Raw genomic sequence first — 110,766 nt, 5'->3', positions numbered from 1 at the left:
TTCACATCTAAGGGCATACAGCATTTTGGCTGTCATCATCATCTGTAATTTAGAACAATTCTGTGGAGTGCTTTATTGAATTGCTTGAGTAGTTAACATAATTTCCCACTTATCTGTATCCCAAACAGAAAATAACTGTAATTATTTTCCAGGTAGTGTTTAGTTTGTATCAATGGCCACCTCTCATTTTCTCCCTTACCCAAGTTCTATAAAATTTTGAATTGTCAAAAAAAGTTTGAATTTTGGAGATTACATGATATTGTGATATAATGTTAAGAGCCCAGAATCTGGTTAGAGCCCAGATTTCAGTAGAAATCTACTTCATGCAGATCTGTGACCTTGGGTAATGAATTTAATCACTCTTGACAGCTTCTCTTTTGAAAAATAGGGAGTAGTATAGGATCAAAATCATTAATGTATGTATGATAGGATAGAGTTTTCTTCCCTGCCACTCCCTTCCATTTTCTGGAATGTTGTATTCTAAAGGCTACATAATTAGAAGGGTGTTTTAAAATAATGTTACCTAAAATAGTGAAGGAGAAAAAGTATCAGTGCAACGAGGAAAGATCTAATTGCATTCAATATTTTATCCAGGGGAGGGGGTTGTTTAGACTCCCATAAGGTCTTCTCCCTTCCGCCTCATGCATATTCAAGTTCTGAAACCTGCCCACAACAATAGTAGAACTAGTTGGAGCAGGGAAAGACTGGCAACATCCTTTGGAGGCAGGAGCTGAGTCTGAGGAAAGTGTAAGTATATCAAAAGGACTAAGAGAGAGAGAGAGAGAGAGAGAGAGAGAGTGTGTGTGTGTGTGTGTGTGTGTGTGTGTAGAAGCAACAGAAATACAATGCAAAGCACAAATGCAAGCCACATACATAATTTTAAATTTTCTAGGAGCACATTAAGAACAGTAAAAAGAAATAGGTGAAATTTTTATAATATTTTATTTAACCCACTGTATCCAAAATAACTATTCAACAGTTATTAATATATTTTATATATATGTTTTCATATTAAGTTTTTGAAATCCGATATATACTTTATTATAGTACCATCTCAATTCACACTAGCCATATATCAAATACTTATTCTCCATATACAACTAGTGGCTAATTTATTGGACAACACAGGTATTGAAGGTATGAAGGAGATTGTAAGAGATTTCTCTGGTGAACTTGGCCTTAGCACGTGTTGCTCCCCCAGAGGCTACGAGTAAGACTCCATGCCTGTGAATGGTGCTTAGGGGCCAGGTGAACGGAGCATAAAAGGATGACTCTAATCTCCACCGGCTTGTGGACTTTGTGTGGTTTGGATTACTCACGGCCTGAAAATGAAGTTGGGATTGAACATTTCTTTGGGGTTCTGTGTATATGTTAAATTGGCCAAATTAACTGTTAAGAGATTAAACCACCTTTCTCTTCCACAATAATGGTGTATTAGTCTACTTGGGCTAACAACAAAATTTATTTTCTCAAGAATTCTGGAGGCTGGAAAGTCCAAGGTCAAGGTGCTAGCAAGGTAGATTTCATTCTGAGGCCTTTTCTCTTGGCTTGTAAATAGCTACCATCTCACTGTATGTTCAGATATGTATACCTGGAGAAGATCTCTTTCTCTTACAAGCCCACAAGTCCTATCGGCTTAAGGCTTGCCCTTATAATTTAACCTTAATTACCTCCTAAAAGCCCTATCTTCTAATATAGTCACATTGGGGGTTAGGACTGCAATATAAGAATTTAGGGGGTGAGGAGGGAACAAAATTCTGTCCACAATATATGGGCTTAGTGTTTTAAGATACATATGTAGAAAGTATTTTATAACTAAGAAAAGTGAAACCTGAGAGATGGTAGAATGCCACTTTAGAGTGTATCTGTGATATAGCACTTTCATCTGTGAGTAAAGGATCTGTGGCCATGTTCAAGGCTGGCTCTGCCAGGAGGTGACCTGAGGCAAGTTATTTATGTTTCTAGGGCTCAGTTTCCATATCTGTAAAACAGGTAATACCTGTTTCTCTTGAAGTGGTTGTGAGTTTAATAATGTGTTAAAGTGCTTTGTGAACTCTAGTGCTATTTAGGTTTTTGGTGATATCAAATTACCATGTCCTGCGCATAGTAAACACTGGAGTATTTTTTGTTAAAGATCTTATTTTTAAGGGTGCCTGGGTGGCTCAGATGGTTAAGCATCTGCCTTCGGCTCAGGTCATGATCCCAGGGTCCTGGGATCGAGTCCCACATCGGGCTCCCTGCTCCTTGGGAGCCTGCTTCTCCCTCTGCCTCTCTCTCTCTCTGTCTCTCATGAATAAATAAAATCTTAAAATAAAAAAAAAGATCTTATTTTTAAGTAATCTCTACACCCAAAGCAGGCCTTGAACTTAACAATCCTGAAATCAAGAGTCACATGCTCTACCGACTGAGCCAGCCAGGTACCCCCACTGAAAATATTTTTTAAATGACTTCAGCAGAGTAAGGATGATTGATAGATAATATATGTATCAGGTAGTGTTAATGTTAAAGCTCTCTATTAATGTAAGAGTTTATATTACCAATGTTGAGAATACATGTATTTCTGCCTTTTGATTCTTAGAAAACACATTACATCATATATGCTAATCCTATATGTCAGAAGCATGAAATTATCAGAATGTCCCCAAACCAACCTGTCAATAAATGGTGTCAGTTATACCTTCAGAATATATCCAGAATCAGCCTATTTCTCTTCACCTGCCTCAATTACCACCATGGGCCAAATCATCTTCACTTCTCACCTAGTTGTTATAGTAGTTCTTCACTTTTCTCTTTCTTCTGCTTTTGCCCAGCCCCTTTCCTTATGTCTGTTTTCAATGCAGCAATCATAGTGATCCTTTTAAATCATACATGTCTCCTCTGCTCAAAGCCCTTCACTGTTTCCACTCTCAAAGCCCCTGCAGTAACCTACCAGCACCCACTGGATCACTCTCCTCTTGGTCCTCATCACCTACCACTTTTCCCCTTGTTCATCTTGTTCCAGCCACACTGGTTTCCTTGCTCTTCCTTGAATGTGGCAAGTACACTTCTCATGCACACAAGTACTCCTTGTTTCCCTTCTACTTAGAATGTTTACCTAGATACCCATTTAACTCACTCCTTTACATCCTTCAGATCTTTATTCAGATGTCACCTTGGTCAGACCTTTCCTTTTTTTTTTTAATTATTTTTAAAAAATTACTTATTTTGGGGGGCAGAGGGAGAGGAAGAAGCAGACTCCCCACTGAGTGTGGAGTCCTGTGTGGGGCTCGATCGCACAACCCCGAGATCAGGACCCAAGCCAAAATTAAAGAGTTGGATGCTCAACCGACTGAGCCACCCAGGTACCCCCTCCCTTTTTTAAAAAAAAATTTAAATTCAATTAACTTTAACTTCAATCAACATATAGTGCATTATTACTTTCAGAGGTAGAGTTCAGTGACTTACCAGTCTGTATAATACCCAGTGCTCATCACATTCACATGCCCTCCTTAATGTCCCATCACCCAGTTACCGCATCCCCCCACCCTCTCCTCTCCAGCAACCCTCAGTTTGTTTCCTATGATTAAGAGTCTCTTACAATTTGTCTCCCTCTCTGGTTTTGTCTTGTTTTATTTTTCCCTCCCTTCCCCTATGATCCTGTTTTGTTTCTTAAATTCCATATAAGAGTGAGATCATTATCATATATGATAATTGTCTTTCTCTGGCTGACTTATTTCGCTTAGCATAATAACCTCTAGTTCCATCCACGTTGCATATGGGAAGATTTCGGTTTCTTTTGATGGCTGAGTAGTATTCCATTGTGTGTGTGTGTGTGTGTGTGTGTGTGTGTGTATATATATATATACGTATATATATATATATATATATATATACCACATCTTTATCTGTCGATGGACATCTGGTCTCTTTCCATAGTTTGGCTACTGTGGACATTGCTGCTATAAACATTGGGGTGCACGTGCCCTGTCGGATCACTACATTTGTATCTTTGGGATAAATACCTAGTAGTGCAATTATTAGGTCGTAGGGTAGCTCTATTTTCAACTTTTTGAGGAACCTCCATACTATTTTCCAGAGTGGTTGCACCAGCCTACATTCCCACCAACCTTGTAAGAGGGTTCCCCTTTCTCCACATCCTTGCCAACATCTGTCATTTCCTGAGTAGTTAATTTTAGCCATTCTTGGTCAGACCTTTCCTGACCACCCTATCTAAATGTGCCATACTCCAACCCTGGCATTTCTTCTCCTTAGCTGCTTTATTTTTCTCTACAATACTTATGGTCTTAGAGTGCTTATCATATGGCACGTAGCATTGTCATATATTTATTTTATCATCTGTCTCCCCTACCAGAGTGTAAGCTTTATTAGGACAAGAATGTGTTCCTATTTTTCCATTGTTAAAAGCCAGTTCCTAGAATATACACTGAATGTTTGAAACAAAATCCACCATAGTTAAACAGAAAAAGATCCTTTTCAAAGTATATTGGGTAGCTAACAAAATCTGGAAGTAGAGAATCAAGCTTGGAAGCTATAGAACCAGGAGTGATGCAACTTCCATTGGAGACTGTGGGGCCACTCACCAAAACTTCTGTCCCTATTCTCTCTGAAAACTGCATGTATCTTGGCCTCATACCTCTTCCCTTGTTCCAAATTTATTCCATGAGATGCCTTGCTTTTCCCATTACTTTCTTTCAAATGGAAGTCTCTGTCACATCTGTGGGCCCTAAGCTGCAAGGGCAAGTGGGGAAGCAAGTCCCAGCCTTCTGCCTTGGGGAAGTAGACCCCACAAGGTGGGAGATTCCCCAGATATTGGAATTACATTAAAGTATGCTGGGCAGACAGAAAATATGATAAATGTCCTTCACTGGCACTGGACTACTCTATCATTAAAAAAAAAAAAAAAATTCCAGGGCCATCTGGAATGGCCAGCTTGGTCAGAAGAGCCTGCAACTCCTGATCTTGGGGTCATAGGTTTGAGACTATGGGTGTAGAGATTACTAAAAAAAAAAAAAAAAATGAACAAACTTAAAAAGAACTGCAAAACAATTTCATTAAAAAAAATTCCATGTCAGGAGATCTGAATTTAGATAGAAATTTTGTTTAATCTAGAATTAATTTTTTTTTTTAATTTTAGAAACAATTCCTAAAACTGCCCCAATGGTTAGTCTGTTTCATACAATCAAATGCATCTGCTTGAAAGGAGCAACCCAGCAAAGAGATGTGCTCTTAGCAAGAAAGGTCAGGACCACTGTAGCCAGCCCCTTGGCAGCCCAGAGACCTGGGGGCAGAGCAGGCCAGTGGGTGTAGAGGAAGCCGGGGGTGGGCTTAGCAAATAGCTTTGGGGTGGCCAGAATTTGTTTCTAATAACAAACTGTTCAACAGTCTATTTTCAGATTTATTTTTCTTTATTCCTGATTTTGTTTCTAAGCTTTGTCAGTTGCATATTTTCTCATTTCACATCCTGATAAATAATAGCCAAAATCCATTGCCTAGAGTATGGTTTCCATCATGAACTTGTACTTCTTGGCCAGAGGGTGGAGTGAGTAAACAGTCTGATGCTTTACTTATGGAAAGGGAATGAGTGTGAGCCCATTATCAGAAAACACAGCAGGGGTGAAAAATACTGGGCTACCTCAGAGTTTTTCCTCTGTTGCCCTAAAAACTGTATTCAGCAGCTACGTCAGTGAGCAGCCTGCTGCCCAGCTCTGTTCAAAGACATTAGATTCTAGGACTAGTCTTGATTCCATTTAACCACTTTTTCTTTTTTAAATTATTATTTTTTGCAAGTATGGGATAGGAATGACTGCCACATTATTACAGATTTAAGTTTAGAATTCATTGTCATTACTGCACAATTTAGTTGCTGAAATAACATGTAGCAGAGGCTACACTGCAAGTTAATGAATAATTATTTTTTGTACTCTGGCCTCTGATTGCAATTCATTTGTCCCAGCCATGTGGGGTTGGTAATTATTTTTTTGACACTTTCTAAAATGTTTTTAGCTTTTTAAAAAATATTTTTGCTGCTTATTTTTTATTTCATTTTTTAAATTCTTTTCTGTTTATTAAATTCTTCCATTTGCCCCAATTCTTTTAAAAGGCCTTTTATGGTCTCTTTCTGTTTAGGTATGAATAAGAACGTAAAATGCTTCAATTGATTTATTCCTTATTGAAAAGAAGCCAAAGCCACAGTCAAGCTTGTTTACCATTTCACCGGTACAATCTAGGCCTTAGCCTTCAAGGGCATATTTTCAGGTTGTTACAAAGCATGCTTTGGCTTCCCTTCTCTAAAGTCTGCTCCTTCCTAACCAGGAAACAGGGCATGGACAGGATTCTTTTCTTCCTTTTTCAGTTTCTCTATAGCTGCTGTGTCCAGATATGGCTTAGCCAAAATACAAGAATTGACTCAGTTCAACGCCCCCCCCCCCTTTTTTTAATGGCTAAAAAGTAAAAGTCTGGATATTTTTAGAAAGAGCAAACAATTAGTGCAAAATTTCACAGAATTCTGATATATATATATATATATATATATATATAGAGAGAGAGAGAGAGAGAGAGAGAGAGAGAGAGAGAGAGAGAGAGAGAGTTGCCAGACAAAAACTTCCAGCTAGCTATCCAAACACAAGGACTGTTGGAGGTGTCAGGAGAAAGGGTAGCACAGCTGGTGGGACCGAAACAGCTGACATGAAGCGTGGCCATGCTACTGAAATATTTGGTGGAAGATGGGTTCACAAGAGGCTGGGAATAAAAAAGAGCAAGACTCTGGCCATTTATCTTTTTACCTTCCTATCCCCACTTGTATAGATATTTGAGGAAAGAAGGAAAGAAATACTGCCTCCCATTCCTCTCTCACAGATTCCCAGCAGTGATGCTGAGTGGGGAAGTGGCTTCAAACATGGACAAAACTGGTACATGGTAAGGCCAGAGGGGAAGAGTTACGAAGTTATTTATGGAGAAATGGGAGGAGATGGTGGATGAGGAAGTTGAGTAGAATGCCAGAGACAGAGCAGGGAGATCCCTAAAAGAGAGGGAAAGGATTCTAGAGGCTGAGAGAGCCTCTTAGGAATGTAGCTCGAAGTCATGTAACATTTAAGGGAAAATTCCTCTTTCTCCTAGTAGAGTTATGTATGTGTTTATTGAGGGGGAAGGAGAGCTGATTAGAAAAAGAGGTGAAAGTGGATTGAAAGCTCTCTCTGTAGGGTGAAAGTTGTAGAGATTTTACAGACATAACCGTAACTCTTTCTTTCTCTGAAGGAGCCTCTGTACTTACGGAGAATTAGAAGTTATGTAGTTCTTACAGTTTGCATGCATTCATTGACTCACTCAAATACATCTTATGTTCCATGTACTATTGTACGCTAGACACCAAGGCTTGAAAGATGAATACTAAACAATCCCTGTCTAAAGATACCAGGGGAAACAAAGATGTGTAACCAGTTTGAGAATCTCAAGATGCATAAGCATGAAATTTTCATATTTTCTACACTTGGTACTTGGTCAAACTTCATTGTTTTGGGGTACTAGCCTGCCTGGTTCTTAAAACTTTAATTCCAGGTACGGCAATTTAGTTCTCTTCATTTAAAACATTCATCTTCGGCATCTGGGCATCTGGGTGGCTCAGTTGGTTGAGCGTCTGACTCTTGGTTTTGGCTCAGGTCGTGATTTTGGGGTCATGGGATCGAGCCCTGTGTGGGGCTTTGTGCTCAGCAGGGGGTCTGCTTCTCTCCCTCTCCTTCCCCCTTTGGCCCCTGCTGAGCTCTCTCTTTCAAATAAATAAATACATCTTTTAAAAAAAACATTAGGGGGCGCCTGGGTGGCTCAGTCGTTGAGCATCTGCCTTCGGCTCAGGTCATGATCCCAGGGTCCTGGAATCAAGTCCCGCATCGGGCTCCCTGCTCAGCGGGAAGCCTGCTTCTCCCTCTCCTACTCCTGCTGCTTCTGTTCCCTCTCTCGCTGTTTCCCTCTCTGTCAAATAAATAAATAAAATCTTAAAAAAAACCAAAACATTAATCTCATATTTAATTTAAAAACACTCACGCCCCCTCCAGGGTAGAGTAGACGAGACCTGTGGTTCCAACTCACTTTCACACACCTCTTTCTCTTTTCCATATGCTTGCTTTTCTGATGGTGGGGTCAGGAGCTCAACAAGGGAAATATGTGATCTCCCAAATGCATGAGTGTGGTGAAGTTGTTGTCCCCTTTCTGTAGGTCATTGTGGCTTATCTAGCTACTTGTCAGTGAGGACACATGGGGCTCCCTGACAGGCCCCACTGAGGAGAAATTCAATCCCAAGCAGCTCCCTATGTTGTGATAATTCCTTGCAGGACTTGTTGTATCCATCAGCTGACTACTGGCTGGCAGTGGTGATACACACATACCTGAGACACACATACTCGTTGCCCCATGTTTTGGTGTTCTGTGACAAGTCTATAGGTCTCAATCTCATTTACTCTCTGTGATCCCAACTTGAGGTCTGTAGGATCAGTCAGGATCCACAGTCTCTGCTCTCTACCATCTCCTCCCAGTGCTCAAAATTTCCTCTCAAATTCATAGCACTGGGATAGGTCAGCAAGCTTGGTGGTTAAGCAAACATACAGTGGGGATGGAGATACCACTCTCCTCATCTTGAAGATGCTACAAAACTTTATAAGTACCAAAGCAAAGGACAAATTTTCAAAATAAAACACAAAATATATTAACTATTAGTAAAATAAATTGGTAATTTAGACAATTTGATAATGTAACATTAAGAACTTCCTTTCCTTAAAAGACACCACTAAAAAATGGTAAGACAACTCACAAGAGTGGAAGATGATATTTGTAATACATATATCCAACAAGGGACTTGTTTCCAGAATATACAGATCATTAAGAATCATACAAATCAATCATACAAATCACACAAATCAGTAAGAAAAGCACAGACAGTCTAAAAGAAAGGTGGGCAATAATAGTCTTAAATAGGATATGAAAAGCATATCCAAATGGACAATATGTATTTGAAAAGGTATCCAACTTCATTTATCATCAAGGAAATACAAATTAAAACTACAATGCCATGCCACTCCATACCTACCATGAGGCTAAAAACGAAGATAGTAGCAAATGTCGATGTGGTCATGAGGAAACAGAACTTTCACATACTGCTGTTGGGAGTGTATATTGGTACAACTACTTCAGAAAACTGCTAGTAACTGCTAAAGCTGGAAGTTTGCATACTGTGACCCAGTAATTTTAGTCCTAGGAATATATCCATCAGAAACACATACACATGTCCATGATAATTTGTAATAGTTCCAAAATGAAAATACCCAAATGCTAATCAGCAGTAAAACGGGCAAATTGTGGGATATCCATACAATGGGATCTTACATAGCTGTGAGAATGAAAATATGAATCCCACAAACATAATATTGAGGTAAAGAAACTAGATTCTTTCATATGTACAATGAAAGAATACAGAGTGTATATATAATTCATGCATATAAAGTCCCCAAACAGGGAAGATCAATCTATGCTGTTAGAAGCATGTTACCTTGAGGGGTGGGAGAGCAGTGAGTGGAAGAGAAGCTTCTGGGAAGCCAGTAATGCTGTGTACTGGTAACATAGTTTCATTCCTTAGTTAAAATCCTTAGAGGTGTGCCTGTAAGATTTATGCTTTCTTCTGCGTATTATACTTCAATAAAAAGTTAAATTTTTAAAGGGGTGCCTGGGTGGCTCAGTTGGTTAAGCGGCTGCCTTCGGCTCAGGTCATGATCCCGGGGTCCTGGGATCAAGTCCAGCATTGGGCTCCCTGCTCGGCGGGGAGCCTCCCTCTCCCTCTCCCTCTGCCTGCTGCTCTGCCTGCTTCTGCGCTCTCTCTCTCTCTCTCTCTCAAATAAATAGTCTTAAAAAAAAAAGTTAAATTTTTAAAAACCTATGAGAATTTCTTTTGGTGCCCCCACCTGTGGCTTTGCAGAAGAAATTTACTCTCTTCACAAATGCTGCCCTTCCCAAAAGTACCAAATCTACTTGCTCTCAGTCCCCAGGTTATTTTTCTCAAGGATAACGGTTATCAAACATTTCAGTCTCCTCTGTCCCCAGGAGTATTTAGTAACTTGATTTTCCCAATTGTAATGCCTGTAATCCCCCGATCACTAAACTCTGAGGAAGGGAGCCAGGGGCACATGGTGAAAGATGCATACATAAAAATTTACATATAAAATTTCCCCCCCAACTTAACAAAGTGAATTGCAGAAGGTGCTATTATTGGAGAAGCTAAGATGGGTAAGAGAGCTAGGACCCAGGAATATGGTCATCATTGGAGAAATCACTCTTTTTATTCCTAGATGGAAGTGGCAAAGTGGCAAAGAACCTATTGAATGCAAGTGGAGTTACCATATAGTTATTTCACGTAATGTGATTTAGAAACAAGTTACTTCACAGAATAATGTGGGGACAAAACCCATCAGAACAACCAACCTCTGCCTCTCCCCCGTGCACCCCATGCTCACACACCTACAGATTTGGAGTCAGGGGACCAATGTCTGATTCCATGTTCGAGCCCATCCTTGCTGAGTGGTTTTGGGAAAATCACTCAACAGCTCTGAAAAATGGAGAGGAGGGTTAGCAGCCTGGTCAGACATCGTATCAAATTCACATTTCACTTTCTTTACTTATGCAGATGTTTGCCTATACATGCAAACTATGTCTGTGCAGACCCACACTGCTTCTGACCATGTTTGTACAGCAGGCATTGACACTCTTGGCTGTGGCCAGGTAGTCTCCCTTTTATCCACACATAAGCTGTTTTCTTTTTGAAGTGTTTAGGTGGGCAAGCGCCCTCCACCCCCAATCCTGCATGCAAAAATCAACACGATGCCCACAAATATCTGCATTCAAAATTAAATTTGTGTTCAGTACACCTCATGATAGAACCACTCACTTTATCTTGCAATGGATTATCTAACTCAATTTTCCAAATAAATGGCCAAGTTTGTCTCATGATCAGAATCACTATTTTCCCAAAGCAACGGACAAGGTGAAACCAAGGAACAGTCAGCTCAATTACAGAAGCAAATTCCTGAAAGATGTAGGAACTTCTTCAGAGTTCATGGAAAACCCTGCAGGTGTTGTGGTGTGTGCTAATAATCAAATGACCCTCACTCCTTTCCTAACTTCTATTTCCATCTCTCTGACTTAAGACTTACCTATATTTAGGCACCTATTTATATCACAAATCCTCATGAAAGTTTATTTTTTTGAAACTCAGTATCATGTTGATCATACATAAAAAAATCTAGGGACATGCTCTTTTGACCTACATTTCAGGAAACAAAAGACCATGTTGTCATTCAAGTCTTTTGAAAGACCTCGTATTTTCTTCCAAAGGATAAAACCCACTGATTTAGAAAGTAACGTGTGGTGTAAAAAGCAAGATCTCTGCCTTAGTTTCCTCATCTATAACTTGCCTAAATGTTATGAATGAGATAATGCACATGGAGAGTGTGGCAATTAGTAAGTGATCAATATTATTACTAATATTTTTTAAGTAAATTGTACCCCAAACGTGGGGCTCAAACTCACAACCCCAAGATCGAGTCGCATGCTCTACCAACTATGCCAGCCAGACACCCCTAATAATATCACTATTTGAAATTGTGTTTATTTTTAAATTTTGTTTCCTCTGATAGAAAATAAGCACCATGATATTGGAATCTTACCATTTTGTACATATAGGCAGCTGCTGAATGTGTCTGAAGTGGAGCAGTAAGGCAAAATCTCTTGGTAAGGATGGGATTTCTCAAAGAATTTAGGGTCAAAGGAAATTCTCCTAAGGAACTCTAAAACTCTAAAACTGACATTGCCTCAATTTTCAGCACTTGGGGAAACTGTCTAGCAGGACAAGTATATAATGACAATATAGGTGTAAACACCAAGACAGCTGTAGAAGTATTTTAATCCAAGTCCTTGGAGACCTTATTATTTGATAGAACATCGGGAGGCTTAAACAAGATAACCCAGCATGATCTGCTTTATTCTTCAAATTTATTTGGCAAGTCAAGACTTCTGGAGGTTTATCAAAATTAATACAGTATCCAAGTTAAGAAACCCAGGGGCTACTTTAAGAATCTGAAGCAGGTAAGCATTATTAGTGAAGGTCAATGGATATTTACATAAAATTAGAGCTAAGCCTTTATGTATTTTATATCATAGAGCTGAATTTCTGTTAAAATCTGTTATAAGGAAGAGATAAAAACTTTCCAGTAATATTCAGTTATTTGAGTAACCTTGAGGTTATGCATATTATGGCAATTTTTAAATGTCCACTCAATTTTTTTTTAAGTGAAGGAAGGTAACCAAGTAAGTGGTGAAATTATTTTTTTTTAAAGATTTTTATTTATTTGAGAGAGACAGAGGGGGAAGAGAACGCTGCACGAGAGTGGGGAGGACCAAAGGGGTAGGGCTCCCTGTGGGGCTCCATCCCATCATCTGGAGATAATGACCTGAGCTGAAATCAAGAGTGGGACGCTTAGGGGCACCTGGGTGGCTCGATAGGTTGGGCCTCTGCCTTTGGCTGGGGTCATGATACCAGTGTCCTTGGATTGAGCCTCATCTGGCTCCTTGCTCAGTGGGGAGTCTGCTTCTCCCTCTCCCTCTGCCACTCCCCCCCCCTGCTTGTGCTCTCTCGCGCCAGCATGCCCTCTCTCCCTGTGTCAAATAAATAAAAAATCTTAAAAAAAAAAAAAGTGGGACCCTTAACCGACTAAGCCACTGAGATGCCCTGACCATTTAACGTTTTAAACTAGGTTTGTCACAGAAGTTAACTTTGTTTACCATTCTTAGGTTAATTTCATCACTATGACTTCACAAACCAGTTATCTAAATTAGCATAAAAGACTTGATTCTCTCAAAATTAGGAACATGCTAATTGATTTCTCTTTGAAATAGTTAATTGTGTAGTAACATAGTTAAGCTACTCAAATTGATTTCAAAACAAACCACCATGCATTCCCCTCAACTTATTTGTTGTGCCAGCTATTGTTTTTTACCCCCTTGGAAACAGCAATGTACAAAACCTAAGATTCCAGCATCCTGATGCTTATTTTCTATTCTGAGAGAAAATTAAAAAAAAAAAAACCACAGATAATTTCGAATAGTGATAAGCATTTTGAAGAAAAAATACAATGCAACCCGGCAGAGAATAACCAGCCCTACTACACTGGCCAGGGTTAAGGAAAGCCTCTCCCGAGTTTACGCTGAGTCCTGAACAAGCCTGTCAGGGGTAAACACCCCGGTGAATATTGTTCCGGTCTCTTTCTCTCTAGAACCAGACTGACTCCTTTTCCGATGTCTGCACATCTCCCTCTACTCAGGCAAATCTTGAACATATGAAGGCCTTACTTTACTACACTACACACGAGAATCGAGGTTCAGAGGTTAGTAAGGCAAGTACTGATTCCAAAATGAGTACTTGCCTTCATGTACTGGCTACACAAAAGTGTGTTACAAAGAGAACGACGTACTGTGGCAATGTTCGGAGAGTACTGAGTTCGGTACGTTAGCCGCTGCTTAGGCTCATCCAAGAAGGCTCCCGAAAGAGGTTAAGAAAACCAGCATCTTTCTTTTCCACCTTTCTTCCCATTTCCAACACCACCGCCCAAATTTCGAGCTCACAAATTAGAAGGGAGCAGGCAGACGCCGGAAAAGGCCCTGTCACTTCTCCCAAAGCTTTCCTAGCTGTTTAGATGAAAACAATACGCGATGATTTCCAACTAAAGCGAAAAGATACAGATGCGGGAAAAAAGGGCGGACACCAAACCCTGACTGCAGCCACGCCCTGCCCACGCCGCGGGTCTCGGTCTGCGAAGACAAGGCCTCCAGATTTGTACTCTTTGTCTACGTCACTTCCGCCACCTGCGCGACCGGCGCCGATAAATGATGTCACCATTTCCGGGTCAAAGAGGCCGCAGCGGCGGCGCAGGCGTGAGCGTTAGCAGGTGTCCAGTCTATGGAGTTAGTTCCCCGCGGCGTCGCGGAGGCAGGAGGTGGTGTCCGAGTGGGGGCCTTTGCCCCGCCAGGATGTTACCGGGCTTGGCCGCCGCCGCTGCGGCCCACAGATGTAGCTGGTCCTCCCTGTGCCGGCTCCGTCTGCGCTGCAGGGCGGCGGCCCACGGCTCCAGCGAGCGCCAGGGTGAGTGTCCCGCCTCGGCCGCTGGCTCCACGGCAGCGGGCCTGGAGGAGCAGGCCGGGCTCGGCGCCTCGCCTCCGGCACTTCGCCCGCTTGCCCTTCCCCAACCCCAGAACCTTCCTTTCGGGTCTCTGTCTTTGCAGTTCAGCCCGCCCAGCTGGCGGGGACTTCTGACAGCTCTCCCAGACCCTGGTTTTGCCTAAGGCCCTAGCACGACTCGCATGGAAACTTGCGGGTAGCTCTCCGGCTGGGTCACATACATGAAGCCAACCACTTTGTACCAGATAAAATGCTACGTGCGCATCGCGGTGTCCCCCGATGACAACCCCTCTCCCCTAGGTAATGAGAAATTGCGGAATCCTAAAAGTGCCAGGGTCTTTTCGATTTCACCGACTCCCCTTCATTGAGCGTCTTTGGCTCAACAGATTTTCTTGCGCTGCTCCTTCTCCCGTTTTCCCAACTTTTTTCCTTAAATTTCCTAAAAAGGAGGGAGGGAGGGATGGGGGTGCTACTCATCATTTACGAATCATTAAGTATGAGGATATGACCATGCCGCAGTCATTGAATGAGCCCAGTTTTGGATCGTAAAGCAAAAGAACTAACTTCAGTTCTGTTAACAATCTTTTTGGTTAAAACCTGTGTACTGGAGCTGTAACCCAGAAAAAGGTGGTTGACTAGAATTTTTATCCCTTTCTTTCCACATTCTCTTTTGACTCAAATTTAAATTGTCCCACAGTTTCCAAAATAGCATTGAACTTGTAGGTTTTAGTCAGGCTTACCTACGTTTTTTGCCATAGCTTGACCCCTTGAGAACAGAGGGAAAAACACAGAACCAAATCCACCCCTAGTCTAATTCCTTAGATTCTTGAGCATACAGAGTATTTACAGAAACATTTCCCAAAAATTCATGTTTAAAAAAATTTGTAGCATGTTTGTGGCCTGGCAATAGAAGTTAGAACTTGTAGTAGAGTCATTCAAGTTTACAAGTAACATAAGTTATAGTGACGCCTGTGCTATGCAGATTAATTAGAATATATTAGTATCTTTTATTTGCAATAAATGTAAAAGCTGGCTTTTAAAATTTCAGAAGGGTTACTTTTAACGTGTTCTGGGGCTTTTTGGTGGGTATAGAAAAGTTGAATTTTTCTATATTGGCAATATAGCTGGTTCTCTTATGAACAAAATGAATATTCTGATTATACAGTACTCTAGAATCCCCAAGTAAACTTTCTAGCATAGTTGATTCTACTGACCAGGCAATTTTGGCATTTTACACTTAAATTAGGCATATTGGCTAAACTGCCTTCTAAGTTGGTAGAAAGGACTTGAAATAGTGTAATTTGTTATTCCTATTCTCTGTAGCTGTCATCATGCCGAAAATTATGTACTCTTTGTCTCATCCGCCTGTGAACCACAAATAATTACCTATTTCTTCAGTGAGAATGACTTTGCAAAGTTCTTTGGAATGTTTATCAACAGAAAATTAAAATGTGTTTTCGCACTTAACACATAGTAGGTTTTAAAAATAACCTTCTTTGTGAAAATTTAGTTCCAGTAGTAACTGAAACAATTTTTAAAAGGGCAGCCATTATGGTAAAATTTAAAAAGCGTTTAGAAAAAGGGTACTATTTAAGTAGATGCATGTAAGAAGAAAAGGATATTTGAAGAACTTTTGGGAAAAAAAATCTAAAAACATGTTTTTCTTTGTCAAGAAATAAAGTTTATGTTTCTAAAATTCCTGTATGGCAGAGGGGGTAAACTTAAAAAGAGTAAGGAGAGAAGGAAACCTTAAGGGAAACAGTTGCTTTATCTGCATACTTAAAAATGAGAAATGCCTATACACTGAAAGCTCAGTTTAAAGGTGAAAAGGAAAATAGTATTGTAGAGGATCACTGTCCAAAAGAAAGATGACGTGAGACATGTATGTAATCTTGGGTTGTCTGATAGCCATATGTGAAACAGTAAAAACAGTTAATTTTAGTATTATTTTATCCAGTATATTAAAAATATTTCAATATGCAATCAAGATCAAAATTGAGATATTTTACATCATCTTTTTGTACTACATCTTCGAAGTCCAGTGTATATTTTACATTTAGCACATTTTAGTTCAGAATAGTCACATTTCAAGTGCTCAGTGAACAGTGACTACTGTATTGGACAGGGCAGTTACAAAATTAATATCCCTAATTTATGAAGAATTCTTACAAACCAGTGTATCTTCCAGTAAAAAAAAAAAAAATGGCTGAAAGAAATGAAAGAGTTCATAAAGGAGTTCAAGTGGCCAATAAAAGTGTAAAGTACCATACTTACCAATAGGCATAGAAAAGTAAGTTTAAGGATTTGCTACTCATTTCCGGTCTCATATTGGCAAAGTTTTTCATAATGATACCTCATACTGAGGGTACAGGAAAGCAGGAACTCTCGTTTTCTGTTGATTGGGACTTAGAGTTGAACAGTGTTTTGGAGGTCAGTTATTTTATGAAAAGAACTTTAGGGGCTCTTGGGTGGCTCAGTCGATTGGGCATCTGCCTTAGGTTCAGGTCATGATCCCAGGGTCCTGGGATCGAGGAGCCCCGCCTCCCGTTCCCTGCTCAGTAGGGAGCCTGCTTCTCCCTCTCCCTCTGCTGGCTGCTCCCCCTACTTGTGTGCGCTCTCTGTCAAATGAGCGAATAAAATCTTTAAAACAAACAAACAAACAAACAAACTTTAAAGGTTTATACTTTCTGACCCAGTGGTTCTATTTTTTTTCAAGGTTTCATATATTTGAGAGAGAGCGGGGTGGGAGGGAGGAGCAAAGGGGCAGGGACTAGGGGACTCTGCACAGAGCCCCACATGGGATCAGGACCTGAGCCGAAGGCAGATGCTTAACTGACTGAGTCACCCAGGTGCTGCGCCGCCCCCTCCCCCCCGTAATTCTATTTAAAGTTATATAAAGAAATAATCAGGTATTACGATGTGTGCACAAGTTCATTATTCATAGTAATAAATTGGTAACATTTATAGTTATAGAGAGTTGGAAACTGAACTATATTTTGGTGCCTTTATTATGGGCTTAAAAAATCAATTTAGAAGAATAGTGACATGGGAAAATGCTATTATGCTGTTAGGTAAAACTAGAAAAAAGTACAGTTTAGAATATATATTAACAGTAAGTTTCTCTAGAAAATTTTTTTTATTACTTTGTGTTTTTCAAACAATCTATAGTAAACATAATCCTCTTCAATGATAAAAATGTGACTTAGTTTCTGTAGTAAATATTTCCTTTTTAAGTTCCTCTGACTTTGCATAGAGCACTTATTTTATTTTTCATATATTTATGCCTTGCCTCATTTGGCAAAAATTGAGATGGGAGGATGCTCCTTTAAGTACAGCATACCAAATTAACAGATATGTGCTTTTGCTTAAATCTGAGATTAATAGAAGTGTAGTTTTAAATAAAAAAATATAAATTAAATTTTTGTATTTTATTGTTTTCTCTAATCTGACAAGAATTTTGTTTTGTTATGCCCACCACCCCCACCCCACTTTGAATAACTAGCAATAAAAGACCATTCTGGCAGGCTGACACCATGATTCTATGTAGTTCAAGTTAATGATAGGATTTTTTTTTTTAAGGATTTTATTTGTTCATTTGAGACACAGAGATACAGAGAGAGAAGAGAAAGCATGAGCAGGGAGAGAGGCAGGGGGAGAGGGAGAAGCAGGCTCCTTGCTGAGCCAGGAGCCCAATGTGGGGCTCGATCCCAGGATCCTGGGATCATGACCTGAGCCGAAGGCAGATGCTTAACCATCTGAGCCACCCAGGTGCCCCAATGATAGGATTTTTAACTGTAAAATGATACTAACTATACTATGCACCTCATAACCTTTAGAGAGTGAAGTACAATTCAGCAAAGAGGTCCGAGGCGAGGCGTTGTTGCTGGTGCTGTGGTGCTGAACAAGACATAGTATCCGCCTTTATTGGGCAGACACCAGGAATGAGAAAACATGTCTGAGTGCTGTAAAAGAAATAAATTGGGTGATGGGCTAGAAAGTAGCTAGCAGAGGCCATTTCATTAGATATGCTGAGGAGGTGGTGACTGAATCAAGTCTTGAAAAATGAAAATGAGCAAGCCAGGTGAACATCAATCCAGGTAGAGCAAATAGGAACCCTGAAGACCAGACTAGTGTAATCAGGAGCAGAAAAGAAAACTGCCGTGGCTCGGGTAAGGGGGGATAGGGTATGAAATGAAGTTTGAGAGGCATCGGAGTCTTTTAGGCCATAGTTTTAAAAAAAGGGGGGGCAATATTTTAAAAATTATCAGTCTGACTACTGTGTGGAAAATGGATCAGAAAGGAGAGGGTGAATTAAAGAGATCATTTGGGAGTTATCTAGGCAAACAAGGCTGGGGCTAGGCCAGGGTAGTTAGCAATGAAGATGGAGGGAAGTAGGTGGCTTTGAGGTATGTTTTGGAATATAAATTATACAGTGTGATAATACAGGTAAAGTATTTTGGACAGTGGCACTTGGTAAACCCTGAATATATTAGATATTGTTGTTTTTACTTTTCTAAGCAAATATTAACAAGAATTAAGTGCAGTAGGGATATATACCAAGAGGCAGTGCAGGAAGTTGCCAGGATCTCATATTCTTTACTTAATAAAAACCCAAAAACGAAAAACAGAATTTTCCTGTTGCTGGATAAAAATCACGTCAGCAGTAGTCCTAGGCTGAGCTACCTGATCTAGGTCACACTTTTGCTTGGTAGATGATTAGGCACAAGAGGTATTTCTGCATTTTTGGCTAGTCAAAAGCATTAAAGTAAACTAGATAGTGTTAGTATTGGTAGTAATACTAATAAAATTAATTTGGCAATGACTACATTCTTAGTTTTTAAAAATTTAGGCATTTTTGAAAATACAGAAAAGTAAATTATGGAGTAAAAATTATGCATAATCTAGATGTTTCACCAGTCACATTTTTTTTTTAAAGATTTTTATTTATTTGACAGAGACAGCGAGAGAGGGAACACAGCAGGGGGAGTGGGAGAGGGAGAAGCAGCCTTCCCGCGGAGCTGGGAGCCCGATGTGGGGCTCGATCCCAGGACCCTGGGATCATGACCTGAGCCGAAGGCAGACGCTTAACGACTGAGCCACCCAGGCGCCCCAGTCACCTTTTTTTTTAAAATGATTTTATTTATTTATTTGACGGAGAGAGCACACAAGCAGGCAGAACAGCAGGCAGACGGAGAGGGAGAAGCAGGCTCTCTTCAGAACAGAAAACCTGTCCTGGGGCTCGATCCCAGGACCCTGGGATCATGACCTGAGCTGAAGGCAACCGCTTAACTGAGCCACCCAGGCGCCCCAACATTTTTTTTTTTTTAGGTAGGTTTTGCACCTAGCATGGGGCTCAAACTCACAACCCTGAGATCAAGGGTCACATGCTCTACCGACTGAGCCAGCCAGGTACCCCCACTAGTCACATTTTTAATAGTTGAAATCCCACTATGTTATTTTTTCTCTTGCTTTTTTTTAATGCAACATTATGAATATTTCCCCACATTCTTAAAAGATTTAAATGTATACACAATGAAAATACAGAGACCTCTCATAATTTAATTATTTTTCCATTAGGAAACATGTAAGTTGTTTCCTGTTTTTGCCATGATAAATATTACCACGAAGAGCAGTTTTTGCATTTTATATTATTGTGTATTTAATGGGTCCAGCAAGCTTCTGCTGTGCTACTCTGCTTATTATTGTGTATTTTAAGTTCACACTAACCTCTTATAAAATTAAGTGTAACAATGATTTAGTTTTTGATATGTCAGCGCTTTAGGAATTTAGGGGAGAAACTACTGAAATTGTCTCTTAAATAAAGAGACTAATCTCTAGAAGACTTAGGCTACAAGTTTGACTCTCTAGTCCTGAAGTTAGCCAGTAAAAAAACAGTACAAACTGCAAGAAATCTTTTTGTTTGTTTTTAGTTATGGTTGTTGCAGAAGCAACATACACAGTAGACAGAATTGTTAGTTTGCATGAGACAAAAAGAGTTTCTTTTGTTGTTTGTTGTAATCTGAAAAGGCCAAATTTCCTCAAAGCCAGAATAAGTGGTATGTGACAAACCACACTGGAGAGAGGACAAGTGCTTATCAGCAGTGATTGTTAGGAGCTACAGAGGCAATAGCAGTAAAATAAAAGCAGAGTGATTTTTTAACTAGACTGACAAGAGTCTCTTCGCAATCTTGGTGAAGAAATAGCTCTTGGGGCACCTGGGTGGCTCAGTCGTTAAGCGTCTGCCTTCGGCTCAGGTCATGATGCCAGGGTCCTGGGATCGAGCCCTGCATCGGGCTCCCTGCTCGGTGGGGAGTCTGCTTCTCCCTCTCCCTCTCCCACTCCCACTGCTTGTGTTCCCTCTCTCGCTGTGTCTCTGTCAAATAAATAAATAAAATCTTAAAAAAAAAATAGCTCTTAAATACACAGTAATGCGAAGTCCTTGTCCAAACCCAAAGAACAGTGAGGACCACACTCTCAAAGATTAATCTTCTGTATGCAACATATTTTAGATGTCACCTTGAAGAAAGGGTATATTAGTGGTGGGTAATATTTTTTTTACTATTTTTCTGCCTCCTAGAATTAACTAATGAATTCAATAATTGATTAAAAAATGGTTCTTTTTTAAGATTTTATTTACTTATTAGAGAGAGCAAGTACAAGTCAGGGGAGCGGCAGAGGGAAAGGGAGAAGCAGACTCCCCATTGAGCAGAGAGCCCAATGCGGGGCTTGATCCCAAGACCCTTGGCATCATGACGTGAGCCAAAGGCAGATGCTTAAACGATTGAGTCACTCAGGCCCCTGTTCGTTTCTTTTTTTTAATGGTTGTGTTTCTATTGCTGTGTGTTAGATACTGTATTTGTTTTCTTGAATCAAATGTGGTCCTGTATATTTTTTAGAGTATAAAGTGTTAAAGATGGTAATGTATTCTTCAAGTTTTGTGCAATTTTTGATCTTGCATTAATGTCAAATGTGTACTTTTAAAGTTGCTGATACCTGAAATTCTACTGAAGTTAAAAATTAAGGACTTTTCAGAACAGCTAGCAAGGAAGCTATCAAAGATTAGTACTAGGATAGTGTCAAAAGAATGCAGGAGTCAATTTGAAGAGACCCTTCTGGCCAAAAATGGGACAGATTGAGCATTAATCAAAACGACTAAAATGGATTGAAATATATCAAAGAATGTTTAAATCTATGAAATAATGATACAAATTAATGTGTCACTACTTCAGGATGGTAGGTAGTGAACTCATTATTTTGAGAACTGGTAAATAAGGAGAGAATTTAGCCTGATTTTCCTATATGAACTATGCTGCTGAGTAACCAAAGAAATGTGGGGAATTTTCTCTTTGTGAAGTATTCTGACAAATGAAGAAGTGGTAAAATTTGAATATCACCATTTTATAACCACCTAATGGATAAATGGTTCTGGGCACTGAACAATAGCAGACACTACACAAATAAAGAGACAACCAAATATTATGTGGTTCCTGATGAAACAACTTAACCCTGCCCTTTTTTTTTTTTTAAAGTAGGCTCTATGCCCAACATGAGGCTTAAACTCATGACCGTGAGATCAAGAGTTGCTAGCTATACCACCTGAGCCAGGCAGGCATCCCAGAACTCATCACTGCTTAATAAGTAGAGTTGTTCTAATAAAAAGAGTCAGAATTTAGATAAAACCTGTATATCCATTGATTTATAGAACATATAGAAGAACAGGTTAAACAACACCATGGGAATTAAGTCAGCAAAATTCAGATTGGAAAACTACGAGGATAAAAATTTAGGGCAAACAACTTGGTTTCTTCAATTTAAAATTGGCTCTTAAAAAAAGACATCCTGGGAGCACCTGGGTGGCTCAGCTGGTGATGTGTCTGACTCTTGATCTTAGCTCAGGTCTTGATCTCAGGGTTGTGGGTTCAGGCCCTGCTTTGGGCTCTGCACTGGGCATGGAGCCTACCTTAAAAAAAAAAAAATACATCCTGTGGCTGTATTACAGCCTGTATACAGGAGACTTAAAAGACATCTCAGTCAGCAATAGTATATGGATCTTATTAGGATCTGTTCACACACACAAAAGTTCTAACACTTGTAAACAGTTGGAAATTGAGGCTATTTGATGATATAAGGCATTGTTTATTTTTTTATAATGGTGGTTTGCCTGTGTTTTAAAAAGTTCTTGTCTCCTAGAATACATACTGAAAAATTTATGAACTAAATTATGTCTGAGGGGTGCCTAGGTGGCTTATTCCATTAAGCAGCTGCCTTTGACTCAGGTCATGATCTCAGGGTCCTGGGATCGAGCCCCATGTCGGGCTCCCTGCTCAGAAGGGAGTCTGTTTTTCCCTCTCCCTCTCTCCCCAGCTTGTACACTCTTCCTCAAATAAATAAAATCTTTGTAAATAAATAAATTAAAAAATTCACTATCTGAGTTTTGCATCAAATTAACATGGAAGTAAGGAAGTATTGGTGCAGGTAGAGATGAGGACTAGGTTCACCATGAGTTGATAATTGCTGAAGGTGGGTGATGAGTACCTGGAAATTTATTGTACTTTTTTCCTACCTTTGCATATGTTTGAAATTTAATGTTTGAAAAACTAAGGAGAACCTTGAAAAAAAATCGAGGATCAAGTCATGGAAAATACTATCTTCTGAGGAAGGATTTTTAGACTGTGGAGTAGGGAAGTCTAGGTGGCTCAGTCAGTGAAGCATCTGCCTTCAGCTCAGGTCATGATCCCAGGGCCCTGGGATCGAGTCCCGAGTCCCGCATCGGGCTCCCTGCTCAGTGGGGAACCTGCTCCTCCCTCTGCCTGCCGCTTCCCCTGCTTGTGCTCTCTCTCACTCTCTCTGACAAATAAATAAAATCTTAAAAAAAAAAAAGACTGTGGAGTAGTCTCTCTTTAAACACTTTAGCACATGGGTGAAAAAAAAGCATTGGTGGCATATTGGCTTTGTTAGGTAATAATCACAAAAGATACTTTGAATAGGACTGACAGGTCAGAACCCCAGTAGCCATGGTAAACAAGATGCTTTTCTGGAGGGTGAGTTTCTTAGGAAAATCTGCTTTAATCCTTGCGTCACTGATTTGGCTAGTAGGCTACAGATTTTAATGTGCAAGGAGGTACATTGTTATATTTGCTCTACTTTAGAGTAAGAGTAAGCCTTTAAAAAATAGGGGCAAATGACCAAAAACATACTGGGCCTTCAACAATCATTTGCCAAAAAAGTGAAACAGTAAGTTGACATCAAGAAGTTTTTCAAAAGTTCCACGCCTGAAGCTTGAGTGAATATTTATACTGCTTTATATTCTTCATGCTTTTTGAATTATCTTTGACATTCACGATAACTTATGTTCCTGATGAATTCTCCGAGTCATTAAGAAAAGATTTATTTTTCTTGATTTCAGAAGGCGTGTATCTGCACATGCACATACATGAGTTAACATTTTGGGAAGATCATTATTAAACAGAAAAGTTTCACCCTTGGGGCGCCTGGCTGGTTCAGTAGGTAAAGCATGTGACTCTTGATCTCAGGGTTGTGAGTTCAATCCCCAAGTTGGGTGTAGAGATTACTTAGGGAAAGAAAGGAAAGAAAGGTTTCAGCCCTTAAATGCTTAACTCTCCACTCTCGGGAAAAACTTGACGATCTCTAATGGTATAACTTCATTATTTCACCTAACACTTTAAAAATTATGAAAATTATTTACAAGGTGTTCAAGGTCTAGTACTTATAGTAAAAAAAAGAGAAAGAGGGTCACATGAGAGTAGAGATAGACAGATTTAGTTTTCTGCCACTTCAGTGCAAATATGGAATATATTTTTCTTCAGTATTTCAGCCCTCCAAAGCCCACTGTCAACCAGATGCAGCAGCTGAAGTGCTTTGTAATTAGTCTTCTATTCTTCCCTCAATTAGAATTCCTATATACCGAGGAATCTCACCAAATGTTGATCTAATTATCTGATTAAAAAAAATCAGTGACAGTATGAATGACTGATTAATATAATTCACTTATTGATTGTGAAATGAAAGAGGAATAATTCTCTAGCTAGCAGAAGGACACAGGGTAGTTCTGAGTAGGAAGCCCTCCTTACCTCCCCCCCCTCTGAGTTCTCTATTCTGCAAAATTTTTTTAACATGGAATCAGCATACAAAATAAAAAGTATCTATTATATGTCAGAGATGTTTCAGAAGAGGTGAATAAGTCTTACCTGATTTTACATATTTTAAAAGTTTCCAGGGGCGCCTGGGTGGGCTAAGTGGGTTAAACGTCTGATTTTGGCTTAGGTTATGGTCTCGGGGTCCTGGGATTGAGCCCTGGATCAGGCTGCAGGAGGAATCTGCTTGTCCCTCTGCCCCTCCCTCTGCTCTTGCGTGTGCTGTCTCTCTCTCTCATTCTCTCAAATAAATAAATGAATAAAATCTTTTTTTTTTTAATATTTTATTTATTTATTTGAGAGAGAGAGCACATGAGAGGGGGGAGGGTCAGAGGGAGAAGCAGACTCCCCGCCGAGCAGGGAGCCTGATGCGGGACTCGATCCCGGGACTCCAGATCATGACCTGAGCAAAGGCAGTCGCTCAACCAACTGAGCCACCCAGGCACACTGAATAAAATCTTTAAAAAAAGACAAAAAATAAAAGATTGCCATATAAATAAATTTACAAATTAGAGAATAGGAATATTATTATTTTTTCTTTACAAAATGTAGTCCCCATACACCTACAGGTCAATGAAAACCTCCATAGAGAGGATGGATTAGCATGTTCATTAGAGTATTTAGCAGAATGAAAGTTTTACTGTTTTTCTGTAAAATTATTCTCTTTCATAGTGGGTATGTTTTATTGGGTATAAAATCTTTGTTGTGAGTTTGAAATTAATTTTTTTTTCTTGTAGAATGGCAGAATTTAGTGACATTGGGAAGCTTTTCAAACATGGTTCACTGTAGTCACCCATATATTTGTACACTGAGTCAAGTGAAGTCATACTCCACAAATGTTCAGAAAGAAGGACAGGGATCACAGACTCTCAGAGTGGAAAAAGTACCATCATTTGATGAAACAGGTGTGTATAAATCTTTTAAAATAATTTTTTTCTGTATACTGAATTAGCTTGTGTAAGATTATTTGTCCCTTGAATGTTCATTAGAACTTATGTACAAAACTATCTAAATTAGTGTTTACTTTGTGGAAAGCTATTAACTGCTAATTTAATTTTTTTGCTTTTGACTCAGTTTTGGTAAGTTTTTTTTTTTTCTGGGAGTTTGTTCACTTAAACTAAATTTTTAATTTATTGGCATCAAGTTCATAATAGTCTCTGTATACTCTTAGCAGCATTTATAGTTATATCTTTTTTTTCCATTCTTTAAGGTATTTGTCATTTTCTTGATTAATCTTGCCAGAGCTCTGTCCATTTTCTTATTTTTCCAAGTAATATCTTTTTACATTGAACATTTATATTGTATGTTTGTTTCCTGTTTTGTTAATTTTTATTCTTACCTTAATTATATTCTCTTGCTTTCTTTGTGTTTATTCTGTCATTCATTTTTAAATTATCAGGTAGCAATTTTGTTCATTAATTCTGAACCTTCTTTCTCTTCTAAAGTAGGCATTTAAGCCATGATAGCTCTGATGGATTTGACAGTCTTTCCTTTAACAGTTCTTTCTAAAATTTTGCTTTATATATTTTGAAGCTATGTTATTAGATACAAAACATTTAGAGTTGTTACATAACACTGATGAATTACATCCTTTATTTTTATGTAACAACTTTTTTTTTAGTAATATCTCTACCAGATTTTATTAGTATTTTCCTGGTATAAATTTTCCCACCCTCTGACTTTAACCTTTTTTTTGTCCTGATTTGGTAATCTTTGTCTTATAATTGGAAATTTAGTCTGTTTATATTTACTGTTATCACTGATATGTTTGGGCATATTTCTGCCATTGTTTCATGAACTTCCTTGTGGTTTTATTTTTTTATTTTTGGCATTTAAAAATTTTTTTCTTTTTTCTTTTTTTTTTTCTCATTGCATTATCCTCTCTCCCCCAAAAGCACACACATACATGCACTTGTTTGGGAGTTACATACTCCATGTACTTCAAAGTCTAAAGGTTATTAAAAAGTTTACATTTTTTCCTGAAAAATATAAAGAAATTAGAATGCTTTAATTCTGGTCACTTTCTCCCAATTTACATGCTATTTATTGGCTAGTATTTTGTGTCTGTTCTGCTCTTTCCCTTCTTTACAATATACATTGTTATTCAGATTTTTCTAAAATCTTTGTTAACCACTTTTTCTTATTTCTCTGGTCTTTCTGTCTGATGTGCATCCTAAGAAAACAAGTTCCTTTAGGTGAGGATCTTTTTATGGTAAAGACACATTTAAGATGTTATTCCGGTGTCTTTTGGCTTCTGTTGTTGAAAAGTCACATATCATGCTTTTGTTCTCATGTCTTTTCTATTTTATTGCTTTTTAAATTTGATTAACTTTATTTTGAAAATTTTTCTTTGGTGTAAACTCTAATTTTACTATGTATGTATTTCTGCATACTAGGTATGTATTTATCCTGCTTGAGATTTGTTGGGCTTCCAGCATCTGAGGATTAGTATTATTCTACAGATCTCTGTCACTCTCTATTACCTTTATTCAGTTCTCTTTTTTTTCTTAAGTTTATTTACTTATTTATTTAAAGATTTATTTATTTGAGAGGGAGAGTCAGGAAGAGGGAGAGAGAAACTCAGAGCCTGATGTGGGCTTGATCTCATGACCCTGAGATCATAACTGAGCCAAAACCAAGAGTTGGATGCTTAACCAACTCTACCACCCAGGTGCCCCTTTGCTCATTTATTTTTAAGTAATCTATACACCCAACATGGGGCTCGTGAACTCTCAACCCTGAGATCAGGAGTCACATGCTCCACTGACTGAGCTAGTTTTCAGTTCTCTTTTATCTCCTTTTGGAACTCTAATTAGAATTATGTTAGATATTTTTGCTTTATTTTCCATGTCTCTAAACCTGTCATATTTTGTATGTCTTTATCTTTCTGGCCCGAATTCTGGATTATTTTCTTAGGTCTGCCTAGTTTGCTAATTCCCTTGTTAGTTTGCCTCTGATCTGCTGGTTGATATTTATGTTGGGTTTTTAATTTCAATGATTATATTTTTCATTTCTAGAAATCATTTATTTTTCACCTTGCTTATTCTTTTTTTCTTATGTTTTCAAACTCCTGTTTTATTACTTACCATATTAAACATGTCTTTTATATTCTATAAATGAAAATTCTATCTGAAATTTTTGGTTCTTACTATATTATCTTTTTCCTGTGTGCACTCATTCATGATGCCGTATCTATGTTTTTTAATTGAGAGTTGTTCATTTTCCATGTAGTTTTATATTTCGGAACTATTTGAAGTCCAGAGATTGAAGATGCATTCCTGCATAGCATTTGCTTCTGCTTTTATTAGCTGCTGGGAATACAGCTTAGGACCAAATTAACTTAAATTCTTTGCTCTAGACTTTTTAGACCACTTTGGTAGCATGAATTCATACTGCAAGCTTGTGTGAGGGCTGACTTAGCCTTATGTTTTTCACCCCACTATTTAACACCAAAGGAGAGGTTGGCATGCTTTCTTGCTATTCCCTTCTGTGTATGTGTATATATATATATATGTGTATATATATATATATATATATACACATATATATATATTTTTTTTTAGTTCACAGCTATACTGTCTGTCTAGCTTTTTTTCTGGGTGTCTCCTGTTAGATGTTCCATCTCGAATAGAATGTAGTCTTGTTCTCTGGTCTCTCATGCCCCTAGCAGCAATGGAGGAAGCTCAAAGACTATAAACCTCAACAGAAATCTCAGGGGAGAGGTTGGCTTTGTTGTTTTCACTTAGTCTGTAGAGATTCTGCTTTCCTTTTGTTTTTGCCCTCTTTGCATCATTTTTTGTGAGCTTAGCAATGTGTTTGAAAAGATTTTGTTCAGGGTATCTAGTCTGCTGTGCAGCATTAAAATGAAGTCCTTTATTCATTAATTTATTCAAGAGGTATTTATTTTGAAGGATTTTATTTATTCACTTTGGAGGTAGAACAGGGGGAGGAGCAGAGAGAGAGGGAGAAGCAGACTCTGCTCTGAGCGCAGAGCCAGACTCAGGGTTTGATCCCACATCCCTGAGATCATGACGTGAGTCAAAACCAAGAGTTGGATGCTCAACTGACTTAGCCACCCAGGCACCCCAAGATATATTTATTGAACACTTTCTATATGGCAGCAAAATAGAATGACTCTGAGTTTATTACTAAAACAGAAAATTACTAAAACCAAGTTAAGCAAACAAATATAATACTGTGTAGTAAATACTGTGATGGAGGAAATACTGTACACCTCAGGAGCACTTAGAGGGGTATTGAACTGAGTCTTGAGTGGTTGAGCAAGTTTTCAGTGAGGAAATATTATCTAATTAGGGACCTAAAAGAAAATTAGGTATTGGTGTGATGAATGGTAGAGAAAGAAGGTAAAATGCAAGTAATTTAGTGTGATTAGATTAGTGAGTATGGGACCTGGTAGTGATGTTGGTAGTTTTGAGAGCACAAGGGATGAATATCAGGAGGTAAGTAAAGTCAAATCAAGGTTTTGTTGAGGAGTTTGGACTTCGTTTTCTAGGAGTGGGAATCTGTTAGAGTATTTTAAGTAGAGGAAGTACTTGATCAGATTTAAAATTTTAGGAAGATAATTAGTTGCCGACTGGAAAACCGATTGGAAAGGAAAGAGATTGAGAGCCGTAATACAAATGAGGGCTAGACTAGGTTAATGGCAATGCTTTTTTTAAGTGAGTAGATGAACTGGAGATTTAGGAGCTGAAAAATTAGGACTTGGTGATTGAATTTAGGAAAAAGAGAAGAGGATCAAGTAAAGCATGGTGCCTGGTAACTGACTGGACTGGATGATTGTGTAGATGATTCATTGATTTCTAAAATTGGGAATACCAGAGCGAGAGTGTATTTTAATGAGAAGATGGTGATTTAGTTTTGGACATCTGAATTGTAGGTGCCTCTCTGACATCTTAACAGATGACTGGTAGGCAGTTGGGTATGCTGCTTTTCTGCTGTGAGACATCATCATCTCTTGGCTGGATTACTGCCTTCTCCCTGGGCTCCGTGCTTTCACTCTCTTTCATGCTCATTATGTTTCAGCCAAACCAGTCTCCTTTTAATACAAACCTTGTTCTCATTATAGGGCCTTTGCTCTAGGTACTTTCTCGTTCCAAGGTACCCTTCTACAAATGGCTGACCCCTTCCGGTCATTTACATCTTAGTTGAAATGTCAACTCTGCACAAAGTCATTCTTTAATCACTTCATCTAAAGTAGCCACCCACTCAGTTGGTTAAGCGCCTGCCTTTGGCTCAGGTCATGACCCATGGTCCTGGAATCTAGCCCCGTGTGGGGCTCTCTGCTCAGCAGGGAGTCTGTTTCTCCCTCTCCCTCTCCCTCTGCCCCTTGCCCACTTGTGCATGCGTGTGCGTGCTCTCTCTTTCTCTCCCTGTCTAAAATAAATAAATAGAACCTTTAAAAAAATAAAATAAAGCAACCACCCAGTCTTTAATATTAGCCTAATTTTAATTCTCTTTGTAAGTAGCAGTTAATACTGACTGATATTTTTCAATATTTCTTTTATTTATTTCTCATCTCCTACTTGTTTCCAAAGCCCTATGAGAGCAGGAGCCTCAGTGCCTAGAGCAGTGGTTTGCATATAGTAGGGGTTTAATAAATACTTGTAAATGAGTGAATGCAGAGTTCTAACTTGGGGAGAGATTTAGGAGTAGCTATTAGCTATACCCAGGAGACAGCTAAGTCATGAGTGTGTTTGAGACAGTACAGGAAGGGAGTTCAGAGTGAGGAGATAAGATCTTCTAGTACAGAAATCCCCAATAAATAAGGGACAGGTGGAAGAGGAGAAGCCTGCAAAGAATACTTAAGAAGGAGCAGCCTGGAGAGGTAGGAGAAAAACCAAGGAGAATATGGTGTCAGAAGAAGAGAGTGTTTGAGGAATAATAAACATTTCAAGACTACCTTTTCTTTAGTTGGATGTCTTTTACAGGGGAATATCTTATAGATTCCTCGAGAAACCTGTGCTTATGTTTATAATTCCTGTTTTTCATCCTTTTCCCTAAGCCCCGTCTTCCTTTTGGGCTTACTGTGCAGTTTTAGCCAATTTTTTCTCTTTTCCTTGTGATGATGGAGAACTGCAGGGACGAATGTTGATTGAGAGTTTGATATTAGAAGATGAAGGGATGGAGAGTATAATGAGTCCCTCAGTTCCAGAAATAAGTGTATTTATTGGAACATAGAAATGGGAAAAGAAACAAGTGATGAAATAATATAATTAAAGGTAAAATATGGTATTATACTCCTCTGAGGTGAACATAGACTCAGGCAAAAGTACTTAATGTTGGTTCTGCTGTATGAAATGCTTGAAATGAAAATCCATGATCAGATTTCTTTTTTCTCCACTGACTGAAATTAAAATGTTAGTTTATTTTCTTATGTTAGAAATATATTGTTTATTGGCGGTTTTATTTTGGGCTCAATTTTCCACAATTTGCTTAGGACAAATTAGAACTTGTTAGCCATTAGATAGACATCAAGTAATTGCTTGATTGAAAGATAATTTGTATATTTAAGGATTTGAGATTGACTTTTGAATAATTCAAATCACATGGTAAAGTCAGGAACAGCTCATTAAGAGGCAAAGACTTGCTAAGGAATCCTTAAATTTTTAAGGAGCATTCAGATGTTTTAAATTTTAGTAAAATTAGTTTTAATTTTGCTAATGACAGCAGATGTGTGGCAAACAGCCAGGGGTTGAGCTTTAAACAAGTGTCTAGAGATATTCATGGATAGAATGTCTAGTTATTTATTGAAATCATAAAGATTCTACCCCAGTGATACAGTATAAGCTTATTAAGATGTTGGTGGGCAAAATAAGTATTCATACATGTGTTTGAACAATTTACTAGCATTTCTTATTTATAATTCTTAGCACTATATTATTAGTATCATCTAGACAGTTTGTAGTAAGAAAAATATCCAAAAATATCAGTCTTAGAGCAACTCACTTCATGTGATGTGGTTGAATTATTTTGATCATTGCGGAAAAGAGGGTTGTGTCTGAAACTTTCGACAATAGATTTTAGTTGTTCAGATACTAGGTGAGTGTTGAAAGCTTTTCCTTCACTTTTGTCTACCCTGCTCTCTCTTCCTCAAAACAAAATTTTAAGTAATTGATATATGGATTTTATAAAGATGCTTTAGAATTTGCAAATAAAAATAAAAAAATAAAATCATATTATTGAACTGTTCAATGTCAGATGTTACAAGCTGTAGTTATTCGTGTGTTTTAAATTTATTTTTTTTATTTTTTAAGTAATCTCTACACCCAACGTGGGGCTTGAACTCAACCCTGACATCAAGAGTTGTATGCTGTGCCGACTGAGACAGCCAGGCACCCCTATATAGGAGTGTTTTTAAGCCTATCTTTAATTTACCAATATACTCTCATAACCTACTTAGGATTTGATGGGTAATTAAAGCCTTTTGGATTTTGTGTACATGTTTTAGTTAATCAAAACATAATATACCATGTTAAGTCATTTCTCCAGTGGCTTTCACTAAAAAAAACCCTAAGAATATACTAAAAAGAAGATGTAAGATTTTTGCTTTTATTTTTTTTATTTTGAAGATTTTATTTAATTATTTTTGCAAGAGAGAGAGAGAGGAGAAGAGGGAGAAGCAGAGTCTCTGCTGAGCAGGGAGCCCGATGCTGGACTTGATCCCAGGACACTGAGATCATGACCTGAGCTGAAGGCAGACACTTAACTGAGCCACCCAGGCGCCCTTTGCAAAGAGTTTTACCTTTGTTAGTGCCTAGTCTGTTGGCATTTAATTTATCCTTAAAACCCTTGAAGGAAGGTAAATCAGTGGCTTAGGCAGAAATTCTGATCAAGATGGCATTGTGAATAGATGCTTTGAGGTATCTTTTCTACTTCTCCTTGGAGTGATAGATAAAATATAGAAAGAGAAAACTGAAAAAACAATTGGACTGAAAAAAAGATGTGCTTGTACAAAAAAAAGAGTGTAACAAAAGGTATTGGACTCTAGTCTATAATCAGGCATTGGCAACCAGGGGTTTGGTTTGGTTCGGGTGCTACATGCATAGCCAGGTGCTGGAGTCAGACTTATTGTTTGAACTTACACACACACTCTCATAGAGGAGGCCGAACTAGCCTCTTCCATTTGTTATGTGAGGCTTTGTCTTGTAGGAGGCTGTAAAGTAGGGAGGCAAGAGGGAAAAACAGGAACTGGAACCTACTATTTGCTGGTTTGGAGACTGGATAGAGGGGTAGGAATTTCAAACTGGCAGTAGGAAATCTGGTTCAAGACAGAAGGATCAGATTGAGTTTTGAGCTAGAGCATGAGAAGGAGAGTGAAAGGATATATCCTATTCAGAATAAGATTGTAAATTCCAAAATTTAAAAGTACAGGAAGGATCATACTGCAATATATAAATTTCAGATCAACACATTATACACCTTAAATTTATAAAAATCTTTTATGTCAATTATATCAATAAAAAAATAAAAGTACATGAAAAATCCTAGTTGTAAGAAAGCCAACAAATTCAAATGTGTATTAACTCTAGATGATATTAAAATAACAGTCTGAATTGCTTTAAAATAAGTTTAATATCCTCAAAAAAATAAATACATCTGGAAAAGAGCCAACTAGAAATCTTAGAAATGAAAGTGTAGTCACTAAAATAAAAATTTAATAGATTAGAGGTGCCTGGGTGGCACAGTTGGTTAAACGTCTGACTCTTGGTTTTGGCTCAGGTCATGATCTTAGGGTCCTTGTTTCGAGCCCTGTGTTGGGCTTGGCGTGGGGTCCGCTTGAGATTCTCTCTTCCTCTTCCCCTACCCCGCCTGCTTGTTCTTCGTCTCTAAAATAAATAAATAAATCTTTAAAAAAAAGTTTAATAGATTAAATAGTCATCATCAAGTAGAGGATTAGTAAATTGAAATTGACACTCAGTGTGCAGAGGAAAGCAAAAAGATTTTCAAAAAAAAAAAAAAAGGCATTTCAGAGGCATGAAGCTCTAGCCTACATTTAGTAGGCCATTTCAGAGAGAATAGAGAAAAAAAGAATCTTCAGATCAAAAGTACACTTTGAATACTAAGCGGGAGAAGTAAAAATAAATTCACAGATTTAGAAACAAAAACAAACAGCCCAACTTAAAAGCTTCCAAAGAGAAAAGTGAAAATGCTATCCAGTTTGTTGTTCTTTTGAAGTAGGCTTTTTATCTGCTACAATATGCAGAAAACATAAGGAGGAGTGATTTGGAGTAACATCCATGAAAGGGTAAAAGGAAAAATGAATGTTACTCTAGAATTTTACACTGGTTTAAATAACCAATCTAGAGTGAAGGCAAAATAAAGATATTTCACGTCTAAATAATATATTGTATGTTAATAAAAAATTTAAAAAAGAAAAAAATATTTCAAATCTAGAAGGATGAATGTCATTTACTATTAACCCACCCACATTAAAAAAGGAAACTTAAGTATGTATCTGTATGTATAAGATGCAGAGTAAACCCAGAGGGAAAAAAGCACTGGAGGGGCGCCTGGGTGGCTCAGTCGGTTAAGCGTCTGCCTTCATCTCAGGTCATGATCCCAGGGTCCTGGGATGGAGCCCCATGTCGGGCTCCCTGCCCAGCGGGGAGTCTGCTTCTCTCTATCCCTCTGCTGCTCCCCCTGCGTGTGCTCTAAATAAATAAATAAATAAATAAAATTAAAAAAAAGAAAGTATTGTGATATAAAAGAGACCATGAAGAGCAAGCTAGGGACAAAATGTGTAGGTAAAATTAACTGTTGATAATAAAAACAACAACCTTTTAAAATATTAAATGCTAAAATTTTAGTCAAGAGTAGTAAGATCAAAGAAGCTTTCCGTGGTTAAAGGTTTTTTTCTTTAGAGGAGAGTTGATATACTGAATGACTTTATTGATGGTTGGAAAGATTTATAGGAAAGTATATTATATTTTTAAGTGGAATCATTAAAACAAAAGAAATGTAATCTTATAAATTTCAGACCATCATAGGGGATGGGGCGGGAAGAAGATGTAGATAATTTTATCAATCTAACAGATGGCAAGAAAGGCAAAATAAAAATAAAAGCAAAAAAAGGGAGGGGGAATGGTAAACTGAACATGGACGGTAAAACGGCAGAAGTCCAAATGTACCACTACTCAAGCAGTCAGATTTCATGGTGCTGCATATCATTTAAGTACACTGATGATCTAAGTATTTCAAAACACTTTTTATTACATGTTTTCAAAGACATGTTCTGGATCCTCTACTATCTCAGCTGCTCAAGTTCTTGGCTCTTAGGATTCTCCTCTTGATCTGTTACACCACCCTTTTCTTCCTCTTCATCATTCTCACCTCTATGTGAAATCCAGTTGGTCCTTCCTTGATTTCATTCTCCTTTCTAGCTCCTGCTAAAAGTCCGAATACTGCTTTCATATCTCATCTCTCATTCTCACCTTAGCCTATTGCTTCTGTCCCCCGTTCTTCCTGCTGAAACTGCTGTTGTCAGAAGCTTACCAGTAACCTCCATGTTGCTAATCCAGTTGTTACTTCTGTCCTTCCCCCTCCCCTGCCACCATGAAAAATACACAAACATCCACTCATATATCAAATGTTGTTTTAAACATAGAGACAGCGTAGGAAGTTGGTTAACAGCATAGACTAATCAAAATGACTCCAGTTTCAATCCTGACGGCCTTCATGTTTAAAATCCTAGCTGTGTGGCCCTTTGGGGAAGTTGAAAACTTTCCTGTGCCTCAGTTTCCTCATCTGTAAGATGAAGATAATGTAGTACTTCCCTCAGCAGCTTTGTTATGATTAAATGAAATAATGCATTTACTAAATGAAATAATGCATACTACAAAACTTGTAGTACAGTATGTGGCATATTTTAAGTGCTTAGTAAATGTTAGCTGTTATTAATAAACTTAATGTATCTTATTAAGTGAGGGTATAAATACAAGGGAAATTTTTTTAAGGGTGAGATTTTTGTTACAAAATACTCGATACATATGAAAGAATATATATGATGTATATCTAAGTTAGAAAACATAACAAAATCAGCACCTGGGAATTTACCGCCCAGTGTAGGAGCCTTACATTCTTGATCACATCCCCCTCGTAGTCCCCTTCACCCCGTGCATCCAAAGCGACCATCCTGGTCAGTCCCCTCTGCCTCCTACACCGGAATCAGACTCAGGATTGAGAAGCCTAGCTCATAGCTGAGCCCAACAGATACCACGTTACACCAGCTCTCGTGCTTGCAGTTACTATCATTGCCAAAAAACTTGTATTAAAGGAACAGACAGGCTCTGATGATGAGGATGAATCGAGTGAACAAGCCTTTATTACGTGAGTGATGGAGTATATGGATCATTTCATTGGATCCTTTATGATCATGCCCACGTGAAACCCCTTCTGCAGAAGAGACCCAAACCAGATTCGAGGTACTATTCAACTAGCATATTGGGACCAACATGTGACAGCCTTGATCACGTTGTTGACAGCTGTGATTTGCCCGAGATGCATGTGGGCGATTGGATGCTGTTTGAAAATGTGGGTGCTTACACTGTTGCTGCTGCTTCTACTTTGGGTGGGTACCAGAGGCCAGCTAGATACTATAACATTTCGGGGCCAACATGGCAACTGATGCAGCAAATCTAGAACCACGACTTCCTGCCCCAAGTAGAGGCATAGGACGTAAGCCCTCTGTCTGTGTCCTGTGCTTGGGAGAGTAGGATGAAGCATCCCCCTGTTGCTTGTGCTTCAGCTTGCGCTCACGTGTAGGTGCCACTCCTGTAGCTGTTCACTTTGAGCTTAGCTTGAATTGTGGGATTTGGGGGGACCATTTAACTTAATTACTGCTGGTTTTGAAAAGTCTTTGTAAGTAGAGTTGGCATGGATGCAACAATATGGAAGGCTAGGAGATGGGGCCAGTTATCTGTGTTCCTATGGAAACTATTTGAATAATTATTTTTATAGGATTTTTATTCACTTCTCACACATGCTACTAAAGAGTGCTCCTCAGCTACTGAGCAAGTGTTTCTAGCTTATACATTGGCAGAATGGGCCAAAAGCTTAGTGTTATGACCTGTTTTAAAAAATAAAGTACCTTGGGGTTCTTGGCTGCCTCAGTCAGTTGGGCAACCTACTCTTGGTTTTGGCTCAAGTCATGATCTCAGTAGTCCTGGGGTCAAGCCCTGCGTGGCCTCTGCACTCAGTGTGGTCTTCTTAGGATTCTTTCCCTCCTCCTCTCTCACCCCCTCTGCCCCTCTTCCTGATAAATCTTAAGGAAAAAAAGTATTTTGAGGGGTACCTGACTGGCTCAGTTGGTGGAGCCTGTGACTCTTAATTTCAGGGTTGTAAGTTTGAGCCCCATCTTGGGTGTAGAGATAACTTTAAAATCTATATTAAAAAAAGTATCTTGAAATAAAAAAACAAAAACAAGAAAAACCAAATGACTGTCCTGAATTTTGTGCCGATTTCTAAAAAAAGGAATAGATTTAGACATTTGTATGTATCTCTAATTGTTTAGCTTGTTTTTATTTATTTATTGTGTGATAACTTATTGTATGTATGCTTTTGTGATTTACTTTTTTCATTAAATTTTGCTAAGATTTATCCTAACAGTATATGTGTCTGGTTCATTAATTTTCGTGGAGATAATTAGAGTACGTACTTCGAGGGTTATGTGAATTAAATGAGTTGATAAATGTAAATAAGTAGTGGTTGTCACATAGTAAAGGCTCAAAGAAAGAAAACTATTATTATATTTATTCACTACTGTATGAAATCCATGACTATAACATGGTATATCTGTCTTTTCTCATGCTTACGGACATTAGGGTTTCCAGTGTGAAGCAGCAGAGCAGTGTGGCTCTGAAACACTCATATACTTTTCTCCTTGTATTCTTGTGCAAGTTTCTATCAAGGCAAACATACTGACTTAGCAGTGTAGTTTGCTAGGTCATAAGTTATGCTTGTGTTCAACTATATTGATAATGGCAGCTTGTTTAGCAGGGTAATTGTGCCTGTTTATATTTCCACCAGCAGTGTATGAATTCGTACATTGCTCCTGTATCCTTACCAACATTAGATATTAATATATTTTTTTCATTTTTTCTAATCTGATGGTTGTAAAATGTAAAGGGTCCTGGGATCGAGCCCCGCATCGGGCTCCTTGCTTGGCAGGAAGCCTGCTTCTCCCTCTCCCACTGCCTCTACTTGTGTTCCCTCTCACTGTGTCTCTCTCTCTCAAATAAATAAATAAAAATCTTAAAAAAAATATATATATTCTCCCAATTTGAGCCTTTTCTTTCTTTCTTTCTTTCTTTCTTTCTTTTTCTTTCTTTCTTTCTTTCTTTCTTTCTTTCTTTCTTTCTTTCTTTCTTTCTTTCTTTCTTTTTAAGGATCTTTTGATGGGCAGAAGTTTTGATTTAGCAGAATATACCCATTTTTTCTTGTTTGAGAAATCTCTCTATCATAGAAATATTCTCTGTCGTTGTCTGTTAGACATGTAAATGCCGTAACACGTAAGTCCTTAATCTACCTGAAATTGTCTGTTTATGGAGTGAGGTATATTTAATTTTTAACTTTTATTTATTCATTTATTTCGGGGGGAGGGAGTTGTATAGTTGTCCCAGTAGCCACTCAATAGTCATTCTTTCCTCATTGAATAGTATCTCTAGAATATTTTTTTTCAAGATTTTATTTATTTATTTGAGGGAGAGAGCACAAGCAGGGGAAGGAGCAGAGGGAGAGGGAGAGGGAGAAGGACAAGCAGACTCCTGCTCAGCAGGGAGCCCGACACAGGTCTCTGTCCCAGGACCCTGAGATCATGACCTGAGACAAAGTCAGATGCTTAATCGACTGAGCCACCCAGCCGCCGCCCCTCTAGGGTAGTTTTGAGTAAAAGAATTTATAGTGTGTGTCCTCGTTTTGTTCCTTATTTTAAAGAAATGCATCTAAATTTTCACCATTGAGTATGTTTGTTAGAGGTTTGTTTTATTTTTTAAGAAAATTCCTTTTTGGGGGAACCCTCCTACACTGTTGGTGGGAATGCAAGCTGGGGCAACCCCTCTGGAAAACAGTATGGAGGTTCCTCAAACAGTTGAAAATAGAGCTACCATACGATCCAGCAATTGCACTACTGGGTATTTACCCCAAAGATACAAATGTAGGGACCCGAAGGGGTACGTGCACCCCAATGTTTATAGCAGCAATGTCCACAATAGCCAAACTGTGGAAAGAGTCCAGATGGCCATCGACAGATGAATGGATAAAGAAGATGTGGTAGATATACACAATGGAATATTATGCAGCCGTCAAAAGGAATGAGATCTTGCCATTTGCAACGACGTGCATGGAACTGGAGGGTGTTATGCTGAGTGAAATAAGTCAATCAGAGAAAGACATGTATCATATGACCTCACTGATATGAGGAATTCTTAATCTCAGGAAACAAACTAAGGGTTGCTGGAGTGGTGGGGGGGTGGGAGGGATGGGGTGGCTGGGTAATAGACATTGGGGAGGGTATGTGCTATGGTGAGCGCTGTGAGGTGTGCAAGACTGTTGAATCACAGATCTGTACTTCTGAAACAAATAATGCAATATATGTTAAAAAAAAAAAGAAGATAGCAGGAGGGGAAGAATGAAGGGGAGTAAGTCGGAGGGGGAGATGAACCATAGAGACGATGGACTCTGAAAAACAAACTGAGGGTTCTGGGGCGGGGGATGGGTTAGCCTGGTGATGGGTATTAAAGAGGGCACATTCTGCGTGGAGCACTGGGTGTTATGCACAATGAATCATGGAACATTACATCAAAAAAACTAATGATGTAATGTATGGTGATTAACATAATTAAAAAAAGAAAAAAAAGAAAACTCCTTTTTGTGTTAATTTTCAAAAAAGGCTTGAAACTTGAATGGGTGTTTAATTTTAGTGAATGCTTTTTCATTAGCTCCTGAAATGATTCTATAGCTTTTGTCCTTTAGTCTGTTAATGATGAGGGGCATTAATAGTTTTACTAATGTTTGACTACTCTTAAATTCCTAGGATAAATGCAACTTGGTCTATCATATGTTATCTTTTTTACACATTGCCTTATCATTAGCTAATATTAAGTTTATAGGTTTGTATGAAAGCAACTACTTATTGTTACTTTTTAAATAAACCTTACAGCAGAAAATATAGGCGCTGAACTGAAAGCTCCACTTGAGCAAGAACCTCTCCAAGTAAGAGGTAAATATATTTTATTCTATTTTTTATTATAATGGTGTTTTGAATTAAATATACAAAATTAGTTTATATAGAGCTCTATATAATTATATTATTCTGAGTGTACAGTCCATTTTTACTTTTCTTTAAATATACCAGCCATAAAGATTTATTCTCCTGCTTATAAGCTAATTTTCTACTGAAGTTTACTTTGCATTTTGGTTATAAATTTTGTGGTAATTGTTTTTTCAAAAGCCCAAAGAAGGCAGTAATGGCAAATAAAAGTCATCAATTACTTTATCATTTTTAGAAAAGTAATGTGATTAAAGAGACCAGCACCTTTCAGTTACAGCATGTTCAAATCCAGATAGAGTTTGGACATTCTTGTCCAGCTTTATTTTTTAGGAATAACTGAGTGACGAAGGCATTCTTGTTTGCAGCTCTGCCCTTTGTAATGAGCTATGGCTCCTGTCTCCAAAGCAGCATGTTTGACAGGGGCGGTAACTCTGTGACTAGAAGCACCATGGCTTTGGCATCAGACGAAAGTGGACTCAGTTTGTGGCTCCAGCACGTACTAGCTGTATGGCCTTGGGCATTTTCCCTGAGCCTATCAGATTGTGCTAAAAATGGGATTTCTTTCCTAGGATAACCTTGAAGATGATCCATAGTATATAGTTACAGCGAAGAATAATGAACACGATAGCAGTCATCATCGTCAATAATCTGGGCCAGGACAGACCAATAGGGATTTCTATATACTTTGAAGAAATCTTTAAAAAGTAACTTAAAAAAAAAAACTCATCTTTTAAAATTAGTAATTCTTTGCTCCAGAGGAGCTCATCTGGATAGAGAATTTTAGGATTATTAGAGTAAGGCAGTTTAGAGACTTGAAACTCATGGAAAAAGAAACCTGAACTTCCTTAGATGTATTTTTTCCAAATAAAGTTTTGATTTGTATACTGAACTTTATGTTTGAAATATTATTATTTGTACATTTGATTTTAATAGTTAATGTGTTATTTTAAGAGTCTTTTTTACCTACTGTAGTGATGAATCATTTTAGTCTTAATTTGCTCTTTCCACTTCAAAATACAACAGAAAACTCATTAATTAATATCTGGGAATAGAATATGAAGTGACAGGGTGGCAGTTCGAAAAAGAACACATGACTTTCTATTGTTTTGCCCCTGCTCTTCAGATATTTGCTTATTTTATTTATCTATGTCATACGACCAACAGTCTCACTTTATAATGATTTATAAATATAGACCTATATTGAGTGTAATTTTTAATTCACAGACTATAATTGATGCCAAATTGGTATTTTGTTATTGATATCTCTGGGTTTTTTTTTTAATGAACGATTTGATACTTGGTAATAGGGAAACAATTTAATAGAAGGCAGTATTTTACCTATAATCTGTAATAAACTTCCTATAATTTTTAACTGATAAAAATATTTATGTTTACTTCAGCTTTCTTATGGATTGTGTGAAATAGTCCAGCAGCTTTCAGGCTTTTTTGACTGCAACTCACATAAGAAATACTAATGACCTACTATGTACATACATTATTGTGTGTGACTGAAACAAAAGTTTTCACAAAAAGTACTTATTCGCTGTGTGTGGTACTCTTTGATCACTTTCTATTTTCATTTTTTATGAAATGCTGGTTTCACCCTACAGTTTGAAAAACATTCGAGCATATAATTTTTTTACTGAAACTTCATTTTCATTTAGACCCTAGACAATTTATTGTTACTATTTTTAGGCCCTAGACAATTTATATTGTATTGGTACAATTTAAACAGACCAGGAATACCTCTACAGGGTGTCCATTAGACAAAGGATTGACATTTTGGCATCAGTTACAGATGACTATGGAGGTAAAATCTAGATGGCTACAAATGGAGTTCTGTCCTGTTCTGCACTTGGGAGACTCTCTTCTGATGCCATTCAGTGCATCAGGAAAAACATCAATTTTCTATGAAATTCATTAGTGAACCCCCTAAGTGTCAGCATATGTTCATCTTCTAATGTGATGTCTAGTGTGCATATTTTTTATGTTTTCTTATATTTTTGAATTTAGTCAAAGCAGTCCTTAAGAAGAGGGAATATGGACCAAAGTACACTCAGAATAATTTCATCACTGGAGTCAGAGCAATAAATGAGTTCTGCCTTAAATCCAGGTACAGCAGTTGGTTTTTTTTACTGTGGTAGTTATAGCTAATCTAAATAACCATTTATTTCTTAGAATGTGTTACTTGCTACTGTCCATGTGAAAACTTTCCCATGACTCCTTCCTAAATTGAAGAACTATTTGTTCAGTTAAAAAAATGTTAAAATTGTTAGCTTATTAAACTGAATTCTGCTTCAGTGTGAGCAATTGCAGCCTTTCGTGGTATCTTAAACTCAAAAAAGCAGGTTCTTCAAAATGTCTGTATCACACAAGAACCTTAGGAGTTTTATTATTATGTTAATATGTGGCAGATAAGATACCTTATCAATAAGATATTTGCATATTTTTATGTTTAACTTTTTAAAGTTACGGGTTTATTTGGCTAGCAGAGTTGAGTAATTAATTTAGTTACATTTATGTTCACACTCCAACTCTGTTGAGCATAAATTATTTTTGTTTTCTGGTATCTTTTTATTAATTTTCTTGTAACCATAGAGATTTGTTGAGATATTTGCAACAAATTAAAAATTTCACCCTCCTTTCTGTGTTTACCTAAGAAAGTCATATTACATGGAAAATTTCTTGGCAATTTAGTCATCAGATTTAGCCTTTTTTTTCCCTTTCCCTCCTGGTCACATCCTCTATTGTATATTATCAAGAAAATAAGAATTCTTATAATCAGTTTTATAACTTTCATAACTATTAACAACCAGTTGTGACATTGATGTAAAACAATGTCCTTTTCACATGGAATATTTCATTTAGTTCTCACAAAAATTTTGTGAATTAAGTAGATTAGGTATTGCTGTCTCCACATTGTAGGCCAGGAAACAGTAAAGATGTTAGTGATGACCCAGCTCATTTACTGAGTTAGCATCAGGGGGTTAGAATACATATCTTTGATACCTTGTCCAAACTTTTTACTAATATGTGATGGTTTGTTGTTGACTTATTGTATTGTATTGTATTTATCTTAAAGATTTTATTTTTAAGTAATCTCCATACCCAGTGTGGGGCTCAAACCCTCAATCCCGAGATCAAGAGTCGCATGCTCCACTGCCTCAGCCAGCCGGGTACCCTATAAACTCCCAAGTTTAATTTCTTGGAACTTATACCAGCTTTTTATTTATAGGCCTTTTCATAACTCTTAAAAAATTTCCATAGGAAGTACAATGATCAAATTTAGAATGACTATTTAGCAGTGACTTGATGAATACATACACCTTTCAGAATTCAAGAGAATGGAAAATAAATAACATAGAATTGACAGATACTCTTTATGACTTGATACCTATAGATAGTATTACCATTTAGTATCACCATTTAGTATTAATCTGGATATAAACAAGTGTGAATATAAATTTTAAATTTAAATTCTTAAGTAGGGGATGGTACTCTAATCTATGTTTTTTCCACTTTTTTTTCATACATCAGACATTGCAGTGGGGTGTCCATAGCAGATAAATACAAACACTGATGAAGGAGTTGAATCTCTGCATATTATGTAATACATATTATGTATTTTTAGTGAGCATCAAGAATAATTGTTATTTTTTCATTGTCTCTAGACCAATTTTTGTGTACAAAAGGACGTCTTTAAACTCATCTTTCAAACCTTCACCTGATCTGTATAGCCTTTAAAGGTCAGGATCTAGGTAGTGGCTTTTATCTACCCCTAATAATCCTTCTAAGAACAGAACAAAAACTGTATGAACCTTTTCTGAATAAATTCAGCATGTTTTTTTTCTTCAGTGATCTAGAACAACTTCGAAAAATCAGACGACGAAGTCCTCATGAAGATACCGAGTCCTTTACTGTATACCTGAGATCAGATGTGGAGGCAAAGTAAGAACATACTTCTTTTAGAATAAATATACAAGCCAAATTTTGGATTAATAAAAACGCATATTAGATAGAGGTTTTTAAATGATATATTTTAAAAGCAAAGTATTTTCATCTTTGCAAACTTGTCTGCGAATTACTAGTATGTACTAGTTAAAACTATGTGATAATTTATAAGAAAATTTGCTGTTGAATATACTTGCTGTTTAGATTTAATTTAGAAAAATTTCTTAAGTGCTTTATATTTTTCCTAAAGGACCTTATGCTTTGTTGTAAGATTCTCATGTTGTTATAGTTCATCTCGATTTAAATATGATTAATAATAAAGTCATTAAAATTGTCCATTGTTGATGGCCATGTGTGTATGCACAGATCTTTGGAAGTTTGGGGAAGCCCTGAGGCTCTTGCCAGAGAGAAAAAACTGCGTAAGGAAGCAGAAATAGAATACAGAGAAAGTAAGTATATTCAGTTTAAATTGGAGTTAATTGAAAAGTAACTTGTAGGTAAAACTTGGGCCTTAAATAATTACACTCCCTAGTAGTTGCATGCCTCTTGGCTTTGGCTCTGTTGGTTCTGGCAAATACCACTTGCCACTTTGGGATTCAATTACTTTTTAAAAACAGTATCAGGATGCCTGGGTGTCTGACTCGATTAAGCGTCTGCCTTCGGCTCAGGTCATGATCTCAGGGTCCTGGGATCAAGTCCTGGAGCCTGCTTCTCCCTCTGCCTGCCACTCCCCCTGCTTGTGGGCGTGTGCGCTTGCTCTCTCACAAATAAAATCTTAAAAAAATAAATATATAAATAAAAATAAAAACAGTATCTATTTTTTCGGTTTTCTCCTCCATAGCTCTTTAAAGAAGAAACAAAGCTGGTTGGTGGTTTATTAAAAGATATATGAATATTATAATTTATGGTCTGATTTGAAGATTATACTTGTTCTAAAAGTAGTAGTGCTTTCTTACAGAAGAGTCTGTTAATTCAGTTTCCCCATTTCTACTTTACTTTTTTTTTTAAAGATTTATTTATTCCAGAGAGAGTCACATGAGTCGGGGGAGGGGCAGAGGGAAAGGGAGAGAGAGAGAAGCAGACTCCCTGCTGAACGCAGAGATGCCAGGCTGATCTCATGACCCATGAGGTCATGACCTGAGCTGAAACCAAAACTTGGATGCCTAACTGACTGAGCCATCCAAGCGCTCCCCGCCCCCATTTCTACCTTAAATAATTCATTTAGCAGGTACTTACCAAACATTTACTGTGAACGAGAAGTTGTGCTTGATGCTTGAGATTTAGTTGGAAATAAGACTTTCAGGGCATTTAACAATCCAATAGTTGAGTGACAAAGCCACCTTTATAGAATTAGGATTCAGGATTATGTGAAATATAATTTAGATAATTCTTTGATTTGTATATATTTATGTATTCACTAATGACAAAAGTGATGCACCCTTGTGATTTAAAAAAGAATACAAAAATATAAAGAATAAAAAGTCTCCTTTCATTCTCTCTAGTTACCATCTCATTTTACTTCCTATAGATAACTGTTGCTGGCAGTTTCGGATGCATCTATCCAGATTATTTCTGATGCATTTTCAAATTTATATACATACATTTTTTTCGCTTAAACATAAATGGGGTGACACTATTCCTATTGTTTTGTACCTTGTTCTTTATACTTACCAGTGTAACCATAAACATATTTCCATGTCTACATATAGAAATCTACCTCTCACTCATTCTTTTTTAACAGCTGCATAGTATTCCATTGTATGGATGTAATAAGCTTTATGTTCTCCAATTTTTTTTACCTTTAAAAAGAACACATTATGTTCTTTTTAAATGTCATATTTCTTAAGTATATAATAATATATTATGCTCTTATTACAAATACATGGGATAAAATGTTAGTAGTATTTCAGGGTCAAAGGACATGGGCATTTTAAAATTTGGTAGAATATTCTCCAAAGGAATATAGTGCCAGTTTACATTTACACTTATAGTGTATGAGGGTGACTATTTCCTCATGCCCTTGACAATGCTGGATATTGCCATTGTTTTAACTTTCTTGTGTATTTGATGGGCAACAGATGGCATCTTTAATTTTGAGTTTCTCTAAATTAAGATGGTGAGACCTCTGAGACCAAATCCTTATCCTATCTTTACCCTAACTGCCCACAGAATGGATCATGTTTCCCTTATGTTGAGGTGACCGCTTATTTTCTCTCCTGCCTCCTTAAAGGAAAAAAAGAAAATTATGTGTTTGCCATTGATTTAGCTATATGAAACAAACTCATCTCATCACCCTTTGCTGGGTCCAAAGCTGCTGTCTCTAAACGTGCCATCTTGTGCTTTGTATCAGTTAGTGCTGGAGAAGTCTTGAATAGATTATGTACAAAACTGTTTTTAAATTTTATATTATTTTGGAACTTTACTTCTTTGGGGTGGGGCACATTGGCCACCCTGTCTGGCTGAGAACTCTCTACAGTCTGTGGGCTGACAGTGTGCTGATCTTTTAAAGTTTCTTTCCCTCCCCAATTCCCCTTTTTGGTGAGGTTTCTGTGAGGCCTGTTAGGTGTGCATCCTGCAGCTTATTGGCTTAAAATGCAGTCTCCTTTGGTGTGGTCTCTGGGGGCCGATTGGGAGAAAGAAACCAATAGGGCAAACTGTTTGATACTGAAAATTGACAAGTGTCTTTTTGAAATAAAGAACCAGTCCCTCTAAAAAAAGAAAAAAAAATTTTTTTTTTAGTTTCTCTGATGAATACTGAGGTTGGTTATCTTTTAATATGTTTGTTTGTTTTTCTTAATTCTTCTGTGATAATTTTTATACCCTTTACTCATCTTCTATTACATTGTGTGTCTTCTTAAATTGATTTTCATGAGTTTTTGATAGATTTTAATTCTTAATTGTGTATGTTCTGAATATTTTCTTTTTTTTTGAGTTACCTACATTTTATTTATTTTTTAAATTTTATCTTTGTGTCAAGTTTTTATTTAAATTCCAGTTAGTTGACATATAGTGCAATATTGGTTTCTGGAGTAGAATTTAGTGACTCATCACTTATATATAACACCAAGTGCTCATCACAAGTGTCTTCCTTAATACCCATCACCCATGTAGCCCATCCTGTGCCTACCTCCCCTCCATCAGCCCTCAGTTTGTTCTCTATAGTTAAGAGTCGCTTATAGTTTACCTCCCTTTCTTTTTTTTTGTTCTCTTCCCCCATGTTCATCTGTTTTGTTTCTTAAATTCCACATATGAGTGAGCTCATATAGTATTTGTTTTTCTTTGACTGACTTGTTTTGCTTAGCACAATACTCTGGCTCCATCTACATCATTGCAAATGGCAAGGTTTCATTCTTTTTGATGGATGAGTAATACTCCATTGTATATATACACCACATTTTCTTTATCCATTCATTAGTCGATGGACATTTGGGCTCTTTCCATAATTTGGCAATTGTTGAGAGTGCTGCTGTAAACAGTGGGGTGCGTATGCTTCTTTGAATCAGTATTTTTGTACCCTTTGGGTAAATACCTAGCAGTACAATTGCTGGGTGGTAGGGTAGCTCTATTTTTAACTTTTTGAGGAACCTCTGTACTGTTTTCCAGAATGGCTGCACCAGTTTGCATTCCTCCCAGCAGTGTAAGAGGGTTCCCCTCTCTCCGCATTCTCACTCTGTTGTTTCCTGAGTTGTTAATTTTAGCCATTAGTGTGAGGTGGTATCTCATGGTGGTTTTGATTTGTATTTCCCTGATGATCAGTGATGTTGAGCATCTTTTCATGGGTCTGTTGGCCATCTGTATGTCTTATTTGGGAAAATGTCTATTCATGTCTTCTGCCCACTTTTTACGTGGATTATTTGTTTTTTGGGGTGTTGAGTTTGATAAGTTCTTTATAGATTTTGGATATTAACCCTTTATTGGATATGTCATTTGCAAATATCTTCTGCCATTCTGTAAGTTACCTTTTAGTTTTGTTGTTTCCTTAGCTGTGCAGAAGCTTTTTATCTTGATGAAGTCCCAGTAGTTCATTTTTGCTTTTGTTTCCCTTGCCTCTGGAGACATGTCTAGTAAGAAGTTGCCATGGCTGAGGTCAAAGAGTTTGCTGCCTGTGTTCTCCTCTAGGATTTTGTTGGTTTCCTGCCTCACATTTAGATCTTTCATCCATTTGGAATTTATTTTTGTGTATGGTGTAAGAAAGTGGTCCAGTTTCATTCTGCGTGTGGCTGTCCAGTTTTCCCAACACCATTGGCTTGAAGAGATGGTCTTGTTTTCATTGATATTCTTTCCTGCTTTGTCAAAGATTAGTTTTTGTTTTTGTTTTTGTTTTAAGATTTTATTTATTTTTCGACAGAGAGAGAGATAGCAAGAGAGGGAACACAAGCAGGGGGAGTGGGAAAGGGAGAAGCAGGCTTCCCGCAGAGCAGGGAGCCTGATGCGAGGCTCGATCCCAGGACCCTGGGATCATGACCTGAGCCGAAGGCAGACGCTTAATGACTGAGCCACCCAGGCGCCCCTCAAAGATTAGTTGACCGTATCGTTGTGGACCCATTTCTGGGTTTTGTATTCTGTTTCATTGATCTATGTGTCAGTTTTTGTGCCAGTACCATACTGTCTTGATGACTGCAGCTTTGTAATATAGCATGAAGTCCGGAGTTGTGATGCTTCCAGCTTTGCTTTTCTTTTTCAAGATTGCTTTGGCTATTTGGGGTCTTTTGTGGTTCCATACAAATTTTAGGATTGTTTGTTCTAGCTCTGTGAAAAATGCTGGTGGTATTTTGAGAGGGGTTGCATTAAATGTGTAGACTGCTTTAGGTAGTATGGACATTTTAACAATGTTTGTTCTTCCAATCCCCCTACCTGTAGCCCTTGGTAACCAGTCTCCTACTTTCTGTTTCTATGAATTTGACTGCTATAGATATCTCATATAAATAGAATTATACAAAATTTGTCTTTTTAACTCAGTTATTTCACGTAGCTTAATGTCCTCAACATTCATCTGTGTGCCAGAATTTCCTTCCTTTTTAAGTCTGAATGATATTTCATTGTATGCATATACCGCATTTTGTTTATCCATGGACATTTTGGTTGCTTTCACTTCTTGACTATTCCGAATAGTGGTGCTCTGAATATGGGTATGTAAATATTTGAGAACCTGCTTGCTTGTTTGCTTTTCTTTTTCTTTCTTTCTTTCTTTTTTTTTTTTTGATGTATACCTCCTGCAAGTGGGATTACTAGATCATATGGTAGGTAGTGTTTAATTTTTTGAGGAACCCTCCATGTTGCTTTCCATGGCGGTTGTACCATTTTACAGTCCCACCAGTATACAGAAGGTTTCCAGTTTCTCCACATCCTCACCAACGCTTGTTATTTTCTGGGTTTGGTTTGATTTGGTTTTTGGATAATGGCCATTCTGATGGGTGTGAGGTGATACCTCGTTGTAGTTTGAATCTGTGTTTTTCCGATAATAAGTTTGATATGAGCATCCTTTAATGTGCTTGTTGGCCATTTGTATATCATCTTTGGAGAAAGGTCTGTTCTAGTCCTTTGCCCATTTTTTATTTGAGTTGCAGATCCAGATTTTTTATAGTAATCTGATATTTTAGCTCATAGCCAGTAGAACATATTTAACATACTCTCAAAGAGAATAATTGTGTTACCCTAAAATGTGACTAATAGAATATGTATGAGCTAAATGTATTTTGTAATTCTTTTCTTGTAAAGGGCTATTTAGAAACCAAAAAATATTAAGAGAATATAGAGACTTCCTGGGAAACACCAAGGTAAGTTTATCTTTCTGATAATGTTATGTGTGTATATTTTGCACAGTGAAATTTTAGTATCAGTCCATTGTGAAATTTTAGCATGTCTGATCATAATTCAAGATTTTCTTGAGCACTTGTAACTTACCAAATTATATGGTCTGTTTGTCTCTGTTTGGTTTTCTTGAAATTAAAAAAAAAACTGGGACATAACTTCTCTTTATATTCATAACAGTGTTGAGGGGGTGGGAGGGATGGGGTGGCTGGGTGATAGACATTGGGGAGGGTATGTGCTATGAGCGCTGTGAATTGTGCAAGACTGTTGAATCACAGACCTGTACCTCTGAAACAAATAATGCAATATATATTAAGAAAAAGAAAAGATAGCAGGAGGGGAAGAATGAAGGGGGGGAAATTGGAGGGGGAGACGAACCATGAGAGAAGATGGACTCTGAAAAACTGAGGGTTCTAGAGGGGAGGGGGGTGGGAGAGGATGGGTTAGCCTGGTGATGGGTATTAAAGAGGGCATGTTCTGCGTGGAGCACTGGGTGTTATGTACAAACAATGAATCATGGAACACTACATCAAAAACTAATGATGTATGGTGATTAACATAACAATAAAACATTAAAAAAATTCATAACAGTGTTATAAACCATAAGTGTATAGATAGAGGTAAGGGAGAAGACTTATTTTCTTAGGTTTTTAGCAAAATTCAGCTCTCATAAACATCTTTAATTTCCTTTGTCCTCTCTCCTACTTCTAACCCTGATTCAATATTCAAACTGCCACTTCTCTGCTTGTACTCAAAAAGTTTAGCCGTTGGAGGAGAAAATTACACAGCCATTCTGATTCTTTTCTTCGTATTATATGAGTATATATAAAACCAGCGGACACGATGCTATTTGACAGTCTTACTGAACTTCCATAGTGCATTCAGTCTCTCTCTGAGATAGCTGTTGCATACTTTTCCTCTCTTCCCAAACTTCCTACAGCCTTACTCTTCAGCTGATGACCTTGCTTCATCTTTCACTGAAAAAAATAGATGTAACTGATAAAAGTACCTCACTTTCCATCACCAGATTTACTAACTTATCTACTTGTGTGCCAGAATACTTCCTACTAGAAGGAAATTAATATTGGGACCAGTATAGAAAGTTTACTTTTATTATCCTACCTCTTATTCTCTTCTGAATCCTCTTCATTTGGGCTTTCATCCCCACCACTCCACTGAAATGGCTCTTATCAAAGTCACCAAGACCTCCAAAATACCAGGTAGTCATGTCCAGAGTCACCGTTGCATTTAAACCTAATTGGGAAGTATCTCCTGTCAAGAAGTGACTGTCCTATCTGGAGAAAAGGCTAGCTGTACAAATTGTCTACTTTCTTCTGAGTTACATTTGAGACATTGCTCCCTTTTGGCAGAATTTAGGTTGGTAATGATGACAACTGTAGTCATATTTTATTTGATGTTCTTTTCTTTTCCATTCATTATATTCAGAACTCCGTAATTTCCATTTCCCATATGAGTTTTGTGTTTCTGGCATCCCATTGGTGGAGTCCTTGTCTGCCTCATGAGCCAACCTTTTCACTTCGGTGACCTGGCAGCTGTGGAATAACTTAGGCTGGTGAGACCGGCCTCCTGGGAAGATCTGTTCCTAGGTGTTAGATCTGTTTCACACGGAGGATCATTGTCACCGGATGTTTGAGAGTAGCTGCTGACTTCTGAAATCAGTGTCACTAGAGGCCTTTTGAGGATTCATACTTGTCAACCTTGGAAACGTTCCAGGGTTTGAATGGAATTTCTTTTTTTTTTTTTTAAGATTTTATTTATTTATTTATTAGAATGAGCAAGAGAGGGAGAGCATGATTAGGGGCAGAGGGAGAGGGAGAAGCAGACCCCCCACTTCTGAGCAGGAGCCGGATGTGGGGCTTGATCCCAGGACCCTGAGATCGTGACCTGAGCTGAAGGCAGATGCTTTTCACCAACTGAGCCACCCAGGCACCCCTAGAATTTGTTTCTATTACACTCTTTTTTTTTGTAGTAATAGGATAACATTTTAATTTCCCTCTACTGTTCCCATATTTCCGTAAGGAACATTTACTCTTCTACTGAAGATGGCTGCTTTCCTTCTTTAAAATATATGGGGCTGTTCCTGTTAAATATTAAATATTTTAAAATATTAAGTTCTTTACTTTTTTTTTTTTTTCCCTGATCCAGACACTTGTTTTTCTTTGGTATTTTTCTTTGTATTAGGGGAACTCTAGTAGTGATATATATGAACTCACTATGTCCTGGGTCTGCCAAAAGCATTCTCTCGTCAGAACAATATCTAACTGTCTGATATCTAATTTCTCAATGTCCTTTTAATACATTTCTCCTTTATAATACATTTCTACTTTCTTGTCTGTTTCCTTAGAATTCTAATTCTGTGAATTTATTTGTGATAGTCCTTTAGAGCATCAGAAGTACCTTTGTCTCTACTTGCTGTTATAACCTTGAAGTGCAAGTAGTGCTTTGAGTATTTTACCCTGATTTTACTGGTAGTCCTTTTTGAAATATTGCCAAATTTTCTAATTTTGGTCCAATATTTTATTTTATTTTTATTTTTTTAAGTTTGCAGACCCCTGAAGTATGATGTTCATGAAGCAGGGTTTTTTTTGTTTTGTTTTGTTTTTTAAGATTTTATTTATTTATTTGACAGAGAGAGACACAGCGAGAGAGGGAACACAAGTAGGGGGAGTGGGAGAGGGAGAAGCAGGCCTTCCGCTGAGGAGGGAGCCCAAGGCAGGGCTTGATCCCAGGACCCTGGAATCATGACCTGAGCCAAAGGCAGACACTAATGACTGAGCCACCCAGGCACCCTGTTCCAATATTTAAAAAAAAATTGTTTATTATGAAAAATTTCAAATATATACAAAAGTAGAAAAAATAAATATTTGATATACCCATCTTCCAGTTTCAGTAATTCCCAGCATATTGGCCCTTCTGATCTTTAAGGGGCAGTTCTCCAATTGCTTTTATTAATGGAATTTAGGGGTGACTTTAACAGGATGCTTCCCAAGGGGGTTGTGAATCCTGGCTCCTTGTAGATCTCTTGCTTTTCCTTGGACTTTGTCACTATTTCTGATCTAATGAATACCAACATGTTTTCACCTTTTCTGTAATCATTTTTTATCAGCAATCTGTGCTCCATGAATCTCTTTTTCCTTATAACATTCTATTCTAATTTTAAAGATCTCATTTTCCTTCCTTATCTGTCTTACTTATCCCAAAAGTTCTCATACCTTTCTTCTAAAGAAAGATTTCTCATCTTCCACTTTAAACAACATCTTTTCATTTATCTCTGCATTTTTTTTTACTGTTCCTAAAATAATTTTTTGGAATTTTGTTTTTCTCTTTTCAGCCAAAGGATACGGCACATTCTCATTATGATAAAACAGACATACTCTGGTTTTTATTAATCAATAAACAATAGAACTCAGAAATCTAGAGCCATGGTCAGAATTTGTAGTTTGCAAATCTAAGTTCTAGTAAAATCGTGGATAAGGTTTCTTCCTGCCTAATTCCTCGTCTTAGCTTTGGAGGCAGTTCAAAACAGAATTTGGGGGCATCTGATTGCACATTGTTTGTCAAGAGCTGGCCTTAACACTTAAAATGTAGAAGCTCCGCCTTGTGTTCTCTTGTCCACAGGGAATGTAGGAGGTGCTATTTAAAATCTTGGTCTGCAGACCTGACTGCAAAACACTAAAATAGTGAGAAAAAATTTAAATAGGCACTTTTCTCCCCTAATTCCTGATATGGAATCTCACCTCAGCTTTCTTGGCAATACCCAGCCAGGGTGCATCTATGGAATTCAAGTGTAAGCTACAGCAGCCTGTCTTACAGCTCTCAGTGAGGGCTGTTTCTACTTCTTCAAGGCTATTGTTGTCTGTATGCAAGGGTACAAAACTGCCGTAAGCTGTGGTGACTTAACAAGAGGTTACTCTTTCATGTCATGACCCCAGTAACAACCTAAAATTGTACTCCTTATTTGTTTTCCTCATCTATTTCTTAGAGTTCCAAGCCAGTACATTAGATCTTAAAGACTCTTTTGATTTAGACTTACCCAGTAAATTGTAGACAACTCTACCTGTCTTGCCCAAATATGGAGCCATGAAAGAACAGAAAAGAATGTGTACCAACTCCCAAAATAAAGGAGGGAGCTAATAAGCATGCCCAGCATTCTCTCCTGAATTTACCTCACTAACTTAGTCAACCTCCAGAGGGCCACTGGGGAGGAGGGGAGGCCACCATTATCACGGGGTGGGGTGGGGGGCAGGAATCTCTTCTAATGGAAATCTGAGAAGGAAGAAGTATTCAAGTGCCCACCACCAGTAGCAAGTATTCCTTTTCCTCGGAACACCTTGTTCTCTAGGAGCCCAAGGTAGTCTTTCTCCTGGTTTTCCTTGTACTTCATTAATACCTCCACTTCCTCCATCTCTTCTGCCAAAAATCTCTGCTTTTTACTCAATCTCTAAATATTGGAGATTCATTATAGACTCTTTTATATTTAAAGCCCATTAGCAGGTTCCAACTGGCATTTTCTCCAAGACAGATACCTAGTGTACTTGCTTCTCACCGCGCCTCTTCCTGAAACCTTAGTCTAAATCATCACCATCCTTTACCTGGAGTACCCTCCTAATTGTTCTCTCCACCTTTGCTTTTGTCCCCATAATTTATTCTCTACATTTTATTGAAAGATTTTATTTATTTTTATTTATTTGTCAGAGACAGAAAGAGAGCACACAAGCAGGGGGAGGACCAGCCAGAGGGAGAAGCAGGCATCCCCGCTGAGCAGGGAGCCCGATACGGGACTCGATCCCAGGATTCTGGGATCGTGACCTGAGCCGAAGGCACACGCTTAACTGACTGAGCCACCCAGGCATCCCTATTCTCTACATTTTAAACTATATCTTTGTAAAACCTAAATTTGACTGTACCAAATACTTGCTTAAAATCATATGGTGCCATTTTGCCAGTAGAATAAGAGTTACACTCCTTACCATAGTTTCCAAACTCCTGTGGAATGTGGTCCCTGCCTCCTCCTCTGTCCTCAACCCCTACCATTTTCCTTGCTTTCTATGTTCTTAGCCACACCAACCCAATCTTATTTTGTCCTTTCCATATACCAAACTTATTTCTGTTCCACAGTCTTTAAATGTGCTATATGTATACTTTGCCTGAAACCATTCTTCCATATTTTTTCACGGTTGCTGCCTTCTCATCTTTGAACCTCTTTCCTACTCTAGCTAAAATAACCCTTTCCACATTCGCCCTCCCCCCATACATGATCCTTTTTTATTTTGTTTTGTTCTGTTTTATTTTGTTATGTTCATTATTATCTGATGTTATATTTTTGTTTATGGATTTATTCTCTATCTTCCTGGACTAGATTGTGAGATCAGTGAAGGCAGGACTCTTGTTTTGTTTACTGTCAGGTCCCAGCCATAGAATTACTCCAGGCATGTAGTAGTTGCACAATAAATGTTTCTTGAATAAATGACATAAGGCAGAATTATATGAAGTACTTTAATAGAAATGTAAAGTTCAATAATAAATGTGCAGCAGAGTGAGCATTTATTCTCTGTGACCGACCAAGGAAGGCTTTACATAGAAAAATGCCAGTTGGCCTAACATGGAATAGGATAAGTAAAAGCTGGACAAATTGTGGTAGAAGATGATGGTAGCATTCCAGGGAGAGGAAAGAGCAGGAGACAAAACACAGAAAGTATACATTGCAGGAACAGCAAAACTACATTTAACTCAAGAAAAATAGTTTTCTTGGTTTGTTTCTTTTGGTTTGTTTTGGAATTAAACATATTATCACTCGAGGTCTTTGGTATTTAGAGAGCAGTAAGGAGTTAAATTAGAGAAGCAAACTTGGCTTTGGCCATTCCTTGTTTAAAAGTTAAGTTGCTCAGGAAATGGAAAAATTTTAGAGTATATCAGTATTCAGTACATTTTTATCACTTTGTCCCTGGTTTCTGTGTAACCAACTCAGATTTTTTCTGGCAATAGGCAGGAGATTACTTACAAGGAAACAAACAATTAAGGTTTTGGAAAAGGACTCACATGTACTCTCAATTTCTATCTTCTCACTTTTTAAAGTGGAGATTCTGGAGAAGAAGAAGCAAATAACTAAATCTAGTTGTTCAGAGGGTTTAATAGAGGACATATTTTCTGGTGTGTCAGATCACTTATAAGCATTAAACTGTTTCTCTGGGAAATTTTAAAGATTTTTTTGTGTGTGTGTTTTTGTTTGTTTTTTTTATAGCCACGGTCCAGAACGACATCAGTTTTTTTTAAAGGGCCAGGAAAAGTGGTGATGGTTGCCATTTGCATGTAAGTACCATTTAAAATAGAAATATGTTATTTTTGGGACACCTGGGTGGCTCGGATGGTTAAGCGTCTGCCTTCGGCTCAGGTCATGATCTCAGGGTCCTGGGATCGAGCCCCACATCAGGCTCCCTGCTGAGCGGGGAGCCTGCTTCTCCCTCTGCCTGCTGCTTCCCCTGTTGGTACGCGCTCGCTCTCTCTCTCTCTCTCTCTCTCTCTCTCTGTCAAAAAAAAAAAAAAAGAAATATATTATTTTTAATGTGTGTATCTATGAATGTAAAAATTTATTACTTGGTATTTAGGTAAAGAGTTATAAGTTCATGTTATTATAGAAGGAAGTTGAATGAGCCTTTGTTAATATTGTCAGTAAAGTGATGAGGGAAGAGTCCACATAGATATCCATGCTTGTGCTGGGTCTATTTTTGGAGTGATTAGGATCTAAGAATAGTTGCTCTCTGAAAATTCTTTTATTTTCATTGGCGTTGAAAGAAGTCTTTTTTAAAAAAGGTGAATTGGCTGAGATCATTTTTTGAGTAACTAAATCAACCTGGGTCATAACTACTGAAGAATATTTACATTCTTGTTTTTTCCCCATTTAACTTGGAAGAACATAATTGCTATTTGTGCCTCTTCTTTTTCCTTCTGTCTTCTTGATTCCTATTGTTTTGTTATCTTTTTTCTCTTTTGCTGATTAATCTATTTTAGGATATTTAAAAGTATTAATTCCATAATTTATTAGTTTGTTTATTTCTAAAATATATACATATGACATGTCAGGAATTGTGGTAGGGTCTTGAAATACAAAGATGCAATTCATAATTCTCATCTTTAAGGATTGGAGGGGCACTAGACTGGAGGATGTCATGTACAGTAATGCAGAGAAGAGATGATGATGCACTAAACTGAGATAATGAAGGTAGGGATGGAAAGACATGTTTAGGTCCAAGAAGTATTTAGGAGGTGTGGTCAAGCATGGGCCCAGGTTTCTGGTTTGGACAATTGGATAAATAATGGCATCATCATTGAGAGAAGGAGCACTTGAAGGAGGGGCAGGGTGGCAGCAAAGGAAATGAGTGTATTTTTGAGTTTGAGTGATCTGCCTGTAGGGCACCCAAGTGGAGTTGGTCAATGGCATTAATTCTTCTCTTCAGTAAAGTGAGGTTAGCAATTAAAACTTTCTTCATTGGAAGAATGTATGTAATATATGTAAACTGCTTAGTGTAATACCCAGTACATAACAGGTACTTAATTAAAATATTAATATATGTTGGGTCTGAAGCTCACAAAGGAAAGCTGGATTAGGGATTTAGAGTTGAGAGTTATTGATACAGAGGTGATAATTAAAGCCATAGGAGTAATTTTTTTTTTAAGATTTTATTTATTTATTTGACAGAGAAAGACACAGCGAGAGAGGGAACACAGGCAGGGGGAGTGGGAGAGGGAGAAGCGGGCTTTCCTGCTGAGCAGGGAGCCAGATGCGGGGCTCGATCCCAGGACCCTGGGATCACGACCTGAGCCGAAGACAGACACTCAACGACTGAGCCACCCAGGCATCTCAAGCCATAGGAGTAATTAAGATCACCTGGAGAATGTGTTTGAGGTGTGAGGAAGAAAAATCCCTCAGGAGGAAACCTTGAAGAATGCTAACATCTGTGAAATGGGTAGAGGAAAAGAGCCTGCAGAGGAGACTGAGGAAGAGAAAGCAAGACAGAAAGGAAAGCAAATCAGGAACTAGGAGGAAAACCAGGGATATCATGGACGCCAAGGAAAACATTCCTTTAAGAAAAAAGTGGCATATGCTTCTGTGAGATTAAGGAAAATACTAAAATGTTTTCAGGAATTTAGTAGCAAGAAACAGTTGTGGTATTGATACGAATAATCTACTGAGGTATCTGAGGCATAAGCCGTTGTTAAATGGACTGAAGACTTAGTGCAAAATGTGGAAAATGGATACAGCAAGAGGAGCTATAATTCTTTCAATGAAGTGGAAAAGAAGGGAAAGAGAGCTGGAAGGGGATGTACAGTTTCCTTATTTATACAATGAGGATATTAATATTTATATAATAATAGTGTTATAATAAAACATGGTAAGTGACTAAGTGTAGTGCCCGAGATAAACCGTACCAGTCATTACTGTTGGAATCTGAACAGCTAGCTTCCCCAGAGCTAACCATGTTTATTTTTAGCATCTGTTATCTTCTAGTATGCCTCTGAGACTGCTTGGTCTAGATTTGTCTTCACCTCTGGCATCTGGCACCTTCACATCTGGCCTGCTTAAGTAAATAGACTTTGATTGTGACATTAGTGTGCTGGACAATATCAAGTGTAACCTACCCTAAGACAATTTCCTTTCTAACTTTACTTCATCCAAATATAAAACACACTCTTCTCATAAGTTCTCAAAATATACTTAAGTAATTTGTTTACACATATCATGTGTCTTCATTTGAATATTTAATGATATCATCTGTATTTTTCAAATTTATTCTCTTATTACCTAAAATACAATAAATTCTTAAAGGCTAGAGATTCTTTTTAATTTACTTTGAACAGAATCTAGTATGGAGGTTTATATACTCAATTAAATAAGCTTTTGGTGGAAATTTTTATCAAAACCTGTGCTAAATTGTTTTATCTTTCTCTCCTAGCAATGGATTAAACTGCTTCTTTAAATTTCTTGCCTGGATTTATACCGGTTCAGCAAGTATGTTCTCTGAAGCTATACACTCTTTATCTGATACTTGTAATCAGGTAAGGTGTAAAAGTTTTTTTCTTATTAATTTTAAAGTAAATTTTTTAAAGCTGTGGTCTAAAAGTAAAAACAGATGATTCCTATAGTAGGCTTGAGGAATAAAATGAAAGTTTGTTTTTACTTTTGATGATGAAGTACATAGAAATTTGATCCTAGTATTTTATTTATTATTTTTTAAATCAAGGATCTTCTTTATTACTTTTGTTTTTGAGAGTGAGAAAATGAGGTGAGTGGGTAGGGAGGGGGACAGAGGGAGAGCGAGAAACTCAAGCAGGCTCCAGCACCCGGTACGGAGCCCAGTGCAGGGCTCGATCTCCCGACCCTGAGATCATGACCTGAGTTGACATCCAGAGTCAGACGCTTAACTGACTGAACCACCCAGGTGCCCCTGATCATATTTAGTATATGTGCTGCCGAAGCGAGCACTACCCCTGATCATATTTAAAGCACGTTGTTATGCTTTAAGAACTTAACAACAATGGAATATGAAGTATAACATTATCAGTAGTAAGTGTTGGGCAGAATCTTTTGTATAAGAGATTCTTATCATTAGGTAGAAATTTGGTCTCTGAATATGAATTCTTTTGACTGTAAGGGCCAATTAAGTTTTTTGAATCAAGCTATAAAATAATCAGGACGCCTGGGTGGCTCAGTGGGTTAAGTTTCTGACTCTTGATTTTGGCTCAGGTTGTGATCTCAGGGTCATGGGATCAAGCCCCACATTGGGGTCCATGCTCAGTGTGGAGTCTGCTTGTCCCTCGCCCTCTGCTCCTCCTCCGCACACGCACACACACTCTCTCCCCCGCTCAAATAAAGAAATAAAGTCTTAAAAAAATAAAGCTATAAAATAATCACAAGTGATTAATGAATTAAAATGATTTCACATTAGACTGTTTTCTTTTTTCTTTAGATTTTATTTATTAGAGAGAGAGAGCATGAGCCAGGGGAAGGCCAGAGGGAGAAGGAGAGGGAGAATCTCAAACAGACTCTCTGCTGAGCATGGAGCCTGATGTGGGACTTGATCTCACAACCTTGAGGTCATGACCTGAGCTGAAATCCAGAGTTGGATGCTTAACTGACTGAGCCACCCAAGTGCCCCTAAACTGGGATTTTTAATTCCTTTGCTTGAATGTACAAATGAAGAAAGATTTTTATAAAATTAAGAAACCCAGAGCCAGCAGAAGGAAGGAAATAATAAAGATTAGAGAAGAAATAAATGGTATAGAAACTAGAAAAACAATAGGTCAATGAAACCAGGATCTGATTTTTTTTTTTTTTTTTTTTAATGAGAGCATGCATGTTCTGTGTGTAAGTGATGGGGGAGAGTGGCAGAGGGAGAGAGAATTTTAAGCAGACTCCACCATTATCATGGAGCCCCACATGGGACTCGATCTCACAATCCTGAGATCATGACCTGAGTCAAGGTCAAGAGTCAGATGCTTACCAGCTGAGCCACCCAGGCGCCCCTAGGAGCTGGTTCTTTGAAAAAAATCAGCAAAATTGATAAGCCTCTAGCTAGATTGATCAAGAAGAAAAAAAAAGGACTCAAAAATTGCAAATGAGAGAGAAATAACCATAACCACAGAAATGCAAAAGACTGTAAGAGAATATTATGAGAAGTTATATGCCAACAAATTGGATAACCTAGAAGAAATGGATAAATTAAACTACCAAAACTAAAGCAGGAAGAAATAGAAAATTTGAACAGACTGATGACTAGCAAGGAAATTGAATCAGTAATCAAAAATTCCAGGGGTGCCTAGGTGGCTCAGATGGTTAAGCATCTATCTGCCTTTGGCCCAGGTCATGATCTCCAGGTCCTGGGATTGAGCCCCTCATCTGGCTCCCTGCTCAGGGGGGCAGTCTCCCTCTGTCTCTCCGCCCTGCTCATGCTCTCTCTCTCTCTCTCACATGAATAAATAAAATCTTTAAAAGAAAAAAAAAAGCCTCCCAACAAATGAAAGTACAGGGCCAGACGGCTTCGCAGATAATTTCTACCAAACATTTAAAGAAGAGTTAATACCTATTCTTCTGAAACTATCCCAGAAAAATAGAAGAAGAAGAACTTCCAAATCCATTCTATGAAGCCAACCTTACCCCGATACCAAAACCAGGTAAAGATACCACCAAAAAAGAGAATTCCAGGCCAAACCTCTGATGAACATAGATGCAAAAATCCTCAACAAAATACTAGCAAACCAAATTCAACAATACATTAAAATAATCATTCACCACAATCAAGTGGGATTTATTCCTGGGGTGCTAGGGTCGTTCAGTATTCCCAAATCAATCAGTGTGATACATCACATCAATAGGAGAAAGGATAAGAACCATTTGATCCCTTGGGGGGATGGGTTGGCCTGGTGATGGGTATTATTAAAGAGGGCACATACTGCATGGAACACTGGGTGTTATATGTAAACAATGAATCGTGGAATGCTGCAAAAAAAATAAAATAAAAAAAGAACCATATGATCTTTTCAATAGATGGGGAAAAGCACTTGATAAAGTACAACATCCATTCATAATAAAAACCCTCAACAAAGTGGGTTTAGAGGGAACATACGTCAACAAATAAAGGACTTATATGAAAAACTCACAGGGAACATCATAGTGAATGGGGAAAAACAGAGCTTTTCCCCTAAGGTCAGGAATAAGACAAGGATTTCCACTCTCACCACTTTTATGCAACATAGTACTGGAAGTTCTAGCTACAGCAACCAGACAACAGAAAGAAAAGGCATCCAAATTGATAAGGAAGAAGTAAAACTTCCACTATTTGCAGATGACATACATGGTATATATAGAAAATCCTAAAGACTCCCCTAAGAAACTACTAGAACTGATAAGTGAATTAAGTAAAATCTTAGGATGCAGAACCACCATACAGAAATCTGTTGCATTTCTATATGCTAATAATGAAGCAGCAGAAAGAGAAATTAAGAAAACAATCACATTTACAATTGTGTCAAAAATAATAAAGTCTGTAGGAATAAGCTTAACCAAAGAGGTGAAAGACCTATACTTCAAAAACTATAAAACACCAATGAAAGAAATTTAAGAAGACACAAAGAAATGGAAAGACATTCCATGCTCATGGATTGGAAGAAAAATATTGTTAAAATGTCGTATTACCTAAAGCAATCTACAGATTTAATGCAGTCCCTATCAAAATACCAACATTTTTCACCAAATTAGAACAAACCTAAAATTTTGTAGAACCACAAAAGACCCTGAAGAGCCAAAAGAATCTTGAAAAAGAAAAGCTAAGCTGGTGGTATCACAATTCCAGGCTTCAAGTTATATTACAAAGCCATATTAATCAAAATAGTATGGAACTGGTACAAAAGTAGACACATAGATCAATGGAACAGAATAGAAAACCCAGAAATAAACCCACAATTATACAGTCAATTAATCTTCAATAAAACAGGAAAGAATATCCAGTGGGAAAAAGACAGTATCTCCCATAAATGGTGTTGGGGAAACTGGATAGCTACATGCAAAAGAATGACGACAACTTTCTTACATTGTACCCAAAAATAAATACAAAATGCATTAAAGACCTAAACATGAGACCTGAAACCATAAAAATCCAGAAGAGAGCAGGGCAGTAATTTCTTTGACAAAGTATTGGGACCACATCAAGATAAAAAGCTTTTGCACAGTGAAGGAAACAGTCAACAAGACTAAAAGGCAACCTTTTGAGTGGGAGAAGATATTTGCAAATGACATATTTGTTAAAGGGTTAATATTCAAAATATATGGAGAACTGATACAACTCAACACCCCCCAAAACAAATAATCCAAGTAAAAAATGGGCAGAAGACATAAATAGATATTTCCCCAAAGAAGACATGCAGATGGCCAACAGACACATGAAAGGATGCTCAGCATCACTCCTTATCAGGGAAATGCAGATCAAAACTACAATGAGATATTACCTCACACCTGTCAGACTGGTTAAAATCAAAAACACAAACACCAGTGTCGACAAGGATGAAGAAAAAGGAATGCTCGTGCACTGTTGGTAGGAATGCAAACTGGTACAGTCACTGTGGAAAACAGTATGGAGGTTCCTCAAAAAGTTAAAAATGGAACTGAAATACAGTAGTTGCACTACTGGGTATGATCCAGAAAATACAAGAACACAGGCGCCTGGGTGGCTCAGTTGGTTAGGCATCTGCTTTCGGCTCAGGTGATGATCCCAGGACCCTGGCATCAGGCCCTCTATCAGGCCGCCTGCTCGGCGGGGAGCCTTCTTCTCCCTCTCCTGCTCCCCATGCTTGTGCTCTCTCTCTCTCTCTCTGTCAAATAAGTAAATAAAATCTTAAAAAAAAAAAATACAAGAATACTAATTGAAAGGGATACACGCTTAACGACTGAGCCAGCCAGGCGCCCCTCAATTGGGTTTTTAAAAAATGTTTTATCCATCTCTCTGTATGTCGAAAATGTCCATAATATAACGTACAAAAAGACATGATCTCAATTGTGATCATCTTTTCAAGCACCCACACACCCCTCCCTGAAATCTCTCACAAATATGTTCACAAAAGCAACATTAACAACTAATATACAAGTGTATATAAAGATAGTCTGAAATACCCGTCAGACTCTTAAATGACTCCCTCTTCTGTCCTGTTTTCTTTACAATGGGAATGTGTTAGCGTTCTAACTAGAAAAACAAATTAATTTCCGTAATAGATTGAGTGGCAACAGAGGTAAATAAAAGCTGAAATCATTTGGTATTAGTGCTTTGAGAATCCTTGGTGAAGAGTTTGTCTTGATTAGCGTGGTCAGAAAAGCTTTGATGAAAACAATTTCAACTGGGCCTTACTGAGTAGATGGAAATTGTATTTCTTATGTTCTTTTGAAAACTATTAGGGGCCCTTGGTGGATCAGTTGGTTAAGCGTATGACTCTTAATTTTGGCTCAGGTCATGATCTCAGGGTTGTGAGATCAAGCCCCATGTTGGGTTCTGCACTGGGTGTGGAGCCTGCCTGAGGTTCTCTTTCTCCCTCTCCGGCTGCCCCTCCCCGACCCTGCTTGTGTGTCCTCTCTCTCTCTTCTGAAAAAAAACAAAACAAAACTGCTTTAGAAGTATTATAATATCTTTAAAAATTCTAAAGGACTCCTGCAACTCAATAGCAAAAAACCTTTCTAATTAAAAAATGGGCAGAGGATCCGAAATGATATTTTTCCAACTAAGACACACGAATGGCCAAAAAGTACACGAAAAGGTGCTCAGCATCACTAATCATCAAGGAAATGCAAATCAGAAGCACAATGAGCTATCACCTCACACCGGTTAGAAGGGCTGTTATCAAAAAGACAAGAAATAAGTGTTGGCGAGCATGTAGAGAGAAGGAAACCCTTGTGCGCTGTTGATGGGAATGTAAATTGGTACAGGTGCTATGAAAAAATAGTATGGAGGGTCATAAAAAAAAAAGAACTACCATATGATCCAGCAATTCCACTTCTGGAATTCTTATCTAAAGGAAACAAAATCCTATGAAAATATATCTGCACCCTCATGTTCAGTGCAGCATTATTTATAATAACCAAGACTTGGAAACAACGTTAATGTCCATTTTGATAGATGAATGGATAAAAAAATATAGTATGTATGTGTACACACACACACAGGAATATTATTCAGGCATTAGAAAAAAAAAGAAAGAAATCCTGCCATTTGTGACAACATGGATGGACTTTGAGGGCATTACACTTAAGTGAAATAAAGTCAGACATAGATACTGAATTATCTCACTTATATGTGGAACAAAATAAAAACACCCCAAACTTACGGATAGAGAAAACAGATTGGTGGTTGCCAGAGACAGGGAGTTAGTGGAGGTGGGTGAAATGGGTGAAGGTGGTCAAAAGGTACAAACTTCCAGTTATTAAAACATTAATTTGTTGTAATATTTTTATAACTATAGTATTTTTTCTTTACCTCTTGAAAGACTAAAATACGTCAAGTTTTAAATTTAGACCTGTGCCTGTAGTGATATTTAGGTTTACAATTTCTGTACAGTTCATTTTTTAAAACTTTTCTGCTAAATAATATACAGTACATCATTAATATTAATTGATATGAATTTATCGAGCACCTGAGTTTATAATGTAGTGTTTAGAAGAAATCAGTCTTTGCTCTTCTGTAAGGAGGTCAGAACAATTAGAAAGATATTCCAAGATGACATTTAAGCAGTTGTATGATAGTATGATACTGAAGGAAAAATCAAAAAAGGGAAGGAAAATCATGGAGGGGGAAGCATTTATAATACTTCTTGGCCAGTAGATATTAATATCCGTTATGTTGCAAATCAAAGAGATGTAGGTTATATTTACATACGTACATATATATATATATCAGTGTGTATATTTATATATGTATACACACACACATTGTAATTATGCAGAAAAAGGTGTGAAAGGACACATACCAAACCTATCTCATGTTACCCTACCTCTGGGGGGTGTGAGGGGGACGGGATTAGGGATGGTCTGTGATATCTTATTTTTATAGGAAAAACTAATAAATTTGGTCCACATTCAGTTTATGAAAAACTTGATATCCTACACTTCATTGTGTGGCCAACCTGAATATTAAGGATTTTAAAAATAATTGAATACCCATTGGCTATTTTGTAAACATTATAAACACACACACATATATATGTATATATACACACACACATACATAGTGTGAATTAATGAAATTTTCAGTTTAATTTGCAAGTTAAAAGGATTCTGTGTTCTATCTTAATTTGCTTTCATTTTCTTGGTTTGATTCCCTGAAAAGCCATCATCTGTGTTTTAGGTAGTTTTAACCCTCTTTTTCTTTGGAATCCAGTAGAAAAAAAACTTGTAATACTCTGTGTATTTAGGGTAGGATTTCCAATATCAGAACTTAAAAGTCCAGTCATATATTTGTTTTAGCCATTTCCAAGGTGGTGTAATCTCTATTTTACCAGAGAGAATGTTTCTATCAAGTTTTTTGTAACCTACAGGGAAACCTCATCTATGCAGAATTTGGTTGTCTTGGAGCTTTACCTATCTGATTATTTGATACCATGCTGAAAAAATGGAAAAGCCCCAGATTAGGCAAATAATACCACGTAGGGTATTCACTCGGAGGCCTTGTTATTTTTATTAAATAAATAATTCTAATAAGGTAATCTTTTTTGGATATCTAAACTCACATCAAATTAGAATAGAAGGGGCTTACTAGGGGCAAGCATACTAATATTGGGAGTTTCCATTGGATAACTCTTTTTAACAAAAGATGCAACTGAAAAACCAAATAAATGAAAGAAAGGAAGAAAAGATCAAGTCTGGGGAGGAAGGAAGGAAGGAGAGAAAGGTGGTAACTAGGATTAAAGACATGTTCATATTTTTGCCATATTTACTTTATGTTTTTGGTTCTTTAAAGAAATAAAGTCTTAGTTGTAATTAGCTCTACATCTTTATTCCCTCCTTCCATACCCCAGATAATGTACATACTGATATGTATACTCCCTGTGCATGGCTTTGGAAGAGCTGGTAGAAATGGATGTGTCTGTATACAGTGTATACTATTTGAAATTTGTACTGTCTTATTTGTATAGCAATATGTTACTTTTCCTATAAAAATATCAGACATTACAGACTGTCCTGATCCTTCTCTCCTCAGAGGTACAAACAGTTGAATGTATATTCTTTTAGACCTTTTCCTGTGCTTTATGTTGTATGTTGTCTACAAAACGACGTTAGTTTTTTGTACTTTACGCACTGTTCCTAATTTGATTTTTTTCCTTCCACTTCAATGGTATGTCAGTACCATTTTTACCATGTCAGTACCGAAAGCTCTGTCTCAACTCCATTCTTTTAAACCGTTGTAGATGTAACTATGGTTTGGCAATACCAGCATTTATTTTGCCATTCCTTATTGAGGGATTTTTAGGTTGGCTTTCACATTTTTTGTCTTTATAAGCAATGGTGTTTTGAACCCCTTTGGGTTCATCTTTATTTCTCTAAGGTAAGGACTGTAAACCAGAATTGCTGGGCTGTTGTGTTTGTGCGTGTGAAGTGGTTCTTTGCCATTGTCAGATTGCATACTCCAGATTGGTTCTACCACACTATACTCTCCATCTTGCTAATAATTATTTACCCTTTTTTCTTCTTCTCCATAGGGTTTACTAGCAGTGGGCATCAGTAAGTCTGTTCAGACACCAGATCCTACTCATCCGTAAGGACATTGCCTTTATTTTATTTTATGTTTTTGGCAGCAAGTCATTGAAATAAAAGCAGGTGAATTTTAGAAGTCTCCTGCAGTTTATATACCTGCATTTTTGTGTTAAAGATTTGGTCAGTTCTTTCACTAGAGGATCTAAAATGTAGGACTCAAAACACAGTGTCAAAATAAATTCAAGATATAATTTGAAATTTGTGTTTAAATTATTTTTATGCTTTGTAACAGCATAGAGATCTTGTCCTCTTCATATTTGATAATTAATAACAAAGCACACATTTTGATCTTAGAGTTGTGTTTTATTTGGTTAAAGGAAACATTCTACATGTAAACTAATAGGCACTGAATCTAAAATTTTAGTGATAACTTTTATTAAATCCATATTTATTGTATTTTAATCCTGTTGTGACTTGGAAATAGTATTCTGCTAACATTTTAAAATTATTTATTTATAAAATGAGTATTCTTTTATATTATTTTGAGTCACGTCAGTTATTTTATAGAGATTTTTTTCCTTTTACTAACATACCCAGCTAATACTTTTGAATTCCACATGTATCATTTATTTAACAAGTTTCAATAATAAAATTTGATCAGTCTTAAGGCAGAAAAAATATACTTTTATTTCTGTAAAGGAGTCTGCCTCTGTGCTTTATATAAAGGCCTTTTGTTTTTTGCTTAAAGCAAGACACTACTGTTTTCTCATAAATGATAGTATATTTTGAATATCCTAGAACTATCAGTGAGCAATTATAGAGAGCAAGTAGCTTTCTAATCTACTAATTACACATCATTACACTATTTTACTGTGTCAAGAAGAGAATTTTTTTCCTGATTAGTTTTATACACCAAAATTTTAAAAACAGGATAAAATTTTATAATTTTAGGTTGTGAGGATTTCTTTTTAAGGTATTTTCAACAATCTGCTTCAGTGCTGCGCAATAGAATTTTCTACAGTGATAGAAATATTTTATATCTGTCCAGTATGATAGTCAGTAGCTATATACACGTGGCTGTTGAGCATTTGAAATGTGCCTACTGTAAAGGTCTACATTTGAATTTTTATTGTTTTAATTAATTTAAATTTAAATAGCGTTATGTGGCTGATGACTAATATGGGACAGTGAAGATCTACATAGTTAAAATTTTCAGTCAGAACCTACAATTTTTTGAAAACACATAGGAAAGTATTAGCACTTAATTCAGATTTAATTAATTAAATTAATTTACTTTAACTGAAATAAATATATATATATCCTATATTTCTTTGGGGGGTACATTTAAGAAAAAGTAAATTGTTCTAAATCAAACAGGTAGAACATTGTCACATCTATAAACTGAGAATTCCCTATGGCAAGATTAATACATATTTGCAGAAATAATTAAAAAGCAGTTTTAATTAAGACCTATTGTTTAAATTTGCATCTTCCAGAAGGGTGCCATAGAGTTTGGCTTTGGGAGTAAATTTCCTAGGAAATATTTTTATTAATGAGTGATTCCTTTCCTCGTATAGTATATAGGTTTTTGAGTTTCTTAAAACTCAGTATTTTATTGATACATACAATAATACAAAATAATACACATATTTACCAAAGATTCTTTAAAAATGAGATTTTTTTGAAAAAACTTGCCATAAAAACACCCGAAAAACTGAAGCTTATAGTCCTAATAATAGTAGTTAGTTGCTGTGTGCTAAACTATTCAGAACCAGCCCCAAGTATCCAACATCAAATTATAGGCAAGAAGACCAAATGTTCAGTTAGAAGCTGTATTACAGGGAAATTTCAGTGTCATCCTCTCCATTAAACACCTGAATGCATTTTTTTAAAAAGATGAATTTTATCAGTATTTGTGGTACATAATAGTAAATTGACTCTATGTAATCAGAACAGACTATATGGAAGAGGGATTAGAAAATACCTGAATTCAGTCATATTCACCGTTTTTCTGTATTTTCAAAGATCTTGCAGTTTTTTCCCTTTATATGTTATTTTCTGATTAGATTTAAGTTTGGTATTTACATTTTACTTAAATATAAAACCATAAACATCTTTATATTGTAAGAAGTTTTTGGTTTTCTTTTTCATTGACTTATTCAACATATTTTATGAAACTATTTGTATTTTTTGTAAACTTTTTTTTATTTTTCAGGTATGGATTTTCAAATATGCGCTATATTGCTTCACTAATTAGTGGTGTTGGTATTTTCATGATGGGTGCAGGATTATCTTGGTACCACGGAATCATGGGACTGCTTAATCCTCAACCAATAGAATCTCTTCTATGGGTAATCTTTTTTCCCTTCAGTTTTCAAGTAATATAAGAATGATTAAGTACAGTAGAATGCCTTTGTCATATTGATGTTAAAGGGACTAACACATACCTTTTTGACTGTAATACGGGGTTATGTGTCTGTAGTGGTGTTTTTTAGGACATGACTGCACATGACCTCTAAATTCATATGGTTCAATGATGTTGAACAAGAGTATCTCTGTAGGTACAGGGGCACCTGGCGACTTGGTGGATTGTGCAACTCTTGATCTCAGGGTTGTGAGTTCGAGCCCCACATTGGGTGTAGAGATTACTTAAAAATAAAATCTTAAAAAAAAAAAAAGAAAGAAAAGAGTATCTCTGTAGGTACAATCGTTAAGTACTGACTCCTGGGTTAAAATCTTGGGCAGTTCCATTAATTTCTTCACTTACATTGAAGAACAAGAAGATCTCTGTTCATTTTTAGTCCCAAGAATAATGTCAGTAATTAAAATATCCAGTGCCACAAGACAGTCATAGTTGGAATTGTTGTGTTTAAAGATTTTTTTTTTTTCACTCATGTAGGTAGGAAGCCTGTACCAGGGGAATGGGAGGATGGGAGCATGGTCACCTTCTGTATTTTCCTCGCTAGGGCTTCTGCCCTTCTCTCCTACTTCTGAGCTTGCCTCTGGCAGCATCAAAGGTAGGGAGAGAGGACAGAAAAGTACTACTTTATTGTACTTTACTGGCACCAGCATCGTTTTACTTTGGATTCCTCTGGCCCTCATAGACACTTAAAGCTGCTTTTTTCTCTCATGGAAACTTCTTGGAGATTACCCTGCATGTCCACTCCGACTCTAGCTCCCTTGGATTGGTCATTTGGCACCCCCTTTTAGCTTCTGCTTCTTAGGATGTAGTTCCAGACTCTTTCTGCTGAGGTTGTCTTGCATTTTCGAGAAGGCTCTTTGGGCAGTTGATCTCTTTTCTAAAGACTCTTACTCAGAATCCTGTTTGGGCTCTGTGTGTTAAAACAGACATCTTTAATGACCTCCCAGTGAGCATGCAGTTTTTTTTATTCCCCCAAACATAATCATCTACTCTGTTGACACAATCAGTATCAGTAGACTTGCCAATAAATTTATTTTTATATGTGAATTAGACATAGTTCACTATAATCTCTAAACACCAGGGATGCACATCCAGCTCTCTGAACAATCTTTACAGTTTAATAGCTTTCTCCAAAGAAATCTTCACTTTTGGCCTTAACCTTAGCTCTTCCTCATGGGTTAGTGGGTGTGGAGCTAGGAGTTGTAAAACGAGCCTTGGGCATTCTCTATGCAAAGCCTGAAGGGATGGTACAGCACCTCATTTTGGAATGCGGGAGTACTTATAACCTAATTTGTTCTCAGTTGGAATGAATCTCATTTAACATCTTTTCCTCCATTCTGAAAAGGTTCGGCCACTTTATAGATACCTCATTCTTCCAGCATTCATCTGAATTGTATAGTATTATTTTACAGAGACTAAGTGGTTAATGAAAATTAGTTAAATTTTCAATTGTGTTTAAATTTTCAATTGTACTGGGAGCTCAGGGTACCTGGGTGGCTCAGTTGGTTATGCATCTGATTCTCGATCTCTGCTCAGGTCTTGATCTCAGGGTCCTGAGTTCAAGCTCCACGTTGGGCTCCATGCTGGGTGCGGAACTTATTTAAAAAAAAAAAAAAAAAAAGCTCCTAGGAGCTCTTCTGTCTTTTTGCAACTAAATGAGGTTATATCAGACTATGACTCTTAGTTAATAAATAATAGATTCAATGTACCATAGACCAATTTATGTTTATTAGGTATTGGGATCTTTTGCTGATATATGCTGTTTCCCTTTATTAGGTGATAAGTGTGTCTTAAATCCTTTCAGGAAGGAGATAGAAGGATTAAAAAAAATACTGGGCAGTTTAGCTACTGTTTTAATTATGTTGTAGGTTGGCAGTAAGATTCAGTGGAGATAGCCTAGAGTTGAGACTGGAAAACCCATATACTAGATCTTACCCTGGTATCATTTCTATGTACTCAAGCAAATCACATAGCCTTCCTCAGTTTTCTTAACAGAATTGTAAGAGTATTAGACTAGGTTCAGAATTTTCCAAACTTCTATTTTAGGGAAGCCCAGGGTTCCAAAAAGATGATGCTGAAAATTCTCCATATGTTTCGTTTGAATTTTATTGCAATTGTTAAAAATTTGTGTTGCTAGGTTATCTCTTAGATTAAAGTTTTTTGCAAATCTTTATTTAATTCAAGTGTGTCCTGGTACTGTGAGGAGGGTGGTGTAATCCCCCTCTCCCAAATTGGTCACTATTTATAACTGCTTATCTCTCTGAATCAGGATTGGTACTGGGCATCCAAACAAAAGCCAGAAGTTACGTGGGTAGGGGTATGGATCTTACTGTATCCCGGTATCCACACCCCAGATTTCAAATGTTTGTGTTCATTTTGAACTTCAGAAAATGTTTTATACTAATTTTTTCATCTCTTATATCATGAATTTAACTTAGGCATGGTATAACATTCTATAGAGTAGTCAGATTACTCTTCTAAGTATTAAAAAATGAAATGACCATCAAGTCTTTTTTTATTCTTTTTCCTTTTATGAAGATATACCATCTATCTCATTGCCCTCATTTGAGCTATCTCCCATCAAGATTCTTATCTGGCTAGGATTTGAATTTATGTTTCCATTTTAAACATTATAAACTTTATGCATGAATCGTTGTGATTCTCTAATGAAATACTAACTTACACTTTATTTTAATACCTCTTTTCTAGGCATATTGTATTTTAGCAGGATCATTAGCATCTGAAGGAGGTATGTACTGTTACAGTATCTCTTTATTCTTAATTTAGTAATATATATTCAGCAGTTCATTTTTATAAATTGCTAAATTCCACTGATTAAAGAAAAACTATTGAAATAGGAATCTACTTTGAGGGAGTAAATTCTTTGTATAATGTACTATCGTTATTCCTGTAATCGATGTGGGCAAGGGAAAAGCTGGTTTTTTTTGTTCTTGAGTATCTTAATCATAACACTCAGAACGTTTGGAATGGAGTCTAAAAACATAACTATATATTGAATTTTTAAAAATCATGTTTTAGTGGGGCACCTGGGTGGCTCAGTCAGTTAAGCAGCTGCCTTTGGCTCACGTCATGATCTCAGGGTCCTGGGATTGAGCCCTGCTTTGGGCTCCCTGCTCCATAGGGAGTCTGCTTCTCCCTCTCCCTCTGCTTGTGCCCCCGGCTTGTGTTCTCTCTCTCTCTCTCTCTCTCTCTCGATCGCTCCATCTGTTCTCTCTCTCGATCACTCCCATTCTCTGTCAAATAAATAAAATCTTTAAAAAAAATAAATGAAAGGTTTTAGTAGTGTTAATCATGGAAGGCTGACTCTTTGCAATAAAACATTTCCAGGTTTCTGGAGGTTCAGCTGTAGCAAGTTTTATGACAGAAAAGCACTACATCATGTAGGAAACTGCCTAACTGGTTGTATTCATAGTATGCTTACTTCCGATACATTTGCTTACTTCCGATACATTGTCATTTGCTATGCATAGTGTTCCCTTAATCTTTGACAGTCTGTAAAATGGTGATAACACCACCTGCTTCAAAAGGTTGGGAGGATCAAAAGTGTTGTGCTTAGTGTGGTGCCTGCCCACTAGTTGCTGTCCAATAAATTAAGGTCATTAAGGTGGTGGTAACGATATTTAAATTATTATGGTTTAGAAATATGGGATTCCTTGTATTATGATGATAATTGGAGTCTAGATAATGACTTGTTAATACAGAACTTTTCTTTATTGACAACCCTGGCATTAAAAGTGTTGTACCTATTTATTTTGAGAAGCCATCTTTAAAACTTGGAGGCATGAAGTTTTTTTCTTGCTGATATGAATGCTTTTCTTTCAGCAACACTTCTTGTTGCTGTAAATGAACTTCGTAGGAGTGCTCGGGCCAAAGGAATGTCATTTTATAAATATGGTATGTATGTTAGAAACCAGTTGTCTTACTTCATCTCCTTTATTTTCTAAAATTGCCCAGTACTATTGCTTTTTCCTTATAGGTGTGTACAAAATATATCTCGATGTCTTCTCTGTATGGCTCTTATATTATATATCATCTCTTTTAAAAAGAGAAACGTAGTGTGATATGAACATGAATACTTTATATTTGGATTTTAACTTAAGTGACTACCGTTTTTTCTACATATGTTTTTATAACTAGAGAAAGTAATTTGACTTTAAATTTCAGTTACTGTCAACATTTAAACTAATAAATTATGTTTACATGGAACAGGGCTTTTAAAATCAGGATCTCATACATTTTTTATCTTAATTTATATCTTAATTTTAAATGGATACTTACTAAAATGTTGCATGATAGTATCAAATTAGGATTTCAGAAAGTTTCTTTTCTTGTCTCTACCCCAATGATTAAGTAATGGAAAGTCGTGATCCTAGTACAAATGTGATATTACTGGAGGATACCGCAGCAGTCTTGGGAGTGACAATAGCAGCTACGTGTATGGGCCTTACTTCTCTAACAGGTAAATATTTCTTAAGTTACAGGTGATTTATTTGTACTACTTAAATAATTCTCTAATATGTGGGTATTTTCTTTTATATCACTGAATAGTTTTAAACCAATAGATCGTTAAATGCTAATTGCATACTAACCATTTATTTGTATAAGACAGATAAGACAGTAAAAGTCTTCAGAGTTCTCTCTCAGAAATTTTCTTAGTTTGAAATAAAGACGGCTGTTGTTAGAGCATTTCTGTAATGTGCTAAACCTTTCTAGCTGTGCCTTAATAAATTATGCAACTACTCTGAGCTTAGTATTGATAATATTTGGCCTAGTGACCTCAAAGGTTTATTAAGGTAATATATGGGAGAGAACTTCCATTAACTCTAATACTGTAAATAAATATATATTGTAGCTCTGATTCAGAAAGTCTTAGGTAAGGCCTAAGAACTTGCATTTTTACCAAGTTCTCAAGTGATGCTGATGCTGCTGGTGAAAGAACTGTACTTTGAGAACCACTGCTCTAAGGTACCTGTGGCATGCAATGAATTAACTTCTCCCCTTTGTATCTAGAATGGTACTAGCTATGCATCATCCTTGGTTGAATGAAAAGAGTGATCCGTATCATTTTTTGTATGGCTTAATTCTCTCACAGAACCTTGATAAGAATAAGAAACAAAAGGTGGTTATTTTTTTCAGCTGTGGATCTCACAGTGTTGTCAGCGTGAGACAGGAAAAGTGCTACTGATATATCAAAAAGAAATGGATTTTATTATATTAGTAGTATGTATATGATGTTTCTAAAATGCTCTGAACCCTCACTCATGTAATGACCATATGCAAGAAATAGATCTTAAATAATTAAACCACATAATACTTCTATGTAATGTGAAGCATATTGTAGCATGTAGCATCCCCATTTTGTAGTATAGTAAACTTATTAGGAGAAAGTCATTAAAGGAATTAGGAATGAATTTCAGGTCCTTTGTTTTACTAATTCTGGTTCTTTACTCACTAAAGCTGATTGATGAAATAATAGAAAATGTTAATTTACTGACTTCTTCTGTGCTTTATTTAGGTAATCCACTGTATGACAGCCTAGGTTCTTTGGGTGTGGGCACGTTATTAGGCATTGTCTCAGCATTCCTCATCTACACTAACACGGAAGCGCTCTTAGGGCGATCCATCCAGCCAGAGCAAGTACAACGGCTTACTGAACTCCTGGAGAACGACCCATCAGTAAGGTCAGCTTATTCCAGTGATGCTGCTAAGGTTTATAAAAACATATTAAGAAATAGAAATGCTTGGTTTGTAAATACTTCCAGAAGAGTTTGTGGTTCCCTAGCCTTTAGCCTTTTAATCTATGACTTTTCAGACTTGCAACCTTATAAGAAAACAAGTGAAAGCATTTAGGAAACTCCCTGTTTTCTTTTAAATTCTGTATATCTTTAATTTTTAGAATAAGGAACACTTAGATGATGTAATGGGAACAGAAGTTTACAAGTGGTTATCTCCATAATGTAGAACCACTTCTGCGGAACCTTCATATTTATTTTTGCCTTGTATTTGTATTATAATTACAAATTGCTATATTAAATTTAAGAACATTTTTATTCAATGGGGAAGTGATTACCAAATTAAATATAATTTATACTCCTTTTGAAAATAGACTTCTTGTTTTAGCTCATTTTAAAAGTTTTTCCTTATAATCTTTATCTTTTAAATGATATAAAAATGAAGAACTGAAGGGGCACCTGGCTGACTCAGTCAGTAGAGCATGCAACTCTTGATCTCGGAGTTGTGAGTTCAAGCCCCACGCTGGGGGTAGAGTTTACTTAAAAAAAAAAAAAAAAAATGATCTGAAGACTTAGGAGATAATCAGAAGAGATACAGCATTCTAATTAGTACTTTTTAGTGAAATTCAAGTTTCAGAGTGATATGGAAGGAATAAACCTTTAAAATCCCAGTTTTCTACTAGCTACATATATATGTTAAACTTTAAGTGAATATATTTTTCTTCTGTGTTATAACCAGATCTTTTTAAGATTATTTATTTGAGAGAGGAAATACAAACTGGGGAGGGGCAGAGGGAAAGAATCTCAAGCAGACTCCCCGCTGAGCATAGAGCCCAACACGTTGCTTGATCCCACAACCCTGAGATCATGACTTGAGCCAGAATCAAGAGTTAGACACTTAACAGACTTGAGCCACTCAGGCACCCCTTAAAACCAGAATCTTTTAAGTGAAATCTTTTAAGAATGACCTGTATATCTGAATCAATAAAACAAATGAGTAAATTATTACTAGATTTATATTCTAAGCCCTACATTTTTAATCTGGAAAAGTCGTTACCTAGCTAGATCTAGATTAGAAGTTGAATATTCTTAGAATCAGTATTAGGCTTAGTACTTGATTAGTCCACGTTAATATTCTTTTCCTTGTAATATCTTTGTCTGATTTTGGTATCAAGGTAATACATTATAGAATGAGTTGGGAAGTGTTTTCTCATCTTCTATTTTTTAGAAAAGTTTATGAAGAGTTGGTATTACTTCTTCTTTTAATGTTTGGTAGAATTCACCAGTGATACCATTTGGGCATGGGCTTTTTTTTTTTAATAATTTTATTTATTTATCTGACAGAGAGAGAGACACAGCGAGAGAGGGAACAGAAGCAGGGGGAGTGGGAGAGGGAGAAGCAGGCTTTCCGCTGAGCAGGGAGCCCGATGTGGGACTCGATCCCAGGACTCCGGGATCATGACCTGAGCTGAAGGCAGACGCCCAACGACTGAGCCACCCAGGCTCCCTGGGCATGGGCTTTTCTATGTGGGTAGTTTTTTGATTACTTACTCTACCTGTTTTCTTGTTAAGGGTCTGATCAGATTATCTATTTCTTCTCGAGTAAGTTTCAGTAATTTATGTCTTTCTAGGAATTTCTGCATTAGTTCTAAGTTATCTAATTTGTTGACATACAACCACTCATAATTTTCCTTTGTAATCCTTTTTATTTCTTTGGGGTTGTTAGTAATGTCTCCTCTTTCATTTCTGACTCTAGTAATTTGAGTCTTCCTTTTTTTCTTGGCCAGTCTGGCTAAAGGTTTGGCAATTTTGTTGATCTTTTCAGAAAACCAGCTTTTAGTTTTATTTTGTTGTTTTCTCTATTTCATGAATTTCTGCTCTGATCTATATTATTTCCTTTCTTCTGTTTGCTTTAGGTTTAGTTTGCTCTTCTTTCCAGTGTCTTAAGATGGTAGTTTAAGTTTTTCATTTGGTATCTATTTTCTTTTTAAAAAATATAGGCTTTTACAGTTAGTGAATAAGCATTACTTTCACTGTATTAGTCAAATAATGAAATTTGTAATATTTTGTTAGGACTGAGGTAGATACGCTTTTTAAAAATGAAAAAATTAGGGCGCCTGGGTGGCTCAGTTGGTTAGGCGACTGCCTTCGGCTCAGGTCATGATCCTGGAGTCCAGGGATCGAGTCCCGCATCAGGCTCCCTGCTCAGCGGGGAGTCTGCTTCTCCCTCTGACCCTCCCCCCTCTCGTGCTCTCTCTCTCTCTCTCTCATTCTCTCTCTCAAATAAATGAATAAAATCTTTAAAAAAAAAAATGAAAAAATTATATAGCTTCTTGCCAGTCTGGACAAGTTTTGTTTCATTTTGGGTATATATAACTTTACAAATATTAAATCATTCTTATTTTTATCCTAGTTGATAAATATGCTTCTTTATTTTTATGGCTAAAGAATTTTAGACTCTGGCACCTGGGTGGCTCAGTCGCTAAGCGCCTGCCTTCGGCTCAGGTCATGATCCCAGGGTCCTGGGATCGAGCCCCACATCGGGCTCCCTCCTCGGCGGGAAGCCTGCTTCTCCCTCTCCCACTCCCCCTGCTTGTGTTCCTGCTGTCGCTATCTCTGTCTCTGTCAAATAAATAAATAAAATCTTTAAAAAAAAAAACATTTTAGACTCAGTATTTAGTAACTTGCTCAGGATCACTCAGAAGTTAGGGTCAAATGTTTTGAGTATTTGGAGTCTCATTTAGGCTTGTTTTCCTATAACTCTCTACATCCCCAGGATTCAGAGTGTTTTTTATTTTATATATCCCATAAAGAAAAGATGTTAATAGTGGTTATCATAGAAAGAAAAGAATATCTCAACAGTTTTCTAAGGAATATTGATTCCTGAGGGTTTGCAGAAGGGATGAAAAGCAGCTATAACACTAGAACATCTGCTTCCCTTTCTGGGAGGCAGAATGGAATAATGGAAAGACTACTGGGTTTGGGTGTCTGAAGATCTGGAGGTGAGTCCTGCCTCTGCTGTTGACTAGCTGAATTATCTCAGGCAAGTCACTTAGGCCCCTCTTGGACTGTTTTATAATCTGTAAAGTAAAGATGCCAACTTATCTACTTTCTGAATTCCACTCATTAAATGCCTGCCGTGTAGTTGCTACCATATTAAACATTGTATGTATGTGCTGGCTCTTTATTCCCCATATCAAATCCCATTAGGTAGTTATTATTAACTTCATTCAAATAGAGTACTTCACAATTGCATGAAGACTTTTAAAGAAGGTTTTAAAAAAAAGAATTATGAGACAAAATGACAACACTGTAGAAAAGCAATTTAGAGTTGATTTTTTAATCCACAAACTGTATAATTCATGTATATACAAACCATAAAATCATATTTATTAAGTTTGCATCTTTGTATGGCATTATGCAAAAATAGCTAAATGGACGTTTGTTTGGAAATTTATAGATGGCACTTAATGGTGAATACTCTGAAAGCCATCTTGGTCCATTTTCATCACTGATGGAAAAAAAGAATTCTGTACTTTGTGCCGTTAAAATGTGTATGTGTGCAAATATAAATTTGTATGCATTGTTATTGGTTGCAGGGCAATTCATGATGTTAAAGCCACAGATTTGGGATTAGGGAAAGTAAGATTTAAGGCAGAAGTAGATTTTGATGGACGAGTTGTTACAAGATCATATTTGGAAAAACAAGATTTTGACCAAATGCTACAGGTAAGTTTATGTATTTATTGTTTTCTTATATAGTCAAAGGTTAGAAAAATTACTTTTTGAGTAAATAATATAAAACTTTTACAGGTCTTAAAGTCACTTGAGCTTTCAGCTCAGAGTTCCCAAACTTGACAAAGGCCGTTTTATTTGCTGTAACAATAGCAGGAGGAGATAGCAGCAGAGCAAACTACTATTCAGGTGCTTCCCATGTGCCAGGCGTTTTATAGAAATTCTCTAGCATACTCTCAGCAACGCTGTGAGGTAAAGAAATAGTGTTTTCAGTTTTATACATAGGCAAATTAAGACACAGAAGGATTAAGTAATTTGTCTAAAATTACAAAGCCATAATATGGAGTCAGATATCAATGTAGGTCTCTGTGATTCTGCAACCCATGATTTTATATTAAGAATTAAATTTAAAAGAGAATTCGGAGGGTAATAATAATGAACAGTGCAAAGGTTACCACTTGCCTTTGTCAAATCTTAACATTTTACTCTACTGTGTTTGCTTACGATCTTAAAGAAAGAAATTGTTACAAAAACAGGTGAAGACCTTGTTTTCTCCTTCTAGATCCCATTCTTCTTCCTCCATCCCTAGAACTAAAAATTGTCTTGAATTTAGTACTGTCATTTACATTCAGTTTTTACACTTTTCCATAGATTTTTCTTAGCACAGTATATAGTAGCATTTTGAATATTTCAAAATTGATATAAATGGTATCATACCATCTGATTTCCTCTATAGTTTGCTTAACAGCATCATTTTGAGATTCTTCCATATTAATATATGTGTGTACACATATATTTATTTATATGTTAATTTTTTTTTTTTTTAAGATTTTATTTGACAGAGAGAGACACAGTGAGAGAGGGAACACAAGCAGGGGGAGTGGGAGAGGGAGAAGCAGGCTCCCCGCGGAGCAGGGAGCCTGATGCAGGGCTCGATTCCAGGGCCCTGGGATCATGACCTGAGCCGAAGGCAGACGCTTAACAACTGAGCCACCCAGGCGCCCCTATATGTTAATTTATTTTAATTGCTATATATAATCTCCTATGAATATACTGCAATTTATTTATCCAGTCTCCCTTTGATGGACAATTATGTCCACAATGGCATTCTCATGTGTTTTCTTGTTCAAATGTGTAAGAATTTCTTTAGGGTACTGTATAGCTAGATTTAAAATATTGGGCTTTTGAGTAAACTTGGGGTACCTGGTGGGTGGCTCAGTCAGTTAAGTGTCCAGCTCTTGATTTTGGCTCAGGTCTTCATCTCAGGGTCATGAGTTCAGGCCCTGTGTTGGGCTCCACGCTGAGTGTGGAGGCTACTTCAAAACAAAACAAACTTACCTTCACCTTCCCCAGGTATTGGCAAATTGTTCTCGAAAGAGTGTCAGTTTAATTTCCATCATCAGTACATCAAAGTTTATCTTGCTTCACATTCTTACTAGATGGTATTATATTCACAGTTTTGAAATATTTGTCATTATGGTAGATGTGAAAACTACTATTTATATTTAATTATAATTTCTATTCCCCCTGGTAGTAGTAGTGAGGTTAGTAAGCATTTAAATTTATTGACCATTGGGATTTCCTCTACTGCTTTATTTAGTTAATTTCTGTTATTCTGACAAATTAATAAACATTTTATTTTTAATATGCTGGACACTAATCCTTCCTCAGTTGTATATATGCAAATATCTTTTACTAGTTTGTGATTTACCATTTCACGTTGTTATTGTACAGAAGGTTTAATGTGTTTTTTAACTTCATGTCCAACTTATAATCCTTTTCTCTAGGCTTTTTATTATCTTGCTTGAGAAATACTTCCTTATTTCAGTATCATAAAAATACTCTTTTTTTTTTCTAATAAAAGTTTTGTGGTTTGTTTTCTACCCTTAGCTTTTTAATTCACTTAGAATTATTTTTTTTTGTTTAATGATCTGAGGTAGGGGTTTAATCTTCTTTTCCTACAGAAGAATAATTGCCCTGGCACTGTTTATTGAATAGTCTGTTCCTTTCCCACTAATTTTGTAATGCTATCTCTGTGAAGTATTATACTTAATTTTTTGTTGAATTAAATGTTTTTGGAACTAGGTGGTCCATCACCTTTAGCATGAAAGTTTTTCATTAAACTTAATGGTGTTTGTTATAATTTTTTAAAGAAATCATTGGTGTACTACTATGATTTTTTAAAAAGTTATTTTGTTTTCCTGCTGTCGTTTTCTTTATAGGAAATTCAAGAAGTGAAAACTCCTGAAGAACTAGAGACCTTTATGCTTAAACATGGAGAAAATATTATTGATACTTTAGGAGCTGAAGTAGATAGACTTGAGAAAGAACTGAAAGTAAGATGTATTCATAATAATCATAATGCTGACTGTTTCTTAAGTACTTACTCTGTGTCAGAACAATGTGCTGATTGTATCACATGTATATGTTTATCTTCTCAGTAACCTCATGGTGTATGACTGGTAGTTGTGAACAAGAAAAATCACTGGGTTAGAGAAGTTGGGCAATTTACTCAAGGAAGTAGGGGATTGGGATTTGAACCTTTGTTGGTCACTTCCAAATTCTGTACTTTCAACCACTATTCTGTAGTGCTTGCTTAGTTTCTAAAGTAGCTAAAGGTTTTTTGTTTTGAAATAAAAAGCATTTTAAAAGTTTCTAGAGAAAGGTGAAAGGGAAACTAGATTCTCTTCAAAAGTTTGAAAAAACAGAATGTGACCTTGAACATACACACATCTTCCTTTTACTCCATCATTATTTTATATTTTCTTTTTGTTGCTTCTGTTTGAGTTGGAGATCATTACAACCTGTTGGTTTTTTTACTGAAATATTACTATCTTTAAAAATCTCAGTGTTCTCAAATTGTCATTTATTGACTCTTGAGTTCAAGTTATTGCAATAAATAAAACTTATAAATGATCTTTAACATAAATATCTTGTTGAAGGCAATGCATTTTCTTCAGCTGATGTTGATCATTCTTTAGTTTTGTTAAAAATTGAAGGGAAATAACAAAAATTGAAGGGAAGCATTTCTATCCCTTACTATTTTTTTCTTTTAGACTCTAGGTACCAGAGTAATAGAAGCACTTCAAATAATATGATTTTGTTTATGTTAATATTATAGTTCACAACATGATTTTTAAGTTTGTAGATGAGCTGTTCTCAAATATTTTTGTCTTAAGTTCTTTATATTCTTAAAAATTATTCAGGACCCAAAGAGCTTTTATTTATTTGAATTAATATTGATACCTACTGAATCATAAATTAAAAAAGAGTTCTAAAAATATTCATTTAAAAACTATAATAAACTATTACATGTTAATATAAATAACATTTTAATGAAAAGTAACTACATTTTCCAAAATGAAAAAAATAGTGAAAGGAGTAGCATTGTTTCACATTTTTTAAAAAATCTAAGCTCGATTCTCTTATCTGTTTCTGCATTCATTCTGTTGACATATATTGTTTTGGTTGAAGAATATGAAGAAAAGGGAAAAGGGAGGAATCTTTAAGAGTATTCTTAACAGCGTTTTCAGATAATTGTGATACTCTTTTTGGATATTACACCAATACCTGACAACTGGTAGCCTCTTAAAGCTTAGTTGCAATGTGGAACCTGAAACTATATCAGAGAACTTTTCACATACTGTTTGTGAAGTTAGGGGGCATAGTCCACAAGATCACCCTCATTTCTGACACCAGTTGCAAATTTCAAGGGGTTCTTCATATCACCCTCAGGTTTGATAATCACAGAAAGGACTCACAAAACTCACTGAATGCTTTTATTTGTTTATTTTTTTAAAGATTATTTGAGAGAGAGAGAGAACATGAGCAGGAGAGGGAGAAAGAATCCCAAGCAGACTCTACACTGAGTGTGGAGCCCAATTCGAGGCTTCGTCTCAAGATCCTCAGGTCATGACCTGAGCTGAAACCAAGAGTCGGTGCTTAACTGACTGCACCACCCAGGCGCCCCCACTGAATGCTTTTATACTCATGGTTATGATTTATTACAGTGAAAGGATACAGATTAAAACTAGCCAAGGGAAGAGATGCATAGGACAGAGTTCCAGTTGTCCTCTCCCCATGGAGTCATGGGCACTGTTATTTTCTGGCAATGATGTCACAGTTTGCTCAGAGTATTGCCAGCCAGGGAAGCTTAACTGACGCCTTGGTGTCCAGAGATTTTACTGGGGCTCCATGGTTGACTGCATGAGTGGTCAACCTTTCATCTCTAGCCGCTCCAGGGAAAAGCCCACACTCTTAGTCTCCATTCCCTTGTGGATATATAGCATATACTGTATGGCCAAAGATAAAGACAAAATTATCAACCAGGACATTGCAAGGGCCTAGAGATCACCTCCCATAGCCAAGGGCCAAGGCCGGACCTCTCTCTAGGTATGATTAATTATCTGCTATACACTATTACTTTAAAATCCATTAGTCTATCTTTGTACTTTGAATGGATCTTTTAACCCATGCATGATTCTGGAATGTTACGAATTGGCCATTTGGAAAATACTAATTCACTGGATTTATGCATGTCTTTCAAATGGTGATACATTTCTAAGTATTAGGAAGCTGTCAAGGTCATGGTGGTAGATAAAAATTTTTCAGCATTCTGATTTTCATTTGAAACCTTGCATTTTACCATTAGCAACAAATATTACTGTTTTACTTGAAGTAACAGATTTATTTTGTTTATTTTTTAAGAAGATCCCTGCCAAATACCATATTTAAATAACCATAGTTTGTTAGTTTTTCTTTCAAGTAAAACTGGGATTTAGATAAGCTCACTTTTTTTGGTAGCACCAAGACACTACCAACTAAACCAGCCAGGAGCCCCTAAATGGTGTTTAGATAAAAAAGCATCTGAGTCAACCCATAATTCAAGCAATCACACAGGTGCTTTTCCTTGTGACATCAGACCTCAGAAGCAGAAGGGCTTTGGAAATACTTCCCATGTTGTCACAGAATATTTTATTTTTTAAAGACTGTATTTATTTATTTATTAGAGAGCACATGAATGAGTGCAAGTGGGGGGAGGAGCAGAAGGGGAGGGAGAGGGAAAGAATCTCAAGCAGGCTCTGCTGAGTGCAGAGCCTGCTGAAGGCGGATCCCTCAACCCCAGACTCACCACCTGAGCCTCACCACCCAGGCTGCAACCAAGTTGGTGGCTCAACCGACTGAGCCACCCAGGCACCCCTTCACAGAATATTTTAAAAAGTGTACTCAAGGGTTGAGGTTTAATAAACCAATGTCCTTCATGAAGGACATTTTCTTTTCTTTTCTTTATTTTTTCATTAAGGACATTTTGTTTTTTAGATTTTATTTCTTTTAGAAAGAAAGAGAACGTGAGTGGGTGGAGGGGCAAAAGGAGAGGGGGAGAGAGAATCCCAAGCCGACTCCGCACTGAGTGTGGAGCCCGACTGGGGGCTCAATCCCAGGACCCTGAGATCATGACCTGAACCCAAATCAAGAGTCAGATACTTAACCGACTGAGCCACCCAGGTGCCCTGATCATGAAGGACATTTTAAGGTGAAACTGGCTTTTTAAAAAAAAAAATTACGTGTCTGACAATAAAGGAACACAGTGACTATCAGTATAGTTCCGTGTCAGTTGCCTTGAATTGTGCAAAGATGCCATCAGTTTTATCTACCATTGCTTTTATATGTCATCAGAGGAAATATACCAGCATAGTGTGAAGGCAAATGACATTAGTGTTGTTATGAAAATAGTGTTGACCTTGGAATCCCCCTTGAAAAGGTTTCAGGGGGCGCCTGGGTGGCTCAGTTGGTTAAGTGACCAACTCTTGATTTCTGCTCAGGGTGGTGAGATTGAGCCTGGCATCCGCATCAGCATCCAGGCTCTGTACTCAGCATGGAGTCAGTTTGAGAGTCTTTCTTCCTCTCCCTCTGCCCCTCCCCCTGCTCGTGCACGTTCTCACAGACACTCACACACAAATGTGCGAAAGGCCTCTCTCAAATAAATAAATAAATAAATAAATAAAATCTTTTAAAGAAAGAAAAGGTTTCAGGATCTTTGGACCACACTTTGAAAAAAAATCACTCTTCTAAATATAATACAAGATGATTATTTTTGTGCAGGGTGACCTGAGAATAAATAAACTTTGCTTTTCCATTCTGTTTGTTTTTATTTCCCTGACGTGGATAAAATAATGGACTTTTATTTTTATTTATTTATTTTTAAGATTTTATTTATTTATTTGACAGAGAGAGACACAGTGAGAGAAGGAACACAAGCAGGGGGAGTGGGAGAGGGAGAAGCAGGCCTCCTGCTGAGCAGGGAGCCTGATGCAGGGCTCGATCCCTGAGCCACCCAGGCGCCTCCAAATAATGGACTTTTAGACTAAATCTTTATTTTAGCTTTACTCTTTAATAGAAACAATAAGTCAGAAGCCAGATTTAAGTTAACAAATTGGTCATTCTTAACTTATATTTACTCTTACCACAGTCAGATAAATTTATTGTTTTTGTTTAGCTAACTTTGTGCTTTAATTACAAGCTATTAAATCTTTAATAGACTGAACTAATTCATACGTGATTTTGAATTATAAGTCTTTCAAGCCAAGAAACAAAGTTTAACCCATACTTTCATGTTAAAAAACCTCTCTAAGTTGATAAGGTATAATTTATCTTAAAGGAAAGTTCTTCATAATTGAGGCACCAAACCAAGAGAGTGCATGAATGTAATTCTTGTTTCTTGTTATGAAAATCAGCTGATTTTCTTTTGAAAACTAAAACTTTAGCATATTCCCTTCTTTTTAGTATCTAAGCATGTTGCCTTCTAAGTTTAAATTTAATAATTTTTGACTTATTTTGGAAGATCACACTCAGTGATAAAATTTAGCAGTATAGCCATCTCTGTTGAGTAATGCCATTGAGCTAATTATTAGAATAGATGGTATTTTTGGCATAAAATCTATAGCTTGGATAGTTCTATGTAAAAACATGAAAAATAATAGAAGCTACTTTATAAAGTCCCGTATTATAAATGTGAAATATATTTTGTTGTTATTTTTAACTTCTTTGAACTGCTAATGAAAATTTTTTTTTGTTCTACCTCTATATTTCAATCTGTGGATAGACCCTTCTCCTATCCTTCCATGAAGTTTTTTTGTTTTTTTGTGTTTGGGAGGCAATAATTTTATTGGGAATTAATTCAGTGGGAAGATGCCATAGTATTTGCAAATTCCTAATAAGTAGTATTCCATTTAAATGTTCTGCTCTTTAGTCCGTCTTGTGCTTCTCTAATTGTATGCTCCTATAGCATTTTCTTGAGTCTGCAGCATTGCAAAATAAATTACACAATGTGGTTTTTATCTCTCCATAGTGAGTTTTGGAATAAATTTGTGGTATATAAAATGTTCGAGCTGGATAGTGCCTAGGACATAATAAATCAGTAAGTATTTGTTGAGGAGCGCCTGGGTGGCACAGTCAGTTGGGCGTCCGACTCTTGGCGGCTCAGATCATGATATTGGGGTCATGGGATCTAGCCCCACATCAAACTTTGCGCTTGACATGGAATCTGCTTGAGGTTTTCTTCCTTCTCCCTGTGCCCCTCCTGCTAGTGCCCTTTCTCTCTCTCTCTCAAATAAATAAATAAATCTTTTTTAAAAAAAATAAGTATTGAGCAAACAACTGAAAATTATAAGTTGAATACCACTTACTGATTTTCATTTCTATTTAACAATATTTATTCAGTTTCTGCTATGCACGTGATCTCTTGTTAGGCACTAAACATTAAAATTTAAGGATATTAATCCTGTTTTTTTATTCATTCATTCAGCTAATACAGTGTTTCTTTGTATTTGGTGCATTACATTTTAGGAATTTGATAGTTTTCTCTCTAAAAACTTGATTTTAAAACCGAGTACATCAACTTTTTACTTTCTTTTTCTTGAGATTAAATTTTTAATTGGTACACATTTGTTATATAGTGTTTTTTTAGAATAATTTCAAATTTTCCATTAATAACTAAACTTTTTAAAGTCATATTGGGATGGGTTAGGGAGGATTGGAAAGGGAAAATAAAATTCAGTTTCATTTCTGTTTGAAGAAATCTTTTTTTATTCTGTATTGAATTTAAGGAATTCTAGATAGAGCAAATAGTTTAAGGTAAAGAGAACATTGAGAACAAAAGTGTACCCCCATGTTTGGGGGTCCCCTGGCCATTCTTGCATTAGGATCCAAGAGGAAAGAACCCCCAGGTATACTTGAACAAAACTAGTTATAAGAAAAATCTCAGTGCACACTCAGTAGAATGCTCCAGCTGGAGCTAAACTCCAGAATTACATCAGATTTTTGTCTTGATAAGCGAATTCCTTTAATATGAGGATGTTCCTAGGATGTTATTTTTTAAGTTAAGAATTATTAATCCTAACTGATTATTAGAATCCCTTAGAAGAGTTTTTTTTCTCCCATGTTGATTTGTTTGTCCATTTATTTAATATTTATTTATTTACGTAATCTCTCCATCCAAAGTGGGGCTCGAACTCATGACCCCGAGATCAAGAGTCACACGCTCTTCCGACTGAGCCAGTCAGGCATCCCTATTTTTATAATTTTTTTATCAAATAACACACAAAGTTTATAAAGTCAAACAACTGAAAAGCTTATAAACAGGAGTAAGTATCACCTCCCTCACCATCCTCAATCTTTCTGCTCAGAGATAACCCATTTTTAGTATTTCTTTTATATTTACTACCATATTCCTATATGAAAGTCTTAAACTCCTTCTCCTAATTTAAACATTATTTCCTGGGGCACCTGGGTGGCTCAGTCGTTAAGCGTCTGCCTTCGGCTCAGGTCGTGATCCCAGAGTCCTGGGATCGAGCCCTGCATCGGGCTCCCTGCTTGGCGGGAAGCCTGCTTCTCCCTCTCCCACTCCCCCTGCTTCTCTTCCTGCTCTCACTGTGTCTCTCTCTGTCAAATAAATAAATAAAATCTTTAAAAAAAAAATTTCCTCTTTGATAGATGGAGATTAGTTACATAGTTTTATATGTTCTCTCTGCCCTCCATTTTCACGGTGTCATTATGTTACATCTTATTACATTTTTAATTACTCCACAGATTGAATTAGGTGTCCTTCCTTTTTGTACTCATAAAATCCCGAGACCTTTTACTTTGCTCTTTATTTTTTTTACCTTGCTCTTTAAGTAGCAGACTATTACAATTGCCTGCTTACCTACCTGCATTTCCTCCCTAGACAAGAGTTCATCGAAGACAAGTACTGTTTCCCGTCCGTTGTTGTATACTTCAGTGCCTGGCACAGAGTGGGCATGTAATAAAGATATTTTCTGTCATGATTGAATTGAAGTTCCTTGAGCTAGCATTTACAGTTTTTCACAACTTGGTTTCTGCCTGCCTTTCCAGCCTCCTTACTAATCCTGCCCTTTTTGCAGCTTCTGTGACTAACTATACCGTACTAACACTGCATACTTCTTGGGCTCCCTAACTTTGTTCAGGCTGTTCTGTCTAGGTCCTCTTCATCCTCTCCCTGGAAAACTCACTACTTTTTAAGCCTTGTTTAGATACTATATCCTTGGTGAAGTCTTGCTGGTCTCATGAGTTAAAGTAATAGATCTGACATTTTTGTTCCTAGAGTTAGCATTATAGTCATTGTAATGGTTAGGAGCTTGGGGTCTGGAATTAATCCTGGCTTCATCCCTTCTAGCTATGTAACTTTGGGCAGGCTAGTTAATTTCCTCAGACTTCAGTTTTTCCATATGTAAAATAGAAATGATTGAGTTATTAGAGGATTTTAAAACATACACATGCATGTGAAGCCCCTTACTTAGCACAGTACTTGACACAAGAGTAACTGCTCCTAAATATTAATTGCACTAACTCATAGATGGTTATTGATATACTTGGCTGCCTGGCTAAACTGAGTCCCTCAAGGTCAGGAACTATCTTATTTAATAATCATAGCTCTACTTTCTAGCACAGTGCCTGGCCCAAAACTGTATGGGTTGTTGCTAACATATATAAAATAAGTGAATAGCAGTTCATTTCTTAATATTATTGTCTTCCAGTGATTTTCTTTTTACCACAAATTAGTATATTTCCAAAGCTTTGCAATGTTTGGCACATATGAGATTCTTTTTTTTTTTTTTTTAAGATTTTTTATTTATTTCTTAGAGAGAGAGAGAGATAGGGAGAGCAGGAACACAAGAAGGGGGAGTGGGAGAGGGAGAAGCAGGCCTCCCACCAAATAGGGAGCCCGATGAAGGGCTTGATCCCAGGACCCTGGGATCATGACCCGAGCCAAATGCAGACACTTAACAACTGAGCCACCCAGGCGCCCCCATATGAGATTCTTAATACATTAATGTATTAATGAACATATGAACAAACTCAGGGAGGTAGGGCTACCTACCCTATTGTTTATAGTGTATAATATTCCTCTATTGATTTTTATCTTGCTAATATGCCACCATGAAATCATTTGACCATATGTTTTCAGTGGCTTTAGTGATCTAAAGGAATAAAAGGAAACAAAATTCTGTTTTGCTATGAATAATGTGGTGGTGATTTTTTGTTTCAGAAACGAAATCCTGAAGTTCGACATGTAGATTTGGAGATACTATAGATTTGATGGAATGAATCACCTTGGAGGGAGCCTTGGACTCAAGTTCGGCGAGCCTGCTCTCCCACACCAAAGGAGCCCATGCCATTCAGAAGCTGTTTTTTTTTTAAGATGGAGGAAATATTTAATGTGAAGGGCAATTCAGCAGTCTACAGAACTAATACTACTTCATACTTCTAAGAGACATTACTAGTTGAATCAATTTGGAAATCATGTTTTTATGTTTCAGCAGGGAACATTTTAGTTATTTGAATTGTTCATAATTTTTCATTTTACCCTGTCAGGGTGTATTGTACCTTGCAATCATGTTTCCTTTCTTCACATTGGTAAGAATAAGCAGCATCCATGGGAGGATTATGATTTTGACCACTGAAGATTTCACTCCATCAGAACCTGCCAATCTTGAACATTTTGGCTAAATCTTGGTTTTTAAACAGTCACTCTGTTTTTTTTCTTATAGAATGTGGAAATTATTTCTACATAATTCTGCCCTGAGCACTAAGAGGAACACTCTCCTAACCTAGTTAATCCATAAATGTTCATTCCAGAAATGGCTTAGTTACTGAATTGAAGGAAGACATGTCAGTCCACTCTTTTAGGTTATAGTAGTTGCCATTTTGTAAAATTTTTATCTCTCCTTAGCCTTTTTTCTTTATTTAGTTTAATTTTTCCAGTGGAGGAGATACAAAATAAACCCTAGATGTTTCCATAGGCCAGTTTGATGGCTGTTTGTTTTGTTTTTGTTTTTGTTTTTTAACTGGCTTCGGTGCCATAATGTGTATTTACTAGGAGGTAATGCATTTATAAGCATTTTAACATTCTGTAAAATGAGTAGAAATATTTATAATTTTACAGACTGGACAGCATTTTTAATTTATTTAAAAAGGCACTACTCATGTAAATCTGAACTGTGGGGTATTTCTTGCTTTAAGAGAAAGAGAAGTAAATCTCTTCTTATGCGGAAACTTGTGGCCCCGATTTTGTATCATATAGTCAATAGTGTGTCTGTAATGTGAGTTTCTTGCAGTTATAAATGGACATTTAACATACTATATGGCTAAAACATTATGTAAGTAAGTAGTTTTCTCTAATGATCGTAAGGTATCCGGGTGAAAAAACATACAATTCAGTAATAGAAAATTTAGTGCAAAACACAGCTGTGTCTCCATTCATCAAAACAACTCCTATGCACTTTACATTGTTCAGGTAGCAGTGAGTGTTGTCCAGGCAAGAGCGGTGGCTGGGTGATTTCTTTGCTTGATAAGTGAGTGTTTGACCTAAGGACCTAACTAATTCTATGAGGTCAGTGTCTAAAAACTTACTTAGGTTCAAGTTTATGAATCACAGCAAATTGTAATGCTGGAAACAAAAAATAAACATTTGATTAAAGGGTTTGTAATGGTAATTTTTTGATCCAGAAATGTCATTTATTGGAAAATTATGAAAATTTGTATCGGTGTACATTTTTTTTACCATTAGCATTTTGCATGTTGTACATTTTAAGTGAAATAACATTCCAGTTTTATTTTTTGAAGATACAAAATTGTTATGTATATATATATATATATATATATACACACATATATATATATACACACACACACACAGACACACACACACAATTTGATTCTCTTCTTATGGTTTCAAATTCTTTACCCCTCCTTTTTTTTTTTTTTAACTGTTTTTGACTCATACTTCACTCTATACTTCTAATGTCATCTTCCTTCCCATTCCCACTTGCCATTTGTTAGTGTCACTGTCAAATGGGAAGGTACCAAATTATATCCAGTTTCCTCCCAGGAAAATTACTCTGAAAAATTTCACATAGCTACACGAGAGTAATTAACTCATTTAGAAAAAAATGTCAAAGTTGGTGTGTACAAGTTATTCTAAATGGTAGATTTTTTAAGAATTCCCTAAAAGAAACCAATTCCTGATACTTCTTTCAGTTTTCTAATCTGATTTTGATTGAGGTCATGCCTATTCTTAAATAATAATAGAAGGCTTATGTTTCTGTCTTTCCCTTTCTGTTCACTGATGTTGTAAAGTTTAACAAAATTTGACATAAAGACATACGGCACTATCTAAGAATTTGAGTATTTCTGTGGAATCAGGAAATGTATGCTATCACTGCTCTGTTTGTTTTCTCCTTTTAAACTAGAGTCCAGTTTAAATTCTACAACCAGAGAATTTGGGCCTCTTTTTTTAAAAAATGAGAGAATATCTAGTTTAGGTTTCTTGTTTTTGCGTTTTTCCAAATTAATGCTTCTGACTTTTAAGTCTTGATCTGATGATGCATAGCATTTGAACATGTAAGCATATAAATCTTATATTTTCAAGGGGAATAGCTTCTGTGATAGAATAATTGCAAAAATAAGGTTGGACAGTGAGAAGGGCAATCAAGGGCCCATGACTCCTACTTGTACTAAGCTGACCTCAGGTACTCAAAGGTGAATATGCCTGTTTTCAGCCCTGGCTGGGAATGGATCTCCAATCAGCTGTAAGTAGTAGGCCCCAAACTGTGGAAGGTGGCACATTATTAATTAGACTATGGCAGTTGGGAGGATAAGGGATGGAGACCTATTTTTAAGTGGACCGTCTTGGTGGCTAAAAATATCCACTTCCAAAGAGGGAGATTCCTGAACATGTACTAAAGAAACTGAGATAGGATTATACTGGAAAAGTTAATCTTTGCATACATCCTCCTACCCACACACCAAATAATCCAGAATAACAAAATGATGTAAGACTTGAATTTTGGGTATATGATTTTAGTGTTACCTTAATTATCCCATAATTTGGAAAATGCTTTTTGCTAAAATTATACCGTCTAAAGGAAATGACTTAAGTTTTAAATCTGAGAACTTTGAGGTAGAATGCTGGGAACTACTGAAAATTGCACAGGCATTTAGAATTTATACTATCTTTTTTAGATTGCATTTGTCAAGCTTTGGCATTTCTTTTAAATGTGATGACCCCCAATTTGCCAAACTGTCAGAAGTCAGTGAAGCAAAGAATTGAAGGTAAAATGTTGATTCAAAGATTGTCTCCCCTAAATCCCTCATCCCTGTGTCTGAAATGGAAATTTGGAAGGCATTTGTGTAGCAGATTGGTCTGGCAGCTTTTATATTTCCATTAAGTTTACTAGCATCCCTAGACTTTGGTTTTATGGAAAAGAAAATTTTTGTTTCTATTATATTGTATTTCATCTGTCTGATGTGCTGGCAGATTAAGATGGTCCTGGTCCCTCAGGATGGTTTTTCCTTAACAAATGTCATATGTAAGTAAGAGCAGTTCACTTACTAGTTTTGGGTTTTTTTTTTCCTCCTGATAAATAAATGTTTCATCAACTTAAATCCTCCTTTACCTCATCTACTAATAATTGTAAACTGTAGATTGATATATTTTACCTTAAAAGTGCCTGTATTTTTTAACAGAATTTATTATTCGTTGAGTATGCTTGTTAGTTGGTAAGTTTCCTGGTTTTACAAAACCAAAATATAACAACTCTTAATCATTTTATAATCAGTTTTCAGGATAAAGAGAACTGTTATTAACATACCATTAGGATATCACGTATTTTGTAAAAGCACGAACCCAAAATGTTACATCCCTTATTGGTATATATTATTACATTTTGACAAAACTAGATTGTTTAAACATGTTAATTAGGTTATTTCTTCTGAGATGTGTCTATATAGCATATTCAGAGAAAAAAATACAAAACACAAGAACACTAAAAGGTGCAACCTAGAGCTAGCCTGCACTGGCGCCCACGTTGAATTCTCTACTAATGCTAATATAGGAATTCCCACTGTATTTTCTTTTTTACAAGAAACTAAACCAAAGTAATTACTGAAAGTAATTTGGTACTTTGAGAGCACATAGTTCCCTTCCCCAAAACAAATTTATTGAAAATAGAAGCACAGGGGTGCCTGGCTGGCTCAGTCAAGTTAAGCATCTGCCTTCGGCTTAGGTCATGATTTCAGGGTCCTGGGACTGAGCCCAATATCAGAGTCCCTGCTCAGTGGGGAGCCTGCTTCTCCCTTTTCCTCTGCTGCTCCCCCTGCTTGTGCTCACTCTCTGTGTCAAATAAATAAATAAAATCTTTAAAAAAATGAAAATAGAAGCACAATTGTTTAGAATTTGCATAGCAAAATACAGAATTGTATCTGTATCTTTAAGGGCTTGTAGAGGCTTTAAAATAGACTTAAAACATACCTATTGGTATTATGATAGCTATCAATAGGATAATTTGAATTTTTTATGTCAGGTACCATTTTACATATATTCGCCCATTTAATCCTTGCAAAGAGCCAGTGGAGTAAAGATTATTATTTACTTTTTTTGCAGATGAGGGAACTGAGTAGATCTATACAGTAGATCTATAATGTCTGAGGATATGCAGCTGGTAAAGGGCAGAGTCCAAATTTGAACTCAGATAAATTTGGCTCTCTACAAGTCACTCTGCTGAGTACAAGAGCCCCAAAAGGGTAGCACTTAACAGAAAGTGGAAGCAAAATAATCATTTTATTGTAAAATAAGCCAGTGAGTTAATATTCAGTAGTCAGAACACCAAGCCACATCTAATTTAGACTGCTTGAAACAGGGGGATTGGTGAGGTGGGGTTGGGGTGGGACATTGATGTTTTGTAGAAGCTGAGGAATTGGCTGTCACTTCTAAGATTTATTTTCAAGTATTACTTACAGACCACCTTAGAGACATACTCAGAAGATAATACTTAGTTCAACTGTTAGTCTTTGATTTGAACCATGTAGGAAAAATATTTAGGGAAAGGTGTGTAGGTTAGCATTAATCAAAAAATTATAAAATACCCTAAAGTTGTATTTGAGTAGATGAAACATTTATGTGATCTAAAATTAAACACTTACATGTTCAAACAGATACATCGGGAACACTCTCTCTTCCAACTGTGACCCCTAGTTACCCATTTTCTTCTCCCAGAGAAAACTAGTATTACAAGCTTAGGATGTATCCTTACACGTATTTGGTGTATATATGCACACCCACATACAAGTTTATAGTATATATTTCCTCTGTTCTACACAGCTGGGAAAATACTAATACATTAAGGAATCTTCTTATAATTTAACAAGTACACAGCCAATTTCCAGAGTTTTGTGTTTAGTGAAAATTGTTACATCAAGAGGATGTAACAGTATAGTGCTGTGCTTTACCATATGGTAGCCACTTGTGATGTGGGACTATTAACATGTAAATAAGTAAAATTGAAAAATCAGTTCCCCAGTTGCATTAGCCACATTTTTATGTGCTCAATAGCTAACGTGGTTAGTGGCTACCATGTTATACAGTGTAGATATAGAACATTTCCGTTTCACGGTTCTTTTTAGACAGTGCTAATATAATAAAGTAATTCTAATCTCTTTAATATTTGAGAGTATTTTATAGTGTACAACAAAGTACAGATCTTTCTTAACCTACAATGATGTATGTCCCCATAAACCCATTGTAAGTTGAAATAATCTTAAGTTGAAAAAACACTTAATACACCTAACCTACCAAACATCACAGCTTAGCCTAACCTACCATAAATGTGCCCAGGACATTTACATTAGCCTATATTTGGGCAAAATCATCTAACTCAAAGACTATACTAAGTGTTGAATGTCTCGTGTACTTCTTGAATACTGAAAGTGAAAAACAAAGGTTGTATGGGTACAGAATGGTTTAATTATATCACTTCACTTTTGTGTCTGCATGGCTAACTAGGATTTGTGGCTCGCTGCTGCTGCCCAGCATCACAAGAGGGTGTCCTACCACATATTGCTAGCTTGGAGAAAATACCAAATTTCAAATTTTGAAGTATGGTTTCTACTGAATGTGTATTTCTCTTGCACCATCGTAAAGTCAAAACATTCTAAGTTGAACCATCGTTAAGTCAGGGACCATCTATAGTACCTAGTTTTTGTTGTTGGAGGAAGGGGAAAGAAATTCTAGCTTAGTTCTTAAAAATGTATTGATGTATAATTAGGTCTTGGGCTGTAACTTAAGGCTACAACTCATTAGTGTTACCTTGAATATGTAAATTTCTCGTTTTAAAAATCGTTTGAACTGGACTTCATCTCTCATTCAAATGCACAATCATTCTGAGCATTAGGGAACAAGTCAACCCTAAAAAAGTGTTCTTGAATCATCAGAAATTCTTACCGGGGTTGATAACTTACGTGATTCTGAGGGTTAATATTAGTTTAACGTGGTAGCTCAGCAAACAGCTAAATCGGTATGACACTATTCATCATCTGAAGGCCTTAGAGATGAAAACTTGGGATCAAAACTCCCAATTTCTTCACCTTGCCTTCAAAGAATCTCTTGTAATTTTTTCCTTTTCAGTAAATGGCATCTTCATTTTTTCAGTTGGCCCAAATCTTGACTTGAAGTCTGGCTCTTCTGCATTTCTCATACAATGGACAATTCAACACCTTAGCAAGATCCACTGACTCTACTTTCAAAATACATTTAGAATCCATTTCTCATCATCTCAACTATTACTTTAATGTCAGCCATCATCATATCAGTTGAATTTCCAAAGTAGCTCTTACCTGGTTTCCCCATAATCCTAGCCCACACATTCTATTTCTACACAGCAGCTTGTGATTTTTTGAAAATCTGTCCAATTGTGTCATTTCTCAAGGGCTCCCTAATGGCTACTCATCGCATACAGAGTAACAGACAAAGTCCTGACCGGGCCTGCAAGTCCTCCATGGTATTTCCCAACCATCTCTCTGACCCCATTTTCTACTGTTCTCTGCTCACTGTCCCAGCCAGACTGGGGTTTCTGCTTTTCATACATCCTAGGTATACTCTTGTGGGCCCTTGCGCTGCTGGGACTACTCTTCCTGCCACATCCCCGCACAGCATGTTGCTGCTTCAAGTATCTGCTCAAATGCCACGTTATCAGTGAGGCCTTTTCTCACTGCTCTATATAAAATAGGGAAAACCCCCTCCATCCTCCTCTCTACTCCCCTAATTTTTCCCTGATTTGTTTTTTGACCATAGAATTTATTATCTGGCATCCTATAATTTTACCTTTATTTTTTGTGTTTCCCCACTAGAATGTAGCATCCCCTAGAGCTATGTCTCCAGAAACTAAAATGACCTCTGATACCTAGCAGACATTCGAGAAGTATTTATTGAATAAGTGAATGTTTTATGTATGATGCTAGTCTGTAGAAGTATAAAGATAAAAAAGACATAGACTTGGTCTTCTGGCTCACAGTCTGGTGAAACTGACAAGCAGCAACCCATGCAAATGATTGCAATTCAGCGTAATGTGCTTATCAAATATTTAACTGGATTGATAATAATCTTCAGCAAAACTAGGTTTGTAAGATTGGCACGCTGATACGCTGCTGAAGGGAGTGTGAGTTGGGGCCACCTATCTGTAGGTACCAAGAGTCGAAAATGTTCATATCTTTTGACCTTGTCATTCCACTTCTAGAAATAAAATCCAAGGAGATAAAGTTGCTTCAGTATGGCAAAAAAAATTTTTTTAAAGATTTTATTTATTTATTAGAGAGCGAGCGAGAGAGAAACAGCACGAGAGGGGAGAGAGTCAGAGGAAGAAGCAGGCTCCCTACCGAGCTGGGAGCCTGATGCGGGACTCGATCCCAGGACCCCGGGATCATGACCTGAGCCGAAGGCAGTCGCTTAACCGACTGAGCCACCCAGGTGCCCAGTATGGCAAAAATCTTTTAAAAATTTAAGAAAATGGTTAAAGTATGCCATATTTATAAGGTAGAATACAGTGCAATCTTTGGAAGCATTTTTTTGCAGAATACTTAACATGGCAAAATGCTTATGGTAGAGAAAAATGTAAGAATACACACCTAGGACTTCCAAGTTGTTACAGCTAAGGTTTGGGGTTGGGGTGGGAGATGTTCCTTACTTTTTATTGTGCACACTAAAAATATTTTTATGAGCAAATATTTTGTAAATTTTAGAAAGTGCGTAAGACTCATGTTTTTAGTGAAAAAATAAAAACAGGATACCTGACTCTATTCAGAATAGTTCCAATTTTGTGTACATAGAGGACTGAAAGGAAATACACTAATAGTAACAGTGCTCATACATGGGTAATTTTTCTTTTCTTTTTTGTCATTTACAGATTTCCTACCATGAGCTTGTCTTTTATAATAAGATAATTAAAAAGGACAAACAATTCTTCAATCTTCTTGAGATAATTGTTAATGTTAGAGTGTCTCATATGTATAATGGAATATTAGTCAAAAAAGAACGAAATCTTGCCTTTTGCAATAACATGGATGGAGCTAGAGAGTGTAATGCTAAGTGAAATGAATCAGAGAAAGACAAATACCATATGATTTCACTCGTGGAATTTAAGAAACAGAACAAAGGAAAAAAACGAGATAAAAAACAGACTTAAATACAGAGGATGAACTGGTAGTTGCCAGAGGGGAGGTGGGTGGGGGGGTGGGGGAAACAGAAAAGGGGATTGAGAGTACACTTATCTTGACGAGCAATGAAAAATGTATGGAATTGTTGAATCATTATATTATACACCTGAAGCTAATATAACACTGCGTGTTAATTATACTTGAGTAATAAAACAACCCTTAAAGTGTGTGGGGTGCCTAGGTGGCACTAAGCTTTCGACTCTTGGTTTTGGCATGGATTGTGAGGTCGAGTCCTGTGTCAGGCTCCACACTCAGCACAGAGTCGGCAGTCCGTTTGAGTTTCTCTCTCTCTCTCATCCTCTGTGCCCCCCGCACTTGTACTTGCTCTCTCTCTCTCTCTAAAATAAATAAATCTTAAAAAAAAAAAACCTAAGGTGTGAGAATCCTTGAATTAGAATTTTAACACCTCCTTTCAAAAGGAGATGAGAACCAACAATTTTAAAGGGAAAAGACTTAAGCTCATTTCTTTTGATTATTTTGTTTTAAAGATTTTATTTATTCATTTGACAGAGAGAGAGACACAGCGAGAGAGGGAACACAAGCAGGGGGAGTGGGAGAGGGAGAAGCAGGCTTCCCGCTGAGCAAGGAGCCCGATGCAGGGCTCGATCCTAGAATCCTGGGGTCATGACCTGAGCCGAAGGCAGATGCTTAACGACTGAGCCACCCAGGTACCCCTTGATTATTTTTTAACCTGGATTTAATACCATTAGACTTCAGAAGTTTCCCATAGGGATTTCCACCCCTAGTAATAGGAACATATATTGTTGGAAGTCAATATGGTGGTGTGCTTGACTCTCTTTTATATAAACTGAGATACCCTGAGGTATCACTGTGGGTCATTGTAAAAACAGTATGTTTGTCAGAGAAGACTAGGGCAATTGTTCTATTGGAAAACTGAAAAAGAAATGTTGAAAACAGCCTTCACGGGCGCCTGGCTGCCTCGGTCGGTTAAGCGTCTACCTTCGGCTCAGGTCATGATCCCGGGGTCCTGGGATCGAGCCCCGCATCGGGCTCCCTGCTCAGTGGGGAGCCTGCTTCTCCCTCTCCCTCTACCTGCCGCTCTCCCTACTTATGTGCTCTCTCTCTCTCTCCCTCTTCATGAAATAAATAAAATCTTAAAAAACAAAACAAAACAACCAGGCTTCAATTACTGAATACACTCAATAAATACTCTTTTCTTTTGAGGTATAACTGACATAACATTACAGTTGACCCTTGAACAATGCAGGGATTAGGGCCACTGAGCCCCTACACAGTCGAAAATTCACATATAACTTTTGACTCCCCCAAAACTTAACTATTAATAGCCTACTGTTGACCGGAGACCTTACTGATAACAGTTGATTGACACATATTTTGTATCTTATTGTATACTGTATGCTTATTACAATAAAGTAAGCTAGAGAGAAGAAAATATTAAGATCATAAGGAAAATACATTTATGATACTGTACTGTAAAAAAAATCTGTGTTAGAAGTGGACCTGCACAGTTCAAATCCATGTTGTTAGAGGGCCAACTGTATAGAGGTTTTGAGTGTCCAACATGATGATTTGGTATTTGTATAAATTGAAAAATGATCACCACGATAAATTTATTTAACATCCGTCACCTTACATAGTTGCAAAAGAACCTTTTTTCTTGTGATAACTTTTAAGATCTGTTCTTTTGGCAACTTTCAAATATGCAATATGGTATTATTCACTGTAGTCTCCAGGCTATACATTCATTACTTTGCCATAACTTTTCAATTTTATAGCTGAAAGTTTTGACCCCCTTCACTCATTTCTCCCACCTCTCATCCCCCGCTTCTGGCAACCACCAATCTGTTCTATTTATTATTTTTAAAGGTTTATTTATTTATTTCAGAGAGAGGGAGAGAAAGCATGTGCACGAGTCAGGGGAAGGGCAGAGGGAGAGAATCTTCAAGCAGACTTCCTGCTGAGTGCGGAGCCCGCAGCGGGGCTCCATCCCACGACCCTTGAGATCATGGCCTGAGCCAAAACCAAGAGGTGGACACTCAACGGACTGAGCCACTCAGGCGCCCCCTATTCTCTATATTTATGGGCTTGGCTTATTTCCTTGTTTTTGTTTATCAACAGCTACTTTTTGAGTACCCTGTGTCACTAGGCACTGTACCACCTCCTAACTACCTAGGCTGTGGGGATAGGAACGCCCCCTTGAGGAAGCCCCCTGTAAGGCCCGGCACCGAGTGCCGGCCAGAGGGATAGAAGGTGCACAAAAATCTGGCTATTGTCTTCAGCTGGTAGCTGTGTCTAATCAGGCTAACACGTCTTATTCAAACAGGAATATCAGAGTGCATTTTCATTCCTGAGAACCCTTCCCCTGATGCTAGAGCAGATTGTCTCCAGCCTTCAATATTGAGTGAATTCCCCTTTGCGACATTTCTACGGGATCTAGAGAATCATAATCGATAAGAGTCTCCTGCCTATTTTGAAATGGTATGTATGATGTCTCTGGTGGTTCCGAATATTTAACTTGCTTCCTCGGAAGTGTAGCTTCAAGGTATTGTTTCTTGCAGGAGTTCTGAATTGTGATTCATCCGTTCTCAGTAGAAATATTAAATAAATCTGAGAAAATTCTAAAACCCATTTTTATTGTAATTTTTCTTATTGAATTCTAGATGTAATCTTACAATGATTTAGGAAGACATGAAAGGAGAGGTGGCGGTTAAACTCAGATTGAAGCAATTTAAAACTTTTATAGAAAGTTCTATTTAATATAGAATTTCTCAGTTTATTCCAAATGGGAAAAAGTTTGGACCTCCTGAAGGAAAGAAATAGATGTCACAGCTGTTTCCACCTCTTTCGTTCCGGTGGGACTCCTATTCTGCCTGAGCCTTGCGAGGTTCCTCCCAGGCTCTCTGAGCTTCCTTCACTTCTTTGAGGCCCGGGGCCTTTCTGTGTCCTGAACACAGGCCGAGTTTTACAATAGGACTACCCCTCAAAGCCTGGCGGTGTTTTCAGATTAAAGGGGTTCAATTTTCTTATAAGTTATTTACTTAATTTTTTTTACTTTATTGAGGTATAATTGACATATTGGTTTCAGATGTATAGAATAGTGATTTGATATTTGTCTACATTGCAAAATGATTACCACTTTAAATAAATCTAACATCCGTCACCTCACATAGTTTTTCTTGTGATGAGAACTTTTGAGATCTGATCTCTTAGCAACTTTCAAGTATGCAAAACAGTATTATTAACTGAAGTCACTATGCTATACGTTACTTCCCCATGACTTATTTAATAACCTGAAAGTCTGTACCTTTTGACCGCCTTCACTCATTTCTCCCACCCTTACCCCTGCTTCTGGCAATCAGCAATCTGTTTTCTGTGTCTCTGAGCTTTTTTTTTTTTTTAAGATTCCACATATAAGTGAGATTATAACAGTATTTGTCTTTCTCTGATTTATTTCACATCACATAATTCCCTCAAGGTCCATCCATGTCATTGCAAATGGCAAGATTTCATTCTTTTTATGGCTGAACAATATTCCTGTGTGTGTGTGTGTGTGTGTATGTATGTGTGTATATATATGTATGTGTGTGTGTGTGTGTGTGTGTATCACATCTTTATCCATTCATCATTCGATGGACACTTGGGCAGTTTCCATAATTTGGCTATTATAAATAATGCTGCTATAAACATTGGATTGCATATATCCCTTTGAATTAGTATTTTTGTATTCTTTGGGTAAATACCTAGTAGTGCAATTGCTGGGTCATAAGTTCGTTCTATTTTTAACTTTTTGAGGAACCTCCATACTGTTTTCCAGAGTGGCTGCACCAGTTTGTATTCCCCTGAACAGTGCAGGAGGGTTCCCCTTTCTCCGCATCCTTGCCATCACCTGTTGTTTCTTGTGTTGTTGATTTTAGTCATTCTGACAGGTGTGAAGTGATATCATTGTAGTTTTGATTTGCATTTCCCTGATGATCAGTGATGTTGAGCATCTTTTCATGTGTCTGCTGGCCATCTGTATGTCTTTTTTGGAAAAATGTCTTTTCATGTCTTTTGCCCATTTTTTAATTGGATTATGATAATAGCCTTTTAACAGGTATGAGCTGTTATCTTGTGATTTTTGATTTGTATTTCCCTAATGATTAGTGATGTTGAACACCTTTTTATGTACCTGTTGGCATTTTTTTAAAGATTTATTTATTTATTAGAGAGAGGGAGCATGTGCAAGCAGGGGGATGGGCAGAGGGAGAGGGAGAGAATCTCCAGCAGAAACCCCCTCCTCCTTCTCCACCCAGCACAATGAGCCCTGTGCCAAGGTGGGCTTGAGGTTGACCGAGGCGAGGCTTGATCTCAAGATCATGACCTAAGCAGAAATCAAGAGTCCCACGCTCAATTGCTCAACCAACTGAGCCATCCAGGTGCCCCCTTTTGGCAATTTATATGTCTTCTTTGGAAAAATTTCTGTTCAGATCCCCTGCCTATTTTTAAATGGGATTGTTTGGGGGTTTTTGCTATTGCGTTTTATGAGTTCTTCAGATAATGTGGATATTAACCCTTTATCAGATATGTGATTTGCAATATTTTCTTCCATTCAGTAGGTTGCCTTTTTATTTCATTAATGGTTTCTGTTGATGTGCAAAAGCTTTTTAGTTTGTAGCCTTACCTGTTTATTTTTGCCTTTGGAGTTTGAGCCAAAAAGTTATCACCAAGATTGATGTCAAGGAGCTTACCACCTATGTTTTCTTCTAGGAGTTTTATGGTCTAGTTATTTAATTTTTTGATACTTATCTCTGGTCTAACTAAATTTGGCTAAAGTTCTCTTAAAGATTTACATTTCTAAAACTTCACTGTAGATTTAACTTTCTCCTTAATAAAGATAGTCATCACTGACTATTCTATCCAAAAGACATTTCCTTATCTTCATTAGTTGTTCCACTGGCACTATAAGTTACATTGTCTCTTCATAGAATCAGGGGGAGCTGTTTCTTAAATTTTAACCTGCATACAAATCACCCAGAAATCTTGTTAATGCAGATTTTCTGATTCAGGAGGTTTGGAGTGGGGCTGAGATTCTCTGTTCCTAACAAGCTTATAGGTAATTAATTCTAAAGGCGCTGGCTCACAGACCACACTTTGACTATCAAGGACTAAGATTATTTTCTAATGTTTGGATATGCAGCCTACTGGCACAGGAATATCTGATCTTTTACAATAGATGTATCTCCAAAGAAATTAGGTAGTTATTGTGGTTGTAAAACTGAAACACTCTTAAAAGAAAAATCACTATGAATTCTCTTATAAAGGAATGCATTTCCTACCTAGTTGATTTCTTGGAGTAAATCTGGAATGGGCGGGAAGATAGGCTAAAATGGTGATGGGTATTAAGGAGGGCACTTGTGATGAGCACTGGGTGTTCTATGTAAGTGATGAATCACTAAATTCTACTCCTGAAACTATTACAATACTTGTTAACTAACTAGATTTTTTATTTTTTAAATTTTATTTTATTATGTTAATCACCATACATAACATCATTAGTTTTTCATGTAGTGTTCCATGATTATGTGTTTGCATATAACACCCAGTGGCAATTGCACTACTGGGTATTTACCCCAAAGATACAAATGTAGTGATCCAAAGGGGTACGTGCACCCCAATGTTTATAGCAGCAATGTCCACAGTAGCCAAACTATGGAAAGAGTCAAGATGTCCATCGACAGATGAATGGATAAAGAAGGTGTGGTATATATACACAACGGAATATTATGCAGCCATCAAAAAAAACCCCGAAATCTTGCCATTTGCAACGACGTGGTTGGAACAAGAGGGTATTATGCTGAGCGAAATAAGTCAATCAGAGAAAGACAAGTATCATATGATCTCACTGATACAAGGAATTCTTAATCTCAGGAAACAAACTGAGGGTGGCTGGAGTGGTGGGGGGTGGGAGGGATGGGGTGGCTGGGTGATAGACATTGGGGAGGGTATGTGCTATGGTGAGCCCTGTGAATTGTGTAAGACTGTTGAATCACAGACCTGTACCCATGAAACAAATAATACATTATATGTTAAAAAAAAAAGAAGATACTAACTAGAATTTAAATAAAAACTAGAAACATTAAAAAAAAGGTATGGCCATAAAATAATGTCAATAGTATTTTAAATAAATATGAAAGATCAACTAAGTGTTCTTTTAAAAACAATCCCTTGTGAGGCTACAGTATTATTCTAACAAAGGTGCCAACATTTGCTTGGGAAGTAACTAGAGAATTTGTCACCCATCTTTTAAAATATGCTTGCTAAAATGATGGATATCTTCATCTTTTGAGGATAATTTTGATATTTTTGGAAGCAGCCGAAACTAGTTGGATATAAGACTGATGAATATAGTGGATGGGTAAGCTGGTTATTATTTTGGGTTGAAAGTAAAGAACACTATTTGGGTTAAAAATTTATGTTGTTTTTGTGGCTCATCAGTTCATTTTGTAAGAGAAGACCTAACTGTGCTATGAACCTTGTTAAAATAAGTTTGTGCCCTTTCAAGGTAATTAGTAATTTGAAGAATAATGCTCACCTGAAGATAAAAACTCTGGTTTGTTGGTTAAAGAAGACAGTCTCATTATTTTACCATCTTACTCATTCCAAGTATTCTTTCACAAGATAAAAGGCACCATACTTGAGGTCATATAGCCCGTGCTTTGGAGGTATATTAGGGTTCAAATTCTGACTCTGCTACTTACTTTGTGTGTGTGACTTTAGGCAAGTTGCTTTACTCCATTTGCTTCAGTTTTCTTATCTATTAAATGGTGATACTTGTATTATCAGATATCAGATGTAAAATACTATATTGTTTCAGACCTAGTAAGAGCCTAATTAAACTTAGCTGATATTATTACTATCACTATTGAAGGTAATTCAAATAATTCACTGATTAAAATAATCACTTATTGAGTGCCTTCTTGCTAGGCATTTTTACCTATTATTTAATTCTTTAAATATACCTTCACTTCTGTCCATGACAAATTAACTGCTATGGGAATTATCTTCTGCTGAAAGCAACTAGAAAACCAGACAAAATATGTGAGGCGAGCACTGTTTTAAGACATTGGACAGCAGGTTTCTAGGCTGCAGCACAGACATGGATGCGCCAAACAGAGCCTGGAGAGCTTGTTGAGTTGAGATGAAACTGGAGTTCAAGGAAGAGAGAGCTTGTCAAGCATATTATAATAGACGATGGAGGTACAGGGAGAAAGCCATACATATCTGTCATGAGATTCCCTCACGTCTTTGGTTAAGTACTTACCTCTGCACACATGTGGGAAAACTCCCCAAAACAGGGGAAACAATAACTGGAAATCAGTCGACCTAACAATTCCCACCCAGCTGGAAGAGTTGGTTTTTCCCTCAGTCAGAAGAGAAAACTTACCATATACAGAAAATTTGGTGGAGTCCTTGGAAGGATTACACCTTTGTGAGGTTAAATTAACCCTAGAGTAAAGGCTTCTCCGGATCTACCATAGCAAAGCCCAAAGAAGCCTCAGAAGAATCAAACTGGGGGTGCCTGGGTGACTTAGCCAGTTAAGTGTCCAACTCTTTGTTTTGGCTCAAGTCATGATCCATGGATCGTGAGATTGCGCTCCCTGTAGGGCTCCACGCTCAGCAGGGAGTCTGCTTGAGATTCTCTCCCTCTGCCCCTCCCCCCACTCTCTCTCACATAAATAAATAAATAAATAAATAAATAAATAAATAAATAAATAAATCTTTTAAGAAAAGAATCAAACTGATCTGCATGTAACTTAATTGTACACTAGAACAAAATCCAACACTTTATAAAGAATACAACAAGATTCAGCAAGTCAACATAAAATCCATGATGTTTAGCATCCAATCAATAATTCCTACCAGGAGGAGATGACTCATAACTAGGAGAATAATCAATCAGTAGAAACAGCTGCAGAAATGACAGAGATGAAGAAATTGGTGGACAAGGACCTAGGACAGCTATCTAAATATAGATTTGCTCAAGAATGTAAATGAAAATGTGAACATATGAGGGCAGATGTGAATGAATATATATATATTCAAGAAAAGTGTGTGGAAGAGAAAAGAGTGTGTGTGTGTGTGTGTGTGTGTGTGTGTGTATTCAAGAAATAAAAAAAATACCATATCTGAAGAGAAAAATACGCTGGGAGGGAGTAATATTAGATTTGCACTGCAAAAGACAAGATTAGTGAATTTGATGTACTTATATGCTGTCCAAAATAAAGCACAGACAGAAAGAAGGAAACAGAATCCATGTGACCTGTGGGACAGTATCAAGCGCCCTAATATATGTTTGTATTAGTTTGCTTTTGCTGCTGTAACAAATTACCACAATCTCAGTAGCTTAAAGCAACACAAATTTATTATCTCACAGTCCTGGAGGTTAGAAGTCCAACTAAGGTCTCACTGGTGTTGACAGGGCTGCATTTCTTTCCGGAGGCTCTAGAGAGAATCCTTTCTTTGCCTTTCCCAGCTTCTAGAGGCTCACCTGTAGTTCTTGGCTCATGGTCTCCTTCCCCCATCTTCAAAACCAGCAACAGTGAGTCAGACCTTCACATTGCACCACTCTGACTTTCTCTTATGCTTCCTCTTCCACTCTTAAGGATCTTTGTGATTACATAGGGCCCACCAAGATAATCCAGGGCCATCTCCCTCTTTAAGGCCCCTGTGCCATGTAACCTAACATATTCACAGATTCTGGGGGTTAGGATGTAGAGAGCTTCAGGGAGCCATTATTTTGTCTTCTACAACATCTAACTGGAGTGCCAGAAAGAGAGAGGAGAAAGGACAGAAAATATGTTGGAAGAAATAACTGAAAAATTTTCCAAATATGATGAAAAATATAAACCCATAGACCAATTAGTTTAATAAATCCCAAGTAGAATAAAGAAAACTACACCAAGTCATATCACAATCAAACTTGAAAAAACAGTGATAAAGAATTTTAAAATAGCCAGAGGGGAGAAAAAAGGACACATATATACAAAGATCCTTAGATTGGAGATACTTAGATAAGAAATATAGGAAACTTCACATCAGAAACTATGCAAGCCAGAAGAAACTAGATGGACATCTTTAAAATGCTAACAGAAAAAAGTTCTCAACCTAGAATTCTATACTCAGTGAAAATCTCTTATAAAATAAAGGTGAAATAAAGAACCTTTCAGACACACAAAGTTGGAAGAATTCTTCAAGCAGCAGGCCGCTACTACATGAAAATTTAGAGCAAGTCCTACAGGCAGAAGGAAAATGAAAACAGATGGAAATCTGGATCTACAGAAAGGAATGACAAGCACTGAAATAAGTGAGTAAATATAAAAATGTTTTCTTAGGGGCGGAGCAAGATGGCGGAGGAGTAGGAGACCTGGATTTCGTCTGGTCTCAGGAATTCAGTTGGATAGGGATCAAACCATTCTGAACACCTACGAACTCAACAGGAGATCGAAGAGAAGAATAGTAACAACACTCTGAACAGAAAAGTGACCACTTTCCGGAAGGTAGGACGTGCGGAGAAGTGAATCCGAGGCGATATTTGGGAGGATAGACGGCGGGGGAAGGGGCCTCCGTCGGCCGCTTCTGGCAAGTGCTAGAGCCGCGGAGCACAAAATCGGAACTTTTAGAAGCCGGCTCCGCTGAGGGACGTCGCTCCAGTGGCTAAGCGGGGGGTGGAACCCTCGCAGGACAGTGCGGTCTCAGGACCCTCAGGGTCACAGAAAGACCGGGGGAGCCTGAGTGCAGCAGAGCTCCCAGGTATCGGAGCGGGGAAGCTGGCTGCAGAGACGGAGCCGAGGCGCGGGCTCTCAGCTCGGGGTGGCCATAAACTGTGATCCGCGGCCCAGTCGGGCCACTGCTCCTCCAGCAGGGACCCAACAAGCGGCAGAGCCAGGGACACTCCCCTTCCTCCCCCAGGAGGAGCGGTGTGGGAGCGCACCGCAGGGATCTGCTGGGTTTGGAGACTCCACACGGGGTCGGGTGCCAGACATAGAGACGCTCGGTCACAGGCCGGGTGAGCACGGAGTGCGGCCGGAAACCGGGGAGACGGGAGTGACTGACTGCTTTTCTTTGGGGGCGCACTGAGGAGCGGGGCCCCGAGTTCTCAGCTCCTCCGGGCAGAGATTGGGAGGCCACCATTTTCACCCTGGTCCTCCAAAGCTGTACCGAGAGCTTGCAGGGAACAAAAGCTCCTGAGAGCAAACCCGAGCAGCTTACTGATCCCGGACGGACAAGGGCGGGGCAATTCCGCCTCCAGCAAAGACATTTGGGAACCACGGCAACAGGCCCCTCCCCCAGAAGATCAGCGCGAACAGCCAGCAAGCCAAGACCAAGTTTACCGATCAAGGAGAACGGGAGAACTCCAGCGCTAGGGGAATACTGCCCATAGAATTCATGGCTTTTTTACCATGATTCTTTAGTTTTTCAAAGTTAATTTTTTAACTGTTTTTTTTGAATTTTTCTTTTTCCCTTTTTCAACCAACATCTTATCAATCCGTTTTTGAAAAAAAAAACACTTATTTTTCATTTTTAGAGTCATATTCTATCCCTTCATAGTAGATACCCTTATTTTTGGCATATATATATAAGTTGTTCTCTCTTTAAAATTTTGAGATACAGTTTCTTCTAACAGATCAAAATATACCCTAAATCACTAGTGTATGTCTTTGTTCTAGTCTCCTGCCTGATCACATTCTCTTCCTTTATTTTCTTTTTTTTTTTAAACTTCTTTTTTCAAACAACTTCTTATCAATTCCTTTTATAAAATCTTTTATAATTTTCATCTTTACAGTCATCTTCCATCCCTTCATTTTATCAACGCTTATTTTGTACATATATAAGTCTTTCTTTCTTTAAAATTTTAGGAGGCACTTTCTTCTAACAGACCAAAATACACCCAAAATCTAGTGTGTGGCACTGATCTATGTACCAGCCTGATCATATTTGATCATATTCTGTTTCTTTTTGTTTTGTCCTGTTTTTGTTTGTTTTTATCTTTTTCTTTTTTTTTTCTCTTTCTTTTTTCTTTCTTTCCCTTTCTTTTCCCCTGGTTTCAGGTCTTTTCTGATTTGTTTAGAGTATATTTGCTGGGGACGTTGTTAACCTGTTAGCATTTTGTTCTCTCATTCATCTATTCTCCTCTGGACAAAATGACAAGATGAAAAAAATCACCTCAGCGAAAAGAACAAGAGGTAGTACCGTCTGCCAGGGACTTACTCAATACAGACATTAGTACGATGTTGGACCTAGAGTTCAGAATCATGATTTTAAAGATCCTAGCTGGGCTTGAAAAAAGCATGGAAGTTATTAGAGAAACCCTTCCTGGAGAAATAAAAGAACTAAAATCTAACCAAATCGAAATCAAAAAGGCTATTAATGAAGTGCAATAAAAAATGGGGGCACTAACTGCTAGGATAAAAGAGGCAGAAGAGAGAATCAGCGATATAGAAGACCAAATGATGGAAAATAAAGAAGCTTAGAAAAAGAGAGATAAACAACTACTGGATCATGAGGGCAGAATTCAAGAGATAAGCGATACGATAAGACGAAACAACATTAGAATAATTGGGATCCCAGAAGAAGAAGAGAGGGGCAGAAGGTATATTGGAGCAAATTATAGCAGAGAACTTATGTGGGGAAGGAAACAGGCATCAAAATCCAGGAGGCACAGAGAACCCCTCTCAAAATCAATAAAAATAGGTCAACACCCCGACATCTAATAGTAAAACTTATGAGTCTCAGAGACAAAGAGAAAATCCTAAAAGCAGTTCGGGAGAAGAGATATGTAACCTATAATGGTAGAAACATTAGATTGGCAACAGACCTATCCACAGAGACCTGGCAGGCCAGAAAGGACTGGCATGATATCTTCAGAGCACTAAACGAGAAAAATATGCAGCCAAGAATACTATATCCAGCTAGGCTGTCATTGAAAATAGAAGGAGAGATACAAAGCGTCCAGGACAAACAAAAACTAAAGGAATTTGCAAACACAAAACCAGCCCTCCAAGAAATATTGAAAGGGGTCCTCTAAGCAAAGAGAGAGCCTAAAAGCAGCATAGATCAGAAAGGAACACAGACAATATACAGTCACAGTCACCTTACAGACAATACAATGGCACTAAATTCATATCTTTCAATAGTTACCCTGGATGTAAATGGGCTAAATGTCCCAATCAAAAGACACAGGCTATCAGATTGGATTAACAAACAAGACCCATCGATATGCTGTCTGCAAGAGACTCATTTTAGACCCAAAGACACCCCCAGATTGAAAGTGAGGGGGTGGAAAACAATTTACCATGCTAATGGACACCAAAAGAAAGCTGTGGTGGCAATCCTTATATCAGACAAATTAGATTTTAAAACAAAGACTGTAATAAGAGATGAGGAAGGACACGATATCCTACTTTAAAGGGTCTATCCAACAAGAAGATCTAACAATTGTAAATATCTATGCACCTAACGTGGGAGCAGCCAATTATATAAGGCAATTAATAACAAAAGCAAAGAAACACATTGACAACAATACAATAATAGTGGGGGACTTTAGGGGAGCCTGGGTGGCTCAGTGGGTTAAGCGACTGCCTTCGGCTCAGGTCATGATCCTGGAGTCCCGGGATTGAGTCCCACATCGGGCTCCCTGCTGAGCAGGGAGTCTGCTTCTCCCTCTGACCCTCTTCCCTCTCATGCTCTCTATCTCTCATTCTCTCTCTCTCTCAAATAAATAAAATCTTAAAAAAAAATAGTGGGGGACTTTAACACCCCCCTGACTGAAATGGACAGATCATCTAAGCCAAAGATCAACAAGGAAATAAAGACTTTAAACAACACACTGGACCAAATGGACTTCACAGACATATTCAGAACATTCCATCCCAAGGCAACGGAATACACATTCTTCTCTAGTGCCCATGGAACGTTCTCCAGAATAGATCACATCCTAGGTCACAAATCAGGTCTCAACCGGTACCAAAAGATTGGGATTATTCCCTGAAAATTTTAGACCACAGTGCTTTGAAACTAGAACTCAATCACAAGAGGAAAGTTGGAAAGAACTCAAGTACATGGAGGCTAAAGAGCATCCTACTAAAGAATGAATGGGTCAACCAGGAAATTAAAGAAG

The 110,766-nt window shown here is 37.2% G+C and overlaps 1 protein-coding gene and 1 pseudogene across 2 annotated transcripts; both read left to right on the top strand.

The window, feature by feature from the left end:
- The first annotated feature begins 13,958 nt into the window (after positions 1–13,958).
- On the top strand, positions 13,959–90,566 carry SLC30A9 (solute carrier family 30 member 9). Of its 2 annotated transcripts, XM_028088640.1 has the most exons (19): positions 14,086–14,173; positions 14,314–14,509; positions 25,101–25,268; positions 39,539–39,598; positions 41,663–41,762; positions 43,505–43,597; positions 43,967–44,049; positions 49,319–49,377; positions 55,674–55,741; positions 58,384–58,486; positions 66,662–66,717; positions 68,872–69,007; positions 71,788–71,827; positions 72,922–72,993; positions 73,451–73,558; positions 74,615–74,780; positions 78,431–78,560; positions 80,789–80,902; positions 89,131–90,566. In XM_028088640.1, exons 2-19 carry the CDS (start codon positions 14,431–14,433, stop codon positions 89,173–89,175), a joined length of 1,680 nt encoding a protein of 559 aa, XP_027944441.1. In that variant the 5' UTR covers positions 14,086–14,173; positions 14,314–14,430; the 3' UTR covers positions 89,176–90,566. The 2 variants fall into 2 exon arrangements, with proteins under 2 accessions (XP_027944440.1, XP_027944441.1); XM_028088639.2 differs by lacking the exon at positions 14,314–14,509 and having other exon boundaries at positions 13,959–14,173.
- Positions 28,767–36,144, top strand: LOC114197556 (ornithine decarboxylase pseudogene; annotated as a pseudogene).
- Positions 90,567–110,766: the final 20,200 nt, after the last annotated feature.

This window comes from Eumetopias jubatus, unplaced genomic scaffold (assembly GCF_037043125.1).
Source record: "Eumetopias jubatus isolate StellerSeaLion01/CBP00866 unplaced genomic scaffold, mEumJub1_p1.0 scaffold_2, whole genome shotgun sequence".
Taxonomy (NCBI): Eukaryota; Metazoa; Chordata; class Mammalia; order Carnivora; family Otariidae; genus Eumetopias; species Eumetopias jubatus.
The sequence above is the reverse complement of the archived record's forward strand: the minus strand, read 5'-3'. Positions and strand labels throughout refer to the sequence as shown.

Excerpts from the sequence above, each read along its gene's own strand:
- SLC30A9 (XM_028088639.2), top strand. The coding sequence starts at position 14,062 with ATGTTACCGGGCTTGGCCGCCGCCGCTGCGGCCCACAGATGTAGCTGG. Across the intron at positions 49,378-55,673 it reads ACTTCCTGGGAAACACCAAG|CCACGGTCCAGAACGACATC; the intron begins GTAAGTTTATCT and ends TTTTTTTTATAG. Across the intron at positions 73,559-74,614 it reads GGGCCTTACTTCTCTAACAG|GTAATCCACTGTATGACAGC; the intron begins GTAAATATTTCT and ends TGCTTTATTTAG.